This window comes from Cupressus sempervirens, chromosome 2, assembly GCF_028749045.1.
Source record: "Cupressus sempervirens isolate cs-2001-9-10 chromosome 2, ASM2874904v1, whole genome shotgun sequence".
Taxonomy (NCBI): Eukaryota; Viridiplantae; Streptophyta; class Pinopsida; order Cupressales; family Cupressaceae; genus Cupressus; species Cupressus sempervirens.
In genome coordinates this window covers 291,507,527-291,631,790 of record NC_143119.1, presented here as the reverse complement: position 1 = coordinate 291,631,790, position 124,264 = coordinate 291,507,527, and the positions used below count along the sequence as shown (strand labels likewise).

Here is a 124,264-nt window from a genome sequence, read left to right as displayed (position 1 = left end):
AATCATTGGTGCTATCGTAATAGGGAAGTCACTACTAAACATGCTACAATGTAAGTAAATAAAATCTAACATGCTAGTAGTAAGCATAAGATAAAACTGTAATCAGATAACATCATCTACTACATGCTAATCATCATAATGAGGAATGCATTAAAACTAACATCACAATGAGAGCATAAATCACAAAAAGCATACTCTGTATACCGAAGTACCAAGTGACACATCCAGCTACAGTCGTACTAGGACAATAGACTATCTTTGTACACCGATCCCTAGCAGTGGTGAAGGTAGCTACGCCTCCCAACCATGTGGCACCCGTAGGTCCACACCTGTCGTGTTGATAGAGATAGTGATCCAACCACACACACACAAAACAACAACCGTGGCTAACACACACGCCAAGTAGTATGATGACTGAATCCAAGACAAAGACAAAGCATAAACTACAGGTCCTAGTCAGATACCGCAATGGGCTACTATGCAGGGACTAACATCATGGAGAGTCGCTTGGCATCGACAAGCCCAAGCTCGGATCATGTGTTTCAACTCCTCAACAGAGGGCCCCACATATACTTTTTATTATCTTAAATTTTATTACCACCCAATTTTTTATTTTAATTATCACTTACTTAAAACTTCCTCTGCCAACCCTATGGGACTAAGGTCACCAAGCTGCGAGATAGAAGCCCCCTCCATATGCTACCCTACCCTACCCATGCTCATCCAGCGATGAGTGCCCGTAGGCATGCAAACTCCCAACCCAACCCCAATGATCACAACTTTCAGAAGTACCACATAAGATCGAGCCCCGCAGGTCACCCGACAATATACATGTGTGTGGCGCACCACCATCATAGAGATCATACACAAGGACAAGATGAGAATGCAAACAACATTCAATCGATCGAAAACATAATCGGGATGATGGATGCTACATGCATCCCAATGCAACAAAAGATCCAAAAGTGTTCTAACTGGTATCCAAACAGATCATCCAGGTCCACAAACCACAATGTGCCAAGAAAACTTGATAAAACAGGGTGGCATGCAAAATGAGGTAAAAAAATCTCAAATTTTGGAAAAATTCCAAAATTGAAACCCATTTGGCCTTTGGGTTCAAAAACTCCAAAAATCCAAAAATAATTGAAAACGAACACCGTATGTAAAAACGGCCAGCATAACGGCCCAAAAACTCAAACCCCCATTTCAAAAATAGGTAAAACATTCATACCCGACCAACCAGGCAGATTTAGCACACAGAAATGGAGGGGAACACTAGTTCACAGCCTCCTAACATAATGCTACAAGAAACAGAAGCAAAAATAGAGCAAAAACATTAAAACGGGAAGGCCCTACCTGACAGCAAAAAGGGCCAAAACTGAAACCTGTAGAATAAAATAAATACTTCATCGAAACTACTGAAATTGATGGCAAAGCAAGAACTCCTCGAGCTGAATCCAATGAGACCAACCTCGCAAAGATCCCACACTCACAACTCCCACAACGAGCAAAACAATAATCCTTCAGAAGAGGATTTCCAAATTTGCTCTCCAAATTCAATTTTTCAAAAGTGAGAAGTGAATAATGAATTCACTTTTCTAATATTTATTCATTTTGAGTGAATAGTTGATTATGGAAAATAGCTAGCTGGAGTAGTTAAACTCCGAATTGACCCAAATGAAGATAGGTTATTATCCGCAATGGGATTTCGCCTAAGGAAAAGCTACCAGAAATTAAATATGAAAAGATTAAAATCTGAAAACCCCAAAAACATAGAAAAAAACTTAACACTTTCATGACAAATGCGAACTTCTAAATGCACAAACACACTTACTGTTCTAATCACATAATGCAAATGAGTTCGAATTTACTAATCACCGAAAGGTTTTGATCTAAACAATAACAATAAGGTTACATCGACCATATAGGAACGACATGGGTAAATATGAATAGCTGAATCACTAACTCCATGTGCCACTACCAGGGATATAATTCCTGCACACTAAAACACACGATCAAGTGCAATGGAAAATAATATCATAGCCGAAGCAACATGTATTAAAATACCTATTTAATCCATTTACATCACTCACATTTGCAGAAAGCGTAAAGATACAAGAATGAAGTAAATAACCATAGCATAGAATCCATCTCATAACATAGTCAACAAATAGGTCCAATACATCATATAACCAGATAATCAGTTATCATAGATCTACTGTCATCTCAAAATAGCATCAACATGCAAATATGATAAACTAAACAGCATAGCAACAAAGCATCTATGGTACAGAAATCAAAATATAACATTCGACCCTCGGGTCATCTCAAAGTACAAATATCAAAAAGAGTAACAAGTATCTCTTGAATAAAAAATAGACAAGGTATAGACTGCAAACACGAGAGGCACTACACATGTCTCCTCCTCTCATATTTATACGAGATCCAAATTTGCATTTGAAAATGATCAATAACAATGGCCATGATTCTACATTTGCAAAAATGATCTTAGTTACTTTAACAATTAGGAAAATAACATTGATCTTTTATGTAATCTTAGCATAAAAGATCCATCTGGATATTCAACTTTCTGATTTCCTTGATCTATAAATTATGAGACATCTATTGAGCAAATATTTCTCATACAAATGGTATTACAAACTAAATCTAAAGAATGAGACATAAAGGCACCTAAATCCCTACAAGTCAACAATAAAAAAGAAATTTCATTTACCAACCAATATTGAAAAGTCTACAACTGATTTAACAACAAATTATATTGACTTAAAGGAAAAATGTAAGCAACATTAAAACTATGATGGTTATTGTCACCATGTGAAACAAATTACCTTGAATCATCAACCAGGTGCAAGTATTGACCAAGAATAAGACTTTCTTAATAAAAATCTACATAAAGTAGATTCACATAAAGAAGAAAAAGGTAAACAATTTTAGAAAAATCTATTGTTATGTTATTCCACACTCAATTCAAATCGAGACCTCTCAAAATGGTAAGAGAAATTGTTCTTTTGAATGAATAAAATATTGATTCTAATATGATTGATACAACTTATTTCCAACAAATGAGACTTGTAGTATAGAGAAATGAATAGATGCTCCTAAATTCTTATGAGATAGCTGAAAAGAATGTGATTATAAATAGGAAGATATTTTAAAACCATGCAAGCACTTGGCAAAAATTATGCTACACTAGGGTTTGATTGACTTTAATGTAGATAACAACAATATGGTCAATTACATACCATTAATTGGTTTAGTGAAAAATGAAATTTTATTATTGAATTATGTAATGTCCCATATTTGATTGTATTTAATTTGGGACTAACTCCAATTTCCAAACTCCTTTTAGTACTACTTATATGAAAATGATGATATGTTCTTCATTATCTTATTAATGTGATAGAATATTTTGGGTGTAGTTTCTCAATTCAATATTTTCTAACCTATAAAATTAACTCTTTTAAAATCAAATGGTTGCCTCCTCTAGTTGAAACTCTCCATTGCTTATACAAACATATGTTGAACTTTAATCACACCTTACTATGTTGCCGCTTGTTTCAAAATATACTACTGCTAATTATCATTCTAATGATACATATTATTACTAATCATAACTCCTCCATGAATTATTGTGACCGATAGCACTACTCATTATTATAATTGTTTTTCATTGACCTTAAATTACATCCTCATATTCCCATTTTTATTGTTGCTTAATCTCATTCATGATGCTCTTAACATGGCTTTTTATCCTTAGAAGTTGTCCAATGTGGTCTCTATAAATGATGGGTGCATTGACCAAAGATCAAGTACAATTTTTTTCAGCGAGGTCTTTTCAATATCATTATTTCTTGATTAACTTAGATAGGTGATGATTCATATATAAATTAGATGTTATGTGACTTCCAAATCCATGTTGTAATTTCTACAAACCTTCACATCTTTCCTTGTTATGGTGCTGATTATTTTGCTAATCAATAGTTGCTCATTTCTTAGCTTTTAGTCCATTCATGTTGTCATGATCATTAGGCTCATTGTGTGAGTACTTTGCACCTCTTATTTTTCTCTATCTCAATATTTCTTCCAAGGCATCATCTCAAGGTAATCATCTTATATGACTGAAGAGAATTCCTTCAGTTGTTCTAGATATAATATCTCATGTTTTAGCTTATGTACTACTTTAGAGGTGAATACAAACCGTATTATTTTATAAAAGGAAGTAGTTAAAATAGTTGAAAAATTGAATAACCAACCAACTTATGAATATACATTTAAAATGAAATGAGGCCAACATACCTAACTTTAGTACAAAAAAATTTATAGATGAGTACTACAATCCTTGTTGGATATGCTAAAAGAAAATCAGAATTGTTGGCAAGATTCAAGAAGCCTTTTAATCTCTACCAAGAGTTGATTCTCCTTGTGATGACATAAATGCTTTCGTGACATTCTTTCAGTGAGACTTCTGTCATACCTATGTTTCTCCATTTCATACGGAATTCTATGAAGGCTATTCTTAATACTAAAAACATAGGACGTGACTATCCTCCCTACAAAATGCACTGTTGACCAAATTTTTTAAAATCGAAAACACAATGATTTTTTTGAAATTTTCAGCATTTGATCTTCATGATTTGCATATTTTGTGATAAAAAACAACAAATTTTTTTGAGAAAAATTCACCATATTTTCGTGAATTTGAAAAAAAAAATGTTTGACATTTTTTTTTAACTTAGTGTAGTTTGTTTGGAGATTAACTAGTGCCAAAAACACATCCATTGGCTATCGTATAATTATAAATTAAAATAGTTATGATGGTGAAAAATTCCCCTTTAATCATTTTTAGAAATAAAATTTTAAGGAACCCTAGTATAGCTCTTTCCTTTCGAGATTGACCCTAAGAAAGCAATAGATATGAGAAAGTGTTAACCACATTCACTACTTGCAAGGTAATAGATAACCATGTTCCACAACCAATTTAACCCAAGTAACATATAGCCAGATTCCACAATGAATTTAAGCCAAGAACTACAACCACTTTTTGGTCATCCAAAAATAATGATTTTTCTAAATTTTAGAAGTTATATAATTATCCAAACAGGTAGTAAAAGTCAAAAGCAAAGATCAAGGCATAATGCTTACATTAGAAAGTAATTCAGTCATTCAAACATATCAAGAATGAATATTTTTCTTTTCATTTAGTACTTAGTTTTATCTGCACCAAAAATCTACACTACCGTACATTTTCTAGTGTATATAATTGAAAAGAAATAATATGTAGGCATTATTTTGGCATCTAGATGACAAACTTTATAGAATGTTGGCATGGAACAAGAAATGAGTAAAAGCTACATTCAATCAAATTTTCCTACAAATAACATCCTATGCATAATTGAATTGTGACCACACTGCATAATCCAAATTAGGAAAAAATAATACTCTAAATTCGATCTCAACATAGGGATAGCCACAATTAAAACTATGTTTTTCTATTTCGAGTGTCAGTTGCCTTGTCTAAGATTTCTCCAAAAATGAAAATGTGGGACTCAAATCCTTCCATAGTTTGAAACCAAAAAACTTCCACACAAGTAATCTATACAAAGGGTAAAAACACAAAAAAAAATGCATACAAAATTCTCAAAAAATCTTGAAATTTCACATTTTGTCCAATTTTACCAAGTTCTAATGGCCACACATTCAAATTTCAACTTAATCACTGGAAACAAAATTTTCCCAATAGGTTTAAAAACTAAATAGATTTCAAAATTAGTCTACAATAGAAATGCAAATGCTAGAAATCTAATCTTACCAAATTTAACAACTTTCCAAGAATAAGCTACTTATAAGCTCACTCATTTTTCTTGTTAAAATATTAAAAAAGAGGTTTAAGAAACTATCAAAATAATAGAATATTGAACATATTTTCACCAAATCATATTAATAATGAATATTGGGAAAGTCCCATTCAATATTACAATAAACCTCAAATTTTGAAGATATTAACCTCTATGCTCTAAGGCCACGGAATTAACAGGAAAGGTTGAAAAGGAAAAAATAAAAATATTGCAGTGAGGAACACATTTGCCCCAAAATTTTTGAGGAGATAAACCTTCAATTTTTAAAGAAATCAAGGAAAATGATATATGTGCATTCAAAATATGGTGATGATATGGTAAAGCATCAATGCAGGCCTGAGTGGGTTTCACAAAATCCTGGTATTTCAAACCCTAAAAATAGAAACAAGAGACAATGAAAAATCATAGAACAACACTGAGTCATTGTGAGCCAAAAGAAATGATTTCATGGGTTTGGAAAATGTGTTCATCCTACAGTGTGCTAAAGGCGACCTATGATTCTTTAAATACTTATCTCATAGGAAAAAGTTGATTAACAATAAAAGGCAATACCTATGACGATGGATAAGCTAACATAAGTAAAAAATAGCTTTGTGATTCTTGACTTGCGATAAAAATTAAACTACTTTTGTAAACTTAACCAATTCACAATTTCTTTTTATGCCTAAATTTTGCATTTGGACAAAACAAAATAGCAAAAGAAACTCAAGTTTTATTTAAAATAATGGAAATTGTTCCAACTAATAGAACAATAGAAAACACAATTAAGGGATGCTTTTATTACATATTCTTATTTTTTTAATAATGTGTCTAGATTCTAACTTTTTTCTTTCATGAGAATTTATATCAGAGCCCGAGTTTCTACATTGGGAGCTCTGTGTATATTGGAACGCCACTAGTGTTAACTAGTTGAACAAAAACAAAAACTTTAAACTATTATGTATATCAATTTCAACTAAAACTTGAACTAGTTGAACTGAAATAGAACCTAAACTTTTAGTTGTATATTTTTCATACTTCAACACTTGGACTTCAAAATTGAAAATTATGTGTAAACCTAAATTTAGGTAAACTAAAAAATGAAACTTATTTTGTCTTCAAAACATGTGGTTTTTATCTATGCTTTACAGTAGTAGGGTTTATGGTTATTATAGCATCTTGTATGTTTTCCAATGGATTAGGGATGTTGATCTTTTGTTTAGAGTGTTTAGGGGATCTATTTCATTATTTGTTAAAAGAATGAATGCTAGATCAATATGGTTTTCAGTTTACTATTAAACCAGAATCATATTGCTCTAAGTGACTAAAAGTAGTATGTTATATGGTTATCGTAGTACCTTGTAATCTCGGATATTATTGTTGTAGTGTTCTCAGTGGAGTCATATTCTCCTATAGGGGGAAAGGGTCTAATGGGACCCGAATAGTGAGTCCTTTAGTTTTACCATTCTTGTAGGCTTCTAGGATTAAGCCTAAGTCTAGGGGGGGTGGATGTAGTGCCTGCCCCTAGTTTACATTATGTTGTCATTGTCGAACTCTTTTAGGCCAGTTTTATGCTTGATGTTTAGTAGCATTACTTTCAGATTATCAGATATTGTTTTACGTTCAGTTAGTATATGATAAGATTACTTGGTACTCTACATTTCATGTATGCATGATGATTATTCAGTGATTTCAGTTATTGATGATGATTAGTTAGATGGATTATTATACATGTTTTCTTATGGATACTTATTCCATACTGCATGTGTATGGTGTGTGTGTTTGTTTTCTTTATGTATGGTGTTTATGATGTGGTTAAGGAAGGGAGTCGTAGTCACCTACTAGTCAGGATCTACATGATGCACCACTTCCTGCCATTGCCTGTTTAGCTTAGAATATTATGTTTGTACATGCGTGGATTTTATGCAGGTTGCAAGTACTGGGTATTGACTTCCCTGAATTGCTAGGATGAGCATACCCTATCGCTTGAACAACTACAAGGTAAGTGTTTTTAAAAAATAAAATTATTAATTTTAAAAAAAAGAAATTTAATTAATATGTGTTTTAAATTATTAAATATTATTAAATTAAAATTATTAAATTATTAAATTTTTTTATTAAATTAAAATTATTAAATTTTTAAAATTTTTTAATATATTAAAATTATTAAATGTTTTAAAGTTATTAAATTTTATTAAGTGTTAAATATTAAATGCTAGTTAATAATAATAACATTATTTTTTATTATTATTGTTTGAATAATAATTATTTTTTTATCGATAGAATAAGGATTTAAGTAATTTAATAATAATTAATTAAAAGTTTTAATTAATTTATATTATTATGTATTTGGAGGGTAAAAGAAAGATTACTAAGTTTTGATAATATTTAATTAGAATACTTAATTAAATTATTATTAAAATAAATTAGAATCATAAATTGTGCATTAATATGAATATGTTATATGAATTATTAACTAATTGAATTAAATATGATTTAATTAAGATTAATTAATAATGAAAGACATTCAATTAAGTTCTAAGTTTATTTAATTTTATTAATATTGATTTTAATAAAATTATAAGCTTATTATTCTAATATCAATAAGTATTATTTAATAATTTAAATAAATAATTACCTTGGATTATTTTGGAAGAATTGACTTAAAACGAATAGAGGTAATTATGCAATTTGCAGAAATAAAGAATGGGTTAAATAACAGGGGTAAACGATGAATCTTATCTACTTGAATTTTACACTGAAAATAGAAACTGGAAACCTTATTGTTTAACTCAACTCAGTATTTTCAAATCAAACCCAACTGTGAGATTGTCTTATTTTCTGCGTGATGTCTATGTTTGGGGTTTGGGGTGTTAGGATAAACCACAGATAGAAATAAAAACTACATGTAAATATAACCAATAACATAAAATAATAGATCACACAGAAATGAACACAAGGCACCAAGATTTAACGTGGTTCACCCAATCCTTGGGCTACATCCACCAAACAGCAAGTCCGATCTTATTACAATCCAGTGATTACAACCTGATCACAATCCGTAATCCCTTACATCTCAATACCGCCGCAAGAACCAATTTCGCATCACAACATCATGAAAAATACCCAACCCTAAACCCTTTTATACAAGTATTAAACCGCTTTAGGGTTATAACATGTCGGCCATATGTCGGCCATAATATGTCGGCTACCATGTCGGTTACGGCCCAAAAAAATTCTCCAAACCCCACTATTTATGAAGTATGTACAATACTTTCCTGATCAGTCACCACAATCTAACATGGGGTTGACTAGAGTGTTGACTAGTTTAGGACGTTTCAGAGGCTCAGGGGTTATGTGATTGTGACGTCATGCTGATTTGATCTCGATCTTTTATACCCAACCATTGTAATGTGATGGTATGCTCTATGATATGTTTGCATTTACAATTTGTTATTGCTTTCTAGTCTTCTTGTGTGAAGTTGATGCGTATGTTTATGAGATATCTGACTTAACCATTTTTGAGTCCTCGATCAGTTATACTTGGGTTACTTTCCAGTCGCCTTGATGGGACTAAAGTGTTTGCTTTGATCTTGGTGATGTCGTGTTGTGACATGTTTGACTTAACCATTTTGAGTCATTGATCAGTATTATTGGGATACTTTTCAGTTGCTCATTGAGAACTGATGGGTATTGTGATTTATCTTGGGATGCTTTCTAGTTGCTCATAGAGAACTCATGTGATTATTGTGGATTATCTTTTGATGCTTTCCAGTCACTTGTGTATGATTGAGGTGATTTTTATATAATTATTGATTTATACTTTTATGAGCCTGGGGTAGGTTATCTACTTGTAGTGTCGAGAAGTGGCTTGCAATGGGGCTCGGGGGGCCTAAGTGGTTCTAAGGGTGACCCATTGTAAGTTGTTTAATAAGTGAAAACATTGTACACTAAATGGGGATTAAAATGAACCTAATAAGAGTCATTGTATGTTTTTTCTCATGCCTCGAGTGCTAGTACAGATTAGGATGGGAGTAGAGAGAATGCTTGGTTGCAACCTTGCATTCCATAGTATGCCTTATCAGTACAAGAGGATACTAGTGGCTGCATAGGGATCACTAGGGACCTTGGAGTCCTAAGAAACTGCCAAGGTAACTCCAATGTGATTCGTGCGATGACACTTACTCGCTTATATAGTAGGTTTACTATGTGTCTTGTGTGCCTCTGGGAATTAGATGTCGACCTATCTTAGAACCTTTGAGTTAGATTGCTTTAGGATTTCCTAGACTTAGAGACTATTTTTGATACTTGGTTTGATATCTTGTTTGGGACTTGAGACTATCTCCTCAGTGTAGTGGGAGTGGGCTATTTAAGTTCTACATGGTCGAGTGGTAGTGCTTTTTCACTCTTACCATTGAGATTTGTCTGTTGCTATCGTGGCTAGAGTTTCCTTATCTGCATTTCATTTCACTCTATCTATGTAACATTATGATGGATGGTTATATTTCGTGATGGATGTTATAGCTTTTATGATGGATGGATATATCATGTATGGTGGATGGTTTCATTTATTTTTTATTGTACTTGTATCATGGATCCAAAGAGGATGATGTATTTCTATTTTTTACATATATATATTCTTTTAGCCTTTCATACCCTATGACATGTACAATGGATGATTGAGCATTCCGAATTTTATTTGCCAAGAGGCATTCAAAACAAATGTATATTATGGACTTTGGACTTTTAAATTATTATTTCATGTGGATGTGGTAGTTGTTAGACTTAGTATTAATTAAATTTAAATGTGATTCAACGTCATGGGATCTTTAAAGAATGTAACCTGTTATGTATGCTTATAGATGCTTGTATGTTATTGCATCTTTAAAGAATGTAACATGTTATGTGTTTGATGTGAATGTTATCTTTCTTGTTTAAAAAAAAATAAAAAATGCATGGCAAACTTAGTAAAACTTTAGGTTATTTCTTTTGGATTCCTTGGCGGGGTGTTACAATTTATGCACTAGACTCTTCAAACAACCTACACCCCATCACATGCAAAGAATACATGTTGAACAAGTTGTGCTCCTCTACAACCATTACATATTTGGAGAATTTTAGCAAGGGACACCTAGCCAACCTGAAAAAACAGCAATTGTCATGCTCGAATATTTGAGATTTTATTTCTGTAGGAAAAGAAAAGACTCTAAAAAAAAACAACAAAAACCAATAGAAAAAAACTAATTTATATATATGTCATCATATAAATTTCATGATATCTCCCAAACTATAGTGTAGGATGTTATTATCTAATAAGACACAATTTCCAAATTAGCAACTAATACTTCACAAGCAATTGAAAACTTTAGTCTCCTCCATAAGACAGGGACTAAAAATCACTCACTCAAATCAAATAGATCTAACAAATGAATAAAAAACATAATTAAAATTGGATGTGGATATCCTCCCACAAAAATGTACAGTTGACCAATTTTCAAAAGATCGAAAACATCATGGATTTTTTTAAAAAAATTCAGCGTTTGATCTTCATCATCTGCATAGTTTGTAGTTGAAAACTGCAAAAAAAAAGAAAAATTTAGAGTGTTTTCCTGAATTTAGAGGAAAAAAAGTTTGACTTTGTTTTATCTTCGATACTTTTTTGTCGGAGATTAGCCTATCCCATTAAAATTATATATACTAATATAATCTATAATAATATCACTATGATATGCTTCCCCCCATTATTTTTTCCCCACAAGATCCCTAATATGTCATGCTGACTTCGAGTGACTAAATAAATATTCCTAAATACCCCATTGGAAAATGACAGTAACAATATATAAGCATATTCACGAAACTATTCTAACCTAGTTAGTAAAAGGTAGAAGTTCCCCCAAAAAATAGAGAGTCAAGTGATAAGGCTCCAAAGATTTTTAAAAACCCTCTTTTTGGAGTTTAGTCTATCATTAGTGCTTTTTCCGCGTTCTTTCCTAATAGACCAATTCCCCATTCTATTTTCACCTGCCCGTTCGGTCTAACTATAGTTAAGCTTTCAGTAACCACACGAGTGAATGTCAACGGTTATTATTACTCGTGGGCGGCGCAGGGGTAACCTTCACCTCTGGTTAAAGCAAATAGCCTTTGCATAGCTGTCGTCTTAATCTACGGTGGCGGGTTCGAACCGCAGTAGGAGTTCAATCAACCAGGTTTAAGTGTCGTGTTCGAGGGGTTTCCTTTTTGTCTATATATGGGAGCATGACGCGTGTTTGCCTGATATTTTAAAATCGGAGAGGCCAGGGTTTGGAGGGTTATCTAGGGGAGGCGTTATTTCAATCTGGAGGAAAAGCAGGGACAAGTAACAACTGGTGAGGGTTTTACTCTCCTTTTTCGGCTTTGATTGGAGATTTGATTTCATTAATAGTGGGCATTTGTGTCAGGAAGGTGTTATCTTAGGAAGGACAGCCTGCGCCGTCTCATATTTTACCTCCATTTTGCAGATCACTTTTCGACGGCGAGAAAGGTTTGGACTTGGACAGATCTGAAGACTCCACCAGGCAATATTTGAGGTCGGCTTCATCTTTGCTTTCAAAAGAAAAGGTGCGCTGAGTGCTCTTTTGTCATTTAAAAATCTGTCTTCATTTGCTCTGCCAGTGTCTTTATCGGCCCTACAAGTTCTCTTTTGCTCCGTTCGAATTTTATTTTATTTTAGCTAAATCTTTGCGATTTTGAAATAAATGCTTCTGGATCTCTGCATCTTTAGAATATTTGAAGTAAATGCCTCTGGATCTCTGCATCTTCAAAATAGAAAGGTTTCCTTTGACATGATTCATTTTTCCTGCCTGCAAGCAAATCTAATTTCGTGCAAGACTTTTAGAGCAAGTACAGATTATTATAATTATCATTTAATGTAACTGTCCTGGTGATCAGTCGGATTGAAGAAATGGACAGAGCTTTTAAGTACATAGGTGTAGGTAGTGGCTATTGCATGGCTTCACAGGAGTAAAATAAATCCGAAATATAATTCTTCGACATAAAATATGGAGATGTTTAATGATGCAGGATATGTAAGAGAAAATCACCGTGTAATTTGGCTTGAAAGCTAATTCTTTTCCTGATCTGGCCTTAAATTTTTAATTGCGGCGTCTGTTCGGGATCTGGAGATTCATAACTGTAAATAAACCCACATATTTCATAATTTTTTCCCGACTACTTTAAACTAATCCATATCCAGCTAAAAATTTCCCACTACAGAAGCAATCTTGGAAAATAATGTATTCACAGCGTCTGTCAGTGAACTTGAAATCAAGAAACTAGGAAAGGAAAACCCTATATTTAATAAATACTTCAAATTGCTTTAAATTGTACATAGCCAGCACAAATTTTCAATATCAGATGCAATGGTCAATAAAAATATATATTTACTGCGTCGTTTTGTGAAGTCGAGATTAAGAAACGGTTACAAACCTTCATTTTTGATAAATATTTTCGGATTCCTTTAAAATAATCCACAGCCAGCCAAAATTTTATTAGTTTTTAATGGCGAGTTTCTGTGTGATCTATGAATGTAAATAGAGTAATTCGGTCATCATGCTAAAGCTACGCACAGCACGGACGAAGCTGGAAATAATGAAGCCTGCCTGAAATTGAAATTGTGAGTACGTGGTATTGTCAATCAGATACAGGGGAACATTTATGATGTCATGATTCGTATGAATAAGTGGTCTTATTATTCTAAATTCATGATTGACCCCTGATTAGCGAGTACTAGGAAATCTGGATAATAAAAAATTAGACTTGTCATTGTCCGCTAGTGGAATGTCTTTGTTTCTGACATTATTTAAAAACTAGTTTATTTTACTTTTTTGCTGTTATTATTATTATGTAGATTCGTGGGGGCGCTGTCTATCAGGCAACTTATATGCATTAATAATAGAACTATTTAACATTTCGAAAGGGTGCATATAGATTACCAAGGGTGCATATAGATTACCACGTATCTATTATTTAAAAACTAGTTTTACCTTTTTCGTATTATTATTATGAAGATTCGTGGGTTTTCAATGCATGAATAGCGCAAAAGGCAGACAGTCTATGTCGTGTAAGGTGAGACAACGTTGTACAATCGGGTTATGTCTGAGATGGGTTTTATTCGCCAATAGTGATTCCTGATCACTAAGCTGTCTAATCAATGGCCGACCTTTCCTCAGTCGACTAGCCCTCAGTCTCATTGTACAATCCGGTTCTGTAGAGATGGGTTACATTCGCCTTCAATATTTACCAAGCTATCAAATCAATTGCCGACTTACCCTGAGTTTCTGCGTACTGTTCAGTGTGAAGACATGATTTATGACTAAATAATATTTAAAGAATTGGGAGGTGGTCCTCTTGACGGAATTTAATCAATGGCCGACTTACGCTCGATTCCTACGTACTTTTCACAGGGTAACCTTAACATTGAAAGAGCTTGGGAGGCAGTCCCGTTATTTCTTTAATAAGGGAATACTGTTGATTATAGGGGAAAAATTTTCATTTCACAAATTTCAGAAAGTAGTTGGGTATGGAAAGAGAGAACTAACTACTTAGTGGTGGTTCTATTATTTTTCTAATTGAATACTGTTAGATAAAGTGAATAAAATTTCATTTCAGGAGTTGTGTTTGAAAAGACGAAACGAGAAAAATAAATCTATATTAGTCATTTAATTATCACACAGTAGTAGTACAATTATCATAGACACAACAACACTACAATAATCAGTCTCCAAGGCAAATAAACAATAGTTCTATTATAGGCATAATGCTCAACAATAGTAATAAGTAAATAAAAAGAAAAAAGAGAAAAAAATTATATTAGTCATACAATCATCACGCGCAGTACAGCACCACTACAATAATGAATCCCCAAGGCAAATGAACAACAGTTCTACTAAAATCATTATGCTTAACTACAGTGATATAATAAGTGGTGCTTCACCTTTGTGAGTATCACCTAGATCCAATGAGTGTATGTGTTCCATTCATTCTCATCAAAAGACAGGTTTGTGTGAACCACTACACATGGAAAATGGGTCAATAAGTTTGACTCAAAAAATTCCACAATTGAATCTTGATAGCAATAACACAATTTGACTTGTTGTGGAAAATATCTCTTACTTATCAAGTAATAAAATGATCAACCCAAAAGAAATAAGCATTTGTAAGTGAAACATTAGTTAAACATTAAGCATAATCTTATTATTAGTTGAAAGGCAACAACTTTCTTTACATCTTTTGTTTTTCAAGGTTCTATTGTTCTTATTTTAACTCTAAAGGTAGTCTCTAATTTTACTTTCACTCCAAAGGTAGTTTAGAGAATAGGAAAATATAGTGAAGAGATTATAACTTAATTTATTTATTAAAATATCATTATTCTATATAATCTTAATTTCTATTGACGGTTGATTTGTTTTAATGTTGCTTTTCTGTATTTGATTGTGTATATTGATTTAGATCAATGTTTTAGTTTACACTTTGTGATCTATCATAAGATGACATAATATGTTGATGTGCATCAATGTTTCAGATCACCCTTTGCTAACCCATTATCAAGAGGATGCCTAGCTATATCATCTTGATGATGGATTATAGATGGTGATCCAAAATGCTAATGGAATAAACATATACAATGAAATCTAGAAAAAAAAATAAAAACATTAGAGACTTTAATCTTTTTAAGTGATTTATTTTTATATCTTGAGGAAGTTATATTGGTAATGGTGGAGGATCCAAGTCTATATGTATGATATTTATAGATGGCTTGAATGGTTGGATTAGAATTACATGGAGGATTGAGGCTATGAGAGGGATTATAAGGATATTGGGATCTTGAGATGGAATAGGATCATTACATGAAGATAAAGGAATACTTTGTTCTTGACTTTGGAGAAGAATATGTGATAGAGTGGAACAAATGAGTAGCTCTTGAGGTAGTAGGGGATCATGCAATGGGCCAGAGATACTTTTCTCTTGAAATGGAATGGGATTATGAGATGGAGTGATTTGATGTTTGAGATAAAAGGGAATTATTAGATTTGATGAAATGAATGCCTTGACTATATTAGAAATGTTTTGTTGAGGTAGAATAGGAGGGGATATTGAATCTTGAGATGAAAGGGTTTCATGGGATAAAGTAGAAGGAATACTTGGATCCTGAGGTAAAAGAACAATTATGCAATACAAGGTAGGTGTATCCCCAAAGGAGATGACCAAGCCCCCAACAATAACACAATAGAAGTAAACAAGATACAATTGAAACAAACTCTATTTATTAACAACATATCTTGAATTACATCCAATGAACCAAATGCATGCCTACTTGTAAGGCCTTCCTAGTTACAACCAAGTCATTCCATATTACAAAGAAAACTTACAACTCTTGAGCTATCCTTTTGCTCTACTAAGAATACTCCTTGATTGCTTTCTAAGACTCAATAATATTACACATATAGCCACCAGGACATACATGTCAGCTTTGAGTTTACAATCTCCAATAAAGGATATATGTTATACAATATAAGATTGACCCTTAATAAATTAATGACCAAATATAGGTTGACACATTATAAAACATCATAAAACCTTGTGCGACCTTAGATATAGGTCCACGTGCATTAATTACCTGTTTAAATCTAAGAGCACATAAGCTAAATCTTAAATATAGAACCTTGACAAATTAAATACGAGGCATCACATGAAGAACACCAAAGGAAATCAACACTCGAGAAGATGAAGCATAACTTCCACCGCACGTAATATTAAATTATGTGCACACATGATAATGATCCATGATATGTCCACAATATGAAGCTAAGCTCACATAATCTGGAAAGGACAAACACTTGTTTGTCAAATAATTGGAAATACAAAACAAACAAACATCTTTTTAGGGATGCAAGATTGCCAATAGCCCAAGGATGACATGCACCAAATGCTTTGATGTTGATGTGGAGATGAATCTATGCTAGCATGTTTTGGAACAAGATATTGCCAAAATTGGATTTGTGTGGATGATATGATGGTGGATGAGATGGGCTCCTCAACCTGTGTGGATGGAGAGATGGTTGATTCATGTTTCTTAGTGGTTTGGAATTTATCTTGATTTGAAGGGGATGAAAGTGAATGCATGAATTGGAAGGATCAAATCCCTTTCCTCAGGAGAGAGGAATTGAGGTATGTCTTGATTTAAAGAAGAATTGAAGTTTGTTTTGATTTGCATGACTTGGGAGAGTTGCCCAACCTTTTTTTTTTTGGGAGACCTAAATTTATTCTCCTTTTCCAATATTCCTTAGAGTCAAGCATGTACAAAGAGCTTTGAAGATGAAGCTGATGTGGGATTTTGATGGAGTGATTTGGGATTTGGGAGTATGTGTAGCATTAAGGTTTGAAGGAAGATTGGGATAACAGATTACCTAGAGCAAAAATTAAGGCATAGGGAATTAAGTGGAGAATTTGGATTACGAGGAAGATTAAGGATAACACCATGAGGGACTTTGATTATTGGTGTAGGCGATTAATAGGCTACAAAAGGATGTGTATTGGGATGTGGATAGGGCATAGTATGGATGTATAGATGTTGAGTCAGAGGGAGAATAAATATGTGTGTGCACATGTGCATGTGTGATCTTTCTCTCTATCTCTCTCTCTCTTACACACACACAACGAAGGATAGAGAGAGAGAGAGAGAGAGAGAGAGAGAGAGAGAGAGAGAGAGAGAGAGAGAGAGAGAGAGAGAGAGAGAGAGAGAGAGAGAGAGAGAGAGAGTATTAAATCATAAAAGATCTACACTTATATATTTGTATCTATCGCTTACTTTATTGACATCTATCACATCTTGGATTATCACCGTATTTGGTTGTAAGAGGTATCATTTGTCAAGAAATGCTTGTTTTTATCACTCATTCGATCTTTATGAAATAATGTCTTTACTCCTTCAAGAAATGTTCATTTTTATTTCTCATACTTTTTGCAGTAGGGGTTCTCCACCATCAAGTATGGAGTTATTTTTGTTACTCATCTCCATTTTGTTTGATCATATCTATCTATCTAGTTGTGTACATAGAGGTGAGAAAACTAAAGAAAAGGTTTGATTGAGAAAAATCTCAATACAACCTCAACACTCTTCCCTGTTTTTATGTGTGTAGATGATGAATATGTACCCAAGTAGAAGATTCTAGATTATATAAAATTTTCTATGTTTTTTTTGTTCTCTAGTGAATGAGATTATAATGTGGCACACGTACTTTCTGACAACACATTTTGTTTAAGGTTAAGAGATTCAAATTTTTCTTGAAAGGTGTTTATTATAGTAAATTTAGTTAGATTGAAAACTTTCCCCCAAGATTGAATTCTAGTAGAAGTGAGGTAGTGTAAGGAAGGTAGAAAATCCCTTGCTCTACACTCTGGTAAGCCTGATGTGAACATTGATATGTCAAATATCTTCCTTTAAGGATTTGATATATTTGACAAGGCATTCTCTAAGGGTGACTTTGATGTGTTAGACAAGTCCTTTGATGATTTCTTGGGTATTTCCTATCATGACTCTAAATCTTTCAGACATGTGAATGCTATTGTAGTCTCAATATTTCCTTCAAAACTCTAGGAAAAAAACATTTTTGTTACTACTACTAGCCCTTCTTCTAAGAAGGTAAGGACTGCATATGATAAATCATGAGGGGGTAGCTCTTCAAATCTCTTTGCAAAGTTCTATTGATATAGGAATGCATCACACAACACTGTTTCTCATACCTATAACAATCAAAAGAATAAAGATAATGTTAATTAAGCTCATGTGCTTTTACCCTCTCCACAATTTGATCTTCCTCAAGATCCTAAAGTGACAACTAGGAAAACCAATGATTATGCTCTAATTGAGGAATTTTGAGTTGCTAAGATCTAACTCTAGGAATTGCTTCAAACGATATTAGTTTACCAAGGCATGGTTTAGGAAAATCTTCAAACAATCTTTCTCCCATAGTTTATGAAATTGAAGGATGTGAATGTATTGATGGATCATATATTCAATGTTGATATGTTGAATATTACTTTCTATCCACATGAACTTTTGCCTCAAAAAATAAGGATTATTGTAGATCCTTTGATGATCATAATGCTTGTTAATGAAATCTAGGTATAAGAACCCTTGCTGACACTGGTTCGACTCTCAACACGTGGTTTGGACCTATTTCCCAAAAGAAAGGTGGAAAACTATTTATTATCAACATTTTTTTATTTGAGGGTTGGACATTAGTAAAAATATCAACGTAGGCACAATTATATTACATATTAAGGTTGGACTTGTTTTAGTATATGTAATCTCAAGACCTTTTCTTTATAATCTCTTATTGGGAAGGCCTTAGTTATATGCTCTTGCCCTACATGGATTGGTTAAATTTATTTTTAATAATCAAGCAGTCACAATAAAAGATAATCCCAATGACATGCATTTATGCCAAATGATGACTATAGGTCAAATTTTCATTTGCTTCTATGTTTAGGAATCATATTCCCTTAATGGTCATTATGTCAACATCATTTCTAACCTAATCTAGAGAAGATGCTCAAGGGAAAGCTTCCCAAGAAGGGAATGTTAAGGAGATACCAAGTACTCCAAATGTTGATCCTCCTAATGACGATCCACCTAGTAAGAAATTGAGAATGCCTCTCTACTATATCTACTAAAGATCCCACTATAGAAGTCAATGCATGGTTAAGTGATGGTTAGGGAATTTTAGACTTTATCAATTCTTATATTAGATGATGTACGGTCAACCTAGTCAACCTAAAATCACAAGTCTTATTCCATATGGCGACAAGAGATGATTATGCATCTATAAAGTTGAGTGATACATATCATATGAATAATTCCTTCTACACCAAACCAACTAGTTCCAAATAGCTTTAATCAATTTATGGGTGAGGATATTGGATGGTTTGCAAGTGTGGTTATGATGGTAGGGGGTATGGTTCCAATCAACAAGGTAGCAAAGTTACTTTGGAACCTAAGCCCAAACATCATAGCAATAGATTGTGATATCATCCTACAAGATGTAAGGATAACCTTGGCTAAAAGTTAACATGATTTTTTCTAATCCTTTTCCTTTGGAGCTGGTTTATCTTGAGTTCATTGACTCAAGTATCAAGTGGTAGTTCCTTTGGACTTCTCTTTGAAAGGGGATCTTAAAGAATTCCTTGATATTTATGTTAACTTACCTTCTTATCATCATAATCAATGATTTCCCTATTTCCTAGAGAGCCAAGAATATTTTGGAGAAAGTATCCAAAGCACATATGAGAATATCATGGTACTTTCATACAAGGGGATACTATTGATGTCCTTGTGGATTTTAGACACCTTAAGAGAATCATTAAGGTAAGAAAATGCCTTCCTTTAGTAGACATCAAAGTACATTCTTATCTTTTATAATAATATGCAAATGTTTTCGCTTTGGCATATAAGGATATGTTAGGTATTGATAAATCAGAAGTGGTTCACAATATGGTATTGACACCTAATGCTAAGGTTGAAAAATAAAATATTCAAAAAATAAATCCACAAATCAGCTTGCAAATAACCTTAATGGTCAAAACGAAAATATAAATGCTCTTAAGGCTAGCTTCATTTGTCCCATTGACTATTTTCCTTGGATACGAAATATAATCATCAATAGCATCATAAGACCATTTTGGATCCTAGCCATCCCCCGCACGTAACATCCCAAACTACTGACCATATCATCAAATGTAATGCCCCACCCAAAGATCCTTGGAACAAGGATACAACTCAAGCCAAAATAAAAAAAAATTCAAGTATGAATGCACATGACAACATCATATAGGGATCACATAGATTGCAATGGAAGACTACACCAACAATCCGAGCAACCAACAAATCTCCAAACACCACTACCAAACATAAACGACAAACCACGGAGGAACACAAATGATACAAATCTGATAACATACCGAATTCGAAATGCAATTCCAAGGTATTTGAGAACACCATAAAGCGTAACCAAAACCTCTCTGAAAGACTTCTAAACAAAACAAAAAGTGCCTGCTATCTGCCTAGACAAGTTTTTACAAAACCAAGGCGATACTTTAAATCAACACAGTATGATACTTTCTAGTATTGCACAACCTTTCTAATGAAGGCATGCAATACAATCAAGGTTTGGGTGACACTTCTCAAGAAGGTGTGTGATACTTTACCAGTATTGTACAACCTTTCTACAAGAGGCGTGCAATACCATAGAGTGTTGCACGATAGAGTTTACAAGGGCATGTGATGGTTTCCATTATCGGACGATTCTTCTCCTTTGGACATGTGATACTTTAAAGTATCACCCAATGCTAATGCATGGTTGCCGAGAGAAAGAAAGAATTACTCTAAGGGCCAAAACAAAGGATGAAATGGACAAACAAACCTCCACATTAGGGAGTACCGGATCCACATAGATCGAGGAGCGAACACTTGAGTGCATAAACAACTAGATGCCATGAAGAAGAAAGAGGAATAGCAGTAAAAAGGATGTACTGAAAGCAACATTGTAGTGTATAGAAGCAACATCGCAATGACTGAACAACCAAACTAAGTACGCGGTTCCTCCTAACTATCAACAACATCATAAGACCATCATGGATCCTAGCCATGATCCCAAACTACTGACCAGATCATTGGTATTATCTTATGAGGACGTCACTCAACCGATGAGAGCTTCATTTGTGCTTTCTAGAATTAGCTTGTTTTTATATCTCTCTCTTGTGTTTGCATCTCCCTTTTGTGCTTTCAATCGAGCATTTGCTCATTCTTATTTCTCTTTTTTATGTTTCTATTAGATGATAGGCTATTTATTGTTGGATTCACCTTTGGAGAATTGTAATGTCTTACTCTAATAGTCAGTTTGAGTGACAAGAGTTGTACTTTTTAAAGATTACTTCCCAATGTTCGAAAGGAAACTTTTGCGATAGTTAAGAACACATTCATGACACAAGATGAGAGTAGCAATATGTTCTATGATCTTGTTCCTACACCGAGCTGTGATCCTATTCCTACAAAGCTATGATTTTGTTCTTGTGTTGAGCTCTTGAGCCATGTTCTTGAGCCTTCGTGTCGTGTACTCCTGTTGGTGGGTTAGATTCCCTTCATGCCTTGGCTACCACTTGCTCCCGCGGATTTTCTCTTCTGCCACTTGCTCTTGTGAACTTTTGTGGGGTTTTTTCTTTTTTTTGCTTGGCTCGTTGATTTGCGACTTGATTTTATTACCTGTTATACCGCAACCACTGAGATAGCTGCGCCTATTACTGCTAACCACCAATCCACCATTTTCCCTTTAATCCTCTTGAATGAGAGTGGGCTTTAGTTGGGAAGGATTTGGAGGTAATTTTAATCTTAACACAGAGCAGAAGTGTAGCTTTGGAAATTTCAAGGAATTCGGTGAAAATGAATTTATTTGATTGATAGATTGGTCTCCTTTGCCGTGAGTAGAGTTCTAAGTTCTAAGCCAGCCATAGTTTTTGGGAGTAGTCACTGCTACTTTGACTCCACTCCTTAATCACTCCTTCCATGTCTTCTGTTAGAGGCTTTACCACAGGGAAATCATCAAGAATTGGTTTGGTGAAAACATCTTCAACTATTTGACAGATTGTGCATCACATAGCTATCTATAAATTGTTTGACAAAATGCCTGGCTTATGGTAGGCTATGACCTTCTAGGGGCACCTTCTTTTATAAGCTATGGCACCCTTTTTTGATCCAATTACACTGCAATAGCTTGTTGATTGCTTAGCTATTGTGGAGTCTGCTAATGTTGTCCTTCAAAGTGTTGTTCCTCAGTCAACTTCACTCTATGTTAAAATCACAGAATGATTGGCTTTGTTGGAATCCAATAACCGCACTCTACAAGATACTATGCAATCTCTAGTTACTGAAAATACAGGCCTCAAGGCTAATCTGGAATCTACTACCATGCAGCTCAAGGAGTTGGACACTACCAAGGAGAAACAATCGGAGATCGTCGATAAGCATTCTTCACTATTAACACAGACTAAATTAAAGGTGAATTCTTGGGCTTTTTTATGTAGTTCTGTGGCTGAAGCTCCTCTTTTAGGCACTGAGAAGTTAGTACAAGGGAAGATGGATGATGACAGGGTTAGGCGGACTTGTGAACTAAACTTACGAGTTTGTGGTCTCTCCTTCATTGATGATCTTTCAACTGTTGGATACTCTTTCCTCAAGGATCAGTTGGACATTCTAGACATCACTCTTGATAGGTGTTGGTTAGGCCTTGATGTTACTCTCTTCATTCGGTTCCTCTCCCTCTTTGACAGGTTGTGGGCTCTTAGAGCAAAGAAAAATTTATTCTATCTTTCCCCTAAGATCTACCTAGATGAGGACCTCACTTGAATAAGGTGGCAGAACTCAAGCAAGCTCTTGTCCTTGTTGTGGCAGCAAGACAAGAGGGTAAATATGCGGTCATCAAAAACCTTAAAGCAGTATTCCGTGATACCTTTCCTATAGGCTGGATTTTGAGGGCAACCTCTAAGGCCAAATGACTGGCTCAGCCGCAATTAAGCACAAGCTCTTTGTGTCTCAACCATTGGAACGAAAATGGTATCCTTTGGTCTATGCTTGGCTTACTTAATGATGCTATTGGTTCGCTGACCTTCTTTTTATTACAGAGACACATGAGAGCCCCATGCATCCTCTTCCTGACATTTTTGGCTATCAGTGGCTCTCATCTTTTAAAGACGAAGTCAGGTGCTCTGGTGGGGTCACCTATCTTATTCGGGACCACCTTTTCAGTAAAATTTCCTTGGTTCACTCTGACAGCTATACCAGATTCATGTGGATTCGCATTGATCGAGGAACCTTGCTCTATAGAGATACCTATATTGATGTTTGTTACTTCCTGCCAACATCTTCGTGCTGTGCAGTTCACAACACTGAGGGTGGGGACCCCTATGAGGACCTTATTGAGTACATAACCAAATTCTTTGCCATGGGACATATCATTATTCTAGGAGGCTTTAACACACGAACCATAGACCTACAACTTCCTATCCATGATTGTAGGTTTGATCCCATGTGTACAACTGCTTCTGATCCTAGTTCTATTGGCCTACTTAGGCTCTCCGAGGATTATCAGGGGCCCTTCACCAGGTATGGTCGTAATTTTTTACAACTCTGTGAGTCTTCTAACTTAGTGAATTTGAATGGGCTCTCTTGTTTTCCTAGATCTAAACTCTTTACTTGTTGGCCACATGGTGGTGGTGCTAGCGTTGTTGGCTATATTATCTCTATTGCCTCCTTTTTTCCTTCTCATTTGATGCTTTACCATAGCTCACCTTCCTATGGCTGACCATGCTTTCCTTAGCATCACCCTTCGGGGACCCTTAACATCTTCTCCCTCTTGCTTATTCACTTCTTCTCGCCCCCCTCTTCCCTCCCCCCATGCTCACACCTCTTTTCGCTTCTTCGATGGTGATGCAGAGCTCTTTATCCACCACCTCAGACGACTTCTCCCCTAGGACCCCTTCCCTAACTCCGAGGACATCACCTCCATGTTTCACTCACTTGTATCCACCTTGTGGGAGTTTTCCCTTCTCTCCATTCCCCACTGCACCTCTTCGCTCACCCCTTGCCCCTCTCACTGGTCTTGCCACATGAACTAGTGGTTTGATGAGGACTACAAATCCTTTCATCACATGCTTCGCTTTGCTCCATCCACCACTTCTTCCTCCTCCTCTCAGCTGAGGCTTGACTACAGTTGCTTTCTTCGCCATAAGAAATGGGAGTTCACTTTACTACATTGTAAGTCTCTTTGTGCCATGTTTTTCTAATCTCCAAAGCTCTTTGGTGCACCATGTTTCCTCGCCACCCACCTTCCCTCTACTTTGGATCTTCCCTCCCTTGCCTCCCACATGTCCATCCTCTATGATATTCCTACTAGCCCCCTCTCCATCTCATCCTCCCCTCCACCAATTGTCACCTATTCTCCTTTTCCCACATTTGTGAGGCAGTTAGAGTTATGAACATTAGCAGAACTCCAAATGAGGAAGGATTTCAAGCAGAATTTTTCAAGTTGGGTATCTCTGTCCTAGGTTCCTTTCTTACAATGCTCTTTAATCGAGTGGTTTGCATCAACTTGTTCGACTCTTGGTCATGACATATTATCTATCCGATCCATAAATCTAGGTTAGCTTCGGACCTCGAAAACTACAGGACCATCATGATTGGGCATACCTTTGCCAAACTCTATGCAACAGTGCTGAATGATATCCTATTCAATGAGCTTGATTAACGACATTGTAGGGCTAGAGGTCAGGTTGGGTTTTGTTCAGACTTTCAGACCACTGATCACTTTTTGACTTTATAGGCCATCATTGAGGAGACAGTTTATTGCTACTTTGTTGACTTCTGCAAAGCCTTTGACTCTGTTCCTTAGGCAACTCTCTTTCAACATTTTAGGGATATCAAGATCTCATAGATTCTTCTCACAACTATTATGAGGTTATACGAGCGCATCGAGGGCAGGTTCAAGACTCCATAGGGCTTTTTTGATCCTATCCAGAGCACTATCGGGTTGAATCAGGGCTGCCCTCTCTCCCCCACTCTTTTTGGCATCTACATCGATGATCTTGAGGCATTTCTCTGTGATTTCTCGCTCCCTGGAAATGGTTGTTATTTACATCATGTATTGATCTCTATTCTCTTATTTGCTGACGATGTGATTCTCCTAGCATCTTCTCCCGACGGTCTTCAACGACTCCTTGATGGCTTGGCCTCTTGTTGTGACTCACGTGAGCTAGTTGTAAATTTGGGCAAGACTCAAGCTATGGTCTTCAATTGTTTGAGGACATCTCATCTCCATTTTTACTTCTAGGGTACCGAGATCAAGATTGCATCTTCGTATACTTACTTGGTGGTTAATTTTTTTGGACCTCGATTCAGCCTGAGACTAGCCATGCAACCCATAAGTGAACAAGGGGCTCGACTCCCTCGCTATTCTTGAGCGACAGTATTTTCGACACCACTTCTAGGACACCACAATAAGATGTCTCTTCTGGACTCCCTGGTCAAGACGACTATCCTTTATGGCTCTATTATTTGGGGCCCCTCCTTTTTGGAGTCTGACTAGGCTTCTGTTGAGAGAGTCCAAGCTCTTTTCCTTCAGCACATTATCAGATGTCACTGGTTCACACAACACAACATTTTTTTGGCTGAGTTTGGTGCTCACCGTTTTAGATTGTGGACCATCTTTGATTTAGTTTGGCTTCTTCACTAGCTTTGAAGCTTTGCCGATTCCTCCGATGATTGTCACAGATATTCATACTTGGCTTACTACTCTTCTATGGAGGTTGTGGATTCAGATTTTGGTCACATGTCTCATTGTTGGTACACCCAGGTCTTTGCTCTTTTGGGCTCAATTGGTATTAGCTTGGATCGTCTTCCCCCCTTCCAGTTTTCTCTGGATGCTCCAACCCATCTTCTTCTACCTTAGCGAGGGTTGAATGAGCATGTTATACTTGACATCTATAGATAGTATGTTATCATGACTTGGAAGAATCTTTGAGGTGGGCTCCGTCCACACATGGCCTTCTCTGCTAAGCACTTTCTTGATATATAGGACGAGATCATCTTACGTCCCTGGTACCTCACTCGTTGTTAGATTCATGCTCTTCACATCTCCTTGGGATCTTTTAGGGTGGGATCTCACCGGCTATGTATTAAGATTGATCACCAGATTGGTAGGGAGGACACAATCTATCGGCTTTGTCACCTCGGGGAGGTCGAGACCAAGTCTCACTTTATTTTTCATTGTCCCATTTACTATGAGATTCAAGGGAGATTCTACTGTTTGTTCAGAGAGTGTCGGTCTCTTCCCTCATTCTTCAGATATATTGACTAGCACTGTCTTGCACCCTCATTCTTCAGATATATTGACTAGCACTGTCTTGCACTCTATCTTCAGGAGATCATGCAGCTTTGTGAGCACACTATACAGCTCTAGCTTTGCTCGACTTCGACCCCTACATAGCTCATCACCTCTTTCTTCAGTCCTATAGTTCCTGCTCATGGATCGAAGCGACCTCTCTGCACTATCTTGGTTCACACCAAATCTATGAGACCCCACAGAGATTATACTTGGCAACGTCCCTCTAGTAGACCTTCTAGAGTATCTGATTGCCCTAATGTCCACCTTTCCATTCTGGACTACTTCTCACCTTTGAGAAGTTCTTAGCTATTGCTATTTCTTTTTCTTAATTCTTGTGTTGTTTTGCTTTCACATTCTTTCTGTGGACACCGTTTGGTGCTCCCCCTGCTGGCATTTGCCCTTTGTATTGTTTCCAATCCCTTAGACCCTCGTTGGTCTCTTATTGGACATTAATAAATTTATCGATCTTATCTTGCCAGTAAGTTTCATGGGCATGTTTGAATATGTATCCACATGTGTGATTTAAACATATCATCTTTTAAAGATGATTTTTTGTTGCAAAACTACTAATATGATTCTTGACTCTACAGCAAACCACATGTACTCCTATTTTTCATGGATGGATTTGCAAGTTACAATTGGATCATATAAACACAAAAGATTGGTACAAGATTTCTTTCACTACCCCTTTGAGTAATTTTCGTTTATTGTTTTGCTTAAAGAATTCTAGTATAACCTATCAATAAGGAATGACTCATTTTCCATAATTTCATTGATAAGATCCTATAAGATTATGTTGATGATGTGATAGAAAAGTCACTTCTTTGCCAAGACCATGGTAACAACCTCCAACACATCTTTGATTGACTACACCTATACAAAATGAGATTGATCCCTCTTATGTAACGTCCCACCTAGGAACCCATTAGAAAATTAACCTAAGTAGTCAACTATTGATGCCTTAATTTTTCTTTTTAAATATTAAAGATATATTAACATTAGGAATGAGAAAGTGAGTTTAAAATAGGCATGAATAATATCATTACACATACAAATCATTTAAATCAAAGTACTTTAAATCCAATTAATCATTCTCTAGGGTCCCCTAATGTTTTAGTTACTTTAACCAACATTAAATACATTATCAAATTTACTCAAGACATAATAGTATGATTAAAGTTGATGTTTTTTAAAATCCCAAAACTAAACTTATTCCATGTTCTTTCATTTGACATAATTGAAAGAACATATATTATAAAGAAAACTATAAGTATATTGTATTTGTACTACAAAAGAATAATAATCATATTTATGTAAAGTAAGAGATTCTAATAAAGGATATCATGATCACATTAATGTTATATATATGATTATATTTACTTTGTGCATGTTACAACGATGATAACAATGAATCAAGTACAATTACAAATTAAATAAGCATTTTTCTATAGAAATGCCTCAATACAAATCATTATAAAATATACGATAACTACTCATAATAACACAAGTAATTGATAAGTAGGAGATGTTTTCTACAAGCAGTCAAATTGTGATATATTGCTATTGGGATATAACTGTGCATTTTTTGAGTCAAACTCAGTGACCCATGTTTCATGAGTTGTAGTTTTCATGGACCCATCTCTCATAAGAATGAATGGAACACTTTGCACTCATTAGACCTAGGTGATTCTTACAGAGATGAAGCACTAGGACTTCTCGAGAGGTCACCCATCCTAGTACTAATCCATCTCAAATGTGCTTAACTATGAAGTTTCCTCCATGGTTAAACCCATAATGATTACAACCCCATTTGGAAAATCTTCACCAAGTGTTGTGCCTTATGAACCGTTCATTGGAAAGCCCCATAAGCTCATCAATTGATAAGTAGGAGATATTTTCCATAGCAAGCCAAATTGTGATATTAATATCAGGATTTAATTGTGTATTTTTAAGTCAAATTGATTGACCCATGTTTCACAAGTACTCATTAGAATGGATGGAACAATTATAACTAATTAGATCTAGGTGATTCTCACAGAGGTGAAGCATCATGACTTCTTGAGAGGTCACCCATCCCAGTACTATACAATAAAATCTTGATAGTAATATCACAATTTGAATTCTTGTGGAAAATATCTCCTACTTATCAATTGATGGGCTTAAGGGGCTTTCTAATGAATGGTTCATAAGGAACAACACTTCGTGAATCCTTTATAAATGGGGTTGCAAGTAGAGCTGGTTTAACCATGGAGGAAACTCAGTAATCAAGTGCACTCAAACTAGAGTAGTGCTAGTAAGAGTGACCTACCAAAAAGTACTTGTGCTTCACCTCTGTGAGCATCACTGAGATCCAATGAGTGCTAAGAGTTCCATTCATTCTCATGAGAGATGGGTTTGCATGAACCACTACTCATGAAACATGGGTCAATGAGTTTGACTCAAAAACTCTAAAATTAAATCTTGAGTTTATCTAAAATACTCCACAGAGCTATGACATTGAAACTATTAGGGTTGTAGCAGCTAGATTGGCTCTCTCTGAAGTTTTTGTCTTGCTTTTCCTTGAGGTACTTCTTTCCTTATTCATGTTTTGTCTTTATAGATAGGCTTTTTGCTTTGGTCTCTTGAGGTGTTTGGTGGTGTTTTAGTATTTTCATTTCCCTATGTTGGCCTTTTGCTTGTTTGTGGAAAGCATGTTGTTGCTAGTTTCAAGGGAAAATGCTTGTCATTACTTGTTTTTTGTTAGGGACTTTTTTTGTTTTTGGGTCTTTGTTTTCCTTTTCTTTTACCTAATTTTTTTCCTCCTTTCCTTCTTGGGCTCATTTTCCTTTCCTTTGGTTCTTGTTTCTTAAGACTCATAGGTGTGGTTTCACACTATGGAGCTGGGGTTTTTGAGATTTGCTACTTAGTGGGTTTCCCTCACTTGATCACTTCCTCTTTCATTTTTTCTGTTGAGGTGGAAGCATCTTCTATAGAGGTAGAGTTTTTCTTTGGTGTTCTATGTGTTTCTTATTTCTTTTAGCTTCTTGGATATTGGAAAATATAAGTGAAAAGTTCTACTCCAAGCTAGTGAGGTGCAGAGGTGACATCCTGTGACCCCGTGCTGAGGTGTCATCCTATGTAGAGGCGACATCCTGTGTAGAGGCGACATCCCATGACCCCATGCAGAGGCGTCATCCTGTGCTGAGGCATCATCCTATGTGGTGGCAACATCCTGTGCCCTCTAATCCTGTGTAGTGACCTGACGCTGTAACCAGACAGGTTCCATCCCATGCCCTCTAATCCTGTGCAGTGACCTAACGCCATGATCCCTGCCTGACCCTAACGTTTGACTGCTAATGCCCTAACGTTTGGGGCCCTTCATTGTAGATGCCTCGCCGTGAAGTTATCCGTGAAGTAATCATCCCCCTGTAGTGAACGTGCATGTAAAGTATGGAGAAGTTGTAATCAGTCCGTACCTACACCATCAGATAGATTATGACCCACAAGATAGTTCGTACATGATTTGTTTGACAGAATGTCCGGTACCGTTTCTGCTTTGTTTTATTCAAATACAACTTAGTATTGTTTATTCATATATTGTTTAGTATTGTTTTGAATCATGGACACCCCACCCAATCCAGCAACATTACAATAGATAGTTGACTGCTTGACATTATTAGAGAAGGATAATGCAGCTCTAAAAGTCACAACTCTTTCCCTCTCAGCAGTTTCCCAAGGTCTCTTAGTGCAACTCCAGAAGTTTGAATCAGTGAATCAAACTCTCTAGGAAACTATTCACTCCCTATCTCAATCATTAAATGACTTGAAACAACAGGTTGTAGCTAATTATTCACGCATCTAGGACCTTTTTGAAACTTTTACCACACAAATAGTAGGCATTATAAAGGATATCAGCTCCATTATTGAAGACTTCAGAGACATTGGAAACCTTAAGGATAAGCAGACCAAGCTTGTTAAAAAACAATCATCTCTTTTGATTGAAACATAGCAGCAAATTAAAACTTGGGCCTCTACTTGCAAAAACTCTAGCACTACGCCTCTGCCAGTGGTTGAAAAAATTGTCCAAGAGAAGTTGGCAGAAGATTGAGTTAGGCGCTTCAAGGAACTCAACCTTCGGGTTAGAGGTCTTCCTTCGTCCTCCATTGATCCTCTCCCCACAAGCTACTCATTTCTCAACGAGCAACTGGGTATTTCAGATATTACATTACGGTAAAAACACAAACCTGTGTCACCTTTTATGAGGAAACGTGATATCAGAATGCGACAGTTCAACATTAATGACAAAAAAAAATGCTATTTGTGTTTAGAATTTGAAAATGATGCAAATTGATGAAATGTGTAGAATTGGATGAAATTTATGCCTATCATTTTTAAATTTTTTTTTGAGTAAGAATTTATTCATTTCTTTTATTTTGAAGTCCCTTTTTAACTATAAAAAATATAGGGTGTAGTTCCCGTAAAATAAAAATAAAAATGCAAATCATCTTTTTTTGTTTTGATTTGAAAATATCTTATAGATGACATGTATATCTAGTGCACAAAAAAAGAAATAATTATTTTTTATCTATATTTTCTTTGTTATAAGTACTCAAGCTTGACCTTTTCGAAAGCCAACAGTTTTTTCCTCCCATCAAAACTTCCCAATCAAATCTACACCTTCTTGAGAAGAAATTACATATTCATGAAGAGGACTCTCTCCTCTAGAGATAAATATAATTTTTTAGTTTTTTTGGTATGATTTACTATTTTTTTCCCTTTTTTAAGTGAGCATCTTCTGAAATGTTGAAATATCAACTTATAATATTTTGAAATTCTAAAATATTATAACTAATCAAAACACTCAAAAATTTATATAATGATGATATTGAATCTAAGATCTATAAAAGGGTATTTTTAGTTTTTGAATAAAATTGAGTTTTGATAGAGAAATGAAATTTGACCAAAATAGGTTTTGATATCACAAATTGTGACACAAATCTATGCTTTTACCCATTAGACAGAGCATGGTTTGGATACGATGGTACCCTTTTTCTTAGGTTTCTCTCATTGGCTGATCGACTACAAGCTCTCAGGGCAAAGAAGAAGCTCTTCCTTCTTCCCACAGAGATATTTCTTGACAAGGACCTCACAAAATCATAGGTAGCTGAACTAAAGCACTCTAGGAGTCTTGTGGTAGAAGCAAGGAGTAACGGGAAATGGGCAGTTATAAGGAATCTAAAGGCAGTTATTCGTGACTCACCTCCCAAGGGTTGGGATGAGAGACATACCCAAGCCAAATGATAGTCTGAACACCAACATTTTGGCAAGTCTAAGCCCTCCACTAGCTCTTTGCTTGTCAACTGTTGGAATGGCAATGGTTCCCTGTGGTCTTTGCTAGGCTTACTTCATGATGCAATTGGGGATGCTGATTTGTTAGCTGTTACCGAGAGTCATGAGAGTCCTACTCGGCCCCTTCCAGGTTACACAGGGTATCAGTGGCTTTCAGTTTGCAGAGAGGAGGTTTGAGCTTCGGGTGGTGTGCGTGGTTCCGGTAGAGTTGCTTGTTTGATTAGAGATGATCTGTTTAGTAATACCACATTGGTTCTTTCTGACAGTTATGCTAGATTTATGTGGATCCGAGTTGGAGGTACCAATCACTGTCAGAAATATATCTTTATTGCTGTTTGTTACTTCCCACTAACTACCTCACCTTACGCCATTCATAGTGTTGAGGATGGGAACCCTTTTTCAGACCTATTCGAGAGCATCTCCAAGTTTGGGGCTATGGGCGACATCATCATCTTAGGAGATTTTAATGCATGGACTAAAGATCTCTAGACCCCCCAATATGACTATGGGTCTGATTTGATTTGTACTACTAAGAGGGATCTTACTAGTATGGGGCTTCAATGTTTATCTGAGGATCACAGTGGACCTCTAACTTGTTATGGTCGTCACCTTCTCCAGGTCTGTGAGTCCTCCAACTTGGTGATTCTGAATGGCCTCTCTTGTTTCCTGGGTTCTGAGCTTTTTACGTGTTGGCCTCATAGTGGGGGTGTCAGTGTGGTGGATTACATCCCCGTTGTTGCTTCCTTCCTCCCGTCCATCCAAAATTTTACTATCTCCCGTCTTCCCTTCGCTGATCATGCCCTTCTTAGCCTTTCGGTCCATCTTTCTTCCCACCCTTTATCACCCATCTCTACTCACCTTGCCTGGTTCCACCCCCACACTCGTTTTTGTTTCGAGGATAGTGATCAAGACCTCTTCATTTTCCATTTGAGAAGATTCCTCTACCCAGCTAGCTTCACGGATCACAGTCAGGTGTCCACCATGTTTCACTCACTAGCTACTGCGATTTGGGAGTCGGCTCTCCTCTCTATCCCACACTGCTCCATTTCTAGCACTCATAGATCGGCTTGACAAAACACTTGTCCCATGAATTAGTGGTTTGATGATGACTGTAAAACTTTCCACCGCTCCTTGCGCTTGGATTTTGATACTCATTTCCCCACTTTCACCAATTTACGGCTCTCTTACAAATGCTTTCTTCACCATAAGAAGCGATTATTTATTGCTTCACAGGGCAGATCCCTCCGAGACACGCTTATTCAGTATCCCAAGTTGTTTTGGCGCATCATGTTCCCCAGGCATAGCCAACCCCAGTCCACCCTCGACCTTCATCTCCTTGCTTCCCATATCTCCATGTTGTATGACATCCCAGGTCAACTCGCCCCCCTTCCCAGCTCGCACCCCCATTGTCACTTATTCTCCACCTCTAGCATTTACGAGGCCATTAGACTTATGAGATGCAGCAGGGCGGCTGATGAGGAGGGTTTTCAGGATAAGCTCTTCAAACTCGGTACCACGATCTTGGGCCCTTATCTCTCTACGCTCTTTAATAGAGTGGTTTGTTTTGGTTTTTTGAACTCTTGGTCAAGACACATTATTCACCCGATCCATAAGTCTGGGCTGACCTCTGATCCCGAAAACTATAGGACCATCATGATTGGGCATACATTTGCCAAACTTTATGCTACAACTTTGAATACTATTTTATCTAGTGAGCTTGATAGGAGGAATTGCAGGGCTAAGGGTTAAGCACCATAGATCATATCTTTACAGTATGAGTTATTATCGAGGAGGCTCGACATCACTCGAAGAAAGTCTACTGTTGTTTTGTGGATTTTCATAAGGCTTTTGATTCCATCCCCAGAGAAACCCTTTTTTAGAGACTGAGAGATATTGGTATTTCTGAGATCTTATTGATGGCTATTATGAGGTTATATGAGACTGTGATTAGTAGACTCAGGACCACAGAGGGCCTCTCTAAGCCTATCCAGAGTACCATTGGGGTGAAGTAGGGCTGTCCTCTCTCACCCACCTTGTTCGAGATCTACATTGATGAACTCGAGGCTTTTCTTAGTGACTCCTCGCTTCCAGGTGATGGTTGTCATCTACACCAGGTATTGATCTCCATCCTTCTCTTTGCTGATGATGTGGTTCTTCTTGCTTCCTCTCCTGAGGGTCTTTAGAGGCTTTTAGATAGACTTGCATCTTTTTGTGATATGAGATAGCTGGTTGTGAACCTTGAGAAGACTCGGGTTATGGTCTTCAATGGTTTGAAGACTTCACATCTCCACTTTCACTTCCAAGGTCACGAAATTGAGATTACATCATCTTACACATACCTTGGGGTTAAGTTTTTTGGATCTCCTTTTAGCTTGAGATCAACTATTCAGCCTCGGATCAGTAAAGGGTTGGGTTCCCTTGCCATGCTCGAGAGACAATGCTTTATACACCACTTTCAAGAAACATCGTCTAAGCTATCCCTCCTGGATTCCTTAGTAAGAGCCACTGTGCTCTATGGTTCGGTGGTTTGGGGTCCTTCTCTTTTAGACTTGGATTGGGTGATGATTGAGCATACCCAGATTATGTCCTCCGTCGGATTATCAGATGTCACGGTTCTACCCCCCACAATATTATTTTGGTCGAGTTCGGTGCTCACCCATTCAGACTTGCAGCCATTTTTGACTTGATCTAGTTTCTCCACCATCTTTGTGGCTTTGCTGACTCAGAGGAAGGCCAACACAGATACCCTTATTTAGCCTACTGCTCCTCAGTTGCTATTGCCGACGTCGATCCGGTCACTAGAGCTCGCGGTTGGTATGCTCAAGCTACTATCCTACTGAGTTCAGTGGGGATCGACATTGATCATCTTCCTCCCTACCAGTTCTCATTGGATGGCCTGGCTCATCTACTCCCTTCTCGGCAGGAGTTGAACGGGCATGTCAGACTTGACAGTTACAAGAAGTATATCACACGGACCTGGGTGGATCCTCCAGGGGGACTACGTCCAAGGATGGCTTTCTATGCTGAGCACTTCTTAGTTATCCGAGATGGGATTATTGTATGCCTTGAGTACTTACATAGATACTGGACTCATGCCCTACATATCTCCCTTGGCTCCTTTAGGGTGGGCTCGCACAAACTTCGGATTCAGGTTGATCACCATATTGCTAGAGAGAATTGGGTGTGTACACTTTGTACCTTAGCAGAGGCAGAATCTGAGATTCATTTTCTTTTCAGATGCCCCATATACTACGAGATTAGAGGGAGATTTTACTGTCTGTTTAGAGATAGCAGATCCCTCTCGAATTTTTTCAGGTACACCGATCAACGTTGCATTGCACTCTATCTCCGTGAGTCCTTACAGCTTTGTGACCATATTTTACAGCTTTCATTTCCCAAGAGTCAGACCCAAGCGCAGCTTATTACGACCTTCTTCTCGCCCTTAACTCCAGCTCAGGTTGTGAAGCGACCGTACAGTTTCGCTAACACGGGCTGTTCCAGATCGGTGAGACCTCGCAGGGGACCTTTTTGCCAGCGACACTCCTCTTGTGGCACTCAGCTTCATCATAGGGCTTTTGGTAGTCGCACATACCAGTCACTGTTGGACTTTTTCCCTGTGAAGACGGATACCTAATCTTTTCCGTGTTGTTTCCTGCTTTCTTCTACTTTTTTTGTGCTTGTTCTTTTTTGGACATCATTTGGTGCTCCATTTGTCTGCTTTTTCCTTGTTGTAAGCTTCCAGTCCCATAAACCCACGTTGTGGTCTTTTGTTGGACATTAATAAATTTATCTTATCTTATCTTCAATTGGATTTACTTCTCTTAGCTTATCCGATTGAGGTGGAGAGGAATTTGGTTGTTGAGAAGGTGACTCTTGGTTGACTTGTTCAACTTGTGTTTCCTTACGAAGGCAACATCACTGCAGTTAGTTGTTGGCTGGTTCTAGGTTCCTTTTTGAAACCCATGTTTAAGGTTAGGGGATCTTGTAAAAACCCCTAGTTCTTAGCTAGATCTTTGTTGGTTTCTTTTGTGGTGTTGGTTATGCAAGCTCAAGGGTCCTTTGAAAACCCCATGTACCTACTTGTAGTCATGAGGACAACTTATCTAGTTGGTCGTACAATGTATTATCTTTGGTGGTTGCTGACTGAGGTTTGGGGAGATTTTCAAAATCCTAATCCAATGTGGTTGTGGGAGCCAAGTCAAAACTCATTGTAGTTTGGGGAGCCTTTAAAACCCCAAAGTCTCAATGGTTGGGGGAGTCTTTCATTTACCAACATAGTTTCAATTGGTCTTTTGATGATCAATTTTTTGAGGTTGTTTATAATTATGGTTTTGAGAGCCATGTTAAAACCTAAGATTATAGTTTGTGGTGTCCTTTAAAACCCCAAGGATCTCCTTGATTGAGAGACTAATTTTATGATGCAAATTGTAGGCCTTTTGTTGGTCTTTTTGGGCATCTTGTACTCTATCACTATGTTGTAAAAATGCTATATATTCGCTAGTTTTGGGTTGTTTTGTAATGCTCCTATTATTGCAGGAACTCATCTAGATGGGGTTTTAGATTCCTCCCAAATATGTTTGGATAGGATTACGGGGCCCCTCAAAAACATTATTTCCCCTAATCAAGACTTTTTTTTTTAACGTATAAGGAAATGTCAAAAAATCAAATTCAAATATGCAATGTTTTACAAAATCATACAAGAAATTGACCACAAGGGTCATATTGGTTATTAGAAACATGTCATTGTTGAAAATTATCAAGCATCACTGTAACTAGTAGGTTTAGAATTTATGACTATGTCTTTAAATCTTGTGAATTTATACCTATAAAAATGATTATAAATTTTCATAAATGTATTTTGCATAAAATATAACAAACTTTATTAAGGTGTGAATTTGAATGATTAATTGTTATATGTTTGAAATTGTTCATAATATCAATAATTTTCTAACATTTAAAGGTAGTTATAGAAATGGTATATGGATATTTTGATAATAGATAAGTCACATATTACTACTACATTTTGGGTAAGATTGATGAAAAAACAACTTAATCTTACCCAAAAGTGTAGTACAACCTACTATAGTTAGTCACATATCATAAACATTTAGTGTAAAGTGTCATCTTCATATTATATAGATTGTCACACTTATGTAATTTTTTTAAAATTTAGCTCATGTGAAGACAAAATAATTTTAAAATAATAGAAAACTATTAGTTGAATGATATTTTTATTGTAACTGTATATGATTTCATTATGGGTTTCTTAATTAATCAATACTTTTACATATCTTTAAAAAGCTACCTATATAAATTATCATTATTTATAGCCCCAAACTAGGTAATATATATTGATCTAGAAACATGACCAAAAAAATGCCCTCTTTGACATTTAAGTTGAATATCTTTTAATATTTGATGTGTTGCAGATGAATATTGCGCTTTTTGTACTCCTTAAGATGAAGTTTCTATGGGCTTCTTAATAACATGGCATGAAACTACTTTTAGTATGAATAATCATTGACAAATTGTCTTTTCTAATAAGATTAAATATTAGATTATGAAGATTGTATTAATTATTCTTTTAATAAACAATGATGTCTTCATATTAAATACTTTACACATATATGATGTCTTGAAAAAGTTGTTTTTAAAATACATTTATAAAGAAAATATTCTTTTCAAAATTTGAATTTCTACATTTAAAATTTATTCACACTAATAAAAAAAAATGCATTCCCATTAAACATGTGGCTTTGATAAAGATTGAATAGATAGAGAAGAATACTAAGTACACCTTCCTTAACCTTCCTCTATAAATCATTCTAACCATGCATCTTTAAATAAAAGACTATAAGATATAATTTCAATGATTAAGGTCATATTAGCATTTACACTAGACCTTTCTAAATAAATGAAGCATGAAAGTGGAAGGACTTAATATATTTTTAAGTTATTTATTATTATTAATAGTGTACATTACATTTATATCTAATTTATATATTCTTCTTTAAAAAAAATCTTTTGGTGTACGTCTAATTTGATATAATTAAATACACAAGACAAAATAAATTGAAGACAAGAAACATTTGCATATTTGATTATAAAGTTCTAAGTTAAATCTCTTTTTCTATATATAATTTTTGTTATTTTTAAAATAAGAAGTTTTTCTTAAGTTGTCATTCTAATTATTCTAGATCCATTTTTTTATTAAACATGCAAAACCAGATAGCAACCATATATGTATATGTATACTTATATGTATGTATGTATATGTATGTATATATGTATATGTATGCATGTGTATATATGTATGTATATGTATATATGTATATATGTGTATATATGTATATGTGTATATATATAAAAGTTTCAAAATATTTTAATTCAATTTTGAAAAAAATATTTAATTTGATTTACTTATTAAGCATGTATGAGATTATTCAAAATAAATTAACATTATTTATATAATAATTAATCATTTGCTTTCATATTACATGTAAACATTTCTTTCCAAGAATATAGAAAAACACTAGTTATTTCTTTCCTAATAATTTATATTGATGAATTTTGATTATAATTTAAAAAAAATAAATTTGGTCAAAAAGGATATAGGTATTAGATTTTTAGGATAGGCTAATCTCCATTGAAAATGTACTAAAGACAAAACAAAGTCAAACTTTTTTTTTCTCAGATTCAAGAAAAAGTAGTGATTTTTTCATCAAGTGTTGAAATTTTCATAAAAAATCATGATGATTTCGATTTTTTGAAAATTGGTCAACTATACAGTTTGGATGGAGGATAGCATCCTTAGATTTTTTTAAATTGTTTTTACAGTTAAATGCTTTACAACACTAAAATAAATAATTAGATTATAAATAACTGAGATAAGAAAATATCTAGTATGAATGTAAATCACTTATTAATCTTTACCCCATATATAAATTTTTCACTTTTGCGGTCGTTGCAGATGCTCAATCAAGCAGCAGTGATGGAAGATGATATCGTGGTTGAAATTACAACACGCTCAAATTCAAAATTATCCTCAAGTTTCCAACATGACAACAGCATTTTTCCTGGAAATGGATCAATAAGCCTTTCACATGATGTGGCCGCAAGGGTGATTGAGGAAATTGATGAAGATGAGAGAGCAGCACAAGCTGGTGATAGTGGAAGACGGACACTATATGGCAGTGAAAGAGGATCAATATATGGCAGTGAAAGACGATCAATATATGGAAGTGAAAGACATGAAATTAATGAGAATACAATTCAGATGGGATTGAAGGGTATGGAAGTGATGGCAAGTGATGACCTCATTTGTTCTTATCCGTGGAGAGATCCCACATGGACCACAACTTCACTTGTGTCACCATTGTCTTCTGATATTATTGCATCACCTATGTCAGACAACCCTTTATTGGTACCAGGAGGAGGCTGTATGGATAAAAACCAACATCATCAACCACCAACAATACAGGTTAGTTTTTAATGACACATCCAATGGCAGATATATTTCCTTTTCTTGTGCTCATCTTATTTTAGTGATGCATTCATAATTCATGTATATTCAGTTTTAAATTATCTATGTTCCCACAATGAGATAATGAGGTTGTAATAGATCTATCATAATCTTGAAATCCTTATCAACTATACCACAAGTTTCTTAAGAAGAGCAATATCTTTTGTATATTTGTCGATTTATGCAAATAACTATCATTGCACGTTGTAATGTGTTATCTAATAGTTTAAGGAACACAGTTATCCTTCAGGCAAAATGTATCTTTGATCAAAATTTTAAAAAATAAAAATGGATTTTTTCAAAAAAATTTATCATTTGCTCTTCATGATCTGCACGTTTTGTAATAAAAAACAGTAAAAAAGTTGACAAAAAATCAGTATATTTTCAAGTTATCTTACATTTTGTCTAGAAGATAGCAGATGCCTTATTTTAATATATAATTGACCCCTTGATGATGTAAGCTTTTATTTCCTACAGTCCATATTTGTAATATCCCCTTCTGATCCGCCCTTAAGAATTTTTTTTGACCCCTTGATGGTGTAAGCTATTATTTCCTACAGCCCATATTTGTAATATCCCCTTCTGATCCGCCCAAGATTTTTTAGTTTGTTTTAATGGTATTTCGTCAAACCTTTGTTTTACAGTTTTACAAAGGACTATTCTGTAATTTTTGATTCCTTATACTCAAACTCACCTCAAACTTAGAGTTCAATACATATGCATTTCAACAAACAATTGTAAATCAAATCAGATTGAACCATTCATTAGAAATATAGAAATATAGTCCATGCTACGCAGAGTGAGAGAGTCAAGTCATAGAAGCTTCATTGATTCAAGATGAACATTGTAACAAACATTTGGCAGGAAATAGGCCAATATTTATAAACATCTCCTCAGTGCTGTAGCCGTATATTAGCTAGGAAGAATATGCATGATTCGCTGGATAGATACGAGTCCACCTTACAAATACGATGCAGAAGAGGAATGATTTCTCAAGACAATAATATTTGACCCCATCAATATTATAACTGTAGTAAATTCATCACCCACGAATAATATGAATTTTAAAGATATTAGGACTTAAAAGCTCCCAACTATATACTTAAGATCCCCCTACCAAATTATTTCAATTTCCACTTTCATGGACGACGTCTTTTCAATGAAACAAATCAGATGATGAGTATATCGGCTTGACAAGAATTGAACACCCGATACTTTCAATCCATTTCTTTCCTCAAATATTCATGGCTTCTATAGTGGCGGGTCGAGAGGATTGGTCCGTTTGGCAGGCGGAATATGAGTAGAATAGATATATGTAAATTCTTAAAATTTCGAATTTTTAGTTTTGGTGTACCCAATTAGAATTGAGAACAGGACTACATATTCTAATTTTTATTCAAAATGAGCATTTATAATTCTATCTAAATAGGTAGAATTGGAATGCATATTCCTATTCCAGTTTTATTTATTTTAGAAAATATAATTTTTTGGGTCTATGAATTCCCCATCAAATTCTGAATGAACCAAACAATAATAGGAATATGTATCCCCATTTTCTATTCCAGATTGACAATTCCAATTCCTATATTTCTATTCCCGTAGCCAAACAAACCTAATATTGCTTGTGAATAACACAAGACCTCACAAATATTATTATAATCTCCAACAATATGAGATATCGCCAAACAATGGTTTATCATACCTCAAAATATTAAAGCTTGGAAATATTAGTTCTTCGACACAATATAAGCCTGATAGTAATCTACAGGCTTCTAAAACACTTTTTTTAAAATTTAAGAAAAGCCCTTACATATTTGCTTGTACTGGAGTCTTTCAGAATTTTAGAAATTTAGCTCACAAAACAAAGTCCTAATAAAATTCCATATCCATTGTAAAAAGAGACTTAACTAAGATGAGAATGCAAAGCAAACCATTGATAGATGATTAGGGTAGAGTACAGTAGGTGTTAAAATACCTTATGGTGCTAGAGTCTCATGTGGCTACTTTAGCAACATCTTAGTGCTTGCAATGTTTATTATTACAACATATGCTACTCAATTATAGGAACACTCACTAGTGCAATTATTTGGCTATAGGAAATCCATACGATATCTTTCACCATTTTTATTGCAACAATACATTAGTCTTTATAAATACTTTTCATAATGATAATCATATTATTTCATCATACTTTTAGCAATAATAATATATATATGTATGTATTATAATCCTAGGATGGTTAGGTGTGGAGGAGTGTTAAGAAATCATATTGTTGTAGTGTCCCTCCCCTTGGAAAAGCATTCCAACAACTCTTTAGTTCCTCATTCTAGCTAAGAACCTTGGTTTTACCAAAATTTGGCTTCAAGGTGACTCTAATAACATTGTGAGATGTTTCAGAGGTTTGAGCAATCCTTCTTGGACTATCTCCAATATCATTTCCAATGCTATGAACATTCTTTCGAAAGTAAGTATATATCCCATGACTATAGGGAATCAAATACTATGGCCAACTCTTTAGCCAATGTGGTGGTTAATTCAAATGTTAATTCATTTGTGCTCTCTTTCTCACTTACATTTTTATTCTTCTTTGTTTCTAGTTACTAGTTTAGAGGCTTTTTATTAATATTTCTTTTCATCTCTTTCTTTCTCTTCTTTGTGTTGCGTGCTCCTTCTCCCTTCTCACCTTTTTATTCTAGTTGGCTTGGCTAGTTTGTATACATCTTACATCCTTCTTTCATCTTGATAATGGATCACAGAGTGTGATCCGAAAAGTTGATGATAAAAAAACATACACAATCAAATCTAGAAGCAAAATCAAATAATTAATTCAAATGTGTTCATGACTTGGTAGCATGAAGAAGACTTCCCAAATGACATTATATATCATATTAATTATGATAAAATTCATGACAAGGAAGGATTTCTTGGAAATGATTAAATACTACTCTTGAAGCAAACAATTTATGATAAATAGTAAAGTGTGTTGTCCTCACAACAGATGGTCTAACTTTTACACCTTTTCTCTACATGCTTTTTGGGTAGTTTTTCCCAAGTTCATTATTATAAGCAATGCCATACCAATTTGGGTTACTCTACCATTTTTGTTTCTTCCTTTGCTCTCGAGTTCGCCATTGAGAAAAGTTTGTTGTCAATTATGGGTGGACAAACGAGGAGAGAGCTTGTATCATGTGATAGTTGGAGAAAGAGGACAAGGGTTTGGGAGGTTCCACAATCAAGTGGTCTCACTCCTTTGGAACGACTTCATGGAGGTAATTCTTCTATTACCATACTTTAAAAAAATAATTGGCATGAGAGTTCCTTAGTTATTGATGGTAGGAAATTTATTGTGAGGAGCTTATTTCCCTTGTCACTGGTACTTCGACTATGGGGAAGACAATTATAGGGATATAAAGTATTCTAACTTGATTGCGGGTATATTTCCTAAGGATGACAACAAGAAACATGCTTTGGTAAAAACGGATAAATCCTACTACCCCCTCATTCCATTATGAAAATCTAGAGAATGGTTCTTAGGGATATTATGCAATATGTTAATCTTGATGGTCATTTCTCATGGGTTTGCACACACCACTTTGTGCTTCTGAATCATTTCCATTGAACAAAAAAAGGTTTCCAATCCCTACTTTCTTTTCACTTCTTTGAATACTAGTATCAATAGGATTCGATCGCACAAGGTGACTAATCCTCCTATCCATGATGATTTGATGGTCCTTATTTACGATCATCTTAAAGCCAATATGGTTGGGCCCTCCATTCATTCATTCTTATTTTAGAGAGAATATTGAAGCTTCTGATTCCTTTGATGATAATTTATCTGACATTGAGGTGAGTAGATACTTTGATTCAAAGGAGTAAGAAGGTAAAACTTGTAAGAAAAATGGTATTGTTAAGGGGTCAAAATCTAAGAAGAAAATCAGGCAAAAAGGTAACAAGAAAGTAGCAAAGAAAAGAAAGAACTTGAAAGGGGATGCATCATCTAAAGAAGATTATAATAAAGAGGAGGGTGACATGGACACTAACATGTAAGAGATTGGGGGGCAAAAAAAGAAGAAAAATCCTATGCCCATGATAAGTCCAAGAGCTTGCAGAATATTGGTGGGGATGTGTCTCCCCCCCTGCCCCCTCTAAATGAGGAAGACATTAGGGGTATTGACCGTGAGAAGGTCAACTTTCGTAAGGAGAATGCTACCCTTGTTAATGAGAATGATGAATGGATGACTATGAATACTAGCAATGTAAGATTAGAGTCCTAGGTAGAAGATGAACTTTTCCACCAATGCCAAGGACAAGGGTAATGTTAATTTGGAGCAACTCATTGATCTTTAATTCTTATCTTGAGTGATACCAACAGAGAACATGGCTTTGATGTTTTGTTGATTGCCAAAAATGGATTAAATGGTCTTTCCATGAATTCAAGGAATATCAATGTGAAGATTAGGGCCATGGAGAGAAAATTGGACATCCTTGATGTTGTGATTGTGGGAAAAGAATCTACTGATGGGATTATCCTGGATGTTGGTGATAATGAGGACTTGATTTGGAAAGAGGAGGCTAATGATCTTAAGGGAATGAATAATAGGTTCGCCCTACTGGAAAATAATTTTGCCAACACAAACAATGCATTGAAGTATATCATTGATCAGAGCTATAAGGTTCTCAAAACTTTAGTTGATCATTTGAGGATCCTGTTGGGGAAGTTGGACAGTTCTACTCAGGACAAGGCTATTATACATGTTGCTGATGACAAGGAATCTCCAAGGGACACTTTGTCTGGCCCTAGCAAAAGGACCAAAGCCAATACTAGGAAAAAGAACTTGCAAGTTGCCAAGGAGATCCAAGATATCAAGAGGACATTTGATGAAATGGAAAAGTTAGAGTTAGAAGTTATTGAGCTTTTCAAGTGCCTTAGGTAATTGATCTTTTTTTGTTTAGGGTTGTCTTTCAATGGTCTTGACCCTTTCTATCCTTTTCAGTTGGTTGGCTTTTGTTTGACTCCCACCATGTCTTTTATTGCTATTGTAATATTTTGTGGAGTTCTCATGACTAAATATTTAATGTAATATGTTGTAAAGGGTTTTAGAGCCCCTTTAAAACCTATTGTCACTTAATAAAAAAACATACATGTATTATATATCTAACACCCACAAGTAACTATGTTCAACACTTCTCAAAATTATGTTAAAATTAGGTAAGTATCAAGATTTCTTTGTAAAAGTTTTCTACATTTAAGAGGAAATAGAGGATTGATAAACTAATCAAATAGATAAACACACATGCCTATCAAGAACCATAGAAACAATAAAAATACATCAACTTAATTTACTTAAAAAAAGAAAAGTATGATCGATTGAGGATGCACCTTTGATTGTACCAAAAACTAGTATATAATCATTGACTACTATAAACCTTATCATTATTTGTAAAAATAGCTCTATTTATCCTATAAATCTTTGAAGCTATGCCCTCACCAGTTGATATTATCCCCACCATTATCACAAATTTCTTTCTTTCTATAGGATATGGATGTAAGAGTTTTTTATTTTATTTTTTATTTTGAATTCATAAAGAACAATCCTTAATAAATACTAGTATTGTAGTATTTAATACCACTCATACACATTTACCTACATACAAAATGCAAAGGAAAACCATCTATTTGGTCTCACATTTATTTTAGAATGGATACATTAATGTTCCTCCACTCTAGGCATTTGGAATAATCTTCAATCAACTCTATCCTTTCAAGTTATCACAAAAAAAATCTCTTCCATAAAGTTTTATAGTTTATCATAAAAATGTACCTCCTATTTGATTATAAATACTCTCATTATAGACCATGTTAGCTAATTTGTCTTAAAAATTCTATAAACAAGAAGCTATAGTCCTTATTGTACCTATATTTCTAATGCCATTTGGAACCAAAACTAGCTAATTCTAGTATAAATATTCTTTGCAATTGTCTATCTAAAATTTGAATATATAAGAAAAATCTTAAATGTTAGTTCCCTTTATGAAATGTCATCACCAACTCCTATAAAATTGTCAATTAAGATAAAGAGAATTGCATCCCCAACGAAAATAATTAAAATTCAACATTCTTTTTGCATTACATTAAGACACTATGTAAATATAAGTGGCACAAACTTCTCTTTGGATACGATTTCATTTATCCATTGTACATTATCATGCATCTACCAACTCATAATTTTTATTTAAAAAAATAAATATATTATTCCTTTAGACAATTAAGAATTGTATTATTTGATACTAATTTATTCAATATAGATACATTCAATTTTAAAATGTATATTTATAAATTTTGATTATTATTTTGTTGTTAAGTTAATTCAAAATAAACTAGGCTATAGACGTTAGACTCAATTCAGTTGAAAAGGCATTGATCAAACTTAACACCAACCAACTTTTCTATCATTTAATTAGCCTAAAATATAATGATCAAATATAATATTTATGAAAGATCCCAAAAAAATTTAAAGGCTAATTTGATAAATAGTCAAACCTCCAACGATTTTAGCACATTTCTCTAAACCCTTGTAGCATTAATAATGAATTTTCTTCCACCTTTAAGTTATTGTATCTTCACTTCATTATAAATATATACCTTTCTAGACTAGCTTTTACCTTAGCAACAATATTTAAATATGGAGGAAATTTTTTAACAATTCCTAAAATGAAAGCTCCATGTCAGTATCCAACAACACTTAACCACTACTTACATTAATTTTCTTATCATGCGAAGTCTAGAAAGGTATCATTTGACCTTTCTTATCATTATTATCTCTTATCCATCATCTAAACAAATTCTAGAAATCCTCCCATCTCCTCACTATTCCATTTTTCAATGATCAAGAGAACCATATTAATCAATTATTGTACTTGTACTATAATTGACAACTTTTGTTGAAACCAAAACCTATTAAACTAAGATCAATATACTTAAAAAAACTTAATTTCCTTTCTAGGTAAAAAATCATAGGTTGTACTAGATATAAGACCATTCAACTCCATAATATACAAGCCTTTATAGGCCAAACAACTGACATTTAAGCAACACTCAGAGTATTGAAGGTATTGTTGAGCTGTCATTTTGCATGATGCTTAATGGTAGGAATCCTTTTGAACTCCTCTCTTAAAAGTTGATCTTGAATCGACTCTAAGGTTCCAGGTGATCTTGCGACCTACTGGAATCCACTCAGTAGAAGATAAATGTGAGTGTTCACGAGGAGGCCTTTGCTTGTTCTGACCAATTTCGGATAAGGTTTTGAATTTGCTTGCTATCTCAAACGAAAAACCACACAAAAAGAAATATATTTTTTGTATTTTTCTATTTTTTAATGAATGCAATTTTAACTGTGCAACTATATGAATTCCCAAATTAACCAAGTATTTATAAAAGCAAATAACGAAGATAGGGTAACAAGAAGTTTAAGCAAATGGATATAAGCTACAGAAACAACACGTCTGCGAGTTAAGCCCTTGAAAAGATCGGTAGGTAACCAATGAAAATAGGAGCAATGGTTTCTCAATTCCATTGATGCAATCGTTGATGGGAATTTAATAACCTTAAGATATTTCACTTTTCATCAAATCGTAAGGCCATGGAAAGTGCGCTCATGCGAGACAAAAGGCTATGTAGGAACAATAGGATGATCTTTTCTTGAACTAAGTACATTAGCAAAATTTGTAAAACTGTAGCAAACACCATAATTAGAAGATCACTCAATCAAAATAACGTAATAAAACTATTGACTCCATTACATTCCATGAACACACATTCACAAAATATAACACATTCAGGCAAGAATAACTACACTCTGAATGAGAGCACCAAAAGCATATATTATTGCATCAAAATAACGGCCTAGAATACATATTACGTTCCTAAATTTATAAGAAATCATCTCCTCAATTTGTGTTGAGAGTGAGATTTCTTTATGCAAACATATGCTTCTAAACTAATAAAACAAATCTATTTATGTACAAACCGACTCTCTAACTGGTGCTAAGTAGATAGATAAGATAAGATAAGATAAATATATCAATGTCCAACAAAAGACCACAAGGTGGGTCTATGGGACTGGAAGCTTACAACAAGGAAAAAGCAGACAAACGGAGCACCAAACGGTGTCAAAAAAAGAACAAGCACAACAAAAGAAGAAGAAAGAAGGAAACATCATGGAAAAGATTAAGTATCTGTCTTCACAGAGAAAAAGTCCAACAGTGACTGATCTGTGCGGCTACTAGAAGCCTTGTGATGAAGCTAAGTGCTACAAGAGGAGTGTCGCTAGCAAAAAGGTCCCCTGCGGGGTCTCACTGATCTGGAACAGCCCGTGTTAGGGAAACTGTACGGTTGCTTCACACCCCGAGCTAAAGTTTAGGGTGAGAAGAAGGTCGTAATAAATTGTGCCTGGGTCTGACTCCTGGGAAATGAAAGTTGTAAAGTATGGTCACAAAGTTGTAAGGACTCGCGAAGATAGAGTGCAATGCAACGCTAATCAGTGTACCTGAAAAAATTTGAGAGGGATCTACAATCTCTAAACAGACAGTAAAATCTCCCTCTAATCTTGTAGTATATGGGGCATCTGAAAAGAAAATGAATCTCAGATTCTGCCTCTGCTAAGGTATAAAGTGTACACACCTGATCCTCTCTAGCAATATGGTGATCGACCTAAATCCGGAGTTTGTGCGAGGCCACCCTAAAGGAGCCAAGGGAGATACGTAGGGCGTGAGTCCAATATCTATGTAAGTACTCAGGGCATACAATAATCCCATCTCGGATAACTAAGAAGTGCTCAACATAGAAAGCCATCCTTGGACGTAGTCCCCCTGGAGGATCCACCCAGGTTCGTGTGATATACTTCCTATAAATGTCAAGTCTGACATGCTTGTTCAACTCCTGCCGAGAAGGGAGTAGATGAGCAGGGGCATCCAATGAGAACTAGTAGGGAGGAAGATAATCAATGTCGATCCCCACTGAACACAGTAGAATAGTAGCCTAAGCATACCAACCACGGGCTCTAGTGGTAGGATCAACGTCAACAATAGCAACTGAGGAGTAGTAGGCTAAATAAGGGTATCTATGTTGGCCTTCCTCCAAGTCAACAAAGCCACGAAGACGGTGGAGAAGCCAGATCAAGTAAAAAATGGCTGCAAGTTTGAATGGGTGAGTGAGCACCGAACTCGGCCAAAATAATACTATGGGGGGTAGAACCGTGACATCTGATAATTCGACGGAGGAGCATAATCTGGGTACGCTTGATCATGGCCCAATCCAAGTCTAAAGGAGGACCCCAAACCACCGAACCATAGAGCACAGTGGCTCTTACTAAGGAATCCAGGAGGGATAGCTTAGACGATGTTTCTTGAAAGTGGTGTATAAAGCATTGTCTCTCGAGCATGGCAAGGGAACCCAACCCTTTACTGATCCGAGGCTGAATAGTTGATCTCAAGCTAAAAGGAGATCCAAAAAACTTAACCCCAAGGTATGTGTAAGATGATGTAATCTCAATTTCGTGACCTTGGAAGTGAAAGTGGAGATGTGAAGTCTTCAAACCATTGAAGACCATAACCCGAGTCTTCTCAAGCTTCACAACCAACTGTCTCATATCACAAAAAGATGCAAGTCTATCTAAAAGCCTCCGAAGACCCTCAGGAGAGGAAGCAAGAAGAAACACATCATCAGCAAAGAGAAGGATGGAGATCAATACCTGGTGTAGATGACAACCATCACCTGGAAGCAAGGAGTCACTAAGAAAAGCCTCGAGTTCATCAATGTAGATCCCGAACAAGGTGGGTGAGAGAGGGCAGCCCTGCTTCACCCCAATGGTGCTTTGGATAGGATCAGAGAGGCCCTCTGTGGTCCTGAGTCTACCAATCACAGTCTCATATAACCTCATAATAGCCATCAATAAGATCTCAGAAATACCAATATCTCTCAGTTTCTGAAAAAGGGCTGCTCTGGGGATGGAATCAAAAGCCTTACGAAAATCCACAAAACAATAGTAGACTTTCTTCGAGTGATGTCGAGCCTCCTCAATAATAGCTCGTAGTGTAAAGATATGATCTATGGTCTAGTAGTCTATCCTGAATCCGGCTTGACCCGTAGCCCTGCAATTCCTCCTATCAAGCTCACTGGATAAAATAGTATTCAAAGCTGTAGCATAAAGTTTGGAAAATGTATGCCCAATCATGATGGTCCTATAGTTTCCAGGATCAGAGGTCAGCCCAGACTTATGGATCGGGTGAATAATGTGTCTCGACCAAGAGTCTGAAACACCAAAAAAAACCACTCTATTAAAGAGCATAGAGAGATAGGGGCCCAAGATTGTCGTACTGAGTTTGAAAAGCTTCGCTTGAAAACCCTCCTCATCAGCTGCCCTGCTGCATCTCATAAGTCTAATGGCCTCGTAAATGCTGGAGGTGGAGAATAAGTGATAATGGGGGAGCGGACTGGGAAGGGGGGCGAGCTAACCCGGGATGTCATACAACGTGGTGATATGGGAAGCAAGGAGATGAAGGTTGGGGGTGGACTGGGGTTGGCTACGCCTAGGGAACATGATGTGCCAAAACAACTTGGGATACTGAATAAGCGTGTCTCAGAGGGATCTGCCTTGTGAAGCAATAAATAATTGCTTCTTATGGCGAAGAAAGCGTTTGTAAGAGAGCCGTAAATTGGTGAAAGTGGGGGAATGAGTATCAAAAGCCAAGTGCAAGGAGTGGTGGAAAGTTTTACAGTCATCATCAAACAACTGATTCATGGGACAAGTATTTCGTCGAGCTGATCTGTGAGTGCTGGAAATGGAGTGGTGAGGGATAGAGAGGAGAGTCGACTCCCAAATTGCAGTAGCTAGTGAGTGAAACATGGTGGACACCTAACTGTGATTCGTGAAGCTAGTTGGGCAGAGGAAACTTCTCAAATGGAAAATGAAGAGGTCTTGATCACTATCCTCGAAATAGAAATGAGTGTGGGGGCAGAACCAGGCAGGGTGAGTAGAGATGGGTGATAAAGGGTGGGAAGAAAGACGAACCGAAAGGCTACGAAGGGCATGATTAGCCAAGAGAAGACAAGAGATAGTAAAATTTCCACCACGCTCGCACCCCCACTATGAGGCCAACATGTAAAAAGCTCAGAACCCGGGAAACAAGAGAGGCCATTCAGAATCACCAAGTTGGAGGACTCACAGAGCTGGAGAAGGTGGCGAACATAAAAAGTTAGAGGTCCACTGTGATCCTTGAATAAACACTGAAACCCTATAGTAGTAAGATCCCTCTCAGTAGTACAAATCAAATTGAACCCACGGTCATATTGGGGGGTTTGGAGATCTTTAGTCCGTGCATTAAAATCTCCTAAGATGATGATGTTGCCCATAGCCCCAAACTTGGAGATGCTCTCAAATAGGTCTGAAAAAGGGTTCCCATCCTCAACACTATGAATGGCGTAAGGTGAGGTAGTCGACGGGAAGTAACAAACAACAATGAAGATATCTTTCTGACGGTGACTAGTACCTCCAACTTAGATCCACACAAATCTAGCATAAGTGTCAAAAAGAACCAATGTGGTATTACTAAACAGATCATCTCTAATCAAACAAGCAACTCCACCAGAACCATGCACACCACCCGAAGCTCGGACCTGCTCTCTGCAAACTGAAAGCCACTGATACCCTGTGTAACCTGGAAGGGGCCGAGCAGGACTCTCATGAGTCTCGGTAACAGCTAACAAATCAACATCCCCAACTGCATCATGAAGTAAGCCTAGCAAAGACCACAGGGAACCATTGGCATTCCAACAATTGACAAGCAAAGAGCCAATGGAGGGCTTAGACTTGCCAAACTATTGGTTCTCAGACTGTCATTTGGCTTGGGTATGTCTCTCATCCCAACCCTTGGGAGGTGAGTCATGAATAAATGCCTTTAGATTCCTTATAACTGCCCATTTCCCGTTACTCCTTACTTTTACCACAAGACTCCTAGAGTGCTTTAGTTCAGCTACCTGTGATTTTGTGAGGTCCTCATCAAGAAATATCTTTGTGGGAAGAAGGAAGAGCTTCTTCTTTTCCCTGAGAGCTTGTAGTCGATCAGCCAGTGAGAGAAACCTAAGAAAAAGGGTGCCATCGTGTCCAAACCATGCTCTGTCTAATGTAATATCTGAAATACCCAGTTGCTCATTGAGAAATGAGTAGCTAGTGGGGAGAGGATCAATTGAGGACGAAGGAAGACCTCTAACCTGAAGGTTGAGTTCCTTGAAGTGCCTAACTCGGTCTTCTGCCAACTTCTCTTGGACAATTTTTTCAACCACTGGCAGAGTCGTAGTGCTGGAGTTTTTGAAAGTAGAGGCCCAAGTTTTAATTTGCTGCTTTGTTTCAGTCAAAAGAGATGATTGTTTTTTAACAAGCTCGGTCTACTTATCCTTGAGGTTTCCAATGTCTCCAAAGTCTTCAATAATGGAGCTGATATCTTTTGTAATGCCTACCGTTTGTGTGGTAAAAGTTTCAGAAAGGTCCTGGATGCGAGAAGAATTAGCTACAACCTGTGATAGAGGGCCACACCACTCTAACAACTCACAACTAAGAATGCAACAATATAGAGACCAAGAAAAAAAATGCTTCACAAATAATTTTTATTATACTTGAAAAATCCTTACAACACCCACAAGATGATATGACTTCTTCAACATAAGAGAAATCCTAAATAAGAGTCTTCACACCAAGAGCTTCACCAATAACTTCTACTTGAAGAGCTACACCTTTAGAGTTTTCACACCTTGAAGTCTTCACGCCTTCTAGCTTCTACTTCTCAAACTTGATTAGAAATGCTCATATCCCTTGCTTAAATAGGCACTTACCACCCAATGAATGACTTATCCACAACCTTCTAGAATTCCACCTACACAATATCCACAACCTTGTACAACTTCCATAACCTTCTACAATATCCACAACTTTCTACAATATTCATAACTTTCTAGAATTCTACCCACACACCTCGATAAATGGAATGACAACCATTTATTTTTTATTTTTATTTTTTTTAAATTTAAATTTTACATTCAACATGTCTCCCCTTTATTTAAGATGCTCTTGCATCAGACTCCCCAGGTCTGAAAAGATGTTCTAATAGTTGGAAGAACATCTTTCGAGATTTAGCACATAAATCCCAAATTGGTTCTTCACATATATGTCCTCCAAATCTTCAACTAGCACACTCTTTCCCTTGTTTTTCTTCTTCTCCTTTACATGCACCATAGGTGTTCCATAGGTCTGCTTCCCATGCTGATTTTCAATCTTCTCAAAATTTGCCAACTCAACTCGACTGCCAACACTCAGGTTTCTCCTACCAAGCACTTCATTCTACAAAGGAATCAAGGAAAACTTCCTACCACCTTTCTCAACAGTAAACACATTCCTAACACAATCATGCATAGCTCTGCAATCATACTGCCAAGGTCTACCAAGTAACACATGACAACTATTCATATCCATAATATCACACAATACTTGATCCTTATACTGCCCAATCTGAAAATCAACAAGACATTGCTCTCTCACTTCCAAAGCATGCTCACCTTGCAACCAGCCAATCCTATAAGGACAAGGATGTCTCAATCTCTTCAAACCAAGTTTTTGAACTATCTCCTCAGCAACAAGGTTATCAGTACTACCACCATCTATAATCACCTTGCAAACTTTCCCACCAGACTTACAACAAGTTTTGAACAAACTAGTCCTCTGACAAGAATCCAATGTCTTCTTACCCATTAGTACTCTCCGAGCCAACAAACTTTCTCCTTCCTCAGGCTGATTTTCCTGGGCTTCAACCTGATTCACAATAGTAGCTGTCCTACCAATAGAACATTCAAAAGATCTATGCCCTTCTTGACCACACTTGAAACAACCTCTGAATACACCTCCACCTGTCCTTCTTCTTTGTTCCATAGGTTTTGGTTCGCCTTCTACTTTTGGTTTAGCTTGTACCGAACTATCCTACTTCTCCTTCCCTCGGGAACTACCTTGATTCTTCCTCTTTAACTTCTCCTCTGCTCTCAAAGCATACTGATAAGCATCCTCAACTGTGGAAATATTCAGCATACCAACCTCATCCTTAATATTGAATCTCAAACCATTAATGTACCGTGCTACCTTCTCCTTTGACAATTCTCTATGCCCAGACCAAATAGTCAACTTGTAGAACTCCTCGGTGTAATCCTTCATAGTCATATCCTTTTGTTTCAGATTCTGTAACCTCTTAAACAATTCAAGTTCATAATCAGCAGGAATGAACTTTGCCTTTAACTTAGTCACCATCAATTTCCATCTAGTGATCTTCATTTCACCTTCCTCTTCTCTATCTCTTTGCAGTTCCTTCCACCAAAGAGCAGCATGTCCCTTCAACTTAGTTTGTGCCAACCTTACTCTCAATAGATCTTCAATACCCTCAAGCTCAAAGTAGTCCTCTAATTCACCAATCCAATCAATCAGGTCTTCAGGATTCAAAGTACCTGAAAAATTAGAAACCTCCATCTTATGCTTCAGCTTCAACTGAGATCCAGGTCGAGCAAACTGACTAGCCCTAATTCCCATAGGTCTCTCCTCATGATCACTTCTATCCTCACTAGCAACTTCAAAGTCTTTGGCAACTTCGTCATATCTGTCTTCAGTATCCACATGCCTAGGTACACCACCCAAAGCACTCACAATTTCAGCAATCATGTCACTCTTCATCAATGCAATCTCTGATTTGAGCTCTGCTCTTATCTTCTCTAAGATTCTTTCTTCCATAGCTTCACTAAGGTCATCATTTTCCTTAGGGTCCAATCTTCTTGGAGGCATCTTCCAAAAATTTAGCAAACCTTAAGCAAAACAAATCCACCAATCTAAAAGATCAATCAGCCACAAGATCAACCTTCTTTGCAAATCCTGGTGTAAACTGTCTCACGTTCGACGATCTGTCCACACACTCAGTAATTCCTGCTCTGATAAACTTCACCCAACCAAGGTCCTGGTACAAACTACCTCACACTTCGGCGATCTGCTTGTACACTCAGGAACTCTCGCTCTGATACCACTTGATAGAGGGCCACACCACTCTAACAACTCACAATCAAGAATACAACAATATAGAGACCAAGAAAAAAATGCTTCACAAATAATTTTATTATACTTGAAAAATCCTTACAACACCCACAAGATGATATGACTTCTTCAACATAAGAGAAATCCTAAATAAGAGTCTTCACACCAAGAGCTTCACCAATAACTTCTACTTGAAGAGCTACACCTTTAGAGTTTTCACACCTTGAAGTCTTCACGCCTTCTAGCTTCTACTTCTCAAACTTGATTAGAAATGCTCATATCCCTTGCTTAAATAGGCACTTACCACCCAATGCATGACCTATCCACAACCTTCTAGAATTCCACCTACACAATATCCACAACCTTCTACAACTTCCATAACCTTCTACAATATCCACAACTTTCTACAATATTCATAACTTTCTAGAATTCTACCCACACACCTCGATAAATGGAATGACAACTATTTATTTATTTACTTTTTTAAATTTTAAATTTTACATTCAACATGTCTCCCCTTTATTTAAGATGCTCCTGCATCAACCTGCTGGTTCAAGTCATTTAATGATTGAGATAGGGAGTGAATAGTATCCCACTAAGAGACCTTGGGAAACTGCCGAGAGAGAAAGAGTTGCGACTTTCAGAGCTGCATTATCCTTCTCTAATAATGCCAAGTGGTCAACAATCTGCTATAATGTTGTTGGATTGGGTGGGGGGTCCATGATTGAAAATAATATTAAACAATATATGAATAAACAATACTAAGTCGTATTTGAATAAAACAAAGCAAAAACGGTATCCGACATTCTGTCAAACAAATCATGTATGAACTGTCTTGTGGGTCATAATTTGTCTTGTGGTGTAGGTACAGACTGATTACGAGTTCTCTATACTTTACTTGCACGTTCACTGCAGGGGGATGATTACTTCACGGATAACTTCACGACGGGGCATCTATAGTCAAGGGCCTCAAATGTTAGGGCATCAGTAGTCAAACGTTAGGGCCAGGTAGGGATCATGACGTTAGGTCACTGCACAAGATTAGAGGGCACGTGATGGAACCTGTCTGGTTACAAGATGTTGCCACCACACAGGATGCTCACAGGATGTCGCCTCTGCATAGGATGACGCCACTTATAGGACGTCGCCTCTGCAAGAATAGATGTGTTGGACTTTGTATTGGGAGAAAGTGTTGGCTTTAAGGAATAAGTCCCGATTCAGAGCAGAACACCTAAATCGAATATAGACACGGAGAGGATTATAGACAACAAATAGAAAGTTGCAGTTTCAACAAATGAACTCCTTGAATGTTTGCACTAGAACTACATCCTTATTTATATCATTTAATGGATGCATGAGCCTTTAGATGTCCTAAAACAAAGAAAACATGAGAAAATAAGAAGAAGAAAGCCATTAGATGATGTGGGAGTCTCTAGAAGTGTCAAAAATAGAAGCTCAACCTTCACTGGATGTTTGTAGGAGTTAACTTGATGTTAGAATACATTTCCAGTGCATGGAAAGCTCTAAATTTGGAACTAGCAGTTAACTGTTGTCACACATTTGACTTTTTCAAAAAATTCTAGTGCACCTTGGGAGAAGTGCACCTCGGAAGTAGCACAACTAGTGCACCTAGCGCACCTCAAAAGCTAGGTCCAAAAAATGCAAAATTTTACCAAGTGTTAAAACTAAAATTCTAGCTTTTGGGTTTTGTTCCCCTTCATGCCAGAGCTCTGTTTAGGTATTTTCCCTTGAATTTCTCTATAATCTCTACGACTTGGGTTGCATCCACCAAATCTAAAGCTTCATATTTGCCCTTTACTTTTTGCCTATAGTTGCCCACCTCTATGTGAGTCTCTGCAAAATCTCCCAATTTCACATCCAAATCTAGCAATGCCTGTTCAATCTTAAATTCCTATCTAATATCCTCATTAGTAGAAGCTTCTTCAAAAATCTTCCAAAACTGTTCAACAACTTCTTCTATAGTTATCAATTTATCTATCAAATCATCTTCAAAATTATTTAAGTAAGCATCACTATAATGTCTCTCTGCCTCCAAAATTTTCTCTTGGGTTTGATCCTTGAGCTTATGAATATCAGCATGTAATGTTTCCATTACTTTATTGTCATCTGCAATCTTATCTATCCAATCATCTATTTTATCTAACTCTTCTATTGTATATACATCCATTAACATTTGATACCTCTAACCCTTTATTGATTGTAACGCTTGCAGGTCTTTACCCCAAGTATGTATTCCATCCATTAACCCAAAATTTTGGTTCAAGGTAGCAACCATCTTATTTGCATTATTCTGCATATGGTGTAGTAGTTTAAGATTTCTTTGTATGATTTGCACACCTTTCTCTTCAAAACTTTCCCACCATTACTGACAAGCCTTCAAAAATGGATCTAATCGTGTAGTCTCCTTATCCCTTTTATCAAGTGCTGCATTTAAAGTCTGTTTGAGATCTCTAGGATCCAACAGACCAACTACTTTGTTTAGATATCCCCTTAATTTTTCATTCTGCTTCCAAAGGTTTAACAATTCAGTCTCATCCTATTCTAATTGCCTAAACACTTCTTTGATTCCTGTAGTAACCATCAATTTGGTAGTATCCATAGTGGGTTTTCCAAGTACGACCTTTCTGATTTGATAATATTTTGGAGTCAAATCCTCAATATTTGCATGCGGAGGATGGATGGCAACATGGGCGAACAAGTCCTGATTTTGATCACTCATGACAAAGGCCAATGTTCATGCATCACCTATAGGTGACTTAGGTTTCTTGAGAGCTTCAATTAATTCTCCCATTCCCTCTTCCTCAGTAGAATACCACTGCCTTTTATGTCTAACCATCACCTCTTTCCTCAACCATCGTGGAACATCTTCCATCGAAGATTTATCCTTAGATGAAGATGGAGCTTGTACTGCTATGCTTTTTCCCTTATCACCCCTCTTCGGAGTCTTCTCCTTTTGTGAGAGATCCACATCGGGCATCTCTATGTCTATTAGGTCCATAATCCTCACATCTATATCTTGGGAAGTCTGTTGGGGTTCGTCATAAATTTGCCCTTCCTCTGACACTTCATCAAAGGGTATTTGTTGCGGATCTTCTTCCTGTTTAGCCTGCACTTGTTCTTCATTACTCAGAGGGAGAGGAGTAGCTGAACCTTTATCCAAGCAAGATAAATCTTGACTTGATGATGGTGGAGCACTTGAAGGTCCTTGTGACTAAGGTGACAATTGACTCCAATCCTCTTGTGGAGGTTGATTTGTTGGAGTATCCCTTATCTTGTTGCCTATCGGCATGAAATCAAAATCTTACATCTGAAAGACATCAACCCATTCATCCTCTTGCTCACCAATCCATTGTTGTAACTCATCCTCAGAAGTTGTAGCCTAAATAGGCTATGTAGGAACGGATGGTGGTGTTATAGTAGAGCTTCTTCTCCATTCTATCTCTACAGCCCTAGTAAGACAAGTCCTTTGACTCAAGGGAAGGTTATCTTCTTCATCTTCATCATCCTCTTCTTCCTCTTCTAGAATAACTTCTAGGACTAATGGAAAGGAATAACTTTTCTTATCACCTTTTGTCTCCTTTTAACTAGAGTTTTCATCTTTCTTCTCTTGGGAGCCGACGAAGACGCTTCTTCCTCTTGCATAGGCTGAGACACTTCCTATGCTTCTACTTCAACTCCTTGCCCTTGCTTTGGTAGTGGCACTAGAGGATTATCCTAAGGCTGGATAACTTCTACATTTTCTACCCCTTGCTGTTCTGGTGCTTGAGTTGCCTCTTCTTCAGGCTCATCTTGCTAGGGGGGAGTTCTTTTCCTTTTGCCTTTACCCTTCTGCACCCTAAAGTATCCAATTTCTCTATCAAGTTGATGTACTATTTCCAGCCTTACTAGTGACTGAGTCATGAACGTGGGCACTATCACCTTTGCTCCTCTACCTTTCATTGGGTAGGTTGTAGCTTGGAAAACCACGATTTATTGAATTGGATCCAACTTGAATGGTCTTTTGATCCAATCCTTGGTTAATTTCATGACATGCCTTGCCCTATGATTAATATATGCATTTTCCTCTTTATCAATTTCTGCATTCATAATAGGTCAATCAAATATCTTATCTCTATTATACAAGGGATCTAGGACCTTTTCAGTGGCCTTCTACACTATCTTTAAAGGGACCTTTATTTTCAAGGCACTACTTGCCAAATAGAGTCATCCTACAATAATCCCTTATTCAGATTTCGTAGTCATCCATTGCATTCATCCAATGATCCTATATGGCATCTTCATGTTGGAATTGTTTACCCGCCAAGTACTTAACTCTTCCAATGTCGTGATATTAATATCAGGATTTAACTATGTGATTTTGAGTCAAACTCATTGACCCATGTTTCATGAGTAGTGATTCAACATGAATCCATCTCTCATGAGAATAAATGGAACACTTAGCACTCATTGGATCTAGGTGATGCTCATAGGGGTGAACCACCGAGACTTCCCGGGAGGTCACCCATCCTATTACTACTCCAGCCTGAGCACGCTTAACTACGAAGTTTCCTCCATGGTTAAACCCAAAGCTTGCAACCCCATTTGCAAAACCTTCACCAAGTGTTGTGCCTTATGAACCATTCATTAGAAAGCCCCCAATGTTATCAAAATAGGAACAAGGAGAATTATATTCCTCCAATGGATACTGATCCCACTTAGACTCAAAAGTCGCAATATCCTATTTTCGGACAACACTATATGGACCTATAGTGATGGGCCATACCCAAGTCTTATTATGTTGCTTCCTTACTCTCTCATATGTAGACAAGAGTTGTTATGCAATCTCCAACAATATGAGTCTCTCACATGGATACCTAGGGAGCTTCTTTGGATTGACAGTTGTTCCTGCTACCCTCAAATAGGTGAATGTCTTAAATTGGATCTAATAGGTGCCAACTTTTGTAATATTTGCCATTGCCTCATCTGACATCATTCTCACATAATCTCCTTCAATGAACCAGATGATTGCAAAAATGAAGGCATCATTCACTATTCTGTATTCCTTGCTGTGCTTTGGAAGCTTTTTCCTTATGAACTAGGGGTATACCACATAAGGCCATGCATTTGGATCTTGCAAGTTGCCCCTTTTGAACAGTCTCAGATAATCTATTGCTCTTACAACTAACAAGTACACCAAATAAGATGTCATATAGAACTTTTGGTTGTTCTTGACTGCCACCAGTTGCTCATCTAAATTCTCATTGAGAATTGAGGCCCAATCAATTGGCATCTTCACTATTTTGATGGTCTTAATGAAGTGTACCATCCATATGTTCAGGTGTCGTCATACTGGTAATTGCATAACCCTACTTAAGAGAACTATAGAATACCTGATATCATCTTTCATATAGCCACTTGGTATATCCACTTTGCCTGCTTTTTGTTTAAGAGGAGTCTTATCGATGAGATACGAAGATTGGATGATTTTTGATGCTTCCTCTCGATGCTCTCTATTCCACCTTTCTGCTTGATGATATGTTAACCTAATGTACTAATCTACCCTCAGAAGATGGAATACCTTCTCTATATTCTTAGGCCTCAAGTCCAAGACAATCTCTCTAGTTATATTTTTCACAACCTTTTCCTCTAAAACATAGTTCTCTGCCAATGTCATGATCAACTCGGAAGACTGTATTGATACCGGGTGTGATGCTGCATTTACTAGCCTTGATCTGATAAGTGCAGATACCATTGGAGACCTCTCAATTGGTTTGTTGCATAAAACTAGGAACATGTTCCAGTCGATATGGCCAAGTTCAGTATCTCAGATCTCTGAATATTCATCTTAGAAGTGTGACTTTGCTAGAACACCTTGAAATTTGAAGAGAATTGGTTTCAGAGCCATCTTTGTAGTGAGGCAGGACAAGGAGGGAGCTATCAAATCTGTCCAAAACCAATTTCCATTAGTTTGGAGGCAAAGAAAAATCAACTTACATAAACCCTAATTATTAAAAAATATAACCTAGATACTATAATCCTACACAAACTGTGACAAAAACACCTAAAACCTACAAAACCCTCTGGAAGACAAAATTTGGTGCACCTTGAGCACCTTAAGGGTGCGCTAGGTGTGCCATTACTTAGCAAAACCCTCAACACACAAAAAAATGCGCACATAGCACACCTTGTGAGGTGCACTAAGTGCACACCTTTGCAATGTGCAATGCGAACATAGCACACCTTGTGGGGTGTGCTTAGTCCACAACCTTATTATGCTTTGGGGAATGCTTTCCTTAATAAAGGTGTGCATGTGTGCACGTTGGATAGGTACGCACATGCGCACCTTTCACTTAGGTGAAGGCTTGTTTTAGGTTTTTAAAGTTTTTTGTTTGTTAATGCAAAAAAGGTGCGCACCTTTGCCTTGGTTTATTTTTTAACGTTTGTGTTGTGTGTCTAGGTGGTGAAGTGGAGTGGGGCACCTAGCACGGTGCAATAGTTGGGAGCAGGAGGAAGTGAAGTGAAGAAAGGGGCAAGGTCCTGGGCTTTATAGGCCTGGGATTGAGCATACCTCTTCGAGGTGCGCAACTGTGTAGGTGTGCACTTCCAAGATGGATGTGCTCTTCCCTTATGTGACTTGCACACTAGCGCACCTTTAGGGGTGCACTAGGTGCACTAGTCTACCCCTAAACATAGAAAAATTGATTTTCCCCCTCTAAAACGTATTTTTCAACAAAATGGGCTCTTAGGCAGGGACCTAGACGCTAGGCAAAACCCTAAAAAAGACTCAAACCTCGAAATAGGGATCTAAAAAAGCTAATAATCAAACTAGGGGTTCCCCATTTCTAAGCGAAATGGGGCATGCATTGTGAAATCACAATAGGTATATTCTTATGGAAATTAGAGGTTTCTAAACAATTATATGAATATTATGTGAGAAAGCATAGAAAGAAACAAATAAGTTGTCGATTCACTATTTTATATTACAAGAAATACCTTGATTTGATTTCTAATCATCTCTTTATTAAAAATACAGAGAAATATTATCTAGAATAACTAACAAAATAAATCTATATCTCTTCCAAAAAGCACTAATTATTCAAAATAAAAGAACCACATCAATCAAGAAAAGTAATAGGTTGATAAAAAAGAATCTAATATCCTTTTCCAACCTAGTTGATCCTAAGGCAATCTTCAGTCTAGAAAGGCTTGCCTCCATATGAACCTTCAACTCTTCAAATATTTGAAAAAAGTTCACTTTTGTTCTTTATGCCTCTAATCCAAGGAAAAGGTAACAAAATTCTATTCTTAATATCACTCTATTTGTTTCTAAAGAAAGAAGAAAACTCACTTTCAACACCTATCTCTCAACAAGTGTTATTTTCAACCACAGTAATCCAATTTCCCATTAGAAAATCATTCATCATGACTTATTTAAGGAATTAAATGATCTCTATACTAATTTTTAGTTAAATTAATCCTTAATTACATTTTCACTCCTCATTATAAACTTACATATAGTAGACTTGAGTTCATCAAGCTTCCATCTTTCAACAAATTCACATAAACATTAGTCAATTCTTATAAGTTGGTTGTACTAAAATGTCACTTTCTTTGCTTCAATGCTCTAGGATAGTTACAATTTAATTCAATTTTTCATAGAGAAGTATCTTGGATGGATTTAACTAGTATGTTTCACCAAAATAGACCTCTTATTTCAATAATTTAATTTATCCCCAACAAAGTATCAGTTGTCATATTTTCTTATACAAAATGCAGTTGATTTGATTGAGCACTTTATATGAGGCTAGTAAACTAAAAAGATATAGGTTTAAATATCTTGGATAATTAAATTTACTTAACAAAGTTGAATCATATTTATTGTTTGGTTTTGAATTTCAAGCACACCTTTAAACAACTTCCTTCCTAATCACTATTTTGATCTCACAACAAAGAGAGATGAATACCTACACAACTTCCTTCCAAATCACTAAATTTATTTCACAAGAGAGGAATCCCTAGCTGCTTACTTAGAAGGGAGGCAATGTATAGCCTAAAAGTACAAATATTATATCAAGGTTTTTTGGTATAAACAATACTTAGCATAAACCAAAATTTCATATTATTTTTATAATATCATATATACATTAAGTATATATAATTTTTTATTAAAAAAGTTCACTCTTTTAGAAAACATACATGAATCTTTCCTAATGTTAGTAGTATCAATACATCAATGCTTAAGTCCAAATATTTTTCTTTTTCATATTTTGATATACGTTGTTAAAATCTACATGAATTGTATAGTTATCTTCTTCATAATCGATGGAATTTGTGATGATCTTAAGAACCAATTTTATTTTGAATAATTTATTTTAAGGGGTTAACACTTTTCATCTTGAGCTATGAAAGTTAATGAGGTCGCACACGAGATCTCATCCCCAAGTAGAATATTCAATAATAGCCAGTTTGCAAAGTTTGAATCTTGATGGGAATAATAAAAAAGTTAGAACTTAACAATTACACTATGCTAATGCTGATTTTTATTGTTAATACTTAGATTTAAAATTTTGAAAATAAGTATTTATATGAAATTCTTAATTATCAAATACCCATAATAGATTTGCACATAAACTAAAATATCTCCAAAATATTAGATCACATCTATAGTAATAAACTATGTAGTATATTAACCTTTCTTTAAATGGGTAAAATGGTTGTCTTCCCTCAAAATCGAAACTTTTAGAGTTACAAATATATCATATAGTTACAAATATTTCTTTGAAACACTTGAATTTTAGAATAACAAAATTGTTAAAATTGTCCAATATTAACATACATGTGTAACATTTATATGAAATTTTCCTTTCGAAAGCAAATATCTTTCATAATTTAAGCTCTAAGAAACAGGTTTTTCCAACTAATATCTATATCTAAATGATAGATGAACACAAGTGTTCAACTAGTATCATTTAAGGTAATGTTTCCTTTCATCAATTTGAAATCTATTTTTAGGGTGCTATATATAAACCTTAATCATAAATGGTGGTAGGTGAAATCTTATATTCATATAGAAAGGGTCTACAAAATTTCATATCTAAATTAATTTTTAGAAAGATACTCTATTTTAACATGCTTTCTATGCATTACTAACAAAGACTTAAGTTATTGTATTGGCAGGGTAATCGCCAAAAATGTTCATGGGTAATGGAATATATAATGATCTTTTCTCATCTAGGAGTGTTCGCGATTGTTGGGGTAAGCTTGCATTAATATTTATATTTTTAAATATGTAATAAGAAAATATTGAATGTTTTCTTTAGTGTTCTCGCTTTATCTCCTTATATGAAATAAAAATTGAGTAATATTTTGCTTCACATTAATATGTTTTATCCTTATGTAATATCACTGATGAGAATGTGTTCATATAAATGTAATGCATGTGGTAAACATTAAATTCTATATATTTGTCACCTCTCTTATTCTCATAGAAATGGAAACAATCAAGTAGTTCTAATTTTTTGATTTAACATATTAACAATTCAAACATTTTCTTTTATCAAAATAATTAATTTGATATTGAAACATTGTATTTTATTTGTTTATAGATCATCATAAGGTATTCATTACAAATATTATTTGGGCCAGATGTAGCAAATGTAACAAATTATCGTAGTGCTCTTTATGTTGATTTGCCTTCAAACATGGTAAGTAGTTTCTCTTTGTTTCTACCTCTTTCAAAAAGGCAATAAATCTATGTCTCATTTACAATGCTAAAACATGTTAGGAGATAATCATTATTGAGAATGTTTGGATCTAAGATATGGTACTTTTTGATGGTAGGTTGGAAGTTTTTTGATGGGATGGGTCGGAGTTGCATTCAAAAGAAATATTTCTCTTTTCTCTGAAGCATTAGCCATTGGACTATCAACAGGACTGATGGGAAGCATTACCACTTTCTCGTCTTGGATTCAAGAAATAGTAAACATAACAACTGAAGGACACTGGGTAATTGGATTTATCGGTCTTCTTTTAGGTAAGATGCACATAATACAAGTTTTACCTTAATAGATATAGATTAACCTTTTCAACATCATTGAGAGATAAATTTATAATTTAAGTATTTATTGTTTTATTCCTACATATAAGTATATTAATTTCCCCCCTCTTAATCATAGATAATATATAAATTAAATAATCGTAAGCTAAAGTATTTTTTATAAAATGATAGGAATGGAGTTGGCTCAAATGTCACTTGCATTGGGGATTGAATCTGCCAAGTTCATTGCATATATTCATAATCAAATAAAGAAGAAACAAGCATTCTTGACATGGATCCCACATAGTGTGTATTACCGCTATGACTTATATGGATTTATTATATTTACACTCTTATTTGGAATATTGTGGGTTGGAAGCCTTGTTTTGTCAATGCTTGATTTTATATCACACCATGAGAAAAAGTTATGGATAGCTTGTATGGTCGGACCATTTGGAGTATGGATTAGATGGTACATGGCACGCCTCAATGGAAAAGGAATCGGATCACAAAAACACTTAAAGTGGTTACCAATTGGAACATTACTTACAAATCTCATAGCAAGCATCATTATGGCTTCTTTATCAATAATTCATCGAGTGGTACGACTTCCATTTTAACTCATTTTATTTGCTAATTTCAATTTCTTAATCATTTCATTATTCCATTGATCTCAATCCTTCGCAATTGCAGGTGAAGGATCAGAGTCGATTGATTGTGATAGAATCCCTTCAACTAGGTTTTTTGGGGTGTATGAGTACCGTCTCTACATTTGTTGTAGAAGTTCAAGCTATGCATCAAAGTAAGCATTCATGGAGGGCTTATGCCTATATATTACTATCTTTATTACCAGCATTTATTTTTGGAACTTTGATATATTCAATTCCTGTATGGACAAGAGGATACTCTCAAACATGAAATGTCATTGAAAGTAGTTTTGATTTTTTTTAAAGTATGATACAATTCTTTAGTTGATTTATTATATAGATATTTTTGAAACAACTAATGATTTTGTTACAAACAACCTTGATAATATGCATATTATCTTATAGTAATCTTGTGTGTATCCATTAATTTTAATATTAATCATTATGAAAGTAAACATGCACATGCGCGTGTGCATGCGCACAGAGAGAGAGAGAGAGAGAGAGAGAGAGAGAGAGAGAGAGAGAGAGAGAGAGAGATGTACGTAAGTATACAAATATGCATACATCTATATAGATGTTTACATGTGTGTGTGTGTGTACACACACACACACACACACACACACATGAGATGGAGAGATATAGAGAGCATGCCTGGGATGTTTGAGTATCATCAAAATCATTTTATTGTTTATGTCTTATGTCTTTCTTTTTGAAACAATATTGAATCATTGTTAAAATCATTTCTATATTTTAACAATTTACCTTTAAAGGAAATAGTTAGAATATAATCAAAGGAAACTGATTTGAATAATGGAAGTGATTGAAAGTTTAATATATTTCATAGAAAATATTTAAAATATGAGATTCACAAACTCTTGAAATTGCGTATGCAACATCTTCTATGGAAATTATAAGAATTCATATTTTTTGAAACTATATTTATGAATCTATAGATTATGAAATTATAATAATTATATTATTATAACAAAAAATATGAATTCTTAAAATAATATAATTATAGAAATTAATAAAATATGTGATTAAATAACTAATAGCTATTTCACTCTACTATAGCTAAATTAATTTAAAACTTAAATAAAAAATATAGATAAATATTTAAATTCAAATTATATTTTCATGTTTTTAATTTGGTAGAAAACCAATTTTGCTAAGAAAAATCAACGAAGATATTTGGATGGTAGTTAATTAAAAATACACATAAGATGATTTTTGATGTTATAATATTTGCCAAACAAATTCTTTGGTAATGTCATTTAACTTGTGAAAAATACTACAAGGAGTAGATGTAATATCTCTAGTGTTTCTAGAGTACATTGTTGTAGATTAGGCTCTACTCCTAGGAAAAAGGCGGTGTTAGGAAATGGGTCAAGTATATAATAAAAACTGTTGTATTGGATTTTAAAAAAAAAGGCATGGATAGGAAATAAATATGACCCTTTAAATTTTAATGTTTGTGAATATTGAATATTTGGAAAAAAAACTCATTTGGAGCTCTTTACCAGTGCTATAAGATAAGGGGGAAATTTATATATTTAGTGGATGGGGATGTTTTGAATTTTTTTTAATAGAAATTATATGTATTAAGTTATATTTATAAACAAATCTTAACAATCTTGAGTTCTATATTTTCTACATACTAAATAAATAAATAAACTATTAAAGAGATTAACTCTAGTAGAAAATAAAAAAGAAAAGAAATTGAAGGCTTTGGGAAGTGATAATTAACATAAATATTTATTAGATGCATTTAATCAGTTTTGCAAGCAACATGGAATAACAGTTAGATAACCACTTCCAAACACAAAAACATGAAATTATTGATAGAATCAGTATAAATTTGTTGGGTAAGGCTCAAATTAGCTTTGTATTTTTGAATATGAAAGTTTAGGAAAAATAAATGACAAATTTTTATTATCTTATCAATAGTTCCTCCAATTTTTTTTTGGATTAAACTCAATATGTAGCATGGAACATTAATAAACTATAATTTTTAATTTTAATTTTTTGACTTTTCAATGCTTATATTTATATTTCTAAATAAAAATAAAAATATATAGACTATAATTAATAAAATGTACATTGTTAACATATAATAGAATTATGAAAGGATATAAGCTTTGAAACCTTGTGACATAGAACCCAGGAATAATATAGTTTTTAGAGAAGCACAAAGGAAGAGAAAATATGAACAAAAATGAAAGAAAATAAAATGTGGAGATAAAAATTAGAAGATCTAATTCTCCCCCTTTATCTCAAGGGATTTTCTTAACAAAACTCCAACTGTAGATTGGAAGGTTCATTAGATTGGGGACCAGATTGTTTTAGAGATTGCTTCTAATATCATTTTTGGAATAACAAAGGAAGGTGTTATCTTGGGCGAGTAGAAATCTACGACACTTGATGACCTGCTCAAAGAATTCCAATTTTGGAACAAACAAGCTTCTCCAAACCCCTCTTATGCATGCATGATTTTTGATCTCGAGAAAGCTGCTCAGGATAATAATCAAGGACCTATACAACTAAATGACCGTCACTAGACTCAACATGAAAATCAGTTAATGACTGGTTCATTTTCTAATGAGGATTCATTGGGTGTAGAGGAGTGTATATTTCAGTAGGTTCAAAAGATGACTGAGAACCTACACCTACCACAGATGAGATAAAGCATAATATTACACAATCCTCCATAGATTCTGAGAACCTTACTCTTGTGGGGCTCTTTGACCACCATCAAATTCTTTCAATTGCTCAATCTCCATCCTAGACCCAACATGTCCCCAAGACTCCAAAAGCTAGAGATAGACCAAAAGGCTCCAAGACTAAATCTAAAATATCAGTAGGGATTCAAAATACATTGGATGATAGGTTTTCCATTACCAAAAGATTGACAAGGAGAACAAAAGATTCTCCTTGTCAGCAATGAAGATAAACTCATGGAACATCAGAGGCATTAATGCCTCTGATAAAAGAGGTAGGATAAAAAAAATAGTTGATTCTATGAAGGCATACATTATCATGCTACAGGAAACCAAACTTTCTCAAAACACTTTTGAAAAGACAATTACCAAATGGCCAAAGTCATCTTCCTTGCACTCTCTTGGGGAAGGAACTTCAGGAGGTCTAGCTGTCCTCTAGAATCCCCAAATAATTCAGGGACAACTCATTCATCAACATAACAATTGGCAAATGTTGAAGATATCAGAGTTTGATATTTCTTTCTTTTTGATAAATGTTTATGGACCCAATTCAACACAAGACAAAATTAGAGTTTGGGACAATGTCACTCATATGATTTAGCTTCAAGATTTCCATAACGTCATCCTAGGGGGTGACTTTAGTGCAATTATGAGTTAGTCAGAGAAAACTAGGGCTATTAGTCCACCCATCAAAATTATCCAAGATTTTTCTCATTTTTTGGAAAACAATAATCTTATGGATACTAACCCTACTAAAGGTTCATTCACTTGGGCAAACAAGAGAGCTAGATTTGCAAAAAATGTTGTTCGCTTGGATAGATTTCTTCTTTCTAAAGAATGGAAACTCTATAATTTGTATTTAAAATCAAAGATCCCATCCTTACCAGGATATAATCATTTCCCAATTTCATATATCATCTCCCAGTTTTAAAATGATGACAATACTCAGAATCATTCATCTTTCAAACTTGAAAGGATGTGGCTCCATCATCCTCAATTTCTCCACCTTATCAAGCAATGGTGGGTTAGTGCACCCTGTGTCAATGGATCTAAGATGCACCAATTTTCCATGAAACTGAAGCATACAAAAAATCTCATCAAAATATGGAATCGACAAGTCTTTAAGAATGTATTTAAACAAAAAGTGGAGGTTAAATTAAAACTGGATGAAGTGTACAACAAGATTATTCAAAATGGCATGAATGAAGATACTTATGTAAAACAAAAAATCCTTCAACAAGAGTGGGAAGAATTGTGTAGTAGAGAAGAAGAATATTGGAGGCAAAAAGAAAGAGAACTATGGCTACAGGATGGCAACAAAAATATAAAATATTTTCATGCTTAAGCTAAACAGAAGAGAGAAGCTAAGAAATTTTTTGAAATCAAGGATGTAGTTTCAGGAAACCTCATTTCAAATGCACAATAGATTTTTGAAGGAGTTAGGATTTTTAAGAATCGTCTTTCCCTAGCAACATTTCCATCATCCTCAAACTCACAAGTGAATGAGATCATGGAATCCATCCCAACAATGGTGTCACCTTTCAAAAATTCCATGCTTATGGCCCCCTTTTCTATTCAAGATTTGAAAACTGGTCTTCTCATTCCCCCTAGATAAAGCCCTAGGCCTGGATGGATTTACTACCCTCTTTTTCAAAATTTGTTGGGATACTATTGGCTAGGACCTGCTTGCTACTGTTGAGGAGTCAAGGAAAAATAAAAACATGCTCAAGTACTTCAACACCATGAGTATTACACCAATCCCAAAAGTTAAGGATCCAAAAATGTTTGCTGACTTCAGGCCAATTTCTCTTTGCAAATTAACATACGAGATCATTACCAGGGCTATTTACTTGAGGATACATTCTCTCATTCCCACCATTATCTCAAATGAGAAATGTGGTTTTATATTGGGTGAGAAACCATGGAAGGGGCACTGATGGCTCACGAGGTCCTTCACTCTACCAACACAAATCAAACCTCAAATTTCGTGACCAAATCAGACATGATAAAAACATTTGACAAAGTATGTTGGAAGTTCCTATTCCAAGTCTTACTCAAAATGGGATTTTCTAAGGGCTGGTGCAAGTGGATTAAAGCATGTATATTAGGATCTTGGTTTTCAATAATAGTTAATGGTAAACCAACATGCTTCTTCTCCTCTACACAAGGAGTTAGATAGGGAGATCCTTTATCCTCAGTATTATTCATCATCATGGTTGAAGCATTCAACAAAAGTATCAAACTTTAGCATGGGTTAGGTAATTGGCAGGGTGCACACATCAATGGCACAAATATATCCATCACCCATTCTCTATTTGTTGATGATACCCTATTATTTGGTCTGTCACAAGTTCAAGAGGCTTGGCAAATAAAGAACATAATACAATTATATTCTGATGTATTAGGACAAAAAATAAATGTTCAAAAATAAAAAATACCTTTTCAACACCAAAAAAGATATATTTGATATAATAGTTCAGATCTTGGGATTCTTAATGGATTTCTTGCCATATTTATATCTTGGTATTCCATTCTTTATTTGATCAAATAAAACAAGTTATCAGTCTTTAGTCATTCAATGTATTAAGAGCAGAATTGTGGCTTAGAAAGCTAGATGACTTTCATTATGAGGAAGAATTCTCCTTGTCAAATCAGTGTTTTCAGCAATTCCAAACTATTATTTAGTTATTCTTAAGGCCCCTCCTTCAATCCTTTTAAAAATCCAAAAGTTGATCAGAGGCTTCCTTTAGATACGGGACATGAATGAGGAGAAGAAAATACCCCTCATATCTCTCCAAGATTTGGCACATATCCCTGTAGTAGGAGGTGTGGGTATTCATGACTTAACAAAAAGAAATGGGACTTTTGGTGGTAAACTAATTTGGCAAATGTACAATAAACTGTGCAACATAAGTATTTGGATAACAATGATCCTTTAATTTGGCAAATGCATAGTAAACTGTCCACATGGTGCCAGGTCATGCAACATAAGTATTTGGATAACAATGATCCTTCAAAAAAATTTCAATCTTGGACCCCCCAAAGGGATTAGTCATATGGGACTTCATGATATCTTCAAGAGACATTGTCCTTAAATATGCCACTTGGGTAGTAAATAGTGGGACTAAGGTTAAGTTCTAGAGAGACTCATGGAATAGTCAACCTCTATTATCCAATTGGCAGAACTCAATAAATACCATATCAGTATTAGAAGCTAATTGGGGGACACATGTAAGTCAATATGTATCAACAGTCTATATACACTCAGGAAAAGTCATCTGGAAGGATCCAGATCAATTACCATTGGCACAACAGGATAGAGATAATTTTCACAGCATTTTGGCAAATAAACATGTCTTCCTCTTGGGTAGCAAAGACAAACTAATTTGGGTCCCAACCAAGGACGGTAAGTATTCAATTAAAGTGGGTTATAGACTGCTACATCAAATAGGCTCAAACAAAATTCTATTTTAGGCATATTCATTTTGTTGAAACCATGTTGTTCTACCAAAAGTTGATTGCTTTGCATGACTTGCAATTAAACACTAGATTCTGACAAGTGACAGATTGGAAAGATTGCATATTGCTCCACCATTTCATTTCTTACTGTGTAATGAGTGTTAGGAAATAGTCGATCATCTCCTTTCTGAACTTCCCTTTTGCACAACAGTGCTAGACTTTTGTCTTGAGAAATAAACTATAACACTCCACTTCAGAATAATATATGGGATCTTTTCCAAGCATGGCTAGTTCTCTATCCAAATTCTTTGTTTGCTAACATCTGGAAGTGTTTCCTAGAATTATTCATATGGACCATCTGGTGGGAAAGAAATAAACATATCTTTCAGAAAGAAATCAACATATCTTTCAGAAAGAAATCTCCTCTATCCATAGGATTTTAGAAGGCATTGAAAGATCAATTTTAGAAGTGACTCATGTGAGCTTAAGTAGGTGCAATCTTTATCCTATCATTACCCCATTAGATGGTAGGGTTCTTTGGGAATGAAAAAAATTAATTATCCCATCTAGGTTGGGTGCAATCAAGTTTGCCTCTACTTCAATAGATCAATTTGTTGTTCATTGGCATCCACCTATTGCAAGCTCTATGAAGCTCAATTTTGACGGGGCCTCAAGAGGAAACATAGGAACTTCAGGATTGGGGGCATGAATTTGAGACAACCAAGGAAATGTAATTTCTCTAAGTACTTCCCCTCTTCCTATTGGCACTAAAAATATTGTTGAAGTACAAGCTCTTTTTGTAGGACTAGTACTAGCAAAACAAGGGAATTACTATCACTTGCACATAGAAGGTGATTTCTTGGTTATCATTAATGCCTACATCAATAGTTAGAAATATTCTTGGCAACTCAAATACATTTTAATTCAAATTTGGAGGCTCTTAGATCAGTTTCACGATGTGTTCCTTTCGTACATGCTTTGAGAAGGCAACAAAGTTGTAGATCTTCTCTCAAATCTAGAATGTGATGGGATGGTGATATCTTCTCTAAATCCAACACACCTAATCGAACAACATGAGGATCTTAAAAGCTTGATAGCTACAGATATGGAGGCCTTCCATTAATAAATTCCTAAACCCAAGCATGTTGTGTCATGATTGCAAATTTTGATTCCATTAGTAAGATAGTACATGGCCTTTTATGCCTCCATCACTCCTTTGTGTGGTTAGTTGTAGTATTGACGCACAAAATTTCAAGTATGCAATTCTGTCTTATGGAATTGAGGGATATACAATGATTGATGTAGCTAATAAAGAGGGGGAAATTTTGAAAAGAAAAAATTATGAAAGGCTGTTGCTGGAGGAAAAATTCTCTCCTACAAAGGAATGTATTTTAGGAATTGCAAGGGATGCTGAATTTTTTTTTGAATCTCTGTATCTAGTGGAGGCTGATGCATTCCCTTGCACAGATGAAGGTGTTGCAACAAATTCAAGGGAGATTGATAGTATATCTGAATCTCCTGAGGCATTGAAGGTAGAGACAATCCAACTCAATGAGAAGCCAAAAACTGTGGACCTCATGGATTGTGAAGAAATAGGTAATAAGATCCAGGAGAAAGTTAAGCCCATGGAAGATATTGACATGGTAAGAGAAGAGAATGAGAAATTAAAGAGGACTATATTTGATTTTTTGGAGAAAAGTGAGAAATAGAGTGAGTTGATTCATGATCTAAGTATGTAGATTTCACAATTGGAGGTGCAAGTGTCTCAATGCAAAGAGAGGAAATGTTGGGGACATAAAGCATATAAATGACACACCTACAAAGGAAAGAGGGGCACAAACAATCAATAAGAGGAGAAAATCTGATAGACATCTAGGCAATTGCTTTATGGAGGATTGGTTTTGACTTCTTTATATTCAAGCTTTGAAACTGGTTAACAATTTTTCTTAACAAAGCTATATTATGAGTATGAGCTTAAGCCCTGATCTTGGAAATCAAATCTAAGTTTGAGCTACATTTATCATGATATGATAGAATCATTTTTGGCTAGTCTTCCATGGATTATTGGTTTAGATGTGCCCACTTAACAACATGGCTCTACTCTTGACTAGGAATTATTCCTAAAGACATCGACACCAAGGGATGTATGTCTTCAACACGAGACCTGTCAAAAGCTACATAGGATGGTCCTGCCAAAAAATTATTTTATCTGGATTTTGCCAAGTCTTGAAGAAAATGTATTACTAGTGCAAGTTATTGGCTAGTTTCTACTTCATGTGTGGAGTGGAATACTTGGTAGTATATTGGGAGGTAGCATATATTCCATAATGTAATGATCAATTTTTTTTTTTGTATTGAATGATGATGTTGGGTTTTCTTCCTAATTCTTTCCAAGTTGAGCTTTTGAATTAGTTTATTATTAATATAATATTATAGTGGTTCACCCACTTTTTCTAAAAAATAAAATAAAATTAGAAGCTCTATGATTGAATTGGAAACAACTAGACATGTTCTATTAGTGATTCAGTTTGTAGCGGAGAATGTACAACCAAGAATTAATACTTAGAGAATGCCAACTCAAAGGATACAAAACCATAAATTATAACTTTAAGTAGATGAAATAAAGGAAGACAAAAACAATAAAGATGAATAAATCTTATTTTTCAATATGTCTCTTTTGTCAACTATATAATTTAGTGATGAAGACCTCAAAACTTGGGAAGTTATGGAGGATGGAATATAATTCTTTGCTAGAATTAAAATTAAAATATTTGGTTAAATTACTCCTTAAGGAAAACTAGTTGGCTTTAAATTTTTTAAAAAGGAGTATAATATAGATTAAAAAAATGAAGAAGAATTGAGTGTCCCCTTTTTGGGGTTGTCCTAATTTTTTCCTAGAATCACAAAATTTTATTAAAATAAGAATTGTAAGATGGTTAGAGATATAAATCCACCAATTAAAACATCTTTTAGCAAACTAGTTCTTGATTTGGGTCCTGCAACACCAAAAGAGAGCAAGAACACAAATATCCAAACACGATTTAGTCTATCTTATTATTTTTATAAAGGGAGTTCCAATTTATAACATGTATTTTGTAGCATTTTTGTGCTCCTAAAGATGGATGGAGATATTGCAAAAGGGTTTCCTTGCCTTGCTCCCATTGGTGCCATGCTTCATGAGGTTGGCATACCTAGTGGCTTCACTATTCCCCCTTATTGTAACTCCCTTTATCAGTGTGGATAATTCCATACAAGATAGTGCCTTTGTACAATGTAACTTATGTCCATTCTACTAAAGTTCTTATTTAGTACATGTGTATAATGCAACACAATTTATTTTGTTGTAGGCCTTATCTTATCTTGTGAGGTAATCATCTTAATATAGTTAAAGTGTAAATGCACATAGTACTTTATCTGTGTATATATGAAATGATTGCTACAAATTGATGAATATGCCATACAACTTAAAAATATATATTACAATTCAAATATACATAGCCTTATTAGGATAATAGTATTTGTTCATATTAATATATTACAAATACATTTAATGCATGACTATCCATCATATAAATGACATCAAATCGGTAATGATCAATGAAACATATATCATTTTCAAGTACATAAATATTTAATATTTTCTTGCACTTCTGATATAAATAATAATACTCTAATCCACTAAATTCATAAATCCCTTTTAGTAGGCCTCATGTATATAACTATTTTCTATTTGGATTGTAATTGTATGAAATAAATGTAGAGTAAGATGAATATACTTATTGATTGGTGTTTTTGTGGCAATATATGATCTAAATTACTATAACCCATCGTGATATGAAAAGGAAATTGTTGATCCATTTTATATCCCCTTTATGTTTGTTAAGCACTAATTTACATTCAAAATATTTGTTGCTACTATATAGGAGTCTGATTATTTGATTGATTTATATATACATTTAATAAAAAGAAAATCAGATGTTAGTATAATACAAATTTTTACACATTGCAGAAAAAATAATATGCTTTACTAGCTACAAAGGATCAAGTCTCTTCTCTTATTTGTTATTTGATATTTACTATTTGAGTGAATATTTAGTTTCATATGTTTGGCTGAAAGTTGGGTTTATGCATGCATGCGTACATATGTAATGCCTTGCATGGAGATCCTTGGAAACAAGGATATACAAAGATGATTTTTTTTCATAAGATAAAGCATAGATACATACAATTGCAAACATAAAAGAGATCACAATGGAAGACAACTAACGAAACCACCAAAGATCCCCAAGCTCTCATCACTTACTAACATGTTCATTTCCATCTACATGAAATAATCATACAAGGTTCATCTCAAGATATAATCTAACATTAGAATTGAGGTTCATTTTAAAGTCCAAATGTAAAGTTCCTAAGTGTTTAATCCATACAAGATAATTTACCATTAACGACATTAAGAGGATATCCAAAACAAAAATTCAAATCCTAAACATCCCATAGGAAAATTGTCAAGGTCGATGTAGTAAGAACTCCTAAAAGGGCATCCAAACCACCTTATGGAATTCACCAGACGAATCAAGAAGTACATATTATTTGGACTTACATGTTTTGAGAGAAATCCCAGGTGACATTTCTCATAATATCCAAGCAATATTTCTCATCTAGAAAATATTTCATGGTATTGCCAGGTGATATTTATAGTAATATAAGATGACATTTCTTGGTATTGTGGTATGACACTTTATCAGTATCGTTTAGTCTTACTATCCTAAAGTCATCTAGGCTAAAAAGCAAAATTGAAAAGCTAACTTAGGAGATGAAAAGGGTTAGAACCTCCACATTGGAAAATACCAGAACCGCTAAAGTCGAGGAACAAACACTCAAGAGAAAGAAAGGGATCTAAAAAATTTAACATCGGATCACAATAACATTTATCAATCTATATTAAACATCATAATAAAGTATCTGCATAAGAAACATCACAATAAAGGGAAAACATAAGAATACGATGCAACAAAACTAAATCAACCTTTCTTGTTCTCTTCCAACCTTAATGGCATCGTGAGACCTCAAGGATCCTAACCACACCCCAAGCACGAAATATCAATTTTCCAACAAGATCATTGGTGTTAGCTTATGAGCTCTAGCTTACCAATAACCATCATATATACCATAAATGAAACATGAAACATCCTACATGTTGATCTATTAATCAAGTTGCTAATCCATAACAATGGTAAGAAACATCAACTAAGCAATATTATCTAACATTGTGATATAAAATGCAATAAGTAAACATGGTAAGAATCATCTAAAAAATGATATCAATGCATCCAAATAAAACATAGATCACAAGCAAACATACTCCAGATACATCGAAGCACCAAGTGAACATCAACTTTGGTCTCAAGATTAGAAGAAGAGTATCTCTATGCATTGGTCCCCAATAGTGGTATAGGTAGCTACGCCTCTCAATCACATGGTACCTACTGGCCCACTCTCATCATGCTAATGGAGATAGTGACACAACCACAATCACATAAGACAATCACCCATGGCTAACACACATGCCAATCAAGTATGACCAACATCTATATGGTCATGAAGATAATGCAAACATCATGTCACTGGTTAGACCTATTAGATGATAGCTATGTAGGGACTTTAGTGGGGTGTAAGTCACTTGACATTGGGGAAGCCCAAGCTATATATGGTGAAAAATCAACTCCCTTTGGAGGTTATCACATTAGTACATAATCAATTCCAACATGAGGTCATTATACCACACTCTCACACTAGATCCCTCTAGACTCACAAAGAACATATAGATGTTCATTTATCTTATCTTAAGTTTTATTGCCCATTAAATAATTTTGGTTATCACTTGTTTATACATCTTCACGTTACCTTTTTGGCCACTTCTAGGTTAGGGTATAGGGAGAAGCCACTACACATGTCTACCCTACATATCCATGCTCATCACATAATGATTTCCTATAGGCAATGCAAGTTCCCAACCCAACCCCCAAATGAAAAATCTCTAAACCAACATATATATGAGAGTTGGGGTCTTGCAAGATCCTATCGTATGCACGTGCACATACTCATATGTGGGCACAAACAACTTCATGAATGTAATCACATAATACCAATACAAGGGTTAGATATGGGAAATGCAAAAAATGAGTACAAGTACAAAGAAATCACTCAACCAAGCATCATTTTGAGAGTATGGATTCATCATGAATCCCAATAATGTAATAAATCACTAAGCATTGTGAACTCACTCAACCAACCTAAATCTAGGAATATGGATTCACCCCAAATCCTATTGTCCACAAAGTTAAAGCATAACATGCAAGGAGACATGGAATACACTCCATTTTCAAAATTCAACACTACAACATTTGGGGTCAAATTGCGATAGTGGTGTAATTTGTGGTGATTTTCATGTTTATTTTTTTGCAATTATCCTTGATGCTATCACAATACCAATGTTGGCCTTGTAATTGCAAAGCCCATGTGAGTATAAACAAAAAAAAAGGAAAAAAGACATGAATCATTCCTCATTTGTTTTTATTATGGAGAGTTGTACGAATAAGAGGTGGAGAGCTCTGAACAAGGGTGGAAAACTCTAAACATTGTCATGCCCTTATGATCAGTGTATTTTGTTTCTATGCCCTTGTGATCTCTACATTTCGTTGCCATTCCCTTGATCTACAGTTTCATTGTAGTGTCATGCCCTTGTGATCTCTGTGCCCTTGCTCTACGATTTTCTTTAAGGGGAGAAGATCTACCTATGCAAATGTTCTTTTCTTTTCCTTTTGAACATGTATCTCTTTATAATTCCTTCTAAACATGTATCTCTTTACATATACATAGAGATTTTTCAAGGTTCTTCTTACATATTAGCTCACAATAGAAAAATTGATCCAATTGCATACATACTCCAAAATCCAAATAATAAAATAATAAAACTCACTCAACTTGTGCTAATTGACTTAGCTCAAGATCCTGGACAAAAATAATGCAAACTAGGAAAAATAGGAAGAGTTTGCAAGAATTTTTATAAAAACACATCATAGCATATATTTTAAGAAAGAAACAAGCCATAACCCAGTTAAATTGGTCTAGTTGCTAATTACTTGGGTTGATTACAAATTCTTGTAGGATTGTGATCAAATTAGGTATACTAAAATAAACAATCAGTTGTTCCTAGCTAGTAGGAATATATACAAATTTTCAAGGTGATAAAATTGCATATGTAGTTGCATCACTTGCATGCGAAACATGAAGTGTATTCCCCAACTTATAATGAATGGTTGGATATAAAGGCTCCATACACTTGCCCAAAAATGGAAGCCAAGGATGCAACCATGCATTTGTTGGCACAGTCTCCCTATGAGGATCCCAAGTATCTATTATTGCTGTTAATTTGGGAATCACTATATGATCCAAAATGTTATGAAGTACTAAAGCCTGTAGTAACTTCTCCCATGTCTCTAGAAAACATAGCATAGGTTCATGGTCCCTTGGCTCCCAGGAATTTGTAGTAGCTATTCTCACTGTTGGAAGAATAAATTTAGTGAAGAGTTGAGTGTAAGGAGTTGAAGAAGCAAGTTCTGCTTCTATGTAAATTCCATAATCATGAGGCTCATTCCCTTGCAGAATCCTCTTCCACAATGACATTATCTCTAAACCATGCAAAGGATGTTGAAGTGGTTCCCAACCTTAAAACACTCTTATAAGCAATGACAAAGAAAATGCAGATGCAATACATGACAAATTGTACACCTTGTAGTCTTATATATATATATATATATATATATATATATATATATATATATATATATATATATATATATATATATATATATATATATATACAGAGAGAGAGAGAGAGAGAGAGAGAGAGAGAGATCTTTTTAAAAGTTCTTATTACATATTAGCACAATAGAAAAATTGATCTAGCTACATACATATTCCAAAATCCAAATAATAAAACAATAAAACTCATTCAACCTGTGTTAAGTGACTTAGCTCAAGATCTTGCTAAAAAAAAATGCATACCAAGAAAAATGGGCAGAGTTCACAAGAAATTTTACAATTACATATCATAACAGATATTTTTAGAAAGAAACAAGCCATAACCTAGTTAAATTGGTTTAGTTGCTGATTAGCTAGGTTGATTATAAATTCTTGTAGAACTATCATCAGATTATGTTCAATAAAATGAACAATCAATTGTTCCCAACTAGAAGAATCAAATACAATTTTCCAAGGTGATAAAATTGCATATGCAGAAGCATCACTTACATGCTAGGCTTGAAGCATATTCCCCAACTTATAACGAATGATTGGATATAAAGGCTCCATACATTGGTCCAATAATGGAAGCCAATGATGTAACCATGCATTTATTGGCATAGTCTCCCTATGAGGATTCCAAGTATCTATTTCTTGGAAATAACAATGGGAAAGTAAGTTCTAAGAGGCGGAGGGGGGTGAATCAACACTTAAAACTTTTGCCTCTAAAACATATCACCAACATCCATCTCATAACTTAAAATGTAAACTAAAGTAACTTAACATGCATCACATCCATAACATAAAGTAAATAACACATAACACAATAAATTTGGCTACCGAGAAACCCTCTAATGAGAAGGTAAAACTAGGGTGGGGATGACACCCACAAATCTTCACTATTGTAGTTGTAAAGTGTGGCCTATTATGGCTACAATGTGTTTGATAATAATCTATGATCTACCCAATGAAAGGTCTACCTTGTTAAAGGCTTACAAATATTATTAGGTCTCACCTTGTTAGAGGATTTACACTTACAATACAACAAGCACTCAGTTAAGAGATTTTCTTTGTATTGTCTGTTAGAATGATTCAACACTTTGCACCTTTAGTTAGCACCTTTTTTCTTGATATCAGATCTTCTCCTTACTATTTAAATCTTGATCCTCTTGATCAATTTTGTCTCCTCTTTCCTCTCACTTCTTTACTCTATTCTTCTCAAATTGATTCTGCAATACATAGCTCTATCATAACCATCTCAACCACCATGAATGCTCTCTAAACTCTTAGAATTCATCTCCTTGCACACACATAAACCTTTTAGAGTTTACTTTCTTTTATAAACATTGGTGGTGATGGATTAGGTAAGAATCAATGACTATGGTTGATCCTTATTGCTTCCTAATGCTCCCCTCAATTTGATTGGTTGCATGCATTGTATAGGGATTCATACTATGACTCCATACTTATCTTTCATAATCGTAAAATATGATTATGTCTGAAAAAAATGGTTTACATAGAAGTTTATGCCATTAGAAACATCTACGTCATAAACTATTCACTCGACATCCAAAGGCTCTGATGCTCGACCTTCATTGTGCTCTTAATGTTGTAACTTTGCTTTTGAGTAGCTCAACACACTCTATTTTATCAGCACCAAAATCACTTGGCACACACTATTTACTTGACTTCTTCTATTGGCTTGACACCAGAATGACTTGGCATGCACTAACTATTCAACACCTACTTGTGCTCAACACTAACTATCATACTACTCGACATGTACTAGCTGAAAAATTATGCTTGACATGCACTCTTATCTTTCTAGATAATGACTAAGTGTTTTGTCACTATTTTGACAAAACCAATAAGAGATTAACAATCTCCACCTTTGACATGAGTGGCAAAAAATCTTTGTCTTGGCATATACATTCTTATCTAATGGTTAAGTCTGATAATGTTTCTTTGTTACTCGGCTTCAATACAAAACTTCAAAATTTCAAAATTTGCAAAATTGTTTTATATCCTTCATACCTTATTACTCCATTTCTCCCCCTAAGTAAATGCTTCATTTTTGTTTGTTGTATTCATTACTTCTACTAAGTAGACATCCAAAATTTCTTCATATCTATCACAAAAACTTCATAATCCCCCTTTTTTGACACTTATGTCACTTGGGTTGTACACTTATAGTGTGCTTATCCAAGAATGGTTTGTGTAGTTCCATGATAATCTTCAACATTGCATCCTAGTTATCACATGTTGCATCTAATGAGTGAATCTATATTTCAAGATTAGAAACTCGGTGAACTAAGAATTCATGTGTAGAAAGTTGTGAATCTTTCTTCATCAAAGTATCAACAAAGGATAGTTCTTGTGTAACACTTCCATGTGAGATGTTAACATTGACTGTATATTGATTAGAGTAGATCTAATATTAGCATCTATTGCTTGCAACTTGACAAGCCTACTCTGAGTCATCATTAACCTCTACAAGTGTATCTAATTATTATCAGGAGATAGTTTTAAAATACTACCAGTGAGTTACATATCTCCTTACAACTAGTCAATATCTTGTTGATTTTCCTTAGTGAATGGATCAAAATTGCATAGCTTTATGTAGAGATTGAAAATGTTGTCTAACACCTCTTCACACTTTCCATCTTGGTTTCTAAATCAAACTATTTGAGTGCAATAACACTAGATATCTTCTCTAAAACCTTGGTATGAAACTTTTTTTTTGACCATTCTAATAATTTGACATTAGAATCCAGGTCTTCATCCTTTATCTTGTCCACAATAGTGACAAGTTTCTCTAGTATAGGCTTATCTTCATTTATTTTTGGGAGACTAAGAGCATCAAAAAATATGTCTTTGATCTCATGAAAAACTTGTTTTTTCTTATGCTCCCTCCGTAAGATTTCTTGCCTCTTTTTCCTTTGTAGAGCTTATTGGAGAATTCTCATATCTTTAATTGTGATTGTATTTAGATCAAAGTTTGGTAATTCAATCACTTCATCTAAACTTACATCTTCAAAAGATGTAACTTTTTGTATCTCCCCTATAGTTGCAACTTTTGCATGTTGAATTTCATCTACTCTCACCAATATAGGGTTATTGCATAATAGTGTTACATTGGTGGAGTCTTGCATAATTTTATTCAAGTCATCTTCTATCAAGGGATTACCATTCTGTGCTATTTTATCTAGAACACCCTTGATGCTTACCAAGTTCCATTGACTCTCTTGGTCCTCGTGTTGGGGACTAGCACTCAATAGATCTATGTGTCTTGCACATATTGTTGCTTTTCTTCATTTGTTACCTCCTCTATTGTTTCTTTGACTGGGTTCACCTCTTTTTCTATCTCTTCCTCATTATTCTTAGGTTCTTTCTCTTCTTGCTCACCATTCTCTATAATTGCTTGAATGGATAACCCATCTATTGATTTCCAAATTGATGTGCTTTTGTTTACCATAGCTTCTATGTTCTTTTTCAAAATATGGAAAGCTCTGTATTTGGGGGAAATTTTCCTTTTATGCTTCTCCATAGCTTTGGAATTCATCTTTTTATCCAATTCAAGAATGACTTGGGCTAGTGTTGTTTCCCTAATTTGTCTCTCAGTTTGTAAGCTGAATTGCCACTTTTTCTCAGCTTTGTCATAAAGAATTTTGGGTAGAGATTTGGAAATCTCTAGTGGAGTATTCTTTAAAGTATCCCGCATATCATATATGGCCTCTTCAACCTTATTCTTATCAACACTCCCTAACTTATCAAAGTCAACATGTGTAAGACTTGACAAGTTTGCATTAGTTTTAATATTTTCACACAAGTTGTCAATATCAGAAGAGGGATTGTGGCTTACCACTTTGTATTGACTCAAGTCATCTGACTTGGTCTTCTCCTCATTTGAATCCTTATGAGGTGTGTACTTCTTCCTTAATATTTTAAATGTCTTTATAGCAGGCTAGCTCAAATTTCTTGTAGTGCTAGCTCTCTTTCCTTTAGCCTTTGTCACTTCCTTAGCCTGTATAGTGGCTGCCCTTGTGCTTGACCTAGTTAGAGGTACAACTGGTTTTTGCTATGACTTCTTCACAAGCTTTTTAGGTTTCTCCACTATTTGTGTAATGCCCCGCCGGAAACAAGGATTCAAATCAAGCCAAGATATTTCTTTTTTACAAGTATGAATGCACAAGAAAACATCATATAGGGATCACAAAGATCGCTTCAGAAGACTTCAACACAATCCCGACAACCAACGAATCTCCAAACGCCACTACCCAACTGACACACCCAAACAAAAGCCAACAACCACCACAACAAGATGAGGGCACAAGAAATGACCACTCATCAACAAAACACCAAGCTGGGGTAAAATGAAAAATCCCAAAATTTGGCTAAGCCTGAAATCCTGAAGCCCTGAAAATTGGCTAAGTCTAGATTTCTGAAGCCCTGAAATTTCCTAGAATCCATAACTTATCTCCGAGAGGTCCGAAACCTATCTCAAATGATTTGTCGCATATATTAAAATATATCTTAAGTATAAGAAATTAAATATACATCAACTTATACTTCAACGATATATTTTAAATCCCAAGAGACTAACACGAAAACACGAAAACTCGATTTCAAGATAAACCGACATAATTCAAAATGTAACAGCATAGGGTCGAAGAATGCCCAAAAGGGTATCGAAAACCACTCTCCAAAAGATCGGATCACGAAGAAAAGTGCTCGCTGATGGCACGCGCAGGTTTTTCACAAAAACCATGCGACACTTTTTACTAAGGGAGGGCGATACTTCTCCTTAAGGTGTGCGACACTCTTCCAATGTCGTACAACATTTCTCAAGAAGGAATACGGCACTTTTCAGCATCGTATGACATTTCTCAAGAAGGTGTGCGACACTCTTCCAGTGTCGTACGACATTTCTCAAGAAGTCATGCGATACTTTACAGTGTCGTACGACATAGTTTGCATGGGTGTGCGATAATTTTTAAAGTGTTGCACCATGCTGAACAAATGTCACCCATAGAAACACAAAAACACTCCCAGAAGCAAAAAGGACCAAAATTAGAGCAAAGAACCTCCACACTAGGGAGTACCAGATCCACAAAGGCTCGAGGAATGAACACTTGAGTGCAAGAACAACACAGAAAGAAGAACATCTATCCATCTAAACTACAACAACAAAGAACACACTGAAATAAACATCGCAGAGAACAAAAGCAACATCGCAATGTACAGAAATACATCTCAGGAACAAAACAACCAAAGTATGTGGTTCCTCCCAACCGTCAATAGCATCATAAGACCATCGTGGATCCTAACCATCCCCACGCGTAACATCCCAAGCCATCGACTAGGTCATCGGTACTGTCGTAATAGGGACGTCATTACTAAAAAAATGCAACAGTATAAGCATAAGGAAATCTAACATGCTAGTAGAAAAGCATAAGATAATCCTACAGTAGATAACATCACCTATCACATGCTAAACAACAATAAGCAACAGATATGCTAGTACAATAATTCATAGCATCTAATCATATGCTAAACATCATAATAAGGGAATACGCCAAATAAAATAACATCATCTAAACATGATATACAACATCCCAATGAAAGCATAAATCACAAGAAAGCATACTCTGAAACTCGAAGTACCAAGTGAAGACATCTAGCAACGGTCGCACTAGGATTTGTACACCGATCCCTAGCAATGGTGAAGGTAGCTACGCCTCCCAACCACGTGGCACCCGTAGGTCCACACCCACCATGTTGATGGAGATAATGATCCAACCACAAACACATAAAACACAACATCCATGGCTAACACTCACGCCAGATAGTATGATGGCTGCAACCAAGAACCTAAGACAATGCAAGGAGTACATGTCCTGGTCAGACACTCAAAAGGCTACTAAGTAGGGGTTGACATCATGGAGAGTCTCTTGGCATCGAAAAGCCCAAGCTCAGATCCGTGTAGCTCAACTCCCTCAACGGAAGGCCAATACACCATGTAGCTCAACTCCCTCAACGGAAGGCCAATACACAAAAGTACCATTTTATTATCTTAAGTTTTATTACCAATCACACATTTTCTTTAATTATCACTTATTTAAGCTCCTCTCAGCCATACCCGTGGCGTCATGATCGCCAGGCTGCGAGATAGAAGCCCCCTCCATATGCTACCCTACCCTACCCATGCTCATCTTACGACAAGTGCCCATGGACATGCATACTCCCATCCCAACCCCAATGATCATAACTTCTTAAAAATCCACGGAAGATCGGGCCTCGCAAGTCACCCAACAAATGTACGCATACGTACTCGTGTGTGGCACACCACCATCACAAAGATCATAACACAAGGACAAGAATGAGAACATAATGCAAAGAAAACACCCAACTGAAGGCAACACGAGAAAGACAGATTCTACACGAATCCCAAAGATGATAAAACCATACATCATTAAATCACTCAATCGGCCTCAATTCGAGAGTATGGATTCTACACGAATCCCAATGATGCAACAAGACCAAACATCATGAACTCACTCAACCGGCCTCAATCTGAGAGTATGGATTCTACACGAATCCCAATGATGCAACAAGACCAAACATCATGAAGTCACTCAACCGGCCTCAATTCGAGAGTATGGATTCTACACGAATCCTAGCGTTCACAAACAAAAGCAAAGGTCCAAAAGAAACCATAACAAGTATAAAATCACTCAACCGAACAAAACGTCAGGAGTACGGATGCAACATGCATCCCAATGCAACAAAAGGTGCAATAGTGGTTTGACTGATATCCAAATGGATCATCCAGGTCCACAACCCACATTGTGCCCAGAAAACCCAAGAAAACAGCACAGCATGCAAAACGAGGTAAAAACCCCAAAAATTTGAAAAAATTCAAAATTAAAACCCATTTGGCCTTTGGGTTCAAAAACCCCAAAAATCCAAAAATAAATGGAATCGGACAAAAATGGCCAGCATAACGGCATAAAATTCCAGACCCTCATCCCAAAAAAATAGGAAAATGTTCATACCCGCCCAACTGGGTAGAACTAACATACAAAAACGAAGGGGAATGCTAGTTCTCAGCCTCCAAACAAACGGCTACCAAAAACAGAAGTTGAAATGGAGCAAAAACAATAAAATGGGAAAACCCTACCTCACAGCCAAAAGGGCAAAACGGGAATCTGAACCATAAAATAAATATCTCGCAGAAGTAGCTGAAAATCGCGGCAATCCAAGGTTTCCCCGAGCTGGATCCAACGAGCCCAAACTTGCGACGATCCCACGCCCATAGCTCCCACAATGAACAAAACAGTAAATCCTCATGAAGAGGATTTTGGGTTTTACTCTCCAACTTTCCAATTTGAAAGTGAGAAGTGAGGAATTAAATTCTTTTTTGGATACTTATTCACTTTTCAGGTGAATAATCGATTAGGGCATTTAACTAGCCAATCTAGTTAAACCCCGAATCGACCCAAAAAAAAAAAGGCTATTCCTATAAATAGGAATTCATCTATGGAAAAGCTGCCAGAAATTAAAATAAATCAATTAAAAAGCTCGAAAACCCAAAAACACAAAAATCACCTTAAACACTTTCGCGACAATGCGAACCTCTAAAACCACAGACACGCTTATTGGTCTAATCACATAATGCAAATAAGTTCGGATTTAATAATCATCAAAAGTTTTAATTTAAACATTTAATTAAGGATACGTCGACCATACAAGGAAAACATTGGTAAAATATGAACGGTTGAATCACTAACTCCATGTGCCACTGCCAGGGATATAAATCTTGCACACTAAACAACACGATCAAGTGCAATTGCATATAATAACATAGCCGAAGCAATAATGCGTTAAATCACCTAATTTAACCATTTATTTAATTAGATTAAAATAATCTATTTACATCACTCATGTTCGCATAAAGCATAACAATGCAGGAATGAAGTAAATAACCATAGCATTAAATCCATCACATAACATAATAAGAGATATGTCCAAATACCAGCTAACCAGGTAACATCATAAAACACACTGTCATCTCAAAATGGCATCATCATGCAATATGATTAACTGAACATCATAGTAGTCTAATATCTATGATACTGGAATCAAAGAGTAACTTTTGACCCTCAGGTCATCTCAAATGTAAAACGTCACATAAGAACAGATATCTCTCAGATGAAAATAAAAAAAGGTAAATGTCCGTAGCACATAACCAAATAATCCAACAAGAACAATCCATTCTAATTACTTAAGCATTTAATAATGATTGATTACTCTGCATTAAAAAGGCATTTAAAAAACATAAGCAAAAATAGTCATAAACATGACTAACCACTGCTACAAGAAGCTATTCCAGTGTAGCATGGTAATGGTACACAGTGCAATCTCTGCACACATCTTAGGGTAATCACGGAACAACCTCATGATACCACATCGATCCTGGTAACCACTGGCACAAACCTTAGTGAACCAAAAATCACATCATAATCTCAAAGATCAGTCAAAAGCATAACCAACACAACTGATAAAGAAACATAAATCCAAACACCTCAATGGTGTAGACCACTCGGGGTCACAATCATGATCCATCACAACAAAAGATCAGGAAGGGTGCATCCATCAGGATGACTAACAAAAGTCAAATGGGAGAGGCACTACATCATCCCCCCCAAAGACTAGGCTTACTCCTGGAAGCCTACAATCCAAGAATAGAAACCAAACACACCAAGAACAAAATCAAAAGCGAGCAATAGGAATGACTCAACAACTCCGTACAAGTCAAACCCAAAACACTCCAACATTCTCAAACCATCATGTTAACCCCCAAATGGGTTAACCACAAGAGAATGGGTGTCACATAGACACAAGGTCCTCCAACAAGGAACCTTCTATGCACTAGGAAAAACCATCTAGCCATAAAATCAACAATTCAAGGTAAGGAACAAGCCACTCTACCTTGTCAACAGGTGCCCAAAAAAACATGCACCTACCACATGACCACAAAACTAGGTCAAAACACAATGCACTTCCAACAAAAGTTGGAATCATGGGGAAAAACCATCCCAAAATCCCAAGAATACTATCATGTCACACATGATCATTCTGGAATCTACTTAAACTCACCCTTATAACAAAGAGGATGAAAGTTTACCAACAAAAGGACACACTCCAAAAGACTACTCACCACCAAGCGTAGGAGCACGACGTCTCACCACGGCACAAAAGCTCAACTATCACTGGAAACTAGGGTAACACAACCCAACCAGACAAGATATCACCTTCTCACAAGGTTCAAAGACTTTCGTCAGTGGACACAATCATCAAATGTCTGCATACCAACTCACGAGATAGTAACATGTGTCCAATGATACCATGTCCCTCTAGCACCATGCTAGGAAAACTACACCCAATCTATCGCTAAACTCAATCTCTAGCCTCAAGTCAATGGTTAATGAGAAAACTTGACTGAGACAGTCCACCTAAAGATATAAGCTTAGGGAGAAGGATACTACAGAGTATAGGACTGAGAGGGAGTCGCTCTCAACCTCTGCACAAAATCAGCCCAAGATGCATTAGGGAACTCACAATTTCCCCCAACCATCAACATACTCACAAGAGAACACTAACTGATCTAGTGGCATAACCACACTAGCCTAATCTCTCAAGAGAGGAAGAATACGGAGATGTGCCAAGGTCAACATCCAAAAAGGAGAATGTAGACTCATCAAAGAACTGAATCACTCCCAAATGACAAGGCAACATCAACCCTGAGCAAGGAATGCTCACAAACCACACTACACCTCACAAGGGTGGGTCAGTGCAATAGGAAACACAAAAACCCAAGCACGAACTCCAACAAGTACTTAAAAGATTATGAAGACAAGATAACTCTTCCATTATGAATAACATGAGGAGTTAAACTTCTCCAATGCCATAAATACGATATGTCATGATTGAATTGGCCTCTACTTGAAAAGGTACTCAGAACATCGATCAACAACTGCAAAAGCCAAAGCCTCACAGTCGAACTCAAATTGAATCCATTTGAAAAGCGTCGAAAAGATATCGACAAGGACTACAACATGAAGAAGCTAAGAGAGACCAAGACCTATGATTTGAGCCACCACTCAAATCAAAACAACAAAGACAAAACCAACAGCCTTGGTCACCAAGACAAGCAACAGACAGAATGTCCAAATCCACACAAGAGCACACATGCCCAAAACAACATAAGGCATGGAATGAAAGGTAAATCAAACATTGAAACCATCATTTCTTTTCTTTCATAAATTCATTAATTAAGCATAACATAAGCACTAATGCATAATGAACTGAAAGATTTTCAAGCAAGGGTCTAAGAGTCACTATAGAACAAGTACATACCTTTCAATTTCTTTCAAAAATAACATTAAGTTCAATCACCATTTAAACCATTCAGTTACAATAACAACTTTAGATCTATCAAAGATACACTAGCATGTTCTCCATGATATTATCCTTTGAACGTACTACTAGAGGTTCGAGATGAACATGATAGAGTCACAACACACAACTGGGCAGCAGTGAAAAACATCCAGAATAGTCATCATGAAACAAAATAAAAAGCCCAAATGGGAGAATTGCCGATTCCAACAGTAAGTACCAAAAAGCGCTCATTTCAACAATAAGTCAAATGTGACAACTGCCACAAAGAGAGCGATAGATAAAATTTGATGACTACTCCAAGAGAGGAAAATACTAAAAACCAATGCTAGCCCAACAACATGAGGAAAGTACGTCTAGCCAAATAAAATAAGGCATCAAACAAATCACATTACAGGTGATAACTGAGTACAGTCACACAAGACAGATAAATCACCACACAATGCTAAGGAATACATCATCCTAGCATCGTTAGAGAACACACTCACACACATCGAGTAGTATACCATTAGTAACCTCATGCATATGCAGACAACAATAATTTCCATGCAATGCAACATTTAGATATCCATCAAATTAATACAGTTTTACATAAGCTTAAGAAACAATCAGATTGGGGACTTAAGTCATTTACCCAAGGATATAATGCAAACCTATTACTTTGCAATGATTCACAATAAACACTCATTTTCAATGAAAGGAACCATTTCATCATTATAACAACAAAATCAAGAATCAAAAATAAGATTCATCTATTTACTTGCAATAAGGAGAAAATAGGGAAACAATGCACCTACTCCACAAGGAGAAACAAAAAGCAGCACTTAAAGCCAACACATGGAAACCAATCAGTGGTTCCACCCAAAAAGGGTCACACAAGCAACGAACCAAACAAGGCACATTGATCCCACCTACAAAGTCAGGAAGACACACTTCCTTCTCCACACATTGCTCTAGTTGCATCTACTGGACAAGCAAGTCCATCATGAGTAGATACCAAAGCAACAAAGATCACAAGTTCTCACCGAGACACTCGCACTCAACCAACGCAACAACAATTACAAGGGTAACATAACACAGAGATCCCAATGTTTGAACATGGGCTCTGATACCAGATGTAATGCCCCGCCCGAAGATCCTTGGAAACAAGGATTCAAATCAAGCCAAGATATTTTTTTTTTTACAAGTATGAATGCACAAGACAACATCATATAGGGATCACAAAGATCGCAACGAAAGACTTCAACACAATCCCGGCAACCAACGAATCTCCGAACGCCACTACCCAACTGACACACCCAAAAAAAAGCCAACAACCACCACAATAAGATGAGGGTACAAGAAATGACCACTCATCAACAAAACACCAAGCTGGGGTAAAATGCAGAATCCCAAAATTTGGCTAAGCCTGAAATCCTGAAGCCCTGAAAATTGGCTAATTCTAGATTTCTGAAGCCCTAAAATTTCCTAGAATCCATAACTTATCTTTGAGAGGTATGAAACTTATCTCAAATGATTTTTCGCATATATTAAAATATATCTTAAGTATAAGAAATTAAATATACGTCAACTTATACTTAAACGATATATTTTAAACCCCAAGAGACTAACACGGAAACACAAAAACTCGATTTCAAGAGAAATTGACAGAATTCAAAATGCAATAGCATAGGGTCGAAGAATGCCTAACAGGGTATCCAAAACCACTCTCAAAAAGATCAGATCATGAAGAAAAGTGCCCACTGATGGCACACGTAAGTTTTTCACAAAAACCTTGCGACACTTTTTACTGAGGGAGGGCGATACTTCTCCTTAAGGTGTGCGACACTCTTCCAGTGTTGTACGACATTTCTCAAGAAGGCATGTGACACTTTCCAGCATCGTACGAAATCTCTCAAGAAGGCGTGCGACACTCTTCCAGTGTCGTACGACATTTCTCAAGAAGCCGTGCGATACTTTACAGTGTCGTACGACATAGTTTGCATGAGCATGCGATAATTTTTAAATGTCGCACCATGCTGAAAAAATGTCATCCATAGAAACATGAAAACACTCCTAGAAGAAAAAAGGACCAAAATTAGAGCAAAGAACCTCCACACCAGGGAGTACCGGATCCACAAAGGCTCGAGGAATGAACACTCGAGTGCAAGAACAACACAGAAAGGAGAACATCTATCCATCTAAACTACAGCAGCAAAGAACACACTGAAATTAACATCGCAGAGAACAAAAGAAACATTGCAATGTACAGAAATACATCTCAGGAACAAAACAACCAAAGTACGCGGTTCCTCCTAACCCTCAATAGCATCATAAGACCATCGTGGATCCTAGCGATCCCCTGCGCGTAACATCCCAAGCCACCGACTAGGTCGTCGGTACTGTCGTAATAGGGACGTCACTACTAAAAACATGCAACAATATAAGCATAAGAAAATCTAACATGCTAGTAGAAAATCATAAGATAATCCTACAGTAGATAACATCACCTATCACATGCTAAACAACAATAAGCAACAGATATGCTAGTACAATAATTCACAGCATCTAATCATATGCTAAACATCATAATAAGGGAATGTGCCAAATAAAATAACATCATCTAAACATGATATACAACATCCCAATGAAAGCATAAATCACAAGAAAACATACTCCAGAACCCGAAGTACCAAGTGAAGACATCCAGCAACGGTCGCACTAGGACAAAAGATCGTCTCTGTACACCGATCCCTAGCAGTGGTGAAGGTAGCTATGCCTCCCAACCACGTGGCACCCATAGGTCCACACCCACTGTGCTAATGGAGATAATTATCCAACCACAAACACACATAAAACACATCCATGGCTAACACTCACGCCAGACAGTATGATGGTTGTAACCAAGAACCTAAGACAATGCAAGGAGTACAGGTCCTGGTCAGACACTCAAAAGGCTACTAAGTAGGGGTTGACATCATGGAGAGTCACTTGTCATCGAAAAGCCCAAGCTCAGATCTGTGTAGCTCAACTCCCTCAACGGAAGGCCAATACACAAAAGTACCATTTTATTATCTTAAGTTTTATTACCAGTCACATATTTTCTTTAATTATCACTTATTCAAGCTCCTCTTAGCCATACCCGTGGCGTCATGATCACCGGGCTGTGAGATAGAAGCCCCCTCCATATGCTACCCTACCCTACCCATGCTCATCCTACGACAAGTGCTCGTGGGCATGCATACTCCCATCCCAACCCCAATGATCATAACTTCCAGCAAATCCACGGAAGATCGGGCCTCGCAAGTCACCCAACAAATGTATGCATACGTACTCGTGTGTGGTGCACCACCATCATGAAGATCATAACACAAGGACAGGAATGAGAACATAATGCAAAGAAAACACCCAACTGAAAGCAACACGGGAAGGATGAATTCTACACGAATCCCAAAGCCGATAAAACCATACATCATTAAATCACTCAATCGGCCTCAATCCGAGAGTATGGATTCTACACGAATCCCAATGATGCAACAAGACCAAACATCATGAACTCACTCAATCGACCTTAATCCGAGAGTATGGATTCTACATGAATCCCAATGATGCAACAAGACCAAACATCATGAACTCACTCAACCGGCCTCAATCCGAGAGTATGGATTCTACACAAATCCTAGCATTCACGAACAAAAGAAAAAGTCCAAAAGAAACCATAACAAGTATAAAATCACTCAACCAAACACAACGTCGAGAGTACGGATGCAACACACATCCCAATGCAACAAAAGGTGCAATAGTGGTCTGACTGATATCCATACGGATCATCCAGGTCCACAACCCTTAGGTGCTTCCTCAACTTATTCTCCCTCGTCACCTTCAACATCTTCACCTAGGCCTTGTGTTAGTGTCAATGGTACTTGGCCCTATTCTTCTTCTTCTTCTTCTTCTTCTTTACCTTCACCAAATCACTTCTTCAGTTTTTTAACAAGTTTTTTTTATTCCCCAAAATTGATGTGACAACTAGTCATGCTCCCACTCTAGGTTCCTCTAGGGTCACCTTAGGCCTTCCTCTTGGCCTAATAGGGTTATTGATTACCCCATTCTTCTTAGGATCCTAACCATGATATCCTAAGCCATTCAACTAGTGCACACCAATTAGTAGGAATGAAAACTCTCCAATACCACAACCAATTACAATTGCTCAAATGACACCCCAATGGATGGATGATCATCTAGGAAGGCATTTTAATTCTCTTCAAGGTTCATAACCACAAATGCCCTTGAAACCCTAATTGAGTTCCAAAAATCATGCAAGATTTCACCAAAATGCTTGAACATGGCCATAGGCAATTAGCCCTCCAAATGAAGGAAAAATGGAATAACTTAGAAAAAATTCTTAACAAGGGGTAAAATAAACTATTTTTCTAGATACCATTTTTAGTGAACTCAAAGATTTTAGTGGTCTAAGGTTCTCAACTTGTCTGTATAGTACAACTACAAATCATGCCTAGAAATCAGGGTTTCCAAGGTATCTAACCAATTTTAAAAGAAAGAAGTTTAAAACTCCTTAAAACCTTCCACCAATGCTCCACTTTATAGTTGGAGTTACTACACACCTCCTCCCTTTAATAACTATGCTTTGATTGAATCTTTTCATGCATTCAATCCCCCATAGAATCGTTGTTGCACACTATGATCCCTAGCCTAACATCTCTGGCTCGCCTAGGGCATCACCAAAAAAATGCTTCCTTGACTTTCTATGCCACCTCCTCTATAAAATATGTACAATAATTCATATCCCAAATCCAAAGAGGCCATACAAGTCCTATGGTAGGAGAGGGAGTTATTACTCCATTTTGTTCAAACACCTAGTTCAGAACAATAGGGTAATCGAAACAAGAATAATTGATTCAAGCAACAAAAACTTAAAAAAAACACAAACTAGAACTATATAGAAACCCAAATCAAACTCATATAACTATTTAGAAATAAAAGTTCCAAATCTATTCCATTAAAATGCCAAAAATCCTCAAAAGCATAAAATTGTGACTATAACTTGTTTAGTTTGTACACATAAAATTTACTCCAACTTCCAACCCTGCCAAAAGCTCGATGATAGCCTTATAAAAAAACCCCAACTCCTATCCTATTTTCTTCAAACAATTATTAACTCCTAACTAAAAAGTTTCTCGAATGTAACAAAATGTTATCAATGTTGTCAATAAGAACATTGACAATTTTTGAGCAATTTTTGCAGTTTTGAGTGTTTGACCGTCAAACTTTCTCCAAAGGTTGCCAAACCTTTTCAAGAGAATAAAATGGATGAAAAAAATGTAATAAGTTCCTAAAAACACTCATGTGACCACTCTACCCTAAACAAAAAGATGCTCAATTTGACCTCATTGAGCAACTATGAGTAACTTAGACCTTAAGAGGCTTTCTCACCTTAACCTACCTCACCCTAGGACTAGATTAGTCCTATTATTCACCTAGCGATGTGACTAGAACCAATACAAGCCAAAATACCTAGGATCCCTAGGTCTTTCATAGGCCTACCTAGGTGCTCCAGCACCAAAAGCTATAGCTGTTTTCAAATCAATGGTTATTCTGGATTTGGCTTTATTATAGTTTCCAAAAGATGTAGCATCTTTATCAATTTCTTTTGCTAGTAATGTTGTGATTGTTTTAGAGGCTTCATCCACATTGATCTCATATGTTAAGGGTTTTAACCATCCAACCTTGGGTATTGTTGCTTGTACGTATGTATGATTTGCATCAACTAGGAAACACACATCATTGTAATGTTGTTCTACTATAGATATATAAATCTTCAATCTCTGTTTCATGGATTTCTTAAAATCTTCAAAGTAACTAGTCATCAGTGACTCAAATTTGTCTCCAAGTTGCTCAATAAATTCTAAAATTTGCCTTTAGAATTGACTTGTTGATCTTCCAAGAAACTTTTCCAAAGGTGGGGAATGTGTTTTGCACATAGAAAAATATGCAAATAGTCAAAGAACCATACTGGAAATATGCACTTTTGGCTTTCCTAATACCTTCCAAGATTTTAGATAACTATTGTAGCTATGAAAAGGTCATAGGACTGACATCTTTTTATAATTTTGTAACCTAAGTCCATTGATACATGAAACACTGTTTAGTCAACTAGACTAAAAGAACTTATGAGAAATGACTTTGACTGCAAAGGCAATAATAGGATCTAAAATAGTGTCTATTGATATCCCTCTCTTATTGCACATGACACCTATATTCTTTTCTATAACCTCCTTTGAATCACTTGTCATGCTCAAGGGTCAATGAAGGGTAGGATACCATGGTAACCTCTTTACAATTTTCTTACAAATCCTGATTGGTCCACCCTATAACCACATCTGGTTGTCATGTATACAACTTATAAAAATCCTAATCCATTTAGTTTTAAACATTTGAGAAAAATCTAGGGCACACGTGAACACTTTTTCATTCAAAAATCTTATTCTCTTCCTTCAAAACTCCACTGTCACATAGCTTACTGTAGGCTTCTCTAATTTCCATACTGTTGGTGTAAATAAGTATTTACTTATTACACTTAAGTTTACTTAGGTTAATGCATTATTTATTTAATTTGCATTATTTTATTTGTGAGACACTTAGGAGTTTGTGCACTTTTGTGAGTTGTCATGATGACATCACAGGGGTCCACACCTCTTTTAAGCACATGTTGTCTACAACACAAGAATCTTCTACACACATATGACACTTTGTCATTCTTATCCACTCATCTAGAATGTTGGATAAGGTGCTTAGTTGTCTTATCTTCTAGTTGTTTCTAGAGACATTCTAGGTGCTTCCTGAGAGGCTTTTATATACAAGCATTCCTATTGTACTCTTAATCATGGCATATTGAATATATCATCATTTTGATCATACTCTCTCTCTCTCTCTCTCTCTCTCTCTCTCTCTCTCTCTGGTCTATTGTGTGCTTGTGTTTGAGTTCTTAGTTCCTGGGTGAATTTTTCCCTTAGGCAAATTCTTACATGGTATTAGAGAAACTTGGAGATTTTCTCATCACATAGCCATTCGAGACCATGCTTGCTTCAGCACTGCAGCCTGAATTCAGAGTACTGCAGAAATTAAGAGCATCTAGAGCTAGATCTGACCTCGCCATTGTGTCCAGAATGCTGAATTAGTAAAAATTGACTATAAACTTAGCTACATTGGCCCAAAGTCGACTGTGAGGAAATTTTTTTTTGCAAATCAAAACTTGGAGGCCTTGATTTGCAATTCGGGTAGGGTCATTTTTTGTAGATCTATAATTTAATTTATCTTAGATTTGCATTTATTTCTCTGTGATTTTCGTGTAATTTTCATCAAAATTAGCGGAAATTTTTTTTTGCCCATCGGGTACATAGCAGAGAAATTTTTTTTAGCAGACCCAAGTAGTGACACCCTAGATCTACCATTCGGAGGATATTTTATTCTGTTGTTGCAGGAAATATTATTCGCTGCCTTTATACTGTAGTGGCCATACCAATTAATTATGTATTAAATCAGCGTGCCTTTCCTCAAAATTTTGGATGAAATTCTAGTCGGATCACTAAATATTCTGACCAATCAACATCCTACTAGCGGAGCCACATATTTCAATAGTGACCGCTTCAACAAAGTTACCCAGTGACTTATCTTTGTTTCAAAGCTAGTGGTATTTTCTTTTTTAATAGTGCTCAAGGTGCACCCACATTGCATGTGGGATTAAAACTTTAAATCCCACTACCGCTTTACTAATAACTCGATAGCCAAACAACTTATTTCGAAGAGGCAAAGAATTTTCAGTGATGCAGTGCTTGTTTGTACTTTCTCGACAATCATAGTTAAGTTTCCTTCCATATTCTAAGAAAGGTGACTGCTGCAGACTGTGTCAACTCTAGCAAGGTCTGCCAACTTAGTGTCTCCGGCTCTCGTTTGCGATTTTCGGCGAGCGCTTGGGACATTCTGACAAAATTTTAAAACAACTCCCGCATTTTGGAGATTTTGGCCAAGGGTTTTTAATACCCCCAACCACGCGTCTTCCTCTTATTAGGCCACGCGGTAGAAACCCCGCTCACGTGTCACCCAATGAGAGTTTGCCACACAGACCCATTACATCAACATGCAGGCTGCAACACATTAGCTTGGCATTGCCACGTCTGCCACGTAGATAGCCAATTTTTGCCACATCAATAGTAAAAGAATTTTCCACATGTGTTTTTCGTACAGTATAGACACCTGCATCATTGCCACATCAGCACAGGCCCAAATTTTTTGCTGACATCATCATATCACTATGTTAAAATTGATGGTTGTTTGACCATCATAACAAGGTAATTTTCAACTATAAAGATGACCATTTGACTATCAAATTTAACCTCACAATTTTTTCTTCAAACCCCTCTCCATATTGCTTTTCAGTTTGGTAGCTTGAGTTTACGAGCTCATATCTTGGACATCCAAACTCCGATTTAGGTGTAATTTTTTTTGAAATTTGGTAAAATTTCCTAAATTTTATAATGGTGGTGTTATTTTCTAGTTTTGGTGCACAAATTTTGCAAAAATTTCATTTTTTGGCAACTATACTTGCATAATCATGTGTTTTGCAACTTCAAAAGCTCCGTACAAGCACATCTGGTCACTTTTTCAAGTTCTATTTTTTTTGAAAGTGCATATTTTTTTGTCTACTTTTTAGATCTAAAGTTCAATTCTAAGGTTGTGTGGACCAATTTCTCACTTTCAGAATTAACCCTTCTTTGGCATTGTAAATCTTTGATTCATTTTCAGAATTGTTGTAAATATGAGCTACAGAGCTTAAGTGACAGATTTAAGCCTTATAAGGTAGTTGTAAAAGAAAAATTAGAAAGTTCACTTTGTTCATTTTGACAAGTGGCCCATTGTAAACACACTACTTATAAAGTGCCAACAACATCTTTTTTGGGGGGGGTCTTTTGATTGAGTGAAAAAGGGAGGTATGCACTATGTTTTTTGTGTCTCTCTATTGTGCTCTTTTCTTTTCTGCATCGTGGGTTTTAAATGTCCTTCTCTAACTTCACATAACTATTCTACATGGAAAGATATTGCATGGAGTAGATTAATGGAAAAAGGATTTAGTCTTTATGTTGATGGTACAAGTACCAAACCTACTGATGCTAAAGAACTCATTGATTGGCAAAATCAAGATCAACAGGCTTTAGGTGTTAACAGGAGTTGTGTACATGGCGATCTTCTCTTCCACATTAAAAATTGTTTAGACTCTAAAGAAGCTTGGGATAAACTTGAATAGTTGTACGGTAAGGTGGATGAAGAGAAGGGATTTCAGATTGAGGATGATCTACTTCTTTTGGATCTTAAGAATTTTGACACAATTTAGGATTAAATCATTAAAGTCAATGAGTATAGGACACTTCTTAAAGATTGTGGAAATTCTATGAAGGATGACAGGTTGATTCATCACATCTTGAAGAGGCTACCTTTTGAGTACACTAATTTTGTTTCAAGTTTTTATACTCACAAGTTGACCATGGGATCTGCTTACCACAAGCCTTCCTTTGATGCATTTGCAAAGATGTTGATTGTTGAAAAATCTCAGTTGGTGGATTTTGGACTTCTCAAGTCATTAAAGACCAAAGCCTTGGTGGCTAGTGATGATCATAAATCAAGTCAAGGAGGGAAAAGTAACAAGAAGAACAAGTAGTGGAAGCAGAAAACACAATTTGAGACACAACAATACTCCCCTCATCAAGGCAGTTCTTCTTCCAACAAGAAGGGAAGTAATGAAAATAAGGAAAAACTCTTTTGTGCATATTACAAAAAGCCAAATCATGACGAGCATCATTGCAAGATAAAACAAATCGATGAGTTAGAGAATCTACTTAAGAAGAACAAGATTCGAGTGCTAGGTACTTCCAAGGATTCCACTCTAACTTCTTCAAAGGGTAAAGGTCAAGCACTTATGGCAAACATTAGTTCTTCTTCAGAATAGATACTTGACTCAGGTGCCTCTTACCAGATGGGTTCTTCAAAGGAAGACTTTTCTTCATTGAAGCAATCAAAGGTACCACATATCTTCATGGGAGATGATACTAAAATGGAAGTTGAAGGGAAAGGACATGTAGAAATGGAAAATGGGGAATTCAAAGATGTTCTCTACATTCCAAATCTTAGCTCCAATCTCCTATCTATTTACCAAATCACTCACCTTGGAGATGGTCACAAAGTTGAGTTCCTTCTAGATTCAGTGATGGTGTGAAGTTTTAGAGATGATTCATTGGTTGTAGTGGGGAAAGTCAATGATGATAAGAGGCTTTATTCCTTCTCCCACTTTGTGCCTAAGAGTCCTTCCCAAGCCTTGTTAACTCATTCGCATTCACACATCAACTTATGGCATGAGTGGTTTGGTCACCTTGACTACCGCTCTCTTCAGAAACTTTACTTAAAACATATGGTCAAAGGTCTACCTAATATCAACTTTTCTAAGGGAGAGTGTTCATCTTGTTTAGTGGGTATGAATCTCAAGGAGAAGTATGATAAAGGGAAGTCTTCTCACACTCCAGTTGTTCTTCAACTAGTTCACATGGTATTAGTAGGACCCTTTGCAGTGACTTTAGTCAACCAAGGCCACTACATACTCACATTTGTTGATGAATTTTCAAGATTCACTTGGGTCTACTTCCTTCATTACAAGAATGAAGTGGTTCATAAGATTCAAGACTTCAAGACTCATGTTGAACACAAGTCAAGGAAAGCCATCAAGGTACTACGGGTGGACAATGAGAACATATATGTTGATAGAAGAGTCAAGAACTTTTGCAAAATTGAGGGGATTGATCTTTAGAACCCACTAGCATTCAGTCCACACAAGATAGATGTTATAGATATGAGGATTAGGACTCTCAAGACCATGGAAAGTTGCATGATAAATACTAAGTCTCTCGATCCTACATTAGAAGTTGAAGCCATTAGCAGTGCTACTCACATACTTAACAAATCTCCTCATCCAACCTTAGATGGTAAGACTCCTTTTGAGGCATGGTGTGGTAGAAAACCAATTTTGAGTCACCTTAGAGTCTTTGGTTGTCCAGCATGGGCTAACCTTTCTTCTATGAATTGCAAGGCACCAACATCTAGGCCTTATACTTTCATCGATTATGAAGACAATGTGAAGGCTTACAGACTGATGGATCCTAAGACACACAAGATTTTTGTGGGGAAGGATGTTCACTTTGAGGAAATTTCTCCCAGCTTGTCCTCTACTCCTCTTCACACATCATACATAGTGGAAACTGATAGTGACACTAGCGATACTACTTCAACAAGTTCAGAAACATGGGGTTCTATCGACAGTTGCAATGAGAGGTCACATTAGTCTAGTCCACATGCTTACATTTCTATAGTGAAAGGTCCAACATAGCATGGTACATCTAGTCTTCCAACTCTAACTTCAATTGACTTGGGAGATAGACTTGAGGATTCACATCTTCTCATTGATGAAGGTGATCCTTCTATAATTGTTGCGAGGGCTCACTCTAACCCTCATGTCCATTCTCTACATGATCAATCTTCACAGGTTGGTGTGATTGTGGATCCTTATGAATAACAATTAGTGGAGGTCTCTTTGTTAGTTGAGGAGACAGATGGTTCAATAGACCAGGTTCAACAAACATCCTTGCCTGATCTGCATTCATTCTTTTCAGCACACTTGGAACGGGTGAACATCAGCATTAGTATAGGGATACTTGAGTAGGTTTTAGGGCCACCATACATCTTTAGGAGTGTAACTTTGCCTTTGTTTCTTCCTAAGGGGAGGAACACCATTTTGCATTCTTGGACCAGTTTCTCAATCGAAACGGCTTTCACTTGTCAGCATTCTTGTTTTGGGGGGGAAGGCTATTCTATCTCTCTTCCTTCTCTTGTTCTCTTATGTATATACTAGATGTATGTCATAATGGGGGGGCCTTGATTACTCCATGCATCGATGCATCCCTATTTATCTCTCTTTTTGGGGGAGGGTTTTTCCCATGAGGTTTTCCCTCTTTCCCCACTTTATGAGAGATTTGCATTTCATTATGTACATGGGTACCTAAAATGGCCTAGTAGCCAGGACCCATTCTGCATCTTCATCCTAGTTTCATAAGCTTAAGGGTATTCCCCTAAGTTGCACTTAAGGGGGGGTGTTGGTGAAAATAAGTATTTACTTATTACACTTAAGTTTACTTAGGTTAATGCATTATTTATTTAATTTGCATTATTTTATTTATGAGACACTTAAGAGTTTGTGCACTCTTGTGAGTTGTCATGATGACATCACAAGGTTCCACACCTCTTTTAAGCACATGTTGTCTACAACACAGGAATATTCTACACACATATGACACTTTGTCATTCTTATCCATTCATCTAGAATATTGGATAAGGTGCTTAACTATCTTATCTTCTGGTTGTTTCTAGAGATATTCTAGGTGCTTCCTGAGAAGCGTTTATATATAGGCATTCCTAGTGTACTCTTAATCATGGCATATTGAATATATCATCATTTTGATCATACTCTCTCTCTTTCTGGTCTACTGTGTGCTTGTGTTTGAGTTCTTAGTTCCTGGGTGAATTTTTCCCTTAGGCAAATTCTTACACATACCTCATACCTCTCCAATCTTTCTAGTATAGAAACATCTACATCCTTGATCATGAGAACCTTTAGTGCTATCATAGATAGCACTCTAGACAAATCTACCTAGTATACAATCTCAAGAATTTCTCAAAATGGGGTTTGCCTAACATGATTGCTTATCAATTAAACATTGAAAACCTCTTTCCCCTCTTGTCTAACATTTGATGAATAACTAGCTGCCATTTTACTTTACTAGGGTTTGCAATAAATGAAACAACATAACTCAGAAAAAGTTGAATACCACTTGAATCCATAGAATGTTTTCAAGTAGCAGTTAAATATGATCAACAAATAGTAGAATCTCTTTTCATCAATTTTCCTGTGTGCTCTTTGTGCTCTTCAAACTATGGTAAATGGAAATGAGTCAAAATTGACTATATAACCCTTCAAATTCAACAATAAATTCTCAGTTCTGACACAACTATAAGCTTAACCAATATAGGATTTTCAACACACTTAGCCAACATAGCAAGCTCGGTACATACCAACCTTGACTCCATCACTTGAAAAAAGCAATAAGTTCTTCCATGCATGGAAATAAAAATAGAAAATAACATATCTATAAAATAAATCATACTCTTAACTTCTTCATTGCATCTTGATTCATGCATATTTACTATTTTTAGATCTTAGATAATTGGAATTGATGCATATTATAACTTTTCAAACATCAGTTCCACACATACCTTTTATTGGCTAGTTGGGGGTGATGTGATCACCTTATTCATGGATGAAGTGACCTCATTTGAGTTTGATGTATTGCATTCTTCTGTCTTTCTCCATGTCTTGTTCATTTGCACCTTTACCTTCTCAACATTGACCTTTTCTTTGCCTTTACTAGATTCATTTTTCAGTGATCTAGTTGGACACTTTCTACTGACATGATTAGTCTTGAGATAAATAAAACATGTAATGTCACTCAACCATCTATTGTAGTTGCCTCTAAAATGTGTCCTTATGCAATTTTCAGGAACATGTCCATATTCTTGACAATAGTGACAACTACACCTTGTGTTGTAATCACAATCATACGAGTTTCCATTTTGGTGTACCTTTGTTTTCTTATTTGATGTCCACTTGGTCTTAGATCTGCATTCATATGCTTTATGTCCATACTTCTGAAAATTGTAGTAGTATCCTAAAAATCTCTAAGTGCTCATTGTCTTGGTCCTACATTCATTTTCCTAATGTCCTTGTTTGTTGCAATTGCACTAGTATCCTCTATATTTTTGCTTGGAGTTCTGATAGACAATTTTTCTCCTGCAAAGATTTTTTGTATGACCCAATTTCCCATAATTATGACAAGTAGGTTTGTAGTTCTTACCTTTTTTATTCCTTCACTCACCACTTTTTGATGATTCTCTTTCTTCAATATTAGTGTATCCCAATCCAACAATATCATTATTAGGTCTTGGTGATTCCATCAATTACTCAAAGTGTTTTATGGCTTCGTTTGTTGAATCTTTTAATAAATTCATTTCCTATTGTCAATTCATTTTATAGTAGACCATTTTGTGACTTTAGGGTTGTGATCTCAATGTCCTTTCCATTCAATTAATGGCTTGCAAGCATCAATTGATTCATTGTATTTTTCAAGTCTATTAGTCAGTATTGTTTTTTCCTCTTCAATCATGACTTTGTCTTCCTTAACTTTCTTCTTCTTTTCAGTCACCTCACATTACAATATTGATTAGACTTCTTGTTCTTTTTTGAGATTTATGACCTCTTTAGTTAGTGCATTGATCTTTTCCATCAAATTTACAATTCTGCATCAAATTCATTTGAATTTCCATCATCAAAAAATCTAATAGTATCTTCTTCTTGGTATTGAGTGTCATTTTTATGAATAATCAATTCCTTTCTTCTCTTCGATGAATGTTTCAATACATCTTTGCCTCATTGAGTTGATGTAGGAAAAGCTATATTTCAATCTTCTGGTTTTCAATAGTCTTTCCCAAATTGTAGACTTCCATCTTCAAGATCTTCCCTCTAAAGCTATAAAAATTTACTTTCTAGAGAACAAAGATTTGATACCAATTGTTGGAAATAAAAATGGGAAAGTAAGTTCAGAGATGGCAAGGGAATCAACACTTAAAATTTTTTTCCTCTAAAACATATCACCAACATCCATCTCATAACTTTACATATGAACTGAAGTAACTTAACATGCATCACATCCATAACATAAAGTAAATAACACATTACACATTAAATTTGGTTACCTAGAAACCCTCCAATGAGAAGGTAAAATTGGGGTGGGGATGACACCCAAAAGTCTTCACTATTGTAGTTGTAAAGTGTGGCCTATTGTGGCTACAATGTGTTTAGTCATAATCTATGATCTACCTTCTAAAAGGTCTGCCCTATTAAATGCTTATAAAGAATGTTAGGTCTCACCTTGTTAGATGATTTAAACTTATAATAAAGAAAGCACTCCATTAAAAGATTTACAAAATCCTGTTAGGACTACTTGTTTAAGACATTTTCTTTGTATCACCTGTTAGAATGATTCACCACTATGATCCTTCATTTAGCACCTTTCTCCTTGATGTTAGATCTTCTCCTTACTATTTAAACTGTGATCCTCCTGATTAGATATGTCTCCTCCATCCTTTCACTTTTTTACTCTATTCTTCTTAAACTGATTCTACAATACATAGCTCTATCATAACCATCTCAGCCACCATGAATGCTCTCTAAACTTTTAGCATTTGTCTCCTCACACACATAAAACTTTTAGGGTTTACCTTCTTTTATAAATGTTCGTGGTGATAGATTAGGTAAGAATTAATGATTGTGGTTTATCCTTATTATTGCCTAATGCTTCCCTCAATTTGATTGGTTGCATGCATTGTATAGGGATTCATACTATGACTCCATAATTATCTCTCATAATCATAAAATATGATTATGTTAGCCCAAAAGTAGTTTACATAGAAGTTTGTGCCATTACAAACATCTATGTCATACATTTTTCACTCGAAATCTAAAGGCTCTGATGCTCAACCTTCACTGTGCTCTTGATGTTGTAACTCAACTTCTAAATAGCTCGATACACTTTGTTTTCTCAGCACCAAAATCACTCAGTACACACTATTTACTCAGCATTCTCTACTAGCTTGGCACCTAAATGACTTGACACACACTAATTTCTTGGCACCTACTAGTGCTTGACACTAACTATCATATTAATCAACATGTATTGCTAACCAATTATGCTCGAGATGTATTTTTCTATTTCTAGAAAATGACTAAGTGTTTTGTGAATATTTTGTCAAAACCAATATGAGACTAACATTATTGCTATTGCTGATATGGGCATCAATATATGGTCCGGAATGGTGTGAAGTAATGAATCGAGTAGTAACTTGGACCATGTCTCCAAATAATCTAGCATAGATTTAGGATCCCTTGGCTCCCAAGAATTTATATTAGCTATTCTCACTATTGGAAGAATGGCTTCAGTGAAGAATTGAGTGTAAGGAGTTGAAGAAGAAAGTTCCACTTCTACGTAAATGACATAATCACAAGGCTCATTCCCTTGTAGAATCATTTGTTGGAAGATTATTTTGATGATGATATGTTACATTCATGACTGAGTTTGTCATTGATGTCAACATAGCATGTTTGATGTCTTCTATGGTATCTAATAGAAGAACAATGAAAGATCAAGTTGGTACAGATGACTAGTTGAGTATGATAACCACCCGAGGTTATGGGAGGTACTTATGAGTATTTAGCATATGTTGTTAACATCGGTAGTAGAAAGGATAAGTCTAGAATAAATAATTAAAGTTCTCGTGATGTCTATTTTGAGATAGAGTTTACAAAGGCATGTTCTGGTAAACTTGTTATATCTCTTAGAAGAGTTAATATCTTTAGGATCGAGGTTGAGGACATGGAGAAGACATTTTGAGGATAATGTGGCTAAGTTCACTCATCATAATATTGCATGTATGGAAAGTTATTCAAGTTGCAATGCAGAAGATTAAGGTTATTGCTAAGTTTAATGTGTTCTTAATGTGGTCCTATAATAATTAATTGAGAAGGTCTAACAACTGAATCAAGGAATTTTTTTATGGATTCAGTATAAAAGAAGGGAATTTTTCTTTATCATGGTATTGAATGAATATAATGTGAATTAATGATAGTAGTAGAGAGTGTGGAATGCGAAGTTGAGCAGAACATTGTGGAAGTGAAGGAAACTTCATTGCTAAGGTTTTGCTGAGTGGTCTGAGGTTTGGTATTTGGATCCAAGGTTTGTGACCTGGTCTACAAGGTTTGGTAATGGTTAGTCTAGTTGATAGGATAGAGGAAACAAGAAAATAACAGTAAATTACTTGTTTGAGCAATGAGCTCTTCTTGTAGTTGGAATTGCATGTTTGGGCAATGGGCTCATCTTGCATATACTGTACCACAACTCCTAATAGGGTTGACACAACTCCTAACAGGGATTCAAAGTCTCCTAATAAATGTTGTAATAGACTCCTAATAGGGTCCATCCTCTAACAAGAAAAATTTATATTAATACATCATCTTGTGGGCATCATTCCTACCAGGGTTTTTCCTTTGATCAAGGGTTTCCCTAGTCAACATATCTAGCATAATTGTTTATGTGCATCTTTGTATGGTTGCTATTTACTTTAGTTGAATGGTTAAGTTTTTTTTAAAAAGATAAATGTTTTGATTGTTAGATAACTGATTCACACCCCCTCTTAGTTATCTTGGTGGACTATTATTTCTAACAATTGGTATCAGAGCTTTAGGTCCTTGAAGAAAAAGTTTAACAACTTTGGGAGATCCATTTCAAGCATGTTTAGGAAAGATAGTTCAAATTTTGATGGAGCAATTTATGACAGCTAGAAGGAAAATATGAAGATACATTTTTTGTGTATGGGTCCAAGATATTGGATCTTCACAAAATCAACAAAGACAATCATTGAAGAAAAGGGTTTGGAAAGTTGCTCCGAGGCAGAAAGAGATCTTTTCATGTGTGACATGAGAGCTAGAGCAAAAAATATTGATTGAACTTCCTGAAATTGAATACAATTAGGTAAAATCACTTGCTATTTCACATTTTATTTGGAAAGCTTTGGAAAATAGTTTTGAAGGTGATGAACACTCTAAGAAGTTGAGGCTACAAAATTGGATTTGTGCATTTCAAGATGCTAAGATGATGGAAGATGAATCTGTAAGAACATATATAGGTAGGATATCAAAAATTACTATAGGTATTAAAGCTCAAGGAGGAACCAAAGATGATGATGAAGTTATATGGAAGATATTGAAGACTCTTACACCACCATTCAAGTCAGTAGTTTAGATGATATAGTTGTTGATATCTTGTACCAAAGATTTCACTAAGGAGACATTGCTTAGAAGACTTGAAGTAGCTGAAAATGAACTTAGATAGTTCAGAGAGTTGACCAAAATGAAGAAACCTTTCAATGAATTGAGTATTCGACCTAACTTATCAAGGAGCACAAGTACTAGAGGAGATTTTTCTAGTAGCAACAGATCTGAAGAAGACAAAAAAATTGATGAAGCAATAGCTCTTCTGGTAAGAAGAAAAAAAGGAGGTAAGAAAATATTTAAATGTTGGACTTGTGATGAATATGGTCATTATGCATCTAAGTATCCTAAAAGGGAGAAAAAGTATAAGGGAAATCATAAGCCTAGAAAAGATAGAGATTGCTTCTATGCAAATGAAGATTATGATTCTAATGAACAAGCATTAAATGCTAGTGATGATGGAATTGGATTTGTGGCAATTAAAGAAGAAATTCTAGAGAAGGTAGCTTTGGTATCACAGGGTGAGAAGAAATCTAATTGGATAATTGATAGTGGATGTTCACATCATATGACTGGTGACATGAACAAATTTTTTCACTTCAAAAGTCAGGATGGAGGAATTGTCAAAGTTGGAAACAATGCAACATGCCAAGTTAAAGGTATTAGATCTATAACTCTTGATGGGAAAACTAATACAAAGGATGTATACTTTTTTTATGGTTTAAAGAATGATCTTTTGAGTTTTGGACAAGTAGTAGATAGAGGTTATCAATTGTAGTTCACAGAAAAAACATGCCTAATCAGAGAAAAAGATGGAAAGGTATTTGGAATAGGAACTAGATCTAGATGTAATGTATTTCAGTTGAATCCTACTAAAATAACATGTTTGGATTCAAATGTTGTTTATGGCATAAGAGATTCTATCATATAAACTTTGATAGTATTGTGATGACGAGTAAACTGTCTGCTGATGCAGGAGCATCCTGGGTGTAAGGGCAATCTTGCATCACCCAAAAATATTTTATTTTTAGCCTTTTCTATTTTAATAAGGACTAGTAGACAGGGTGGTTACTATTTATGGGAACTTGCTATTTCTAGTAAGTTTTTCATACGGGCTGAAAATGTTCTCATTTTCTATAGGAAGGTTCATTTTAGAGACATAAGCATACCATAAAGCTCTCATTTCTCCAGCTTAAGTATTAGAGAAGTTATTGTAGATTTTCAGTGGAACAATTGTAGAAAAATCTTTAGGCTTACCATTAGAGGTTTTAGAGTGCCCAAATGATGTTCAAAAACTCAACAGAAGGGTGCTAGCACAATTTCAAGCCTGTAGGTTAGGAGTTAGCATTTTCAAAAAGTGGTTATAATAGCTAATCATAGCAACGGTTCGTGAGTTATGACCTTTTGAAGTTGGGCTACTTGAAACTTCTAAAATAATTGTCAAAGATTTATTTGGTTGACTCTATATGTTTTGTTAGGGTCTATCAGCCTTAGATATTAAGTTTGAGCATCTAGAACCTTCCTGGGTAGCATAAAACTACCTATTTAAGAAAGGCTCGAACATTATCTAGGAGAGCTTTGGGTGATAGTTCACAGCACTATCTTGTAGATTACTGTAATGAAGGTGCCCATTTGGGTTAGCATATTTTAATTGAGAATTTTGTAATTCCACATTTGTGGCGATAATAAGAAGTCCATATTTTTTTTCTTGCATGGTTGTTGTTTCTTTGTTTTTGTTATGAGTTTATGATATTAAGAGGAGTACCCTACATCAAGTGGTATCAGAGTTAGAGTTCTTGAGTGTGTGGATAGATCGCCGATTGTGAGACAATTTGCACTAGGACTGTGGTTTGGGTTGAGCATGTAGACAAATCATTGATTGTGAGGTAGTTTGCACTAGGGTTTCAGTAGAAGCTCAAAAATGCCTCCACGAAGAGAGTGTGGTAGAAGAGATGTAAGTGTTACACCTGAGGGTTTTTGAGCCCTCCAAAGGAAAATGTAAACATTAGAAGAACCAATGCAAAGAGGAATAAATCTTCCTGTAAGAGATGAAAGCGAGGATGAGGACAAAGTAGAAGAAAATGCCAAAGCAAAGGTAGTTCTAAATCCAGAGGAAGAGAGGCTTTTTAGGTCCATCTCCAAGATTGGAAAAATGACCTAAGTTTGAGGTTCCCACATTTTCAGGAAATCTTAACCTAAAAGAGTTGATCGATTGGATCAATGAACTAGATGAGTATTTTGAGTATGAAAATATTGAGGATCTAGATAGGGTCAAGTTTGTGAAGGCAAAACTGAAGGGACATGTGAAGATCTAGTGGCAAGAGGTTCAGTTGGAGTGAAATAGAAAGAGAAAGGAAAAAGTCACCAGATGGGATCATATGATAGCTAAAATGAAGTGACAATTCATTCATATTGATTATGAGCTTGATCTATTAAAGAAGATGCAAGGAATGAAGAAAGTGGGAAAATATGTTCAAGAGTATACTAAAGAGTTCTATCGAGTTCTCATTAGGATTGGCCATGTAGAAGTTGATAAGGAAAAAGTCATCCACTATCTTAATGGGTTAAGGCCAAGAATTCATGATGAATTAAGTCTAGTTTGAATGAGCAGTATTGAGGAGGCATACCAATTTTCCCTCAGAGTTGAGGTGAAACTGAGTCAGAAGTTTGACAATAAGAATAGTGGAAGAGGTCGCAGTGGAAGATCTGGTGGACAATCTTATGGAGGCTGTAATGATGATTAGAGGAATAAGGATGAGGTTGGAAGTAGAAAATAGAACCAAAGAGGAAAAAATTCTAATCGTTTCCATGATTAGAACAATAGAGATCAGAGAAGAAGAGGTAGAGGACAAGGATCCCGAAGAGGAGGCTTTCGTGGAAAATGTTTTCACTGCGGAGAAGAAGGGCATAGAGCATTTCAATGTACCTAGTGTCAAGGAAGGATAGATCAAAGAAAAAAAGGTTAGACAAGAGTTGCACATGTTTATGAAGATGCCATATATTCACATTTTGAAGATGCTGAAAGAGGAGAAGTCCTAGTTAACAAAAGAGTCCTATTGAGTGGTGAAAATGAACTTGATCAAACAAGGAGTTTGTTTCAAACAAGGTATAGATGTGAAGATAAGTGTTGTGATGTGTTCATTGATGGTGGGAGTACTAACAATCTAGTATTAGAAATGATGGTCACCAAGTTGAAGTTGAAGAGACAGAAACACCCACACCCATACCATATTGCTTGGGTGTAAGTTGACCACAAGGTTATGGTCAATGAGTAGTGCTTAGTGAAGTTCAATATTTAGAGCTACTAGGATGAGGTACTATGCGATATCATACCTATGGACATATGTCATATTTTGTTGGGTAGGCCATGGCAGTTTGATAGGCATGCTATACATGATGGGTGAGAAAATACCTACACTCTAACTGAGGATGGAGTGAAACATAAGTTGAAGTTGTTGAAGGATAAAGAAGAAAAGGTATGTAGTGTTTCCAGAATATGTTTTGTTGATGGAAAAAAGTTTCTTAAAGGTATGAAACATGAGCATATGTGTTTTCTTATAATTCCCAAAGATAGTAGAGAAGAAGTAGAGGAGGTACCTATAGAAGTTGTAGATATGTTGGAAGAGTTTTTTGATATTGTATCAAATAATGTACTTGATGGATTGCCCTCAATGAGGAAGATCAATCACCAGATGGATTTGGTTCTAGGAGCTAGTTTTCTAAACAAGGTAGTGCATATAATGACACTAGTAGAAAGTGAAGAGTTGAACATGCAAGTTCATGAGTTGTTGTAGAAGGGGTTGATTTGAGAGAGTCTAAGTCCATGTGCTATACCAATAGTGTTAGCACCAAAGAAGAATGGAGAATGGAGGATGTGCATAGACTCTCATGCTATCAACAATATCACCATCAAGTATAGATTTCCTTTACTTAGGATGGATGATATTATGTACTATTTGAGTGGAGCTCAGTATTTCACAAAGATAGATTTGAAGAGTGGATACCATCAGATTTGTATTAGAGAAGGTGATGAGTGGAAGACTGCTTTCAAGACAAGGGAAGGACTATATGAGTGGTTAGCCATGCCTTTTGGGCTAACTAATGCACCGAGCACTTTCATGAGGCTCATGAATGAGGTACTAAATGAGTTTCTAGGCAAGTTTTTCATTATTTACCTAGATTATATATTGATCTTTAGTAAGGCATTGGAGGAGCATTTGATTCTTATTCACAAGGTGTTTGAAAATTTTAGGGAAGAAAAGTTGTTGATAAACCTAAAGAAGTGTAGTTTTGTAAAGAAGGAGTTGGTGTGCTTGGGATTTGTAGTCTCAGAAGAAGGTCTGAAAATGGACCCAGAGAAAGTGAAGGCTATCCTTGAATGGCCTACTCCAAGGAGTGCAATAGAGGTAAAATCTTTTCATGGCTGGCTACATTTTACAGAAAGTTCATAAGAAGTATTAGAATTATTTGTGGACCCTTGACTGAAACAATGAGAGGAGATAGGAAAGAGTATAAGTGGACTGTAGGAGCAGATAAGAGTTTCAATCTGTTGAAATAGAAAGTACTGAGTAACCTATTTTAGTACTTCCTAATTTTAACAAGGTGTTCCAAGTAGATCGTGATGCTAGTGGTACTACAATAGGAGCTATTTTGAGCCAAGAAGGTAGACCAGTTGCTTATATTAGTGAGAAGTTGAATGATGCAAAAGAAAAATATTCTATTTATGATTAAAAATTTTATGCTATAGTTCAAGCATTGAAGAAGTAGAGACACTATCTTCTTCCCAAGGAGTTTTTTTTGTATACTGATCATCAAGCTTTGCAATACTTGAATAGTCAAGGAAAATTGAACCAAAGGCATTTAAAGTTGGTTGAGTTTTTATATATTTATATATTTATTTTGAAACATAAAAGTGGAAAGTCTAACAAAGTTGCAGATGCTCTTAGTAGAAGACAAGTTTTGCTAACAGAAATATAGATAGAGGTGGTTGGGTTCAAGGAACTCAGTACATTGTATGCAGATGATCCTGATTTTGGTGAAGTGTGGAAGGCTTGTACAAAACCTGTTACACTTGACAGTACAAAGAGGTTGGATTTTATGATCCAAGATAATATGTTGTTCAAAGGAAGCTAGTTGTGCATTCCAAGAAGTTCAATGAGAGAGAACCTCATCAAGAAGAAGCATAGTGGAGGATTGACTGGACATTTTGGTAGAGATAAAAATATAGCTTTGGTTGATGAAAATTATTACTGGCCGTAGTTACAACAAGATGCGACAAAGTTTGTACAAAGTTGCCAAGTATGTTAGATGGTGAAAGGAGTGAAGCAAAATACATGGTTGTATTAGCCATTATCTATACCAGAGAAATTGTGGGAGGATGTCAGCATGGATTTTGTTCTTGGATTATTAAGGACGCAGTGTAGACTTGATTCTATTTTTGTGGTGGTTGATAGGTTTTCAAAGATGGCACATTTTATTCCTTGCAAGAAGACTAGTGATGTTGTTCATGTAGCAGAGTTGTTTTTCAGAGAAATGGTGAGATTACATGGTTTGCTAAAGAGTATAGTTTCAGATCGAGATACCATATTTGTCAGGTATTTCTAGCATACATTATGGAAGAAGTTGAAAATAGATTTGAAGTTTAATTCATCACATCATCCATAGACTGATGGATCGATAGAAGTTGTGAATCATAGTTTGGGAAACTTGGTAAGATGCTTGGTTGGAGATACACCAAAAGGATGGGATATGATTTTACTATAGGTAGAATTTGCATATAATAATTCTATCAATAGGAGTATTGGTAAATCGCCATTCCAGATTGTATATGGGAGTAGTCCTAGAAATGTTTCTGAATTGAGGGAGTTGGATAAGGGAGAGATAAGTAATGCTGAAGCAGAAGATTTTGCTGAAAATTTGAAGAATATCCATGAGGAGGTGAGGAAGCACATCATAAAGATGAATATACAGTATAAGGCTAAGGCAGATGTGAAAAAGGAGATATAAGAAATTTTAGATTGGAGATGAAGTCATGGTTCATTTGAGAAAGGAGAATTTTCTAGTAGGTACATATAATGAGTTGAAAATGAAGAAGTTTGGACCATGCAAGATAGTGAAGAGGCATGATTCTAGAAATGCATATGAAGTGGAGTTGCCTACTGAATTGAATATTTTATCAATATTTAATATTTTAGATTTGATAGAGTATTATGAAGGAGGTGATGGAGATGAAATTGTGGAAGCACAGTGGAGCATTCCAATAGCTAGTTCGGCTACCAAGGAGATTGAGGAGACACTAGACAGCTATATTGTAAAAATTACTAGAAACAAAATTTATGAGGAATATCTGGTCAAATGAAAAGGGAGACTAGTTGAGGATTCATCATGGCTAGCAAAGGAGGAGGTCAACTGTCTTGGTTTTCCTCTGAACACCTGAGATGTGATGGGGTCATTTCTCAAATTACCTCTGGTGTCTAATGTAGGAGCATCCTGGGTGTAAGGGCAATCTTGCATCACCCAAAAATATTTTATTTCCAGCCTTTTCTATTTTAATAAGGACTATAGACAGTGTGGTTACTATTTATAGGAACTTGTTATTTTCAATAAGTTTGTCATATGAGCTCAAAATTTTCTCATTTTCTATAGGAAGATTCATTTTAGAGATATAAGCATACCATAAAACTCTCATTGCTCCAACTTAAGTATCAGAGAAGTTATTGCAGATTTTCGGTGGAACAATTTGCAAAAAAATCTTCAGGCTCATCGTTGGAGGCCTTAGAGTGCTAGGATGACGTCCAAAAACTTGATGGAAGGGTGCTAGTGTCATTCCAAACCTGTAGATTAGGAGCTAGCATTTTCAGAAAGTGGTTATAATTCTCAATCAGAGCAACGGTTCATGAGTTATGGTCTTTCGAAGTTGGGTTACTCAAAACTTCTAAAATAATTGTCAAAGATGTATTTGGCCAACTCTATATGTTTTGTTAGGGTCTGTCGGCCCTAGGCATTAAGGTTGAGCATCTAGAACCTTCCCAAGTGGCACAAAACTACCTATTTAAGAAAGGCCTAAACTTTGTCTAGGAGAACTCTGGGTGATAGTTCACAACACTACAATGAAGGCGCCCATTTGGGTTAGCATATTGTAATTGAGAATTCTATAATTTTGCATTTGCGGCGATAATAAGAAGTCCATATTTTGTTTTTCACATGGCTATTGTTTCTTTGTTTTTGTTATGCGTTTATGGTATTAAGGGGAGTCCCCTGCATCATTTGCTATTAGAGATTTGCTAAAGATTGTAAAGCCTACTAACACAATATGCAAGGAGTGTGTTTTGGCAAAGCATAACATAACTTCTTTTCCTAGCAAGAAATTTACCACTACAACAAAGCTAGAGATTGTGCACACAGATCTCAACAGTCCTGCAAAGACTAGATGATTCTATGGTGAAAGGTATTTTATGATTCTAGTTGATGATATTTCTAGAATGATGTGGGTTGCATTTCTTAAAGAGAAATCTAAGGTATTTGACAAGTTTAAGATCTTCAAGAATAGAGTTGAGAATGAGTCTAGTATGAAGATTAAATGTTTAAGATCAGATAGAGGAGGAGAATACACTTCAAATGAGTTTAACATGTTTTGTGAGAAAAATGGATTTAAAAGACAACTATGAACTTTGAGAACCCCTGAACAGAATGACAATGCAGAGAGAAGGAAGAAGTCTGTTACAAAAGCTACAAAAGCTATGCTAGCAAAAAATGATGTATCCAAGACATTTTGGAGAGAAGCTATGAATACAATAGTCTACACTATGAATAGAGTGAAAGTCAAGAAGGACACAAACAAGACACCTTATGAACTATGGTTTGGTCACTCACCTACAGTTAAGTATTTTAGAATATTTGGAAGTAAGTGTTACATAAAGAGAGATGATGATATTGGTAAGTTTGGTGCTAGAAGTGATCAAGGTATGTTTCTTTTTTATTCATTAAAAAGAAAGGCCTATAGATGTTATAATAAAAAAACTAAGACTATTATGGAAAGTGCAAATGTGAGAATTGATGAGAAGTTCAAAATACAAGAGAGAATAGTTGATTACAATTTAGATAATGATATTGTTACTAAGCCAAGGAATGATGAGATATTTATTGAGACTAACAATGATTTTTAGAATGAAGGAGAACCAAGGCAAGGACAATGCTCATAACATTTAGTAGAACCAAGAGTTAAGATAACAACTCCTACTTCACGAAAGAACATGATAAAGAATCACCCATCTGAATAGATCATCAAAAGCAAAGAAAAAGATGTCATGACAAGAAGTAGAGTGAATGAAGAACTATGTTTGATATCTCAAGTTGAACCTAAGAATGTAGATGAAACATGTAAAGATGATCACTAGAAACAAGCTATGAAAGAGGTATTGGATTAGATAGAAAAGAATGGAACATGAGAATTGGTCCCTAGACTAGCAAACAAGAATGTGATAGGAACCAAATGGGTATTCAGGAACAAGATGAATGAGCAAGTAGACGTTGTAAGAAATAAAGAAAGATTGGTATTTAGAGGTTACTCATAGCAAGAAGGAATAGATTATGAGGAGACTTATCCTCTAGTGGCTAGAATAGAAGTAGTAAGATTATTCTTAGCCTATGCAACACATAAGAAATTTAAAGTATATCAGATGGATGTCAAGTCAACATTTTTGAATGGAGAGCTTGAAGAAGAGTAAATGTTGAGTAGCTTGAAGGATGTTCTTTGACAGATGACAAGGACATAGTATGCAGACTAAGGAAAACATTGTATGGATTGAAGTAAGCACCTAGAGCCTGGTATGCAAGGTTAGACAAGCATTTGACAAAGCTCAGATATAGAAAAATTATGGTAGATAATAATCTATATTGGAAAGAAACTAATGATGGTTTAATGATTTTGGTAATATTTGTTGATGACATTATATTTAGAGGCAATGATGAAGAAAATGAGAAGTTTGTAGAAAAATGAAGAAAGAATTTGAAATTTGTATGATAAGAGAGATGAAATATTTCCTAGGATTGTAGATAGTACAAAACAAAGAAGGAATACTTATTTCTTAGACTAAGTACTTGAAGGATTTATTGAAAAGGTTTGGTATGGAAGCATGTAAAGCTATTGAAACACCTATGGTAACTAGGCACAAGTTATTTACAAAGGATGAGACACCAACTGTTGAATAGAAGACGTACAGATCTATGATCAGAGGATTGCAATATCTCACTCACACAAGGCCAAATCTAGAAAATGTAGTTGGAATTGTTGCAAGATTCCAAGCTGATCCCTGAGAAGCACATTATGCAGTAGTGAAAAGGATATTTAGATATCTGAAAGGAACTTCTGAATTTGGATAATGATTTTACTCTAAGTGTTTAGATTTTACTCTAAGTGTTTTTACTAATATAGATTAGGTAGGCAATATGGATGATAGGAAGAGCACCAGTGGAGAAGCTTTCTTTCTTGGAGGAAGATTGGTTTCTTGGTTAAGTAAGAAGCAAGATTGTACATCTCAAACTACAATAGAAGAAAAGTATGTTGCAGCAAAAAGAATTGCAATCAAGTTATTTGGATGAAGTAGATGCTGAAGGATATAAGGATAGAAATCAGTGAACCTGTTGTTATACATTGTGACAACACAAGCACATTGAATGTTTCCAAGAATCTACTATTTCATTTGAAGACGAAGCACATTTCTATTAAGTATCATATGTTGAGAGAAAAAGTTGTAGAAAAAGAAATTAGATTGGAGTATCTGAGCACAAAAGAGAAGATTGTAGATATATTCACTAAGCCTCTTCCCACATATACTTTTGAGTATTTGTGAGGTATGCTTGGGGTTATGCCCCTTCCTACATCTAAGTAGAAGATGCAAGAATGCATCAGTTCAGGGTAACAAGAGAACCATTGTTGTCTAGACTAGATGCTGATGCTTCCTGTATGGGGGAGTATCTATGATGGAAAAAGTAATCTAGTGATGCTAATGCTTCCTATGTGGGGGAGTATCTATGATGGAAAAATTCATCTAGTACTCTTATTGATCTTGTTGTGAACAATGTCTTTTGACACTCGAGCTAAATAAGTATTAATTGTTGTAGAGTTTGATGTAGAGATATTGGTTGCATAAACCTTTGACATTGATGTCAATGGGGGAGAAGTTTGGGATGAAAAAAATTATGCTAAAAGTTTGGCAGTATGCTAAGGAAGATGTTTGGCATAAGCATAGTATAAAGAATAATAGTTTGGTATTGAGCACATTGAGGTACATCAATGGGGCAGTATGATTGATGAAGATGATTCAAAGATGAACAATCTTTTGTTGGTATTCTTGGAACTAGATGTTTTTCATTTAGGTTGCCATCAATACCAAAGAGGGAGATTGTTGGAAGATTCATTTGATGATGATATGTTACATTCATGACTGAATTTGTCATTGATGTCAACGTATCATGTTTGATGTCTTTTGTGGTATTTGACAGAATAACAACAAAAGATCAAGCTGGTATAGATGGCTAGTTGAGCATGATAACAACTTGAGGTTATGGGAGGTATTTCTGAGTATCTAGCATATGCAGTTAACATTGAAAGAAGAAAGGATAAGTCTAGAAGAAGTTATGATTTTTTTTGTGATGTCTATTTTAAGATAGAGTTTACATAGGCATGTTCTGGTATATTTTTTATCTCTTAGAAAAGATGATATCTTGAGGATTGAGGTTGAAGACATGTTGAGGATGACATGGCTAAGCTTGCTCATCATAATATTGTGTGTATGAAAAGTTATTCAAGTTGTAAGGCGAAAGATTAAGGTTATTGCTAAGTGTAACATGTTCTTAATGTGGTCCTATAATAACTAATTGAGAAGGTCTAATAGTCTACTTAGGGAATTATTTTATGGACTCAAAATAAAGGAAGGGCATTTTCCTTTATCATGGGATTAAATGAATGTAATGTGAGTTAATCATAAGCAATAAAGAGTGTGGAATGCGAAGTTGAGTAGAGTAGTGTAGAAGTGAAGGAAACTTCATTGGTTTTTCTGAATGATCTGAGGTTTGGTATTTGGATCAAATTTTTGTGACCTAGTCTATAAGGTCTAACAATGATTGGTCTGGTTGACAAGATAGAGGAAAGGATAGAGGAAAGAAGAAAATAACAATCAATTACTTTGTGACATTGCTATCAGGATTTAATTGTGTGATTTGTGAGTCAAACTCATTGACCCATACATCATGAGTAGTGATTCAACATGAGTCCATCTCTCATGAGAATAAATGAAACACTTAGCACTCATTGGATCTAGGTGATGCTCACAGGGGTGAAGCACTGCAACTTCCCGGGAGGTCACCCATTCTAGTACTACTCTGGCCTGAGTACGCTTAACTATAGAGTTTCCTCCAAGGTTAAACCCAAAGCTTGCAAACCCATTTTCAAGCTTTGGGTTTAACCATGGAGGAAACTCTATAGCTAGAGTAGTACTAGGATGGGTGACCTCTGGGGAAGTCCTAGTGCTTCACCCCTATGAGCATCACCTAGATCTAATGAGTGCTAATTGTTCCATTTATTCTCATGAGATATGGATTCATGTTGAATCACTACTCATGATATATGGGTCAATGAGTTTGACTAAAAAATCACACCATTAAATCCTAATAGCAATATCATAATTTGACTTGTTGTGGAAATTATCTCCTACTTATCAGTAAATTACTTGTTTGAGTAGTGAGCTCTTCTTGTAGTTGAAATTACATGTTTGGGCAATGGGATCATCTTTCATATATTGTACCACAACTCTTAACAAGGTTGGAAAAATCCCTTAACATGGTTGGAATCTCCTAACACGAATTCAAAGTCTCCTTACATGGACTCATTGTACTAAATGTTGTAATAGACTCCTAACAGGGTCCATCCTCTAACAAGAAACATTTATATTAGTACATCATCTTGTGGGCATCATTCCCACTAGGGCTTTCCCTTTGATCAAGGGTTTTCCTAGTCAACATATCTAGTGTAATTGTCTATGTGCATCTTTGTATGGTTGTTGTTTACTTTAGTTGAATGGTTAAGTTTTTTTAAAGAAGATAAATGTTTTAATTGTTGGATAATTGATTCACACCCCCCTTCTCAGTTATCTTGGTGGACTATTATTTCTAACATCCCCTACCACAATGACATTACCTCTAAATCATGCAAAGGATATTGAAGTGTTTCCCAACCTTGAAACACTCTTACAAGAAATGGAAAATAAAATACAGATGCAATACATGACAAATTTCCTAGGAAACAAAATGCCTAGCCCATTTTGTTGCCTAAAATAGAATGTGTAAGCCATTTTTCTACACTTAGAAATTTTTTTAATTTAGTATAAAGGTTAATATTTTCAGCTTTTCATTTATGGTGATTACAAGTTTTTGTTTATTTTTTCTAGTGTATATTTTTCAAAATTGCTTAATTACGTTTATTTGAATCATTTATCTTGCATTATTATTTTAAATTCTCCCAATCCATTTCATCACTAATCATAAATTTGTCACATTTAGCACTTGAGTTTAACTTGAGCCTTCTGAGGCATCTTTCTTTCGATCATAAAAAAGGGGTGAAAACATCTCTTTCATACCAAATAGACATCCCAACCTATCTTTCTTTAATGCACATTTTTATTCTAACTAAAATTATTTAAACATTTGCATTATCACTAGAAAAATAACTTCAATGAAGAGTTGACTGTAAGGAGTTGAAGAAACAAGTTTCGCTTCTATGTAAATATAATCATGAGGCTCATTTCCTTGGAGAAGCCTCCACCCAATGACATTACCACTAAACCATGCAAAGGATGTTGAATTTTTTTCCAACCTTGAAACACTCTTATAAGAAATGGAAAAGAAAATACAAATGCAGTACATGACAAATTGCACAACTTGTAGTCCTCTAGATATTTGGACTGTAAATTCTCAAAGACACTTGCAAGTGATTCCAATTTCATAGTACCTACCACAACACTTTCCTAGATTCTATCCAATGCTCCCATAATATTCTCTATGTTTTCTAGTTGATGTTTCTGCCGTACAGTCTCTTTTTTAAAGCCTCTCCTTCTTCTTCTGGTATATTGCCATAGAATCTCTCTCGTGCCTTAAATTTTGATCAAACTTCAGAATATATGACTCTACCATATCTAAAATCAACTTCACATTGTGTTGTAACTTTGGCATAGGTGTTTGATCCTTGATAGCTTTCATTTCAGCATTCAAGCATTAAAGATTGGTCAACACCATCACTTGCAAATCTAACATTAGCATAGGTGTTTGATCCCTGATAGCTTTCATTTCAACATTCAAGTTTTTAAGATTGGTCAACACCCTCACTTGTGAACCTCTCATGTCAAGCACTTTCTATATTGTTTCAACACCATGTTCTTGCTTCTGAGTTCTTGTAAAACATTAATTTTGTTGAACAATTGTAAACTCTTAGAAAATGCATTCTTATTTTCTATTACCATTGATGGGATTCCCTTGAACAAAATCAAAATGAAGAGGCATAAATACACAAAATTCTTCTTTCAAAACCATGTGTGCAGATATAAACATTAAGTACAACATGTCCAATATTTTTGTAGATATAAACATTAATCACACCATTTTTTTCTTTCAAAACCATTTGTGTATATATAACATTAAGTACAACATGTTCAATATTTTTGCAGATATACACATTAATTACACCAATATTTTTTTTCCAAAACCATATGTGCAACTACAAACATTAAGTACAACATGTCCAATATTTTTGGAGATATAACTTTCATTTTGGGTATATATAATTGTAAAACATAGTAAAACATAGTAATGTGATTAGGTTATAATACCATAAATTTATATATAGATAAATCAAAAGATGTTTTGATTAAACAAGTTGGAACAAATAATTCCATTTATATGACAGTGAGTATATCATAAAATAAACAAGGATAGATGATAAATTCTGTTAAGATAAGTTTTTAAAAAAATGTCATGATGAATTCTTCACTTAATATTGACAAAGACATTAATTTTCATGAAATTCTAAAGTTTATAATGGTGTCAAGATTTCTCTCTAAATTTGGTTAGTTATGTCTTGATTTCAAATATTTTGAATTGAACATTTTCTCTTCTCTAAGCATTGGCAAAATACTTAGATAGAAATATTGACGAAAAAATTATCAATATTTTTTTCTATATTGATGGTGTACAATTCTAAACAATGTTGTCAGTACTACTCCATGTTGTTTGGTGTTTTTTTTTCTTTGTTCTTTTGTAACTTGTCAATACTCCTCCATGTTAATTTTTATAACTTGTGATTGTAGCAAAATCTTTCTTGGGGGTCCCTCACTTCCCTCATCCCTTTATAAAGACAAAGGGAAACTTTTCAACTGATATAAATTTTGCATCAATAGGTAGTGGACTTACTAAAATCCAACTCTAGAATTACTAATAATAGCAAGTGTTGTGTTTTAATAATAGAATTACTAAATCTATGTAACTCTAGAATGTTTCACAAATTGCTACGAGGAATGAAAATATGAAGGATCCATCCCACAACTTCAACGATAATTTCTATCAAAGTGTCATGAGGTGATGCTCTAGGAAACTGTGAAGCCATTTGAAACTAGAGGGCCAAAAGAATCAAGGATTAGAACTAATTAGACAAAAATTAATGCTTGACTTTTAGTTAAAAAATATATGTTAAGATTTTACTTCCCCTCCAGTGCATATTTCTTTTATATCACTTTCTTAATATTGAAGGCTATTAAAATAATAAGTTTTATGTTTGAGACGAAGTGTTAATTCATCTTAAAAGAATATTTGAACTTGTTATGTGCTAGAGATAATAATTTTTTTTTCTAATTTATGAGAGTATAAATTTATTTCTATAATGAGATTGCGTATAGCTTTTTAATATAAATATTTTGGATAATAATATATGAATCAAACACAGAGAATTTTAAAAATAAAATATCATTAGATCTGAATACAAAATATGGTCTCAATCAATAGTTTTGTAACTCACTAGCATAAAATAAGATTGAAGCTTGAAAATGTTAAAAGGTACCTTTAAAAAGAAATAAATTGTCACTAGAGATTAGATAAGAAAATCTTATGAGAAGATTTCAGCCATTGAAATATTAGAAGACTAATTTGTCATCATAATATAAACTATATAAGGGCACTGATAGATGTAAGAAAACAAAAACCTTAATTTTTCTATGATAAAAGGGCATTAAAGCTTCATATAATTCTAAATTAAAACATAATTATAAGGAAAACACCATCTATAAAGTATAGCCCAATAGCCAACAACAAGTAGGAGTACTAAATACTGGAGCCTTAACATCTACAGATTATTAAATCTGAACGCAAAACTTGAAAGACTATTCAAATTTATTAAAAAAGCATAGTTCACTACTCCATAGATATCAGTTTGTGATAAACATCTATCAAATCTCTAAAAAAATAAAATGGCTTAGACAAGTCCAAGTCAAGCCTGCTATAAAGCCCCATCCATTCTACAAAAATGTGTCTTCTATTACTAAAACACAAAACTTGCTACATTTCTAATTATTATTAAAACACAACACAATGTCTCCAACTACCTATCTAATGCTACATTTCAAAACACAAATGTGAAGAATCCATGAACATATTGGATAAAAACAACTCAAATCCTTCCTTGCCAACTCCTTATATTGTATATAAATAGGAGGAAATGATGTCTCAATTGTGATAAAATCTTCGTATTTTTTGCTATAATTTGTAGGACTTTTACCATGTTGGGGAAAGAAAGTTCCTTGTATATGACATTTCAGCAATGTGAGATGTCCAAGAAGAATTTTTTTTTTATTAATTCAGCTATCTATTGCAATTGCAATGGCATGTTTCGACAGATAGCTGTCACACCCAAAACACAACTATCACAACTACAATAGATAGTTTCAACCTTTAGACATCTCTTCCACAACACAACTATCACATGGATGTCACAATTGTGATGGAGGACTGAAAGATTAAGAAATTGTAATTGTGATGGTGTAGTGTCACAATTGTGATGATGTTAGCATGACCTGTTGCCCCTTCCTTGTTCCAAGTTATACCAGTTTTATCTATTGCAATTGTGACAACAATCCTTGTCGTTGCAATTTGCAACAAAAAAATTCTGATGCCCATTTGACAGGAGCCAATTTGTAGTTTTGTTACTTGGGTGATGAGTGGGCTTCGTAATTGTGATGGCTTCCCATCGCAATTCAGGCCCAAATGTAGTAGTGCAAGGAGATAATGCCAAAACCCCAACAAGATATTGGCAACATGAAAAATGAGGCAAAATAAAAATCCCAACA

The 124,264-nt window shown here is 35.5% G+C and overlaps 1 protein-coding gene across 2 annotated transcripts; it reads left to right on the top strand.

Moving 5' to 3' along the window:
* The first annotated feature begins 12,130 nt into the window (after positions 1-12,130).
* On the top strand, positions 12,131-65,878 carry LOC149572215 (fluoride export protein 1-like). Of its 2 annotated transcripts, XM_089813471.1 has the most exons (8): positions 12,131-12,220; positions 12,353-12,452; positions 39,123-39,632; positions 63,965-64,042; positions 64,393-64,491; positions 64,628-64,820; positions 65,016-65,425; positions 65,517-65,878. In XM_089813471.1, exons 3-8 carry the CDS (start codon positions 39,123-39,125, stop codon positions 65,739-65,741), a joined length of 1,515 nt encoding a protein of 504 aa, XP_089669597.1. In that variant the 5' UTR covers positions 12,131-12,220; positions 12,353-12,452; the 3' UTR covers positions 65,742-65,878. The 2 variants fall into 2 exon arrangements, with proteins under 2 accessions (XP_089669597.1, XP_089669598.1); XM_089813472.1 differs by lacking the exon at positions 64,393-64,491.
* Positions 65,879-124,264: the final 58,386 nt, after the last annotated feature.

Bases quoted from the DNA above. Each gene is read 5' to 3' on its own strand.
- LOC149572215 (XM_089813471.1), top strand. From the start codon at position 39,123: ATGCTCAATCAAGCAGCAGTGATGGAAGATGATATCGTGGTTGAAATT. The intron at 64,043-64,392 runs GTAAGCTTGCAT...ATTTGTTTATAG, and splicing joins GAGTGTTCGCGATTGTTGGG to ATCATCATAAGGTATTCATT. The intron at 64,492-64,627 runs GTAAGTAGTTTC...TTTTGATGGTAG, and splicing joins TTGATTTGCCTTCAAACATG to GTTGGAAGTTTTTTGATGGG.